Source organism: Vombatus ursinus, unplaced genomic scaffold (assembly GCF_900497805.2).
Source record: "Vombatus ursinus unplaced genomic scaffold, bare-nosed wombat genome assembly UNPS02001287.1, whole genome shotgun sequence".
Taxonomy (NCBI): domain Eukaryota; kingdom Metazoa; phylum Chordata; class Mammalia; order Diprotodontia; family Vombatidae; genus Vombatus; species Vombatus ursinus.
Window position 1 is genome coordinate 978,029 of NW_020941065.1, and position 144,179 is coordinate 1,122,207.

Sequence of the window (144,179 nt, forward strand, 5' to 3'; positions counted from 1 at the left end):
AAACATGAGATGCACAAATTCAGAGACATCACCACTCCAAATGTTCATATGGACTATTTGAGCTTGCTACCTGTGGTAGAGCATTCCAAGCTTGTGTTGTTCAGATCAGCCACAGCTGGACACACTGTACTTTGACCTTAATTGTAATGATGTCATTTTGGTCCTCGTCAAGAATGAAAGACAACAACTAACCAGCCACCATTATTTCTAAGCTCTATTTGTTAACAATCACAACTTAACTTTGTCTTAGTTTCCACACTTCTAGTCAGTCCCGAACAACTCCTTGATGTTTGGGACAGTTTTTCTTTTCTATTTTTGTATCCTTAGCACCTACATATCAGGGTTTATGTACCCTTCTTCCTAGATTCCAGACAATGAAAAATGACCTCCCTCACCCCCACCTCAGGACAAGATTTCATAGAGAGGTATGCAGAGTTTGACCCTACCCCTGTCTTCTCACAGGGTAAAAAATGTACGCTGGAGAGCCATTCCATTTAGGGATTCCTTACGGACCAATGCTAGACCACAGGCAGGTGGGAGAGGGGTGCTGGGCCACTGTGCCCTCTCCCTTCTGTTCCACTGAAGAGTTCCTCTCAGCTCTGGACACATGCACATAGACTGCAGTTAAGTTCTGGGGAAGCCTGATCACCTCAAAGAAAGGTTGGGATCTTTTCCTCAGACTCCTTGGCTTTCAGGCAGTCATTTCTTAGGTAAGTCTGGGCCATTGCCAGTCATCCTGACTTATGTCTTGCCACTGGACTCCAATGATGGGAGGAGATAGTGCTGATGACTTTGCACAGCTCTGCCTCATTAAAATCCAATTCACTTGCAAGTCAAGACATCACCTTCCTGATGTCATTGGACCTCTTTGAGAACAAAGAATGAACAACAGCAGCAATCTTCAAGTGCTAATTGATTGGTTGATTGATTGATTTACTCTCCCTGCCCTTGGATTTTTGTGGAAAATTCCATAAAGTTTAGGTCTTGGTTCATGTCTATGGTCTCCCCAAATGGTGAAGTAGAAGGGCACTCATATACAATGCAGATCAGGTATAGGACAGCTATTTATCTCCTTCATAAAAAGGAAATATGGAACACACATGACCCACAAGAACACATTGGCAGAAAAATGTAAACCAAATCAGTCACAAAACTCCTGTAACCTTGGCCTTCAGCTCAGTCTGCATAGGACAAAAGAAGCTCTAGAATCATCCTGCAAACTCTTATTTGTAGCAGGGAAGCTGAGAGCAGATGGGACCAAACACAGTGGTATGGAGCAACTCAGGCAATAACTGGATGGTTCTGAGAACCCTAGCCACACTGAGACCAATGTAAGGTTTTCCAAGGTTGTGCCCCTCACTCCTACTTGGTCTTCTCAGAGTGCTTAGTGAGGCAAACCTCAGGAAGTTCCTCAAACCTACAAAGCCCTTTCCTTCTTTTTCATTCTCCATCTACCAAATGGGAAAAGCTGTGGGGAATGAAGAGTCTATACTACTTCAACAAACTCAGAAGCTTACTGCTCAAAAGCTTTCCACAGTCTGTCTACTATATGTTTTGTGTCAAGGGGAGGCCAAGAAGGAGGATTTTACTTTGCTTATGGGACAGAAAAAAGAGGAGAATAATTAAATAACTAGATAGAGGGAAGAAAAAACTTAAATAAAACTCTAAAAGAAAAGAGTGACAAATGGGATGGGTGTCTTAAGGGTGGGGGGAATAGAGATTTGAGGAATATGGTTAACAAAGTAGATTATGCAAAAATAACCAAAGAGACAAAATATTATCTTTATAGAGGAAGACACATTCATTCCAATAGATGCAGAAAAGGCTTTTGCAAAGTACAATACTAATTTATGCAAAAACAAAAATCTGTAAAGTATAGATGTAGAGGTACCTTTTTAATATCATAAAAAATATCTGTCTAAAATCAAAAGCAAGAATCATATGCAATGAGGACACACTAGAAGTTTCCTGATAAATAGGAGAGTAAAGCAAGAATGCTCATTATCCCTACTATTATGTAGTTCTGAAAATGTCAGTGAAAACAATAAAGAAGAGAAGGAAGTTAAATATGTGAAGATAGAAAAAGAGGAGATAAAATTATCTCTATTTGAGGATGACATGGTAGTTTACTTTTTAAAAAAATCCTATAATACATATATATTATATGTAATCATATATAATAAAATTATATATAAATACTATAATGTATACTATATATAAAAATAAAGAGAGAGAACTAAATCAAATTTGTAAGAGTACAAATCATTCCCCAATTGATAGTCAAAGGATATGAACAGGCAGTTCTCAGATGAAGAAATTAAAGCCACCTATAATCATATGAAAAAATGCTCTAAATCATTATTGATTAGAGAAATGCAAATCAAAACAACTCTGAGGTACCACATCACACCGATCAGATTGGCTAACATGACAAAACAGGAAAATGATAAATGTTGGAGAAGATGTTGGAAAACTGGAACACTAATGCATTGTTGGTGGAGTTGTGAAATGATCCAACCATTCTGGAGAGTAATTTGGAACTACACCCAAAGGGCTATAAAAATGTGCATACCCTTTAATCCAGCAATAGCACTTCTAGGGCTGTATCCCAAAGAGATCATTCAAATGGGAAAAGGACTCACGTGTACAAAAATATTTATGGCAGCTCTTTTTGTGGTGGCAAAGAATTAGAAATTGAGAGGATGCCCATCAATTGGGGAATGGCTGAACAAGTTGTGGTATACGAATGTAAAGGAATACTATTGTGCTATAAGAAATGATGAGCAAGAGGACTTCAGAAAAACCTGGAAAGACTTGTATGGAATGAGGCTGAGTGAAGTGAGCAGAACCAGGAGAACGTTGCACACAGTAACAGCAACACTCTGCAATGACTAACATTGATAGACTTAGCCCTAGTCAGCAATGCAAGAATCTAAGACATCTCCAAAGGTCTCATGATGGAAAATGCTATCTACATCCAGAGAAAGAACTATGGAGTTTGAATGCAGATCAAAGCATATTTGCTTTTTTTTCTTCTGTTTGTTTTGTTTCCTCTTTCTGCTGGTTCCTCCTATTGGTTCTAATTCTTCCTTACAACATTACTAATGTAAAAATATGTTTAATAGGAATGTATATGTATAGCCTATATCAGATTATGTGCTGTCTTGGGGAGGGAAGGGGAGAAAAATTTTAAAACTCAAAAGCTTATGGATGTTGATAAATCAAAACAAATTAATAAAAAAAAAAGAAACAAAAAAAATTCCTAGAGAATTAGCAAAGGTACTTGAGACAATTAAAAGCTTCAGCAAGGTTGCAGTCTACAAAATAAACTCTCAAAAATCCATAGTATTTCTATACAATAATAACAAAATTTTAAGCAGCAATAATGGAAAGGGAAATCTCATTCAAAATAATTACAAAATGCATTAAATATTAGGGAATTAATCTGCTAGAGCACACAAAAGACTTGTATAGAATTAAATGCCCTTAAAGAAATAAAGAGCAACTTTATTTTGCCTTTTTTTGTAAATAGTATTTTATTTTTTCCAATTACATATAAAGATAGTTTTCAACATTCATTTTTTATGAGATTTAGAGTTTCAAATTTTTTTCTCCCTCTCTCTCCCCCCCCCCCCCCGGATGGCTAGAATCTGATATAGGTTATACATGTACAATCATGTAAACATACTTTCACATTAGTTGTATTGTGAAAGAAGAAACAGAACAAAAGAGCAAAGCCACAAAAAAAAATGAAAATAGTATGTTTCAATGTGCATAAAGACTCCACAGTTCCTTCTGTGGATATGGATAGCATTTTCCATCATGAGTCTTTTGGAATTGTCTTGGCTCATTGTATAACTGAGAAAAGCTAGGTCAATCGTAGTTGGTCATCGCATCATGTTGCTGTTACTATGTACAATGTTTTCCTGGTTCTGCTCACTTCACTCAGCATCAGTTCATGTAAGTCTTTCCAGGTTTTTCTGAAATTCACCTGCTCATCATTTCTTATAGCACAGTAGTATTCCATTACATTCATATACCACAGCTAGTTCAGCCAATTCCCAATTGATGGGTATTCCCTCAATTTCCAATTCTTTGCCACCACAAAAAGAGCTATTATAGATAATTTTTTGTAAATGTAGATCCTTTTCCCTTTTTATGGTCTTGTTGGGATACAGATCTAGTAGTGGTATTGATGGATCAAAGTGTATGCACAATTTGATTGCCCTTTGGGCGTAGTTCCAAATTGCTCCCCAGAATGGTTGGATCAGTTCACAACTCTACCAACAATGCATTAGTGTCACAATTTTCCCACATCTTCTTCAACATTTGTTATTTTTTTCTGTCATATTAGCCATTCTCATAGGTGTAAGGTGGTACCTCAGAGTTGTTTTAATTTGCATTTCTCTAATCAATAGTGATTTAGAGCATTTTTTCACATGACTATAGATAGCTTAAAGAACAACTTTAAAAGTTATAGGACTATTACCTGCTCATGGCTGGGTCATAACAAAAAAAATGGTAATACTACCAAAGTTAATTTACATTTTTAATTCTATACCAATTGAACTATCAAAGGGATAATTCATAGAATTTGATGAAATAATAAGCAAATTCATTGGGAAAAACAAAAGATTTAGAATATCAAGAGAAATGATGAAATAGAGATGAAAGGTTGTAGGACTTACAGACCTCATTATGAAGAAGTAGTCATCAAAACAATATGGTATTGGTTAAAAAACAGAGAAGTAGAGCAATGAAAAATATTAGACAAGGATGAATCAAAAACAGTGGAACTCAATAGTACTCTATAAAGCAGAAAATACATTATCTGTGAAAGAATTCCTTGTTTGACAAAGACCGCTGGAGTGCCTGGATAGTAGTCTGCCAAAAATTAGGCTTAGAGCAACACCTCATGCCATATTTCATAATAAATCCAAAATACATACCTGACTTTAAAATTAAAAATCATGCCATTAAAAAAAAACCTAGCAGTAGCTAGGTAATGCAGTGGATAGAGCTCTGGCCTTGGAGTCAGGAGGAACTGAGTTCAAATCCAGCCTCAGACACTTGAAATTTACTAGCTGTGTGACCCTGGGCAAGTCACTTAACCCCAATTGCCTCACCAAAAAAAGAAAAAAAAACAAACAAAAAACCTAGAAAAGAAATAGATCATATACCTTTCACAGATATAGGTAGAAAATGAAGTTTTTATTTCTTTGTGGTAACATTTTAAGTTCTGAGCTATCTCCCTCACTCCTTCCCAACCCCACACTAGAGAAGACCAACATTTGTCACAGATATATAGATATAAATATAGATGTGGAACCACACAATAGATACTTCCGCATGTAAATTATATTCTTTCTCTGGAGGTGGATGTCATCTTCTTTCATAGGTGTTTTGCAGTTTATTTGAATATTCATATTATTCAGAATAACTTAATTACTCTTCATTTCACTCTTCATTATCTCATGCAAGTCTTTCCATGTTAATCTAAAATCAATCTGCTCATCATTTCTTATAGCACAGTAGTATTGCATCATAATCATATACCACAACTCATTCAGCTATTCCCCAATTGGTGGGCATCCCCTCAATTTCTAGTTCTTTGCCACCACAAAGAGAGCTGCTATAAGTATTTTAGAACATATAGATTCTTTTCCTTTTTCCCTGATCACCTTGGGAAACAGAGCTGATAGTGTTATTGCTGGATCAAAGGGTATACACAGTTTTATAACTCTTTGGGCATGATTTTAGATTGTTCTCTAAAATGGCTAGATCAGTTCTCAGTTCTACCAATCATGTATAAGTGTCCCAATTTTTCCACATCTTTTCCAGATGGGAAAATGAGGGCTTAGAGAGATTAAGTAATTTACCTAGGGGCATACAGCTAGTGTCTGAGACAGGATCTGAAATCAGGTTTTGTTGATTCCAAGTCCAGCACCTAACCATTATGCCATCTAGCTACCTCCTAACACACCATAGTCACTGCTAGTTGAAGTCAGGAATGAAAGAAGCCTGGAGCAGAATTTACTCTGTTGTGGGTCTAAGGAGAAGGATGGATAATGGTATCTACATACACAAAGAGATGTGAAGAGCAAACTGTCATTGGCCTAAAACAAGACTGGCAATTTGTCAGAGTCGGTGCTGTTTTCCTCCTGGTATCCACTCCTGGGAGGCTGGGGCATGTGCATGGGTGTATGCACGCACCATTGGACTCCTGCCTTTGCACAATCTGTGGGTGCACACATCAAAGGTTATCAGTCTCTGAGAGGGAGTCTACTGGGTAGGGGGAGACTGGGGAGTAAGCCTTTGCCATCTAGGTTTGTGACCAATCTGATTTAATAAATCAAATCTGCATCTTACTGGAAGAGCAGAGCTAACATGCCTTTTATTTTTCTCCGTGCTCTCCTCCAAGGGGTAAATGGGGATACCAATAGGGTGTACCTGACAGAATTGTAAGACTCAAAAGAGATAATAGAAAGTACTTTGCAAACCTGAAAGTGCTAGTTAAATGTTAGTAGCTGGATCCTAGCCAGATCTCTTTCTCAAAGACTAAACCTTAAACCCAATTCACTCTGGAGCTCATAGATTGGACAACAATAGGTCCCTACCCAAGCACCACTTAATGGCTATTTTTTGGGCCCTCCTGACTCAGAGTGAATGTAAATAGTAACTGTTTCTCTTTTGGCCAGCAAACCTGAGGGTCTTCCCCTCCGAGTTTGATTTTTTTTTATTGAAGGGTCCATCCCTTGACTCTTCTTAAAGAGGCCTATTCACTGAATGGGCATTACCTCATTCAAAGTGAAAACCTGAAAAGACCTTAGCTCAAAAGGGCCAGGGTCTCCCATTGCATCCTAAGTCATCTGGAGTCATCCTGACAACTATCTGGCCACTGGAGCCAGATGGCTCTGGAGGAGAAAGTGAGGCTGGTGACCTTGCACAGCCCTCCCTCACTCAAATAAAAGTCAACAGCAAGTCATGTCATCATCTCCCTGATGTCATGGTCCCCTTCGAGAACAAAGGACAAACACAACATCTCTTTCAACTTTTGTCATTTTCCCCTTCTATCATTTTAGCCAATCTGATCAGTGTGAGATGGTATCTCAAAGTTGCTTTAATTTGCATTTTTCTAATCAATAATAATTTTGAGCATTTTTTCATTAGACTATATGGAGCTTTGATTTCTTCTTCCAAAAACTGCTTCTTCATATCCTTGTACCATATATCAAAATTGGGTAATGACTCATATTATAAATTTGACAAAGTTCTCTATATATTTGAGATATGAGACCTTTATGCAAGAAACTGTCTATAAAAGTTTCCCTCCTCATTTTCTGCTTTCCTTCTAATCTTGGCTACATTGGTTTTATTTGTACAAAATCTTTTAAAATCTAATGTAGTCAAAATTTTCCATTTTACATCTCACAACATTCTCTATCTCTTGTTTCTTCATAAGTTCTCCTACCCACAAATCTGATAGGTGATATAGTCTATGTTCTTCTCCTTTTTGTATGATATCTCCCTATATGTCTAAGTCATGTATCCATTTTGACCTTACTTTGGTAAATGGTATGAGATATTGGTCTAGTTTCTGTCAGACTGCTTTCCAACTTTCCCAACAATTTTTTTTTTACCAAATAGGGAATTCTTATCCCAAAAGCTTAAATCTTTATATTTATCAAACACAAGATTACTATAATAATTTACTAATATGTATTGTATATCTGCTCCATTCCACTGATCCACCTTTCTATTTTTTAGCCAGTACCAAATAGTTTTGTTAATTACCAACTTAAAATGTAGTTTAAGATCTGGTACTGATAGACCTCCTTCCTTTACATTTTTTTTTCACTAATTCCTTTGATATTCTTGACCTTTTGTCCTTCCAAATGAATTTTGTTATTTTTTCTAGCCCAATAAAATAATTTGTTTTAATTGAGATGACACTGATTTAGGTAGAATTATCACGTGTGTTATTAGCTCAGCCCACCCACGAACAATTAATATTTCTCCAATTATTTAAATATGACTTTATTTGTATAAAAATAGGAATGAGTGTTGTATATTGTCAAAATATTTTTCTGCATCTACTGAGATAATTATATAATTGTTGTTGGTTTTGTTATTGATGTGGTCAATTACGCTTATAGTTTTCCTACTATAAATCCCACCTGGTGGTAGTGATATCTTTGTGATATAATGTTGTAATCTCCTTGCTAGGATTTTATTTAAAATTTTTTGCATCAATAGTCATTAGGGAAATTGGTCTATAGTTTTATTTTTCTGCTTTCACTCTTCTTGGTTTAGGTATCAGCACCACATTTGTGTCATAAAAGGAATTTGGTAGGACTCCTTCTTTACCTATTTTCCCAAATAGGTCATACAGTATTGAAATTAATTGTTCTTTAAATGTTTGGTAGAATTCACTTGTGAAATCATTTGGTCCTGGGGTTTTTTTCTTTGGGAACTCATTGATGGCTTGTTTAATTTCTTTTACTAAGATAGGGTTATTGATGTGTTCTATTTTCTCTTCTGTTAATCTGGGTAATTTATATTTTTTGTAAATATTCATCCATTTCACTTAGATTCCCAGATTTATTGGAATATAATTGGGCAAAATAGCTCCTAACAATTGCTTTAATTTCCTCTTCATTGGTGGTGAATTTACCCTTTTCATTTTTGATACCAGTACTTCGATCTTCTTTTTAATCAAATTAATCAGTAGGTTATCTAGTTTATTGTTGTGGTTTTTTCCCCATAAAGTCAGCTCCTAGTGTTATGTATTAGTTCAGTGGTTTTCTTACTTTCAATTTTATTAATCTCTCCTTTGATTTTTAGTATTTCCAATGTGGCATTTAATAGAGGGTTTTTAATGTGTTCTTTTTCTAGTTTTTTTTTTAGTTGCTTGCCCAGGAGGTGAATTCTTAACCAAACAAGGGATAGAGGCAGTTATAAAAGATAAAGGGGTAACTTTGGTTACATGAAACTGAAAAACATCTGCAAAAATAAAATTAATGCATCTAGGATAAGAATAAAGGCAGTTGAGTGGGGAAAATATTTGTATCAAATTTCTCAGTTAAGGGTTAGACAATTAATGTATGTGCATATATGTATATATATATATATAAATCATATATGAGGCAAGGTTCTCAGCTGAGAAAGTAGGAAGAGGGGGAGCCATGGGAGGCTTGAGGAGGGGTGAAAAGGATTGGATAGTGGGCTAGTGAATCACACAGCTAATAAATGCCAGAGTCAGAATTTGGACTCAAGTCTTCCTAACTCCAAGACCAGAATGCCACTCACTGTGTCATGCTGTCTCCATCAGCTCTATAGATGTAAGATATAAATTCTGGCTCAGGATCAATCAGAGGCTAATATCCCTGACAAGAATAACAATTTGCACCTTTGACCCAGCAATAGCACTTCTAGGGTTATACCCCAGAAAGATCATACAAATGGGAAAAGGATCCACACGTACAAAAATATTTATAGCAGCCCTTTTTGTGGTGGCAAAGAACTGGAAATTGAGAGGACACCCATCAATTGGGGAATGGCTGAACAAGTTGTGGTATATGAATGTAATGGAATACTATTGTGCTATAAGAAATGATGAGCAAGCAGACTTCAGAAAAACCTGGAAAGACTTGTATGAACTGATGCTGAGTGAAGTAAGCAGAACCACGAGAATGTTGTACACAGTAACAGCCATGTTGTGTGATGACTAACTTTGATAGACTTAGATTTTCTCATCAATGCAAGGATCTAAGACACCTCCAAAAGTCTTACGATGGAAAATGCTATCCACAAAGAAGAAAGAACTATGGAGTTTGAATGCAGATCGAAGCCTACTATTTGCTATTTTTTTCTTCTGTTGTGTTTTATTTCTTCTTTCTGGTGGTTCTTCCTATTGGTTCTAATTCTTCCTTACAATATCACTCATGTGAAAATATGTTTAATAGGAATGTATATATATAGCCTACATCAGATTGGGCGCCATCTTGGGGAGGGAGGGGAGGGAGGGGGAAAAATTTAAAACTCAAAAGCTTATGGAAGTGATTGTTGATAATTCAAAATAAATTAATTAAACAACAAAACAAACCAAAAGAATAACAATTTGCATGTTTGCTAATTTTACAGCTCTCATTAACCAAAGACTTTCTCCTCTATCTTCTTGCTCCTGGCCTTTCAGTCACTGACCATTTCCATTGTCCCTCTTCCAGGTGGAAGACCAGGAAAATAAAAGATATTGACTCTGTACCCATTTTTGCACCCTGAGAGAAGGTGGTTCCCAACTCACCAGTGTAAAGTGATCTCAAAGGTTCTAACTTGGGAGTCTGAGATCTGAGGAGGTTGTGGATAAGCAAAGACTCAGAATGAGTGCTTGAGGACTCTCCTGGTTTTTTAGGGTCTAGAATAGAACTAGGGTGTGGGCCACAATGTAGCATAGAGATGTTGCCTTAAGTTCAGAAAACCTAGACTCAGGTACCACCTCCTAGGTATGTGTGACCCTGGGTGAGAGACTGAACCTCTGAATGCTCCCAGACAACTTTAAAGCCCCAAGCTGGAGAGCAGACACCAAACCAATCCTCACTGGAATTTCCCTATACTAGTGAAAACACAGGTTCAGCCTCAAAGGAGAAACAAATCAAACCAAACTAAATCTGGAAGTTAAATATGGGCCAGTCTGATAATTCAGGTTTGAGATGGGGAGAGGAGAAAACTGACTTAGGAAAGGTAAGGATGACGGTGGAACTCATACTTGTTCAGCTATTTTTCAGTCATTTCCAACTCTTCATGACTCCATTTGGAATCTTCTTGGTAAAGATACTGGAGTGGTTTGCCATTTCCTGCTCCAGCTCATTTTACAGATGAGGAAACTGAGGCAAACAGGGTTATGTGACTTGCCCAGAGTCACACAGCTAGGAAGTGCCTGAGACCAGATTAGAACTCAGGTAGATGAGTCTTTCTGACTTCAGGCTCAGCTCTATCTATTGTACTACCTAGGTGCTACGGAACTCATACATTGCCTAACAAACCTAAACTTCCTCCTCTGTCCCCTTCCTCACTAATCAAAGTAAGTTCCTGCTCACTCCTTTGTCCCTGAGGAAGTTGCTTCACATTTCTGTTTCAAGCCTAGAAGGGTTCAGGAGAAGGGCCATGAGGCTGGCCACTCCATTCTCCTCTGAGAGAAAGAATACTGGACTAGAATTATCTGAAACTGCTCCTCTTTAAATACTACTAAATAATTAGTAAATTAATTACTAAATTATTAAAATTACTAAATTAGTAAAATAATTACTAAATTAAAAAATACTAAATAAATCTAGGGGCAAGATTTTTAGATTTAAAATGCTACTAACTTCCCTGGTTCCTATCCATTAAAAGGTACCCCAACTTTATATCTACTGGCTTGGCACCCTTCCATCAAATGTTAGTTACACAAAAGATGGTCACAATTATGGAATAGCTAATAAATCTGTTTATGGTAAACAGAAAACAGAAATCAGGAAAGAAATACAGATTTAAATGTGCCAGAAAATATATACAATGAATAAGCTCTTACACTAGGAACAAGATCATTAAGATCTTTAAGAAAGCACCCAACCTCAAATAAAGGGAAATTTCCAAAAGCATAGGGAGGCAAGTTCAAAATCAGGGACACATGGAGGAGCTAGTTTCCTTTACACACCTGTCACTTGCAAAATCTTTTCACTTTCTCAATGGGTCTCTACTCTAAGAGAGTCTGGAACTCCATGTGTCTCTCTTGAAGAAAGAAGGAAGAATGTGTACTTTCTCATGTCAACACTATCCCTCCATAGTCATACAGGGTCACATTGGCATTTTCTTGACCAATCCAAAAATATGTTCCAGAGGCAACAAACATCACTAAACCCATGATGGTGGTGATTGTAGGGTACTAAGCATTGCACATAAAATAGGATGCATTCTGCCTATAGCTATGGCTCATTCATGAGGTTCAAGACCTTGCTGGCTTCCAGGGCCTGCTCCACCTGAAACCAGAAGATAAGCACATTTGCATTAGAAAGACTGCCTGCTCTTGATGTGGAAGCACCTGGAGGGTGAAAGGGACTTCCTGGGTACTTGTCCCTCTGGGTTCTGGCAATGAGATGGGGAAGTCAAGTGGAGAGATGCCCAGGTCGGAAGTATAGAGACCTGAATTCTAGTCCCACTTCTCCCACTGACTTACTCAAGACATTGACCTTCCCTGGGCTTCAGTTGCCATATCTATCAAATGGGGATAGTAAAAGCTCAACAGGGCCCATCACACATTGTGTGATGACTAATATTGATAAACTTAACCCTTCCTGTCAATACAAGGATCTAAGATATCTCTAGAGGCCTTGTGATGGAAAATGCTATCCACACCCAAAGAAAGAACTATGGAAGCCCAATTGCTATTTTTTTTCTCTTCTGTTGAGTTTTGTTTCCTCTTTCTGATGGTTACTCCTATTGGTTTTAATTTCTACTTACAACATCACTAATGTGAAAATATGTTTAATATGAATGTAAATGTATAGCCTATATCAGATTATGCGCCATCTTAGGAAGGGTGGTGGGGAGGAATGGGGAGAAAGATTTTAAACTCAAAAGCATATGGAAGTGATTATTGATAAATCAAAATAAATAAATAAAAAAGAGAAAAGAAAAGGCTGTAGGATTTTCTAATGAAGCCAAGGTCACTAACAGGTCCTGGGAAGTCACTACCCCAGGGCCCACTGTGGGAGTTGTACCCAGTGGGAGTACACTGTTCAGCTCTGGGGGACAAAACACTCCGTGTGTGTGTGTGTGTGTGTGTGTGTGTGTGTGTGTGTCTTGGTTCTGCACATATCTCAGGACTCCACTGCTTAATTAAAAGGTTCTGTGGAAAGTGGTCTTCCTGGAGATGGACCAAAAAGGGGTAAGGGAAGGGATGAAACCATGCTGGGGTCCAGTTTAGGGTAACAGATGTGGAATCGAGAAGGACACCTTAGAACTCTTCCAAATCCCAAAGATCATGGGAAGTGCCAGTCTCATGGGAGCCTGTGATGGTCAGGGCACAGCTGGAATCAGGTCAGATCAGGAGTAGACCTCCAGATTCCAACTTCAGATGACCATGAGTCTGGGGGTGGAGGAGCAGGAGGCATGCTGTGCAGAAGCAAAGTCTGCCTGAGTGCATGGGGCCCCTTCCTGGGGGTATGTCTTTCTCTCTCTCTCTCTCTCTCTCTCTCTCTCTCTCTCTCTCTCTCTCTCTCTCTCTCTCCCTCCCTTTCTCTCACATTCACACATGTGCACGCACACACACACACACACACACACACACACACACACACACACCAGAAAAGACTCTCACTCACCAGCATGTTCCATGGCTACACCAGCTCCCATCTCAGTTTTGAAAACATGGGGTAGATGACCATAGGTGAGCTTCTTGTGCCAGTCTGTCCCAATGCCATCGACTTCCACCTCCTATGTCACCAGTTGGGTCAGTTGGGTCCAGGATCACTGGCCTAAAAGGGAGGGCAGAGAGTTGAGGCTAAGGAAGAGATTCCTCCCAGATCACCAAGCCAAGAAGATATTTGCTCTAGACCTTTCCCTCTCTAGATGTGCCTGGCACATAGTAGGAGCTTCATTAATGTTTAGTGACTGACTGATGTGCATAAAGGTGAGCTGGGCTCCTATCATGATGAATCAAGCACTTAGGGCAGAAGAATAACTAATGGGAATGTTTCCCTGGTTTTTCTAGCACAGTTGTCCCCTCTACCCTCCTCCCCCTATGCACATTTATATTCAAAAGCTGAAACTATTACAGGGATAAGGACTGAACCTGTGATTTCAATGGAATAGGGAACTCCCAGGTGAGGAAATTCCCTCTACCAATGTAGGTCAGCACCACCTCTGAGACTTAAGAGTCTTAAGACAAGAGTTCTTAACATTCTCTGGGTCCTGGACTCCTCTGGGAGCCTGGTGAAGAATTATAGACCCCTTCTCAGAAGAATGTTTTTAAATGTGTAAAATAATCTATTGAATTACAGTTATCAAAACTACAGGGTGTCCCAAAAACTTTAGTACAGTTTTAAGAATAGCTGGAAACTGATTCAAAACTTGTGTTAAAACACACACACACACACACACACATACACAAGTGCCTGGGCCCCAGCTTAAGAACCCTCGTCTTAGAGCTGCCTACAGCACTGACCTGCTCAGCAGCCCACAGCCAGAATGTGTGAAAGGCAGGACTGGGGTGGCAGGGGGTTTGGAGGGAAAGGTCTGGTTCTCTATCCACTAAGTCACACTGCCTCTCTTAGACTATTATAATCATATTAATAGCTGACTGCACCATAGCTCACTATAGTTGCAGAGCCACAGCATATAGCATCACATCTAATCTTAATAACAAGCCCTCTGATGCAGGTAAAGCACGTGGTAATCCCATCTTACAGAGAAAGAAGCCAAGGCCCAGGAAGGGAGGGAATGGTGGAGCTGGAACTAAATCCCAGGTCCCTACAACTAAAACAGGGAGACAGGTTTTTGTCACCAATGAGTAGAAAACTGGACGACAGCGTGGTCAGTCCTTCAGCAATGATAGAAACAGCTGAATTAACACCGAATTAAGATGAGAGAAGGAATTTGGGTCTCAGAAAAGCCTGGGTTTGAGTTGTGCTTCAGATCCAGAGTGTGAGCAAATCTTTTTAGGTCTCCGAGTCTCAGTTTCCTTATGTGTAAAATGAAGTGGTTGGACTGGATAGCATGTAAAATGCCTTCTTCAGCCCTGCAACTGAACCCCAACCCTATCCCTGCAATGGTGCCTTGCTGAAACATACCACACACCTTACTAGGGTCTCCCCTCCCCTGCCTGTTTCATGTCGCTTGTCCTAGACACAAACATGCCAAGTTACATCCCTCAATCCTGGTCTCCTGACTGAGCCTGGCACTTTCTTCACTACAGCACAGTCTCTGAGGTACAATCTAAATTGGAAGACAAGAGTTCCAGGAAAAAAAAGCAAACAGCCCTGGGTATGCTAGAGACCATTCCAATGGGCTCCTTGAAGTTAAATTGCCTGTGTGGGCATTTACGCCTCAGAAATTGGCAAGAGCTACAAACCAGGTCTTGATTTATAGTTTTTTTGATGGAAATTCAGGAGCCTGGAGCCATCAGCTTGGAAGCTTTGCTGACCCTTAGGGGGAGGGGCACCCTGCCTCTCGTACCTGTGTTTACACAGATCCAGCTTTCTTCTGTTTGAAGAGAAACCTAACTGGAAATTTGCCCTAGCCAAGGTATTAGAGACAGTCCAGCCCAACCTAGCTCATTTATGAGGGATCAGGGAAGGCTTCCTGTAGAAGGTGGGATTTTGGCTAGAACTCAAAAGAGAGCAAAACGTAAGAAGTCAGGAAAGGTAGGAAGGGTCCCAATGGCAAAGGACCAAAGAAAAGATTTTATATTTGCTCCTAGAAGTAATGGGAAATTGCTGAAGTTTATTGAATGGGCAGCAGGAGGGATGATAACTGGGTCAGAGGTGTACTTTAAGAACCCTTTGGGCTCTGATTCTTAGAATCTAGCCACTGGGCAGATTTTCACAATTTAGCCAATAGTTCACAGATGCTCAGATTCCTTAAGAGTCTAGCTAATATGGTGAATTTTCAATGGGGCAGCTAGGTGGCGCAGTGGATAGAGCACCAGCCCTGAAGTCAGGAATACCTGAGTTCAAATCCGGCCTCAGACCAAACACCTGACACTTACTAGCTGTGTGACCCTGGGCAAGTCACTTAACCCCAATTGCCTAAAAAAAAAAAAGAAAAAAAAAAAGAACCCTTTGGCAGCTGAGACAAGGATGAACTAGAGGCAAGGAGGCCAATGAGGAAACCATTGGAACTGCCCAGATGGTGGACATGCTGGGCAATCACCACAGGAGAAAGGCAGTAGTGAGGCCATGGGGGCCCACAGATCCCACCTTGGGTAACCAAGAAAATTCCTACCATTTTGTACCAATGTTTCACCAATTGGATCAGATTTTTGAGCTTGGTGCAACAATGGCTGAGGAAGCGCTTCTGTAATTCTGTGAAGCAGGTGGAAAATTCTCCTGCTTTCTGGGATTTGCTTATGAGATCAATATAGACTTGTGGGTCAGGTTTTCTTAAGTCTCTGGTCAGTTGGCCCGTTAGGGAAAACCAACTCAATTCAGTCAGTGTTTTTTCAACATCTGCTCTGTGTTGGGCTCATGTGAGAAAAGGAGCAGAAGTCAGGCCCCGTCCTAGAAATGTTCCATCTCTTGAAAAGCATTTTTTTTTAACCTTAGACCTAAGAAGTAGGTAGTACAATGATAAATGAACCCATGTTACAGATCTGGAAATTGAGTGTATGAGAGGTGGGTTGATTTGCCCAGGGGTCATGCAGTATCTAAGGCGAGATTTGAACCTTAGACCCCAGATGCTTGGTCCTGTTCTGTTTCTACTATACTGCCTCTCATACATGGTAATGACTAGGTGAGGCATCTGTGATGAGGGCAGGGGAGGGAGAGATGAGTTGGTCTGGGGCAAGAAGAGTAGTTGGTAGGGTAGACTTCACAAAAGAGGGAGGGCTCAAACTGGGTTGGGTTTAGAAAGGAGGACAGCATTTTAGACAGAGGGGAGAGCATGAATGAGGGCATGTAAGTGGAGATGAGTGAGGCATGGCAATGAGATACTGAGAAAACCAGCCTAGCCAGAGCAAAGAGGACAGCTTGTAGGCCTTAGTGACAGGAAAAACTGGGCTCCAACCCCTCTATTGCTTCTTGGGTTGACCTTAGGCAAGTGATGACCTCTCTGAACCTCAGATCCCTCTTCCAAGAAAAAGGGATTCATAATGCTCCTAGTAGCCACCTCACAGCTTGTGAGACACCAATGAGACAGAGTCTGTAAAACACTTTGGAAACATTTATGTCTGATATAAAGTATTCATTACGAGTCAGTTGGTCAAGAAGCACGTGCTTAAGTTCTTGTTCTGGGCCAGGAACTGGGCTATGTGCTAGGGGCATAAAGAAAGGCAAAAACACTATCCTTGCCCTCAGGGAGCTTATATTCCAAAGGAAGAGACAACAAGCAAACAACTAGGTGCATACATGATATATATAATATTAATGTATAATATGTAAATAAAATATATAATATAAAATAAATAAAGGGAAGAGGCTTCAGAAATGCCATCTCAAATACTCTAACCACCCCACTTCCTTGATCTACTCATTTTCCATGACCTACTGTATTTCACCACATAATTGTTGCAGATTTTGTACCAAATTTTTTTGCAAAAAAGTGGGGTGTGACCATTATGTGAAGCTTAAAAAAAACTGTGCCAGTATTACTTAAAATTATTTATTACTAAACTGTCTTTGGTGCAAGATTAGGATGCACAGAATACTCTTGAATGTATGCTAAAATTGGGAAGATGCAAGTCTTACCACATCACATGACTTACTCATGGCAGCTTGACCTCCCCACCTGCTCGCCTTGCACACCTATGGCTCTTCATTGGGTTGAGTGACAATACCATTAATACTGCATTGCTGTAAACAAACCTCGCAAGTCATTTTTAGGAAATATACTGAAAATGTGTGTGCGCTGAGAATTCTAGGCTCCTGGCTGGCAGTGAGTGAGAGATAAATGCATATCCATATGCCCATGGTGAATATATTGCTACTGTTTACCTTTCAAGCAGCACGACAAACAGAATTATACCATGTGATGATTATGCAATGAAATATTATAAACCAATTTTTGGACTGAAAAACCAAAAACAAAAACCAGGGTGCAGCAGTTATGTGATGAAATGCTGCAGTCTTTCTTTCTCTAGCAGCTAGGTGGTGCAGTGGATGGAGCGCCACACCTGGAGTCAGGAAGACCTGAGTTCAAATCAGTAATTGCAGACTCATCCTGAGTTGACTTTCTCCCTGACCAGGGCTGACCTCCTCCAGTTGCCAACTATCCTCAGATATATATTCCTGGGACATCCTTTCTCTTCCCAATGACTACAACCTTGGTCTCAGTCCCCATTTCCCCCCAAACCCTTAAATGTCACAGGGTTCTGGGATGTGCTTCCACCTCTTTCAACCCCACTGTGTTGTACCTGCACCCTAGCTGAGCCACCCTCCCCTCCACATTACTTGGCTAGACCCCAAAATTGCTAATTGCCTCTGCGTCTTCATTGTTAGATTCTGATCATTCTTGTTATCTTCAAGGAAGCATAGAAACTCAGAAGAAACTGAGACTCCCTCTAGCCCAATCTATTTCTGTCAAAGAATTCCTTCCTCAACACCTCAGCATTTCCACACCATCCCAAAGGAGTTCTGTCCATCTTCCTCATCTTCTTTATCTTCCTCCTAAGGGAACCTTGAATTCTGCCTCTGGGTGTGGATAGGAGCTTTTGCCTTATCTTGGTCAGAAATAGGCCTCAGCACCTTTGCCCAAACATCTCCATACCCATGTTACCAAGGCCAGCCCCACTTTCTAGCCCACCCTCTTAAGTGTTATCTTCCTCCATTAGAATGTAAGTGACTTGAGGGCAGGAGCTATCTCTCTTACTTGTCTTTGTACCCCTAGTGCTTAGCATAGTGTTTGGCACACTTAAGAAATTCTTTATTTAACCATCTACTTATCATCTAGCTAGGTACCATCAATCTATCCAGTAACCACTTAACCTTTGCTTAAAGACTTCTAATGAGGCAACCCATTCAACATTTAAATTGCTGTAATTATTAGGAAATTCTTCCTGACATACTACTTCTTCCCTCTAGGGCCAAGCTCTTCCAGTTCAATCACTTTTCCCCCTTGAATTCCATTAAATACTTGAAGCTTCTTATCATATCCCCTGATTCTTCTCACCACAAAGTTCCAGTTCCATCAGGTGACCTACATGTACTGTGTCCTTGTCTTCTCACTATCCTGGTCACCCACAGCTTCAGGTGTCTTCTGTCTTTCTCCTACAATGCACTGGCCCCAGTCTGAAAAAGAAACAGAAACTCCAGTATGAAAAAAATTCCAGAAAACGGAAACTCCACAGCTCTTGGGTGTGGGGTCCAACAGGAGAAGCTCTGATTTGATCAGCTCCCATGGATTTAGTTTTCATCTCTATGCTGATTCTCAAACCTACTAATTCATCCCTAACCTCTCTGCTGACCTACAGTCTGCCATTCAGCTATATCAAACTGGATGGCCTATAGTCATCTTAAACTCAACATTTCCAAAAGTGAACTCATCTTTCCTTCCAAATCTTCTCTCTTCCCAATCTCCCTATTACTATCAAGGGTCACACCATCATCCCAGTCATGCAGGCTCGAAACCTAAGGGTCATTTCCCACTCCTAACTCTTCCCCCTCCATTTCAACATGTCATAAAAGACTTCTGATGTTCCCTTCACAGCATGTCTCCTGGATTCTCCCTTCTCTTCTCTGACAGACACTTCCATCACCCTAATGAAGCCCCTCATGACCTGGACTATTGCAATAGTCTGCTGGTTGGATTCCCTTCTGCAGGTCTCTCTCCAATCCAGTCCATCCTCCTAAATTCAATCTACTGAAGAGACTCCAGTGGCAGCCTATCTCCTCCAGGATCAAGTATAAAGTCTTCGGCTTGGCATTCAAATCCCTTCATAACTCTTCCCCCCCACACACAGTGTTCTTACACTCCCCTGCCATGTGCTCTATGACTCGGTATGACCCAGTCCTTGCTGTTTCTCAAATGAGATAGTTCATCTCCCAACTCCAAGCATTTTCTCTGGCTGTCCCCCACGCCTACAATGTTTTCCTTCCTCATTTCTGCCTCCAGGCTTGCCTGGCTTCCTTCAAGTACCAGCTAAAATCTCACCTTCTACAGGAAGCCTTTCCCAATCTTTTTTAATTCGAGTGCCTTCCCTCTACTGATTATCTCTAATTTATCCTGTATGTGTGTGTGTATCCTGTCTGTACATACGGACTTATTTGTTTATAGGTTGTCTCCCCCATTAGGCTGTAAGCTCCTTGGGATGGACTAGTTTTTTAACCTTTCTTTGGATTGCCAGAGTTTGGCACAGTGCCTGGTACCTAGTAAGTACTTAATAAATGTTTGTTAACAGACTTGGTAGAAATCAGCTGAGGTTGGGGCTCAGAGAAGGGGGCTTGGGCAGAGTTTGTTCTTCTGAAAGCAGGGTCTCCTCTTTCTGGACTGAGGTGACCCAGAAGCCAGGTGGGGGGCTTCTCACCTAGAACATCTAAGGCTGGAAGCACATTGAAGTCCACCCACTGACTGATCTTTTTCGACGTCATCCTGAAGCTGAGCACTTGAGGGTTAGTCCCTTTGTTAACCTCAAATTTTACTTGAAACATTCCACCTTGGTCATGCTCACATTGTTCCAACTGTTTTTTGATTTCCTCAATGAACTCTCCTCGTCGGTCTATCTGTTCCTGATAGCTTTTGAGATCACTGAGAAATACTGCCAGGTCTGCATCAGAGCGGCCTCTCAGGGCTGTGCCTTTACCAGATGAACCTCCCTGAATGGAGCAGAAACTGAGCAGTGAAATTATCCCTGAAGGAAGAATTCCTTGGCCATAAAAAAAGTAGGAAAGGACATGGAAAGCCAACTGCCCCTTCCCTGGATGTCCCTCTGCTCTGCTCATCCCTGTGTTCCAAACCTGGCTTTTAAGGATCCCCTCCCCCACCCAGGATCCTCTTCCTGCCTTCCTGCCTCTTTCCTGAGCCTTTTCCCCATCCCAATTCTCAGCTCAGCAGGTAAAGAAATCAGCCCTATGCTCGCCTTCACAGCCTTAGTCAACCAAACTGGCCTCCCTGTATCTCAGAAATACCTGTTCTTTAGGACGGAAGAGATGGTGTTGACTGCACTTTGTACCTCTGTCTGGAAAGTAGTATCAGGCAAGAGATACACCTCAAGGTACCTGTCCAGGTCCTTGGCCTGAGTATCCCAGAGTCTCATGATATCCCCAGCCTGCATTGAGGGAGTAAGGGAAATGAAAGCTCAACATCCAGCTGGCTGAGAGCCTCACTGTTCTGTCCCTGTCTTTCCCTTTGCTCTGCCCCAGGACATTCCCCCCTAAGAAAGCTCTGCCTCTTGGATCAGTTTCATTTTCCTGAGCAGGGCTGGACCCTGGGCTGGATTCTAGTATTTTTGGAAATAATAACCCCACAGCTCTTAAAAAGTTATTAAAAGAGGGTTCAGATAGAACCCTCTTTTGTAACAAAGAAAAACAATCAAGCAAAAACAACTCTTAAAAAAATTTTCTGAGGATGTGGAGAAATTCTACCCTATTCCTCCTCTCTGCCAGAAGAGGGTAGAGATGTCTCATAAGCAGTTCTTGAGAACCATCATTGGTTTTTCTGTCATCTGCATCTCACTGAAAATGCTCTGTTTTCCTGGTTTCCCCTAAAACCACAGCAGCTCTACCTGGTGCTGGACAGCGCCTGCCCTCTTGGGTATCAGTTCCTAGAGTCTATACTTGGGGGGTGTGTGTGTGTGTGTGTGTGTGTGTGTGTGTGTGTGTGTGTGTTTTAAGGCAATTGGGGTTAAGTAACTTGTCCAGGGTCACAGAGCTAGTAAGTGTCAAGTGTTTAGTCTGAAGCCGAATTTGAACTCAGGTCCTCCTGACTTCAGGGCCGGTGCTCTATCCACTGCGCCACCTAGCTGCCCCTGTACCACTGTCTTTTAAAGATCACCAAGAGGCATAGGCACTTCCTTTTTTCCTTGTTACAAGAGAGTCCCATATGGAGGTGGGGGTGGGTATTATTTCTTAAAAAAAAAAAAAAACAGCTAGCATGCAAACACAAAAAGTATCAACTAAACTATTTAACAATAAATGCAGTCTAGAGTGTAGCAGCTGAAACCAGGGCTCAGCCTTCGAAGGGTCCAGCCCTGCTCAGGAAAATGAAACTGATCAAGAGGCGGAGCTCTCTTAGGGAGGAGTGTCCTGGGGCAGAGCAAACGAAGAGACAGAGGGACAGCGCAGCTCTCCCCCAGCTGGGCATTCAGCTCTCTCTTCCCTCACTCTCTCAGTGCAGGCTGTGGACACCATGAGTCTCTGGGACACTCGGTCCAGGGACCTGGACAGGTACATTGAGGAGTATCTCTTGCCTGATACCACTTTTCGGACAGAGGTCCGAAGGGCAGTCGACACCATCTCCTCCTTCCTAAAGAACAGATGTTTCCGAGATACATGGAAGTCAGTTCGGGTGACCAAGGCTGTGAAGGTGAGCTTGGGCTGGTTTCTTTACCTGCTGATCTGAGACTCTGGGCAGGGGGAGAAGGCTCAGGAAAAAGAGAAGCCCCAGGCAGGGGGAGGGTCCTGTCGGTGGTGTGGGGGGCGGGGCGGGAGAGATGGTCCTTAAAAGCCAGGTTTGGAACATGGGGATGAGCAGAGCAGAGCAGAGGGATGTCCAGGGAGGGGGCACTTGGTTTTGCACGCCCCCTCCTGCCTTCTTCTGGCCAAGGGATTCTTCCTTCAGGGATAATCTCACTGCTCGGTTTCTGCTCCATTCAGGGAGGTTCATCTGGCAAAGGCACAGCCCTGAGAGGCCGCTCCGATGCAGACCTGGTAGTATTTCTCAGCGATTTCAAAAGCTATCGGGACCAGATAGAGCGACGAGGAGAGTTCATTGAGGAAATCAAAAAACGATTGGAAGAATTTGAGCGTGACCAAGGTGGAATGTTTCAAGTAAAATTTGAGGTTAACAGATGGACTAACCCTCGAGTGCTCAGCTTCAGGATGACGTCGAAAAAGATCAGTCAGTGGGTGGACTTCGATGTGCTTCCAGCCTTCGATGTTTTAGGTAAGAAGCCCCCCACCTGGCTTCTGGGTCACCCCAGTCCAGGATGAGGAGACGCTGCTTCCAGAAGAACAGACCCTGCCCAGGCCCCCTTCTCTCAGCCCCCAGCCTCATCTGATTTCCAACAGTGAAGCTTCCCACCTTGGCCCACACACAAAGGGACTGTAGAGTCTCTGTTCCTGCCTCCTGGGGCGTGGGGTGGGCAGGGGGAGTGTAGCATTGGGAAAAGATCCCTGGATTCAGCATCAGAAAAGAGGTCTTCAAAGCCCATCTCTGCTATGTACTGTGACCTCAGGCAAGTCACTGCCTTTCTCAGGCTCTGGGGAACTGGCCTAAATGAAGGGTTCTTGAGTAGCCACTAGGTGGTCCAGTGGATAGAACACTAAGTCTGTAGTCAGGAAGAGTTGAGTTCAAATCTAGCTTCAGACACTTGCTGGGTGTGTGATCCTGGGAAAGTCACTTAACTTCTATTTATTTCAGTTTTACTCATCTGCAAAATGAGGATCATCATAGCATCTACACCATAGGGTTACTATGAGACTTAGAAGAGATTAACATTTCTAAAGTGCTTAGCACAGAAATGTTTGTTTTGTGTGTCCTGGATCTCATTATCAGTCTAGTCAGTCAGTCAACCAATATACATTTATTAAGCACCTACTATGAACCAGGCACTGTACTAATCACTGGGGATACAAAGAAAGGTAAAAAAGCAGCTCCAGCTGTAAAGAAGCTCATAGTCTAATGGGGAAGACAACATTAGAACAACTATGTGCAAATAAGCTGTAGACAGGATAAATTGGAAATAATTAACAGAGGGAGAATAAGTCTAGTGAAGCTTATGGACCCCTTTTCAGAATAACGTTTTTATATCTGTAAAATAAAATTAGAAAACCAGTTAGATTGAAATAGTTCTTTTAAAAAAATTTTTAACCTTTACAGACCCCAGCTTAAGAACCCCCAAACTAGATGATCTCTCTCTTTTTTCACTTTTTCTTTTTCTCTTAATTTATTTTAAACATAAATACTAAAACTTAAATACACAATGAGAAAAGAAACAGAAACATTATAAACTTAAATAATAAAACTTTAATAAAAAATAAGAAAATAGCAAAAAGCATTGCCATGTACATAGCAAAATGTGAGAGAAGATTCAAAACATATAGCAATAAATTTCCATTTCAAGAAAGCCTACAAAATAAATACCACCATTGTGTTCCAAGCTGGACGTCTTTTCTTTGCTTCCTTGTAAGTTTTCTTTTGTTCTCCACTGATCACTTTTTACTTTGTTCTTTTCCCCCCCTTGCTCCCCTCCCTTACCCAAGAAGGCTAAAATTAAGTCTGCATAGACACATGCGCACACACACACACATACATTTATGCACATATATACATAAAAAGATATACATATATACATACATGTGTACACATATATATGTACACTTACATACATATACATATATTTATATATCTATAATCATACTCATACTTAGGCATATAGATTCATATGCATCTATGTAAGACTGTACTATACTTGTTTGTCCTCTGTTCATGGTTACTACCTGACCTTTTCTTTTCCCTAATAAATTCCACTCTTCACCTTTATTTTACATTTGTGTGTATCTTTTCTTTCTTTTTTTTTGTAAAAAGAAGTTTTATATTTCTTTTCATTTTATCCTGTTCATCCATTTCATATTTTTATACAGACAGTTGAAAAAATAGTCATAAAAATGTATTGAAAAAATACAGTCATACAAATGTATAACGTGCTTGACACATTATATATGCTTTTTGTTTGAGACAGTATGGTATAGTAGGTGGAGAGTTGACCATAAATCCAGGAGCTGAATTCAGTTTCTTTGTCTGACACATACTGGCTGTGTGATTCTGGATAAGTCACATAACATTTCAGTTCTCTAGATAATTCTCTCAGTTGAAGAGAACATGCCAGTCAACTTTGACAGAATTTTCCCATCCAGAAGTTTTTTATGCTGTGAAATCACAGGCCCCATCTCCATCTTCTACTTGTATGTTTTTTCACTTGAAGGCCAGGACTCTTCTATGCTAATGCAAATTCCAATGTCTCCTTTCTATGCCTCTTTGGAGTCTTGCATTTGAAGATCAAATTTCCTGTTGAGCTCTGGGCTTTTCATCAGAGAAAATCTGGAAGTCCCCTATTTCATTGAATGTCCATCTCCTTTTCTGAAAGATTATGCTCAATTTTGCTGGGTAGTTGATCCTTGGTTGTAATCCAAGCTCCATTGCCTTATGGAATATCATATTCCAAGCCTTCTGATCTTTTAATGTAGAAGCTTCAATGTCCCGCATAATCCTGACTGTGGTTCCACAATATTTGAATTGATTTTTTCTGACTGTTTGCAGTATTTTATCCTTGACCTGATAATTCTGGAATTTGACTACAATATTCCTTGGTGTTTTCAATTTGGGATCTCTTTCAGGAGGTGATTGGTGGATTCTTTCTGTGACTATTTTACCCTATGGTTCTAGGACCTCCGGGCAGTTTTCCTTGAGGCAGTTTTTCCAATGAGATATTTTGTGTTTTCTTCAATTTTTTAATTCTTTTGATTTTATTTGACTGATTCTTGTTGTCTCATAGAGTCATTAGCTTCTGCTTCCCAATTCTAATTTTTAATGAATTGTTTTCTTCAGTGAGCTTTTCTACCTCCTTTTCCATTTGGCCAATTCTACTTTTTAAGGAGTTGTTTTCTTTATCCATTCTGTCAATTGTATTTTTAAAGGAACTGTTCAATTTTTCTTCTACCTCTCTAAATTGACTTTTAAAATCTTTCTTGAGCACTTCCAAGAAGGGTTTTTGGGCTTGAGACCAGTTCATATTCCCCTCTGATGTTTCAGATGTGGGTATATTGACAACGTTGTCCTCTCCTGAATTTGTGTTTTGATCTTCCCTGTCACCAAGATACTTCTCTGTGGTCATAGTTTTTCTTTGTTGCTTCTTGCTCATATTGTTTGCCTTTTTTTTCTGGCTTTTAAAGTTGGTCTCTGCTTCTGGAGCACAGGGGGCCTGACCCAGGCTTCTTGTGCTGGGGGCTAGGGGTCTGGTTACTGGTTTTGTGTGCTGGGGCTTCAGATGTTGGCAGCTGGAGGCTGGAGGCATCTGGTAGCTTACCTGCTGCTGAGTTGGAGCTGGTGGTAGTGGCTGGTGTGTGCTTGCCTTGCTCCACCACTTCAGGATCTCCTGCTGTTTGCTGAAGCGGGGCTTGCTGGGAGCCTCCCATCCTGTACTGGTCCTCATCAGCCATAGCAAGAGGGACCTTTCCCATTTATCCCCCTAGCCTCCTGAACTAAAAGACTGCTGTATCTCTTCTTTCTGCTGGCTCCACTATTCCAGGATTTTTCCTGGGGCAATATTTTCTGTGTTTTTTAAGGTCAATAAAGGAGAGTGAGAGCTACTTACTACTTACTCTGACATCTTGGCTCCTGGAAGTCCAAATAGGTTACTTTCAAATACTGAGTCTGTGGGCTGATAGCTCCAAGAGCTACTGCTGCTGATTCAGTCACTCCCACAGCCTGCTCCTGATTTGCTGGGGCCAAGTATGGAGTGTGCTCCTCTCACACCCAGGTCTTTCCTACTGACCTTGTAAGTTGCCTTTGGCTTTTGTGGGTTGAGAAGTCTGGAAACCACCACTTAGTAATTCTATCTGCATAATAGGCAATTCCTTTCTTTGGTTTAACCTATAGGATGCCTTCTGGGTATCAGAAGAGAACAGCCAACTTCAATCATTTGAACATGGGGCAACTAATACCTTGTCAAATATTTCAAGTTGAGTATCTCCTATCTCTCTGCCATCCAATTCAGATATTTTTATTATATTTGTCATGGGTCATGGGATAAAGGATTCTAGTGTCTGCTTCAACCACCTTGATGGCAGGCTATCATACTCATTACAGTGAAAATAATCTGGATAGGCACACTGTAGAAGAGCTGTTGATTTGCTCCCAGGAATAGCACACATATCCAAAATTCTTTCCCCATTTTGTAATTCCAGAGCTAACGCTGGGAGAAGGGGGGCAGCATTTAGAAGGTAATATCCTTTAAGTTTACCAAATTGATGTCTCTCTGAAGGTATTCCTCCAGGAATTCTACTAATGTAGCATATCAGTGATTTAGGACAGTAGGGAAAATATCCTTGAAGAAGGGTGTGATATCTCTTCAGATGTAAATCCTTCTCCAGTATGAAAGGATAGTTGAATCTATTAAAAAGGACTGCATGTTGCCAGCATGCTGGAGATGTTAAGATATCTCTGTATATGTTAAATGTTCATCCTCATTCTCTTCTGTTTTTTAAAATGTTTTGAAGTTATCTTTTCCTTATTGTAATCCATGAATCTCCAAGCCCCTTTCAGTTCTAAAATCTTATGACCTATGGCCATAACTGAGTATAATCCAGAATAAACCCTAGTGTTCTCACATACATAAGGTTATAAGTAGACACCCAGGAGTTTGGCAGACAGCAAAGAGAAAACTTGCCCAGGCCTGCAGCTAGAGCCCCCAAAACAATAGCCAGGGTCCAGTTTCTCTTACTTTCCCTCTGACTCTTTTCCAGTGTTCCTTTTCTGCTCCCACTGGGTTGGCCTCCTCACTGCTCCATGAACAAACCATAACCACTCCCACCTAGAAGCCCATGCTCGGGTTATACTCTCCTTTGGAAATGTCTTCTTTCTACTTCATTTTTCCAAATTCTACTCCTCCTTCAAGGCCCAGGTCAGATCCTACTCCTCTAGGAAACCTTTACTGATACTACTATGATCTTTCTCCCCTGAGGTCCTGCAGGACTTACTCTCTGTGCCCTGTATTGTCAGCCTTTTCATGTGTATGGTTCTTTTTTTCTACATACAAACTCCTGGTGGGCAGAGCCTGCCTTTTGTCTCTGTCTCTACCCCTAGCACCTTATCCTCACTTCCCTGCTCATTTGATCAGAGCAGAACTGGTGCTAATCCAACACTGGCTGAATTGAGTTGGTTTTCCCCCCACAGGCCAGGTGACCAACGGCTTCAGACCTAACCCCCAAGTCTACATCAAACTTATAAATGAATACTGGAATGAGGGAGAATTCTCCACTTGCTTCACAGAGCTCCAGACACGCTTCCTCAAACAGCGCTGCACCAAGCTCAAAAGTCTGATCAGATTGGTGAAACACTGGTATAAAATGGTAGGAATCTTTGGTTACCCAGGAGGTGAACACCTGAGGGCAATGACAGGAGAATGGGTACTCCATTGGCCATGCCACTCACTAGCTGTGTGACCTCCAGCAAGGCACCTGGCCTTTTCCTCAGCTCTAAAATGAAGGAGCTGAATGAGATGGCTTCTGACCTTCCCTGTGACTCAGGAGAGGATGCAACATGAGGCATGTGGATTGTGTTTCATTGCATTAATCACATGAATTTAGAAAGTATCTACTATATGCCTCTGGGAATACAAATACAAGAAATGAGAACAATTCCTAGTCTCAGAGAGCTTACATTCTATTGGGGGAGATGAGTGGGCATATATGACTGTGACAGACATGCCCAGGGAGAGGGGTTGGTGGTCGGGAGAGATAGAAAGGAAGGAGGAATGCCAGAGTTATTGGTCAAGGGAGTGATCATTCTCAATTATTTCTTCTTCCTTCTCAGTGCAAGGACAAAATGGACAATCTCCCCCCTCAATATGCCCTAGAGCTCCTGACTGTCTATGCCTGGGAGCATGGGAGCAAGGTAACTGATTTCAACACAGCTCAGGGCTTCCGGACAGTCCTGTATTTGATAGCGCACTACCCACAGCTCAGGATCTACTGGACCATTAACTATGACTTTCAGAATGTGATCATTGGAGAGTACCTGCAATCACAGCTGAAAAAACCCAGGTACCAGAAATAAGATCCATGCCCCCCTTGAAATCGGCAAATATTTCAAGCTGCTGTCTCTGGTCCCCTGAACCTTTCTGCCCTGACTCAGGCCACCCTCTTGGACTAAGTTTACTGCTGAGCTTCTGACTTACAACTTGCCCATAAAACGGTCCTTTGTGTAAGTGGAATGTCAGATTGACTTCATGACTTGGTATCAGAGATTCTAGGAAGGCTCACTTGCCACCCAAAATGTCTTCTCTATGCTGCTCTCTGAAATTCTACCATTCAAGCTTTATTCCTTTGGATTAATTTTCTCCCATGTCCTTCAAGACCCCTCTTGGTTCAATCCAATCCAACCTAATTATATGCATATTCACTGAATCCCTATAGGAACTTGAGAGATCAGGATTCAGAGCATACACATCTATAAGATACTATACAATGATTAGTGTGTGATCCTTCTCTCCCCAGCCCTTACTGTGTCACAAGATCATGTTCTTAACCACTTCCTACATGGAAATTTAGTCTTCCAGTGAAATTGGTAGCCAGTGGCCTGTGTCCTGGTCTCTGATCCCTCCCTACTCGTTACCTGTATGACTATGGGCAAGATTCTTCTAGTAGCCTTGGTCCTCCTCTGTGCTCCACCACACAGGGCCTGCTAGAAGAATAATTGTGATCCTGAAAGCAAAGGCTTTGGCACTAGAAAGCACTATGGAAATGTCAACTATTAATATTACTGTAGTCTATGTTACTTGAAGGATTTGGAGAGGGGCATTCCTGGAGCAAACGTATTCTTGGCTTTGGTGACCTGGGAGGAATCTCTTCATTAGCCTTAACTCTGCTTTCCCCTTTAGGCCAGTGATCCTGGACCCAGCTGATCCAACTGGTGATGTAGGGGGTGGAATTCGATGGCGCTGGGACAAGCTGGCACAAGAAGCCCAACTATGGTCATCTGCCCCATGCTTTCAAAATTGGTCTGGGACCTGCGTGCAGCCATGGCATGTGCCGGTGAGTGACAGGCTTCTCTGGCATGTGTGTATGTGTGACACCCCCAGGAAGGGCCCCCATGCCCTCAGGCAGCCTTTGCCTCTGCACAGCACCCATCCTCCTACTGTAGAGTACTCATACTCATGGTAATCTGAAGTTGGAATCTGGAGGTCTACTCCTGATCTGACCTGAATATTCCAGCTGTGCCCTGACCATCACAGGCTCCCATGAGACTGGCACTTTCCATGATCTTTGGGATTTGGAAGAGTTCTAAGGTGTCCTTCTCGATTCCACATCTGTTACCCTAAACTGGACCCCAGCATGGTTACATCCCTTCCCTTACCCCTTTTTGGTCCATCTCCAGGAAGACCACTTTCCACAGAACCTTTTAATTAAGCAGTGGAGTCCTGAGATATGCGCAGAACCAAGACACACACACACACACACACACACACACACACACACACACAGGGAGAGAGAGACAGAGAGAGAGAGAGAGAGAAAGTGGTTTGTCCCCTGGAACTGAACAGTGTACTCCCACTGGGTACACCTCCCACAGTGGGCCCTGGGGTGGTCACTTCCCAAGACCTGTTAGTGACCTCGACTTCATTAGAAGATCCCATAGCCTTTTATTTTCAGTCACACTGCTGGCCACCTTGAGCTTCTACCATCATCATTTGATAGACATGGCAACTGAGGCTCAGGGTGGAAAAATGTCTTGAGTAAGGTCACTAAGCCACTTAGTGACAGAACCAGGACTAGAATGGAGCTCTCTAGACTAGTATAAAGTTCTTTCTTTGTTGTTGCTACTGTTGAGTCATTTTCAGGCATATCTGACTCTTTGTGGCCCCATTTGGGATTTTCTTGGCAAAGATTCTAGAGTGGTTTTCCTTTTCCTTCTTCAGCTCATTTTAGAGATGAAGAAACTGAGGCAAACAGGGTGAACAGAGTTGTCCTGGGTCACCCAGCTAGCAAGTGTCTGAGGTCAGATTTGAACTCAGGAAGATGTGTCTTCCTGACTCCAGGCCGGACACTCTATGCACTATGGCACCACCTAGCTGCCCAAGGTTCTTCCTCTATGACCTTAGTGACTCCCATTCCCAAATCATGGGTAGGCAGATTCCCCAAGGTAAATGTGTTTTCTTTTCAGGTGGAGCAGACCCAGGAAGGAAGCAAGGGCTTTCCCCCAACCAGTTTCTCAGAAGAGGACTTCCACATTTGCGATCCAGTGCCATTGGAAGTGAGCGATTGTTACCTCCAAGGAGACCCTCCTGCCCAACAGGAGTCTAACTGCACAATTCTCTGAGTCTGTTCTCCCCAACCTCTGGGTCTCAGTGACCTCAGAGGGAGAATAGCACGTATTGGATAAGAGGGCTACTAAAATCCTTCCCAACTCTCAAATTCTTTAATTCCAAGAAAATTAGTGGCAGAAACATGTAGTGAAATCTTTATAGGGATAATATCTATAAATGAACAAGGTTGGCTTGAGCCAAACAGAACAGAAGATCTTCTAACTCTGGATATGGGATGCTATAATCCTGTAACCCCTAGATTGTGATCCAGGTAGAAATTCAAGCCACCCTTGATTTCTCCTATCTATATCTCATTTGTATGTAGTTACTAGTATGATGTCTCCCCTTGAGAGAAATGATCATTTCTCTCTTGTATGAATAATTAATTATTGAATCAGGACCAAGGTTTTTCTCCTTTTTGACTTCCTCATCCAGAAATCAACCAGTATGGGAAATCTTAGACAAAGACTTATCCAGGAAAAGAAATTCCAGGTTTAGGCTAATGGATGGATTCCTGCTCATTGTGTTTACTCAGACAGGTCTGGGAAGATGTGGATTCTTCTTTTTGTCAAACAGGTGATATGGAAATTGATGAGTACAAGTCCTCCAAGCCCCTCATTGTAATATAGTCACCTTCCATGCTAAAATTCATTCTCTCATTAATTGTTAACCAATCAGAGTTGATTGCCACCCTTAAGAACACTTGCTCTTCTAAGAACATATAAATTGTGAGCCCAGTGTCATGAGGGGTCTTTGGCATTGGAGAGTACCACTGACCTCTTTTATTAATAACATGCTAGCCTTATTAATAAAATAATTAATTACTCAGAAATTATGTTCTTGAACTTTTTAAAGATCACAGTTTAATAGACTTGAGTTCCTTAAGATGAGAAACTGTTTTTGTCTTTGTCTTTCCAGGATTTAGCACAATGCCTGGCGTATACTAAGGGCTTAGTAATGTGGGACCTAGGGAATACTACTAGATAGTGGGCAGGTAGAACACAGTGGTGTTTCTGTTTCAAGTATCATGTTAAATCTTTGTACTGGTGACATAGCACCTGGAGGCCAAATAGCATGAAAAGAGATGCCCAATGAAGGTTCCTCACCCTTTGGGCACTAGCCCAGCAGTCTCATTTAGATGGCATCTCTGTGCCGGCCACGCTGTGCACTCTCCTCCTATAAGGAGCAGGCTGCCGGGGTCATACTACTTACCAGTCTTCGGAGCCTATCCGGATAAACACACAGAGACGAGCCCGACCAGGAGGTGCCAACACTGGAACTTTATTCAGAGGCCATCACAGCAAGGCCAAGCAGGAAGGCCAGAGCAAGAGAGCAGGAGCAAAGAGAGAGAGCGAGCTCGACCACTACCTTTCCTTAAGTACCTACTTAGCCCCTCCTCCTCAGCCCGCCTACTAGTCATTGATTGTAGGATCAGATACCGGAAGGGGATGTCTGGGTTTAGCGCACCAAGGGAGAGGAAGTGGCGCAGGAGGCTAGGACCGGATACAGGAAGGAGGCATCTGGGATTAGTGCATAGACAAAAGGGAGAGTACTTGACCTAGGAAGTCAGGCCCAGATACCGGGAGGAGGCGTCTGGGGTTGGTGCTACACAAAGGGAAAGTACGTGACCCAGGAAGTCAGGAAGGACACAGGAAGGAGGTGTCTGGGGTTGATGTTGCACTTAGGGAGGGGACTAAGCAAAGGGAACTCGTCCTCTGCCGTCCCACTCCCACGTGGCACAGCCCCCTGCCTCAGGAACACGTGCTCCGGCTACTTCCTTGTATTCTGTTCCTTCCCCAGCTATCACAGCTCCACATAGCATTGCCCACTGCCTCAGGAGCTTGAGCTCCGGATACTTCTCCGTATCCAGCCCATCCCAGTTCACCACAACTCCACCTAGCACAGCCACTGCCTCGGGAGTGTGAGCTCCGGTTATTTCCTAATATCTTGTTCCTACCCCATCTTGCCACAACTTTCACTTGGCAGTAGTCAACATCAGACAGTCCCTCACACATCTCCATGAGGAGTAGAGAGTCAAGGGGAAGTTAAGCACTTCCTGGGGCAGTCGACATGTAGCCTTGATCTTTATGTGCCAACTCTATGCTTACTAGGTAAATAAAGTTGACTTTTTTTCTCCATAGCTAGTGTCTACTTAGTCATTGATGCCATCTTGAGAACTAGGTTTGGAACAGCTGCAGGCAGCCTCTCACAACAATAATAAATGCTTAGTACTCCTCCCTGGATCTCAGTTTCCCTACTGGGAGTACTTATGTCCATAAGTACTGCAAGGACCTGTAAAGCTTGCCCATTCATGGGTTCCCATGGCAACCCCTCCAGAGCTGTCATCATGATTTAAAGACTCCATCATTTAGTGGCCAACCTTGCAGCAATGTGCCTTCCCAAACTCAGGTAGACTGGTCCTTGGCCAACCGATAGCCATACTCCATACTTGGAGTCTTTCCAGGTGAAAGGGAATCATGAGGTCTGGGGTTCCACTGGGATGACCTTTAAGAGCCCAAGGTCACCTCCCCACAGCAATGGGGCACCAGAAGAAGACTATAATAGAAGAAAATGGGTCAGGTAAGTATGACAAAGGAAAAACATGGCTGACATATGCTCCCTTCTCCCTTCTCCCTCTGAGAATCCCTGGGTTCCTCCAAAGCTGAGTTTACCTGCCTCTTCCTAGAGGCAACTGTTCCTGACCTTGCTAGCTGTTCATGCCCTACTGAACCCCCCACCTGAAATGATCATAGTTTATGTCCAAGATTTTTAATCTTTTTTGAGTCCTGGACTCTTTTGGCAGTTTGATGAAGCCTGTGGACCCCCTTCTCAGAATTATGTTTTTAAATCCACAAAATAAAATTTAAAGGATTTCAAAGGAAACCAAAGGAAATGGGAAACTGATTCAGTATCTTCGCCACAAAAACTCCAAATGGGGTCATGGAGAGTCAGACAGGACTGACCAACAACAAAAATCTAAAATGAGGTGGTTAGACTGGATAGCCCCAAAGGTCCGTTTCAGCCCTAAATCTGTGATCCTACAAATCCCAAGTAGAGAATATGGGAGCTTGTTTTCTCATAGCCAGCAAAGATCTTTAAAATATGGATATGGATATAGATATAGATACAGATATTTCCCCAATTACACATCAAAACAATTTTTAACATTTGTTTTCTTTTAATTAAGTTTTGAGTTCTAAGTTCTATCCCTCCTTCCGTCCCTTTCCTCCTTCCTCCCTGGGGCAGGAAGCAATCAGGTATATACATGTGCAATCCGTACTATTAAGAGAAATGAGTTCAGCTTTGACCCAGAGAAAAACGGAAAAAAATGAACTTATTCTCCTTTCATGGGGATGGGGGTGTTGGTTGTTTTGACTGCTTTTTTCTTCTTTCTTTCTTTTTTATCTTTTGTTTTTAGAAGGGATGGCTCACTAAGGAGGTCAGAAAGGGAGAGGAATTTGATATAAAAACAAAGCATATAAAGAAACAAATTTACCAAGAGAAGATGGTACAGTGGTTAGAATGATGGACCTTAAGTAAAGAAGACACAAGTTCAAATATTGATTTAGACAGTTACTTGCTGTGTGACCTTTGACAAGTCACTTAATTGCTGCCTGCCTTAGTTTCTTCATCTGTAAAATAGGGATAATAATAGCCCCTACCTCCCAGGATGGTTTTGAGAATCAAATGAAACAATATTCTTAAAATGCTTTGCCAGTCTTAAAGCACTATATAAATACTGGCTATCAGCATTATTATTAATAAGTATTAATAATTTCATAATAATAATGACTGAGAAAGAGAAGACCAGTGGGGTGTCATAGAGACATAACAGTCAAGAATTGGAGGAGCTGCATTTCTAAAATATATAGAGAATTATGTCAAATTTACAAGAATGCAAGTCATTCCCCAATTGATAAACGGTCAAAGGATATGAACAGGCAGTTCTCAGATGAAGAAATTAAAGCCAGCTATAGTCATATGAAAAAATGCTCTAAATCGTTATTGATTAGAGAAATGCAAATCAAAACAACTCTGAGGTACCACATCACACTTATCAGATTGTCCGACATGACAAAACAGGAAAATTATGAATGTTGGAGAAGATGTGGGAAAATTGGAACACTAATGCCTTGTTGATGGAGTTGTGAAATGATCCAACCATTTTGAAGGGCAATTTGGAACTATGCTCAAAGGGCTATAAAAATGTGCATACCCTTTGACGCAGCAAGAGCACTTCTAGAGCTATATCCCAAAGAGATCATACAAATGGGAAAAAGACCCTCATGTACAAAAATATGCATAGCAACTCTTTTTGTGGTGGCAAAGAATTGGAAATTGAGAGAATGCCCATCAATTGGGGAATGGCTGAACAAGTTGTGGTATATGAATGTAATGGGATACTACTGTGCTATAAGAAATGATGAGCAGGCTGACTTCAGAAAAACCTGGAAAGACTTGTATGATCTGATGCTGAGTGAAGTGAGCAGAACCAAGAGAACATTGTACACAATAACAGCCACATTGTGTGATGATTAATATTGATAAACTTAACCCTTCCCAGCAATACAAAGATCTAAGACACCTCCAAAGGCCTCGTGATGGAAAATGCTATCCACATCCAAAGAAAGAACTATGGAATTTGAATGCAGATCGAAGCATACTATTTGCTATTCTTTTTTCTCTTCTGTTGAGTTTTGTTTCCTCTTTCTGGTAGCCTCCTATTGGTTTTAATTTTTACTTACAACATCACTAATCTGAAAATATGGCTAATAATTGGAAGAGCTGGGGGCAGCTAGGTGGTGCAGTGGATAAAGCACCAGCCCTGGATTCAGGAGGACCTGAATTCAAATCCGGCCTCAGACATATAACACTTACTAGCTGTGTGATCCTGGGCAAGTTACTTAACCCCATTGCCTAGCCAAAAAAAAAAAAGAATTGGAAGAGCCAACCCTGATCCTGCTGTTGTAACCTCCTGCCAATCTCTCCTCAACCTCTTTGGTTTCCTCAACTACAAAGTGAAGACATTAATTAATTAATATTAATGATAATCATTCAGTTGTTTTTCAGTCATGTCCAACTCTTGGTTGACCCCTTGTGGGATTTCCTTGACAAGGGATACTGGAGTGGTTTGCCATTTCCTTCTCCAACTCATTTTACATATAAGGAAACTGAGGAAAATAGGGGTGAAGTGACTTGCCCAGGGTCACACAGCTAGGAAGTGTCTGAGGCCAGATTTGAACTCAGGAAGATGAGTGATCCTGACTGCAGGCCCAGCACTCTATCTACTGCATACTTAGCTGCTTAATAATAATAATAATAATTAATAATATAATGCTTTAAGGTTTGCAAAGCACTCTGCATATGTTCTCATTTGGTGCTCCTAACAACTCTGCAAGGCAGGTGCTATTATTATCCCTGTTTTACAGATGTGGAAACTGAGGCAGATAGAGATTAAGTGACTTACCCAGGGACACACAGCTAATAAGGATCTGAGGCAAGATTTGTACCTCCAGTCTACCTTGACTTCAAGCACTGTACCAAATTTGTCAGAGTGAAAAATGCAGAAACAAGATAATAATGTACCTGGTAACACCAATAACATAAATGAAAACAGCCCTAATAGGCAACTAGTTTCTGATTGATTACAATGATCAGTCCTGGTTCCAAAGAACAGGGGATCAAGTCCGCTCTCCTCCCCAGCTGTGAGAGGAGGATCATGGGTGTTTTGCCATGGTTCAGTCCCTTTGTCCTCTGATTTGGCTTCAGTTTTTTCTGAGGACTCAGCGGCAGGGTGGGCTACGTGGAGCTCTGACATCTCTAGGTTTGGGGGCAGGGGTGGGCAAGCGGTGGGACAGAGCTTGAGGGTGAGGAGGGTTAGGGTTTTGCCCAGAGGGAAAGAAGAGCCAGGCAGTGGGGAGCTGGGGAAGGATCCAGGTAGAAAGGGAAATCGAAAGTAAAAGAAATGAGAGAAAGAAAAGAGGAAGAAACCACAATTTCCTGCAGGTAGCAGATTTGGAGCTGCCTCTGAAGGGGAAGAGCCGCTGCAATAGCAGTGAGGTTGGTTTCAATTCTCTAGTAGGAGAGACAGTACCCTCCTCTCCTTTGCCTTCTCTTCCTTCCCTCCATCCCCGCCTCTCCCTCTGGGCTTCAACCTCTCAGTTCTTTCCGCTAGCAGGACCAGCCCTTTAGAAGAAACGAAACCAGCCCACGGGGCTGGGATGTTTTTCTCCCCAGTGAGCCAATGGGATTCGAGACTGCCTCTGGCACTCACCCACCCATGAGGAACAGAGCTGAAATGGCTTGGCTGTGAGCCAGGTAAGGGACAACTTCCTCTTGAAGCCAGCTCAGAACCCTACCTGCTGAAACGGGAGCCATGGGTCTGTACCAGACGCCGGGCAGGGCCCTGGACAAGTTTGTGCAGGATAATCTCATGCCACAGAAAGGCTTTCTGGATCAGGTGAGGCAAGCAGTGAACACCATTTGCACGGTGCTGCGGGAGAAGTGTTTTCAGAACTCCACCTCCAGGGTCCGGGTGATAAAAGTCATTAAGGTGAGTGAGTGAGGCGCGGAACTCCTCCCGCCTGGAAGATGAAGACAGGTGGGGGACCCGGGACAAGAGGGCAGGATCTGAAAGACCTTTGGAGACTGGGAACCTCAGGTCCATAGGCACAATTCACCAATAGACGAGCGCTTCTTAAGTGCCTACTGTGTGCCAGGTACTGTGGTAGGCACTGAGGATATCTATTGAAGGAAACATCAAAATACAAAAATATTTCAAAAGTAAACACATAGTGATTTGAGGGTGTAGAGAGGTGGGGCAGCACTGCCCCTGGAGAGAGCTCAGGAGGAGGTGGTGGGGATATGAGCACAGTGCCTGGCACATAGTAGGGGTTTAATAAATGTTTATTGAATTGAATTGAAAAAAAGAAATTGAAGTGTTCTAAGAGACAGCTTTCCAGGAATGTGGGACAGGCAGTGTGAAATCAAGAAAGAACAAATAATCCAGTGTGGACACAGAAAGGACTCATTTACCTTAAATCTGGAAAGGCAGTGAGGAGCCAGGTTGGAAAGGGCTTTAAATGCCAAAGAGAAGAATTTATCATAGACCTAGAGGCACTAGGGACTCACTGAATGTTCTGGAGCAGGGGAATGGCAGGGTCAGACCTGTACACTTTGGCAGCTGTGTGGAGAATGGATTGGAGAAGGGAGAGTCTTGGGGCAGAGAGAGAGAGAGAGAGAGAGAGCAGTTCAAAGGCTATTGCAATAGTTCAGGCAAGAGACAGGGGTCTGAACTAAGGTGGTAACACCATAAGTGAAGGGAGGGATGCAGGTAGGGAAAATGTCACCGAAATAGAGTTGGTAAGTTTTGGCAACTGATTCAGTATGGTGGAGGAAGGGAATGAGAGACACAGTCCTTTCCATGGGATGGCAGAAGGAGCTCTGAGCCTGGGAGCCAGGAACCCTGGATTCTGGACAGAGATCTGATGCACAGAATGTTTGTGCTAGAAGAGTGCTTAGAGATCATTTAGGCCAACCCTTCATTTAATTAATTGGGAAACTGATATGCAAGGTTGCTGATCCAAGGCCCTATCAGTGCATTAATGGCAAAGCAAGGGATTGGAACCAAGGGCCTCTGAGCAAATCACTTCTCCAATCTGGGTCTCAGTTTCCCCATCTGTAAAATAGGGATAATGATGCCTCTCTACCTCAAAAGGGCTGAAGCTAGAACAATTTTGAAAACAACCTGTTACTATACAGATGTAAGAGCTAGGCAGTATGGCACCCAGGGTACCAAAGCAATATGGCATCAAGTTCTGAAACTTACTACTTGTGTAAGGAATAGAAGTCACTGCTCTTCTCTGACCTTCAGTTTCTTCATCTTTATGATAAGAGGGGTTGGACCAGATCATAAGATTTAGAAAAGAAAGGGACCTGACAGGTCATCTAGGTCAACTCCCTCACTTTAAAGAAAGGGAAACTGAGGCCAGAGCAGGGAAGCAGATTGCTCAAAGTCACACAGATAGCAGAGCCAAAGGAGGTTTGAACCCAGGTCCAATATCTCCAAATCCAGGACTTTGCCTACTGTACCACACTGCCTCTCAAAAATCCTTTCCAAGTCTTCATACATCCAAGTTCCCATCACACCAGGGCTGCTCTTGTCTCCTCCTCAGGGTGGCTCCTATGGCCGGGGCACGCCCCTGAGAGGTGGCTCCGACGCTGACCTCGTCGTCTTCCTCAGCTGTTTCAAGGCCTATGCTGACCAAGGGGCCTGGCAGCCAGATGGCTTCGATGAGATCCGGGCCCAGTTGGAAGCCTGCTGGCAGAAACACCCACAGGCCTTGAGCCTCCAGTTCTGCGCCCAGGGGGATCCTCAAGCTTTGAGATTCCGGCTGGGGTCAGCCACGCTCCACAGCTGGATGGACGTTTCGCTGAAGCCTGCTTTCGATGCCCTGGGTGAGTGCCTGGGGACTGTGAGGCAGCATCCTCCCCTGCAGTGAAGGGATCCAGACAGAAACTGTTGTGTCTGAACACTGGAACTCTCAGAAATGCCCCTGCCTTCTACAAGGACTTTAATTTCCTCCACTAGAGTTATCAGAGGGCTGCTATACTTTATCAGGCGAGCTTGGTAAATCACTTCGTGCTCTGTGACTGCAGAACACTAATTCATAGAATAATAATAATAATAGCAAATAGTCATATAACACTTTACATATATATTATCTCATTTGATCACAGAATATAAGGGCTGAGAGGGGCTTTAGAATGCCAAATATTTGAGCTGGAAAGGGCCTCAGAACAGGCAATGTCAGAGCTGAGAGGGCCCTTAGAACAGGTAATGTCAGAGCTGGGAGGGGCCTTAGAACAGGGGATGTCAGAGCTCAGAGGGGCCTTAGAACAGGGGATGTCAGAGCTCAGAGGGGCCTTAGAACAGGGAATGTCAGGGCTTTGTTGTTCAGTTGTGTCTGACTCTTCATGATTCCTCCTCTTCAGAAGGCATATAAACGGTGACCCCACCACCATTAGGGGTCTTTGGTCTAAGAGAGGAAACTAGGTGGTGCAATGAATAGATCATAGGACTAGGAGTCAGGAAGACGTGAGTTTGAATCCCACCTCAGACTCATGCTATCTAAGTGACTCTGGACAAGTCACTTAAGACACTTAAATTGTGCCTCAGTTTCCTCATCTGCAAAATGGGGGGGATGATGATAATTGCATCTACTTCCCAGGGCTGTCATGAGAATCAAATGAATTAATACATGTAAAGAGCTTTGCAAACCTTGAAACTCTATGTAAATGCTAGCTCTTATTATAATTAATAATAAATAAAATGGGCACTCCTAAAATAGAAGAGAAGGAGATTATACAGAAAACTGCAGATCTCTATTATGTGAAACTTACTTTTCTTTTTTTGGACAAAAACATAGTGAGTGATTTTTATCTTATTAGACTCAGTCCAATGCTCACAGCCTTTCTAAATCCTTAGGGATCCTGAGGTTGTCATCCTGTGTGTTAGCTATCCTTCCCTCTTAGAAGACATCCACACATTTGATGAGCAGGCCATCTCTTCCTTTATTCAAGTCACCAACAAAATTCCAGATTTTATACCAGTCTGCGGTAGAATTAGGCTTGGGACCACCAGTCTAGGCCATGCTACCTACTTTAAATCACAGAACAGAGCCTCAGGACCTATGTGTCCATTGCGGGTTTGTGCGCCACTTTTTCCTTGACCTATTGACAAGATGGTGCCATGGAAGAAACCCTAGCTTTACAGTCAGGAAGGTCACTTCTCCTTCTTGGGTCCTGATCTGTGAAAGGAAGGAATCCTAATGGATCATCTCTAAGGTCTAAATCTATGACCCTAATGGGGTTTCTCACACTTTCCCTATTGGACCTCTGATCTGGGGAATGGTGGGAGTGAACAGGAGGACAGTCCCTGGGTCCAGAATGGGGGAAATGATTTCTCCACATCTTTGGAGTCCCCACCCTAGGAGAGAAAGCCTGCTTAGTTTGCGGCAAAGAGATGATATGTGTGTTGTTTCTTCACAGGGCCTCTCAACCCTGGCTCCAAACCTAGACCCCAGGTCTACGTAGACCTCCTCAGCAATGGCTCTCCAGCAAGCACCTACTCTGAATGTTTTACTGAGCTCCAGAGGGATTTTGTCAACAGCCGCCCCTCTAAGCTGAAGAATCTCATTCTTCTAGTGAAACACTGGTACCAGCAGGTGAGACCTGGGACACATTAGCACTGATAAACGAGCACTGTCATTAAAACTATTAGAATCAAATCTCTGAACTTTTCTTTTTTAAAAAAGGAGAGGTTTTTCATTTATCCTCATTACAGATAATGCTTGTTGTCAGTTTTAGATACAGACTACTTAACATTTTAAGGAAAGCACCATTTATTCCTATGCTTTCTAGTATTTTTTAAAAATAAAAATGGGTGTTATATTTTGTCCAAAAAATTTGCATCTATAGAAATAATCGTGATTTTTGTTATTTTGTTATTAATATGGTCAATTATGCTCAAAATTTTCCTAATATTGAACCACCTCTGCATTCCTGGGGAAAAAAATTCAGCCTGGTCATAGTGTATGATCTTTATGATATATTACTGTAATCTCCTTGCTGGTATTTTATTTAAAATTTTGCATCAATATTCCTTAGGGAAATTGGTCTACGTTTTTTCTCTGTTTTGACTCTACCTGTTCTAGGTATCAAGATTATATCTGTGTCATAGGAGAAATTTGGTAGTTCTCCATTACCTATTTTTTAAACAGTTTATTTGGTATAAAAATTCATTGTTCTTTAAATGTTCAGTTGGATTTGCTAGTAAATCCATCTGGTCCCAGGTTTTTTTTCTCTTTAAAAGTTTATTTATGGCTTATTCTATTTTTTTTTTTTAAGATAGGGTTATTTAAGCACTCGATTTCCTATTATGTTAACCTGGGCAATTTATATTTTTGCAAATATTCATCTATTTTATTTAGATAGGCAGTTTTATTGGCATATAGTTAAACAAAATAGCTCCTATTAATTGTTTTTATTTCATTTTTATTGGTTGTATAATCACATTTTTTCATTTTTAATACTGGTAATTTGCTTTTTTTTTCTTATTTTAATCAAATTAGTCAATGGTTTGTCTATTTTATTGCTGGTTTTTTTTTAAAATAACTCCTACCTTTATTTATTAGTTCAATAGATGTTTCTACTTTCAATTTTGTTCATCTCTCCTTTGACTTTTGGAGTTATAATTTGTAATATGATAAGTACTTTAATTTCTAATATAACAATATGATAGATATAACCCACATGAATGGAAGCTTTTGGGGAATCCTCAGTAATTTTTAAGTGTTTATGGGGTCCTGAGACCAGAATGCCCCCAATATAAAATATCACTTTTGAACCTCATAAACAACCCTATGAGGTAATCTATCAGGTCTCTTTCTCATTTTATCTAGGTATTTTCAACTAGAGTTTATGCTCCCAAAGACCAGAAAGCCTGTCTTCTTTTCTGTTACCTGTAGTACCCAGGGTGGGTAAAGACTTGTGGATTGATTGACTGGTTTGGGTTCCATTAGGTTACATCACAGTATGAGGCAGGCCAACAAGATGACAATTATTTGCCTCCGGTCTATGCCCTGGAGCTCCTGACCATCTATGCCTGGGAACAAGCAGGAAAGAAGGAAAAATTCCACACGGCTGAAGGCTTCCTGACAGTCCTGAGCCTAATCCGGAACTACCAGCAGCTCTGTGTCTACTGGACAATCAACTACGACTTTGAGGATAAGGCCATCAGGAGTTGCCTACAAAAACAGCTGGGAAAGCCTAGGTGTCAAGTCTTCTCGCCTCCCACTTCCTAGGCCTTCCCACTTTGCTCCCCTGGAATTGAAAGCCATGAGCCCAGAATCTTCCCTGCTATACAGCAAAGTCAAGCCAGAGTCAGAGCTAGGGCCAAGATGGCAGAGCAAAAGCAGTGTCTTGCTTGAGCTCTCCCCCAAACCCCTCCAAATACTTGTAAAAAATGTCTCTAAACAAATTCTAGAGCAGCAGAGTCAGAGCTAGGCAGTACTGCGAAGAAAGCAAGGTTGTTTGGAGGCAGTGGGGAGCTAAAGAGCCAATAATAACTAGAGCTAGCATTTAGAGAGTGTTTCAAGGTTTGTAAAATGCTTTACATCTGTTTTCTCCTGAGATCCTCACAGCAACACTATCCAATAGGAACTATTATCCCCATTCTATAGATAAGGAAATTGAGGCTGAGAGGTTAAGGGATTTGTCCTGGGTCACACGACTTTCCTCAGGCAAGATTTTAATTCAAGTCTTCCTGACCTCAAGTCCAGCACTGTCTCCACTGTGACGTTGCCCTTCTCAAGGTTTTTCTCAAGGGATGCTCTGGAACCCCTTAGCTATTTTTCCCCAGTCTGCTTTGTCCAGACTTCCTCCGCCTCATATTCCTTCTTCTTGTCCTTTCCTCTAGCCTGTCCTCTGCCTATCTAGTTAGTCCCATGATGGGAAGGCTTACCCTTCATTTATTCTCTCTACTTAACTACAGGCCCCTGATCCTGGACCCAGCAGACCCAACCTGGAATGTGGGCCAGGGGAGCTGGGAGAGGCTGGTCCAGGAAGCTGAAACATGTGGGTGTCAGCCCTGCTTTGTGCATGGGGACGGGTCTCCAGTGCAACCATGGGATGTGATGGTAAGAGGCAGGGCCTCTTTGAAAAATGCTCCCCTCTCAAGAGGAAGATGGTGTTCTCTGCCCCAAACATTGATATCCTGATGAAATCAGTTATGATGAAGTGGTTCTGCGGGGGGCTGGAGAGGCCAAGAATTCTTGTCGCCATTTTGCAGATGAGAAAACTGAGCCTCAGAAGGGCCCAGGGTCCCAGACTGGGACCTAGGTCACCTAATTCCCAGGTCAACACTGAAGACAGATGTAGTCTTGTATGTTTTTGTTTTGTTTTGTTTTGTTTCATTTTGTTTTTGGTGATGGTGGAAGATTAATTGGGCTGCCTGGCTATATTTGAGTTTCAATTGTTTTTCATTTGTTTGTTTGTTTGTTTGTTTGTTTCAATTGAGGGAATCCCCACAACCACACTCTTACCCCAGCCCTAGAACGAAGTGTCTAGGCCATCAAGATATAGTACAAAGAGCCCTGGCTTGGGGTTCACGTCCTTCCTGTTTGACTTTGGGTAAATGCATTAACTTTCTTGGCTTCAGTTTTCTCATCTGTCAAAATGAAGGGGTCGGCTTCTGCAGTCCCTTCTGTCTCGGAATCTACAATTCTTTGATCCCTGGTGTCTTTCTCTTCAGCCAACTCTGCTTCAACAAACTCCATCCTGGGACCTGGACAGCTTCATCAGTAAATTCCTCCAGCCCAACCGAGAATTCCTGGGTCAGGTGAGCAGAGCCGTGGACATCATCTGCTCATTTATGAAAGAAAACTGCTTCCGGAATTCATCCACTAAGGTGCTCAAAGTAGTCAAGGTGAGCCACACATACAACGGGACCCCCAAAGGAAGGATATGGCACCCCCCATAATCAGAGGGGGTTAGAGTTGGAATTAGGGATAGAGTTCATCTGGGAGGTAAAAGAGGAAGGGAGGAAAGGGAAAATGCATTTATTAAGAACCTGCTGTGTTCCAGGCACTGAGCTAAGTAAACACTTCACAAAGGTTCTCTCATTCTATCCTCACAATAACCCTGGGAGGTAGGTACTAATATTATCCTCATTTTACAGATGAAGAAACTGAGGCAGACAGAGATGAAGTGTCTTATAAGCAGATTAGATAACTCCCTTGAGTGAGGAGGAATGAGCCAAGGATAGGAGCAGATCTGCCAGCTCTTCTAATTTACTGGGAGACTTCCTAGAAATCTACTCTATCCCATCTCCCTATCCCCCAATGCCTAAATCAAGTTGTTTTTCTTTAGTGAACACCAGGACACAGTGGTAAGTAAAGTTACTAAGTGGCCATGTCTAGACACTGAACCACCTTCAAGGTCCCAGAAGAAGTATAAAGTTCAGCTCTTATCCAGAGACAGACAACTCCCAAGATAGTGTCTGGAGTCAAAACCAAGCACTGAGAGTAGAACCTTAAGGCATAGTGAAAAGAACCTGGATTAAGAGGGCCTGGGTTAAAATCCTTCCTCTGGAATGTACTACCTATAAGCTTTGCTTATGCTTTAATTTTGTTGGAGTTAAATACTGCCTTCTTAGAGATGGATGAACGATACTGCTGGTAAACCCTGTGGAGTTCTCGTTTTTTCATTTAACAGCTTCTGAATTACCCTATCACTTTTGTCAAACCAATCTTGATGTTTGCGAGTATTCTGACCCAGATGCGCAAATTTAGATTATCCACCCCAAATGTTCACATGGACTATGTGTACCCTACCTGTGGTAGAACATTTTGAACTCCTTTAGGTCTGATCAGCCACAGCTGGATGCATTGTAACTTGGCTCTAACATAGTGATGTCATTTTGGTCCTCTTCAAGAACAAAGGACAAGGTCGTTGAGGCCACATATAGCCCTCTAGGTCCTCAAGTGTGGTCCTTTGACTGAATCCAAACTTTACAGAACAAAACCTTTTATTAAGGGAATTTGTTTTAGGTCCTAGGACAAGTAATTTAAATTCTTTTCCTGGGTCTCGTTTTCTTAATCTGTCAAATGAGAGGTGCAGTGATTCAAAAGATTTGAGACATAGTTTCTGGGTAATTTAATCATTATATTAATAAGGCTAACATGTTATTAATAAAAGGATGGTCATTTGTCTGTCTCTTAGACCAAAGACCCTCATGGTGGCAGGTTCACAGTTTATATACCTTTTGAAGAGTAAATGGGTGGGAATCAACTCTGATTGGTTAACAATGGGAGAAGGAATATTACAATGAAAGACTGAAAGTGACATCATATCACCCATGGACTGAGAGACTATCTCTGTACCCAGACCCTCCCCAGCCTTGGGCAATCTATTAAAAGAATTTATGCCCCACCCAAGCCTGAGCAAGCCTGAGCAAGCCTGAGCTGAGCCTTAACAACCCTAACAGAGTGGGGTCTTAGTCTAATCTCATTATCAGCAATATCCTTCTAGAGACTGAACATTTAAAATCTGGACTTTGGAAAAGGGGAGGAACTCTGGATCTCCCCAAATCATTGGTTATTAATAATCATTTCTCTCCAGGGGTTGGTGTAGAAGGTCTCTTCTAGGACATCTGAATGGGACGTAGGGTGGCATGGAGGTTGGATCAGGGGAAAAGAGAAAAGCCCCCAGAAGATGTGGCTCACAGCAGCCCCTCCCACTAGAGTACTACCCCAACATCATCTCAGTCAGACTAGATACTACCCATCATTCTATGAAGCTTTCCCTGACTCTGTAGTCAGACAACCTGGGTTCATATCCAACCTCTTATATTTTCTACTTGTGTGGCCTTGGGTATCACCTTACTTCTTGGGCCTCAGTTTCTTTCTCAGTAAAATGAGGTGAATGGACTAGAATGATTTCTGAGGTTCCTTACAACTCTATATCTGTGCACCCATGTATACTCACAGCCTCTGTCTGTACCTCTCTGAGGCACACATCCAGGGGTGAGCTGAAGCCAGCTCATTCCAACTCTGAGAGCTAATTGTTAAATTTTCAGTGTGAGCATTTATACTTTGGAAATAGGCAAACACTATGAATCAGGGCTTGGTTTATTGTTTTTTTTTTTGTTTTGTTTTGTTTTGTTTTTTTTGTGAGGCAAAGTTAACAAAAGGTTAAGTGACTTGCCCAGGATCACACAGGTTTATTGTTTTATTGAGTGTCTATACTTAAGAAAGTAATGGATAAAATGCTAATAATAATGCAGGTTAAACTGAAAAAAGTGTTGTGAGTAAATTTAGGGGGGAGAGGGAAGCTAGTTGTTAAATATTTTCCAGCATACCCAAGTCATATCCCTGTCTGTTTGGCATCATAGCTATAGGAGAACCTGTCTTACAGGATCATAACTTGATGAGAAACATTAATGTTGCTGTTATTGTAATTGTTATTATGCACCTCCATTTTTCTCATAGCACTCAAGGCAAAGCCTTGCCCAGTAAATGTTTGTTGATTAAATGAACCAAGGTAAATTCAAAATCTAGACAGACCACAGTCAGTCAAAGAAGGTTCAGACACATGGGGGTCAGAACACCAGGACAGCATGGTATGAAGGCATTGCTGGTATAAAGTACTTTAGACATCTCACTTTATCTCATTAGATCTTTGTATCAACCTTGGCAGAGAGGCATGGTAGGGCTCATTATCTCCATTTTACAGAGAAGGAAACTGAGGCACAGAGTGTTCGTTACTTGCCCAAGGTCATGCAGCTGGTAAGTTGTATTGTCCAGACTAGAAGCCAGATCTACCCTGTATCCAGTGTTCTTCCTTGTCATGTGGGGATGGGAGTGGAGACAGCATATTTCTTTGACCTTAATCTAGAATCTATACTTGTATGGGGAATAGGGAAATCTAGCTTTGACACAGAGCCAGAACCTAGGCAGGGTGATCAGGGCTATGCCCCAGAGTAGAAAATTTAAAGGGCTGCTGACGTGTTCTCCATTACAAAAGAAGGTAGAGGCAGATCCTGGTATGGGAAGAGCCCTGTGAAAGATGGGGGATAGGGAATGGGGGATGAGTGAGCAGCTTGACTCTCCTGGGATGAGGGAAGAAGGAGGGCAGTCCCTACATACCAACAGTGGTAACCTATCAGGTACTTCCTCACAGTCTACCCAGAAAGAAAGAGTACTCAGGAGGACCTGATCTGTCCTCAGACATTTGACACTAGCTGTGTGAACCTAGGCAAATCACTTAACCCCAACTGCCTCAAAAAAAAAAAAAAAAAAAAAGAGCACCAGAGCCTATGGACCAGGGCAGGCTGGGAAGACACCCTTCCTCCCCACTGATTAACCAGCCCATAGCAAGGAGAAGTGGGGCCCTTTAGGATGTTAGGGAGAAATATCTCCTCTTTGAGTTCATGTGATAGATTCTAGCTGCCAAAATAAATCTACCACAAATGAAGAAATTATAGAGGCAAAAATTTAGGTTTTGTTATGCTTAAGCAGAAATTCAAGAGGTAGAAAAATAACACTAAACTGAGATTAGGATTCTAATGAAGCTTTCTATAGACAAAACTACATCAGAGAGACAAAGAAATCATTTTTGTATATATTGCAATCTCATACTTCTTTTAGACTTAAAAGTTTAAATAAAAGACAGGCTCATAATCCCATGCTTCCTTCAATATCATAAACAATGAACAAACTTTAACAAAATCATAATCTCATACATCCCCTAAGGAAACAAACCTAGTTAAACAGGCTCCATAGGTAAACTAAGACAGGTTATAATTACACATTTAGGTGGCTCAGCACTGGACCTGGAGTCAGGAAGATGTGAGTTCAAATCCGACCTCAGACACTTAGTAGCTGTGTGAGCCTGGGCAAATCACTTAACCCTGTTTGCCTCAGTTTCCTCATCTGTTAAATGGGCTAGAAAAGGAAATGGCAAACCACTCCAGTATGTTTGCTAAGAATCATTCCAGTATGTTTGCCGAGAAAACCCCAATGGGTTGAGTCAGACATGACTGAATAACATTTAGAGGGCAATGGACTGATTGAGAGGGGAGATCTACAGGCCTACAGGATGATCCTTCCACCAATGACTAAATCACTTTGGGAAGCTCAAATTCTCCTGATTCTTATTGAGGAATGTCTAAAAGTTTAATTTTTTAAAAATTAATTCTATCATTGTATTACTCAGGTTTTTAGCCACATGAGACAGGCTTTCAGCTAACCAAAAGTTGCAGCAGGAATAGCTCTAAGCCCTGAATAATAAGAACCAGTAAAAGAAATATTAAAATTCTCATAAAAGTTTATAGAATTTTCATAACAAGGAGGGGTAAGATCTAGGAAAGAAGCTAACACCTCAGCTCCTAGTAAGGGGCTAGAGTGTCCTGGGAACACTTTGGCCTCTCCCATCTTTTCTTTCTTTTGAAGTTTCACCCTCCTTGGCTTTTCAAATTTTCTTGCCAATGGGAACCCTAGGGAGGGTGAGTAAACATGGGGCCAGGGCTCATCTGTCAGGCACTCTTCTTAGCTCAAGTGTTTACAGTGAGATTTGAGACCAGAGGCAACTCTTCTGAGAAAGCTGGTGCACCCAAGGAAAGCCAAATTTCACCAGCCTGGCAGAAAGAGGAGTAGACTGGGAGTCAAGACACCTGGGGTTCTAGGTCCTGTTCCAACACTAATCCTGGGCTTCTGTTTCAATAATAATAAATAGTAGTAGTAGTAGTATCTATATAGTGCTTTAATCTTTGCAAAGCACTTTACAATATCTCATTTGATCCTCACAACAATTTTAGGGGGTAGGTGCTATTATTGACCCCATTTTACAGTTGGGCAAACTGAGGTGGACAGCAGTGAAGGGATGGACATAACTGATCACCCTGTCTTAGTTCAGACTTTATGTCAACGCTAGATTTCCCTATTTCCCCTTCAGGTAGAGGCTCTAAATTAAAAAAAAAAATTAAAATTAAATCTGCTGACTCCTCCCTGGCCCATGGTCATACAGCTAGTAAAGTGTCTGAGGGAGGATTTGAAATCAGGTCTAACTCCAGGCCCAGCACTCTAGCCACTTCAACACCTAGGGCCTTCTATAAAAACAGGTTGTGCAAGGTGATCACCAACATTCCTTCCAACTGTACCAGTCTGTGAGACCATCAGAATTGAATTCCACTTAAGTATTCTACCTCAGCTTGGTCCCAATTTCAGAAGTGGAATGACTTTGGAAAAGTCATTTTCCCTCTCTAGGGCTTCCCTAAAATTTTTTTTAAAAAAGTACTATCACCAACTTTTATGTTTAATCTGAACCCCACTAACATTTTCTCCATCAATTTCTTCTGTCCAGACAACCAACAAAACAATAAATCAAGCCCTAATTCGTAGTGTTTGTCAATTTTTGAATTATAAATACTAGCTGAAAATTTAACAATCGTCTTTCACAGGTTGTGCAAGCCGGCTCCAGCACACGTCTAATAAATGGTCTCTTTTCCAGCATCGGAGTGGAGGAGCAGCTTCCCTGTGTTTTGTCCCAAGGCCTCTGCCCCTGGAGGTCATTATCCCAGGGTCTCTGTCCACTCCCTCCCAAGCGAGAGTGTCTCTTGCCCAGATGGCCCCTGCAGCTCAGTGATCCCTGGTCTCAGCTCTGACCTGACACTTTCCCCTTTCCTCACGCCTCCCCCCATTCAGGGAGGCTCTTCGGCCAAGGGCACCGCCCTGAGGGGCCGCTCCGATGCCGACCTCGTAGTGTTCCTCAGCTGCTTCTGTGGATTCGCCGACCAAGGGACCAACCGCGCGGAAATCATCGCAGAAATCCGAGCGCAGCTGGAAGCCTGCCGGCGGGAGAAGCAATTTGACGTGAAATTTGAGATCTCCAAATGGGAGAATCCCCGGGTGCTCAGCTTCACGCTGACGTCCAAGACCCTGGACCACAGTGTGGACTTCGATGTTCTTCCTGCCTTCAATGCTTTGGGTGAGCTGCTTTTAAAGAGAGATGAGGGAGCTCCCCTAGGTCCCCATTCTCCCAGGGACTGGACTTTCTCCCCTAACCGTTGGTGTTCTTCTGTATGTCTGTAAAAACACCCTGTCTTTTGTCCAACGGTGATTCCTGCCCAAGCAAAGCGCAAATCTCATTTGCTGTTTGTTTGCTTTCAAATATATTTCGAGGTGTTGACTAAACCCTAGTTAGTACCTGCTGTGATTTACGACTAAGTAATCACTCCAGATTAAGCAATTACACCTTGTAGCCAGGGTTTGTTTTTTTTTCTTCTCTCCCACTCCCACTTCCCTCGGTTCCTCTCCTGGTCTTTCTCCTTTCCTTTCCTTCTCCTTTCCTCTCTCTCTGTCTGACCATCTCAATGGAGGAAGGGACTTGGAGTCAGAAAAGCTGAAATACCTGGGTTCAAATCCTTCCTGAACCACTTTGTGACCAAGTCACTTAACTTTTCTAAGCCTCAGTTTTCACATCTGTAAAATGGAGATTGTAATAGCGCCAAGTTTGTCATGAGGACCACCATACATGTATGTGAGTGTGTGTGTGTGTATATGAATTCATAATTTTCATATTAATTGCTATGATATGTGTAATGACTAAACTAATAATTTAGTTTTCTCAAGAGCTGTCTCTCTGACTTCAGAGTTAGAGCTCCCAATGCAGCTTAAATTGATTAATCAAAACCCTGACAACAGCTCACAATCACTGGACCTTAAGTGAATTGAATGGAAGATTGTAGAAGCTGTTCATGTCACAGAACTCTGGTTCTGTACTTTAGGGGAGGTGCTCACAATCCACAAAGATTTGACTCCAGAATTATTGTATTGTGAGACTTAGGGATTTATTATGGGAAACCACTAAATGATTGTTTGTAATCCACCTTCCCCAGTTGTGATTTCAGTATATAACCTGTGCTTTTACTTCACCTAAGAGAATATTCCTCACTCTGAAACTGATTAAACTATTTGATTATTGGCACTCCAGTCTCTAGACCTGCTTTATGTGGCTCTAAGCATTCTCAAGTTAGAAACTGGCTCAGTAAAAATCTTGTTTATAGATACATAGATAGATAGATAGATAGATAGATAGATAGATAGATATAGATATAGATATACTTTGAAAACTTCAATATTAATGTTAGTTGTAATTATTATCTCCTTGTTTTTCTTCCTTTCTCTTTCCTTCACCTTTTCACTCTTGCTATCCTTCTCTCTTTTTCTTTTTCTCCTTTTCTATCTTCCTCAGCAGGATATAAAGCCTGATACATTATTTTCTTTCCTTTCTTCCTTCCTTCCTTACCTCCTTCCTTTATCCCTCCTCCTTTCTTTACCTCTTTCTTTCCTTCTTCCTTCCCTTCCCTTCCTTGATTCATTTCCTTTCTTCCTTCCTTCTTCCTTTTCTTCCCTTCCTTAATTCCTTCCTTCCTGTCACCCTCTTTTGCTGTCTCCTTTCCTTCCACCTCTCCCTTTCTTTAAAAAAAATGTATGAAGTTAAATTAATTGAGATAATGGAGAACATCAGGACGAGAAGGGATCATAGATCAGTCAACTAGTTGGTCAGCCAGCATTGATTAAGCACTTACATGCCAGGCACAATGCTAAGCCCTGGTTTAGATGTCTAAAATCACAGACTTGGTGGTAGAGCTGGAACTAGGACCCAGGTCTTTTGCCTCTCCAGAGGAGTCCCCTCCTTCACTCATCAGCAAAATGAAGGCATTGGACGCCACGGCCTGTGAGGTTCCTTCTAGCTCTAAACTCTGTGGCCCATGATCCTCTAGCTGTCCCTGATATGCTGATGAATGATCCCTTAGGTGAATGGGTAAGATATCGTAAAGCAACATATACAAAACCCACTAAGCCGTGAGACCTCAGGTTTTCAAGATGAAATACACCTTCAATTTTGCTGGTATCTCACACAAGAGTTTCCACAAAAGCCCACAGCCTGCACCTTACACGATGGTAAGCTTAATACACTGGTAACTGTGGTATGTTTCTTTTCTCCCCATTTTAGGCCAGTTGAGCTCAGGCACAAAACCTGATACCCAGGTCTACATTGATCTCATCAACAGCTACAATAATGGAGGCGAATTCTCCTCCTGCTTCACAGAACTGCAGCGAGATTTTGTTATCTCTCGCCCCACCAAGCTGAAGAGTCTGATCCGCCTGGTAAAGCACTGGTACAAACAGGTAAAGCCCAGTAGGCAGCCCCTCCATTCTTCAGGGCTGAGCCTCCGAAGGCTCTCTCTTGGGGGTCTTCCAAGGTCTCTCCCAACTGGTACTTTCTATGATACACATTTACTTCCAACTTTGAAATTTTATGTTCTAAAAATCCTTCCAAATCAGACATTCCTTGTTCTAAGGCTCCTTCTAGTTCTGACATTTCCTGGTCTAAGGCCCCTCCCAGCTCTGACATCTCCTGTTCTAAGGCCCCTCCCAGCCCTGACCTTCTCTGTTCTAAGGCCCCTTCTAGCTCTGGCCTTCCTTGTTCTAAGGCCCCTCCCAGCTCTGACTATCCCTGTTTTCAGGCCCCTCCCAACCCTGTCATTTTTGTTTTAAGGCCCCTCCCAGCTCTGACACTCCCTGTTCTAAGCTCCCTCCCAGCTCTGACATTCCCTGTTCTAAGGCCCCTCCGAGCTCTGATATTCTATATCATAAGGTCCTTTCCACATCTGATATTCCACGTTCTAAGGTTTAGTATAAGGGAAGGCAGGGACAGGAAATGAGTGACTTCTTCTCAGAAGCAGAGAGCAGCCATGGTCTGACTTCCTGGGGAACACCCAGCTGGCTCTGAGGTTACCTGTCTCTCCTTCCCCAGATAATTTTCTTCCTCAATCACAGCCGCCCACAGAATCATAAGAATAATAGTTCACAATGACCTTGGAGATCACCTTGTCCTACTCCTTCATTTTATAGAGTAGGGAACTGTGGCCCCACAAAGATGAGTGTCTTGCCCAAGGCCACACATGTAACAAATAATAGAATCAGGATTCACACCCTGGCCTTAGGACTTCAAATCCTATGCTCTTTCCAACCAGCTAGTCTACCAACAATACAAACCAACTCCTGGACCTCCTGAGGTGTGGCAGAGTGGGGAGGGCAGTGACCTTTTTGCCCATTGCCCTTTCTGCTTTTTCCCACCAGTGTATGAGAGCTCCCAAAGGGAGAGGAGCACTCCCCCCACAGTATGCACTCGAGCTCTTGACCATCTATGCCTGGGAACAGGGGGATGGGACACCACAGTTCAACATGGCTGAAGGCTTCAGGACAGTCCTGGAACTGGTCCAGAATTACAAGAACCTCTGTATCCACTGGAAGGTTAACTATAACCCTGAAAATGAGATCATCAAAAATTTCCTTACTCAGCAACTCCGGAAACCCAGGTTCTAACCCATTCTTTCCCTCCCCTTCTCGTATAGCGTTCACTCTTTAAGTCAAAACAAGAGGCACCTTGTGTTAAGTGCTAGATCCTTAAAGGAAGGAGAAAGGGAACAAGAATTTATTAAGTGCCTACTATATGTGAGGCACTGTGTTAAGTGCTTTACAAATATTATCCTCACAACAACTGATAGGTAACTGTCCCCCCCCCCCAAAGTGTTTCTCTGACTAGGCAGAATCCTGAGTTCTTTAGCACCCCAAGGGACAAGGGGCAGGGATATAGGTCTCTATTTGTGAGGCAGTGGAAGAAGGCACCAGAGGGATATGTTAGGGATCTCAGGATCACATATTTGGGGCTGAAAAGGACCTCCAAAGTCATCTAGTCTAACCCCTTAATTTTTTAGATGAGGAAACTGAGAACCAGGAGTGGGGTAGAGAATTAGTCTGATATAGGAAATGGGTTGTGGATAATCCATACATGTAGAGTTAGTTATGACTGAGACATAATCTCTTGAATGGTACCCATAGACCAATCATCCTGGATCCTGCCGACCCAACTGGGAATCTGGGCCATGGCACCCGCTGGGACCTATTGGCAAAGGAAGCTGCCTCCTATGCAAATTCTGTATGCTGTGCAAACAAGTCTGGGGACTTTGTCCAGCCCTGGGCGTTGAAGGTGAGAGAAATCTTCAGTAGCTCAGAATTAGGAGAGGGTTTGGAATCTCCTGAGGTCACGTGATGGCAGCTCTGGCAAGGAAGTGAAAACTCTGAAAATGTCCAGAGCTGAGCAGATCAGGAAAGAGGAAGAGAAAAGGAGATAGCTGTTGAGTCCAGATAATCCTTCCTTACCCACAGATGATGATGTGAACCAGAACCAGGCATCAGAACAAAGCCCTATTGATTTCCATTCTCAGTGGCCTGTGGTCACTTGATGGTGCCTTCTTTGTCTTGGTTTTTCCAACAGCCCATTGGGAATCTCCTATTTGCTGGCAGATTTTTTTTACCGGCAGAGGTTTAGGGTGCAATGGTACTTGTGTAGACTGGTATCAGTACCAAAGAGATGACCTTTGTATTTCTTTAGGTCTCTTCATGAACCTGGAATATCCTGTTTCTGAACCCCAAATTCTTCATCATGTGGACAACTTGGCTATCACCCCCTCTGTAGAGCTGAGATGCAAGATCTTCTGACAGATGTGTGCATATAAAAACCCAGCCCTAGCCACCTCTCCATTTCCCCCAGGGATTGTCTTAACTATGACCTATTCTCCCTTTGAGTACTGTTGCGGACCCTTTTCCCATTTCTCACCCTATAATGATGGTCCTTACCTGTGCTTCAGTCATCTGTCCTCTGTTTTCTTGTGTATGTTGTCTTCTTCAGAGAGTTCATTCCTTCCCATGATGTTAGTTATCATCTCTGCAGATGCCACCAAACCACCCAACTCCAGCCCTGATCTCTGTCCTGAACTTCACCAGGGTGACCTAGCAGTACCTCAAATTCAGCATATTTAAAGCTGAATCACAAATGCCAGACTTGTAGGCATGCAGATCTGGGTTCAATTCCTTCCTCTGACATTTTCACTAGTTGCTCAGTCATGGACAAGTCATTTCATTTCTGAGAGATTCCGTTTCCCTATCTGTAAAATGGGGACACAATAATACTTGTAGTACCTATTTTGAGCAGCTAGGTGGTGCTGTGGATATAGTGCATTTCAGGTCTGTAGTCAGGAAGATCTGAGTTCAAATCCTGCCTCAGATACTAGCTGTGTGACCCTGGACAAGTCATTTCACCCTATTTGCCTCAATTTCCTCATCTGTAAAATGAGCTGGAGAAGGAAATGGAAAACCACTCCATTATCTCTACCAAGGAAATCCCAAATGGGGTCATGGAGAGTTGGACATGAGTGAACAACAACAAAAAACATCTATCTCACAGGGTTGTTGTGAAGTTCAAATGAAATAACGTCTGTAAAGGGCTTTGCAAACCTTGAAGAGTTCGATTAGTGTCACAGAAAGTCAGAGCTAAGACAGCCCTTAGAATACAGAATGTCAGAAGAAGATGGGAATTTGTAAAATAAATGCATTTTGTTGATGTTTGTTTTTACATTGACTAGATTTTCCCCCCTTTATCCTTTCTCCTCCCCTCAAAGAGGGTCACTGCTTATAATGAAGTGATTTTTTGTTTTGTTTTGCTTTAAGAAAGGAAGGGAGGGAGGAAGGGAGGAAAGAAGGAAGAAAGGGAAACAAGGAAGGAAGAGGAGGAAGGGAAAAAAGGAAGAAAGAAATGGATTTTTATTGATATCTTTTGTTTTTACATTGCCTAGATTTCCCCTGTATCCCAACCTTTCCTTCCCCAGAGAAACACTCCTTATGATAAAGAATGTTTTAACAAGGAAGAGAACAAAATGAGAAAAACTTATCAACATATCCAAAAAATCTGACTTTGTATACAATGTATGGTATGGACTCTGACCTGTGTAAAGGAGCAGGGGAAAGTGTCTTCTCATATCTCTTCTTTGGGGCCCAGCTCACTTTTAATCATTTTGCAACTATTACTTTTGATTCTTCTGTGGCGGTTGTTCTTTCTATTTACATTGTCATCACTGTGTATATTGATTTTCTGGTTTTGCTTTCTTTACTTTTCACCAGTTCATATAGGTCTTTTCATGTTTCTCTGTATTTATTATGTTTGTTTCTTAAAGCCCATTACATTAATGTATCATGATTTGTTTGGCCATTCCCCAATCGATGGGTATCTACTCTGTTTCCATTTTTTTGCTACCATAAAAAGAACTGCTATAAATATTTTGGACCATGTGGAGACTTTCTTGTCAATGATGTCCTTCAGATATTTGCCTGGCAGAAGAGTCTATGGGTGAAAAGAGATGGACATCTTAGTCACTTTCTTTGCATAGTTCCAAATTACCTTCTAGAATGGTTGTATCAATTCACTGCTCCACCAACAATGTACTAGTGTACCTGTCTTTCCACAACTCCTAGGAGGGAATATAAGGCATTAGAATGCTAGAGCTAAAAGGAACCTTAGAGATCATGAGGAAACTGAAGTCCAAAGGTGAATGGCCCAAGCTCGTATAATTTTCTTCCTACATCCATTCCTCAGAAAAGATTTTGCCAAGAGCACCACCCATCTCCCATTCTCTAATGCTCAAAACCTCAGAGTGCTCATTGCCTCTTTCCTATGTTTTTTCCCTATGGCCAATGAAAAAAACATCAAGTCCACTCTAGCCTTTCTAAAGCTCAATGTTCATAAAGTTGCATGACATTCAAGTCCTTTGAAAAAATCTGTCATTCTCTCTGTTTTTCTGTTTTCCTCTGTCTCTGCATTTTTCTCTTAATCTGTCTCTCCCCTTCATTCTCCCTCTCTCTCCTTCCCTCCCTCTCTCCTTCCCTCCCTCCCTCTCTCCACTCCTCTCTTCCCCTTTCCCCCATATCTATTGGCTTCTTTCTTGCCATCTAAAAACGTGTTTAGACCTCCTTTTTCCTTAAAAAGGAAAAAAAAACTTCCCTCTACTCTACCATTTCTCAATCTAACATCCTAGATCTTTCTTTCCTTTCACAGCTAAAATCCTAGAAAAAATAGTTTACACTCACTGCCTCTACTTTCTCAACCTCTTGCAAATTGGCAGCACACCTCACCACTCTACCAAAACTGCTACCTTGAAGGTTGCCAGTGATCTCCTAGGATATGGATGTTAAATCAATGGTCATTTCTAGTCATCCTTATTGACTTCTCTGCAGTTTTGACACTGTTGACCACCTAACACTGTTGACTGCCCACTTCTCCATGGTTTATCGTGACATAACTTCTCTACTGGTTTTCATCCTACCTACCTGGTACCCCTGAGTTTCCTTCTTAGATGATCACCTCTGTTCTAGACCCTCTTCTTTTCTCTTTATATAGTCCCTCTAATAATGATCCCATTAACTCCCATGGGGTCAATCATCATCTCTATGCAGTTAACACACAGAGGTGTATGTGTATATGTATATCTGTATGTGTTTATGTGTGTGTGTATATATATATATATATATACATATACATATATATGTGTGCATGTGTAGATGTTCATATTTTGTATATATGTGTATATTGTAATATTGTATATGTATAGATGGATGGCTAGAGAGAGAGAGAGGTGTGTGCATGTGTGTGTATGTACCTCTTATGCACCACCAACTGAATGTCTCATAGGCGTCTCTAACTCAACATGGCCAAAATGGAATACATTATTTTAATGACTAAATCCACCTCTCCTCCAAACTTTCCTCTGTGTGTCAAGGGCACCGTTGTTCTTCCAGTTACCTAGGTTCCCAACCTCATCAACATCATCTTCTTCTCCATATCCAATAAACGTCAAAGTCATAAATTCTACCTCTACAACAGGTCTCATATCATGGCCAAAATCCTAGGGGAAAAAAAGTCCATCTTCAAGGCCTCCACTCATCAACCCCTTCTCACCATTTCAGGCTTTCATCATTTTTGTCAGAACTATTAAAACAGTTTAAAACTATTTCCAGTCTCTTCTTTGCCAACTGTTCTTCCCCACAGTCACCAGAATAATCTTAAAGCATCAACCCGATCATGTCACCCCTTTACTCAAGAAATCCTGATCATTCCCTATTGCCTTTAGGATTAATTACAAAGTTGAACTGACACAATGACAATATTTCAGAGGCAAACAACTTTGGAAGACTTGAGAACTCTGATCAGTGTAGTGCATCAGTGGCAAAGCAGGCTACCCACCTTCCTCACATGGATGGATATGAGATGCAGAGAGAGACATGCATGCTTTGACATAGCAACATAGGAAATTGTTTTGCTTGATTATGTGTATTTGTTACAGACATTTTGTTTTCTGTTTTTTATTTTTTCAATTGGAGCAAGAGTGGGAGGTGGGAATGAGAAAAAATTCTTCACTGATTTTTGTTAATTGATTAATTGTTAATTGATTTTTTCATTTTTAAAGTTTTTTTAAAAAGAATAAAATACAAATACCTCTGTTTGCTATTTAAAACCCTACATCAATGGTTACAGCCAACCTTTCCACCTTTATTGTTCATTATTCCCCTTCAAGTACTCCATGTAAGCATTATAGTAAAACTGATCTGCTACCTGTACCCCCAACTCAACATGCTGTCACCTCCATGCATTCACACAAGCTTAATCCTGACTCTGGAATAGACTTTCTCCTCATCTCTATCTTCCAGAATCCTTGTCTTCCTTTGAGGTTCAGCTCAAAGGTATCCATAGCATCTCAGAGGTATCCAGAGCAAGCTGTACAGCTCTGTATATAGAGCGGGAAAGTCAGGTGTGACACCTCCTCCATGTAGCCTCCCTTCCTTGACCTCCCCAGCTGAAAATGTTTTCTCCTTTTTGAAATAATAATGGCTAGCATTTATATAACACTTTAAGATTTGCAAAGCACTTTACAAATACTGTCCTATTTTATCCATTTAACAACCCTAGGGAACAGGAGGTGGGGATGTAGGCACTATTATTATCCCCATTCTATAAATGAGAGAACTAAGGCAGTCAGAGGACGAGAGTCTTGCCCAGAATCACATGGTTTGCAAATATCTGAGGCAGCTTTAGAACTCAAGTCCAATGATCCATCCGCTGTACCACCTAGCTGTATCAAATACCCATAGAGTGATATCTCTGGATCTCTCTTTTGTCTCATTTCACCCTACCATATGCTGTATGGTGATGGAAACCTCTTTCTTGACAACAGCAGATACCTTTTCAATAATCAGGGGGCAGCTAGGTGGTGCCATAGTGCATTAGCCTAGAGTCAGCAAGCCTCATCTTCCCGAGTTCAAATTTGGCTTCAGACACCTACTAGCTGTGTGACCCTGGACAAGTCACTTCACCTTCAGTTTCCTCATCTGTAAAATGGGCTGGAGAGAGAAGTGGCAAACACTCCAGTAGCTTTGCCAAGAAAACCCCAAATGATGTCACGGAGAGTCAGACACGACTGAAAATGACTAAAAAACACCAACAAGAACCGAGGGAGGGGCCATTTGCCAAGATCTTAGTTTTTTTGGATGTTAAGTTTCAAGCCAGCTTTTACACTCTCCTTTTTCACCCTCATCAAGAAGTTTCTTAATTCTTCTTCACTTTCTGCCATCAGAGTGGTATCATCTGCATATCGGAGATTGGCAATCTTTCTCCCAGCAACTTTAATTCCAGCTTTTGGTTTGCCCAGCCTGGCATTTTACATGATGAGCTCTGTATAAAAGTTAAACAAATAAGGGGGGTATTTTCGCATCCTGAAGGTCTTCTGACTGAGGCTGGATACTGAGCCATAGGATGTTGCAGAGGGAACCCCACAGCTTAGACAAAATGGCCTCTGGGGTCTCTTCCTGCTCCGAGATTCTGTGATTCTGTGAACATCCCACTCCTGGGCCTCCACACTGAGAGCTCTTTGTACTACACTGGGATGTCTCTCAGGGAGACTTGGGGACTGACCAGGGAGGGAAGATGTGCACTTTCAGGGAATGTAGAACAAAGGACCAGAACTTTCTCAAAGGTAAAGTGACATCCTTACATCCTCTAGAAAATTAGGGAGTTAGACTTTCGATTTAGCATCTAAAATTGATCCCAGTCCTGACATTCCCTGTTTTAATGCCCCTCCCAGCTCTGACATCCTCTGTTCTGAGGCCCCTCCCAGACCTCACATTTCCTATTCTAAGGCTTCTTGCAGAAAGTGGGATTTTAGCTGGGATTTAAAGGAAGCCAGGGAAGTCAGGAGACAGAGGTGAGGAGGGAGAGAATTCCAGACTGATGAAAATGCCTGGAGCTGAGCGATGTAGGGCCTTGTGAAAAAAAACAGGGGCCAGTATCCTGAAAACTCTTGGAATCTTCTCTCTAAGCTCAGACAGACTATGCTACTGATTCTGTGCCTAACAGCATCTTTTAAAAAGGAAGTGAAGCAGGCATCCAGACAGAATATGAAATATGAACAGAGACTGGGAGGAGAAAGCTTATGGAAGAGACCAAAGCCTATCAGAACTGTAGAAGCCGAGGGGGGCAGGGAAGAGGGCGGAAAACAGCAGGAGAAACAGCTGCTATTCAGAATCGAAACCTAAAGACTTTAATTTCTCTTTCTACTTTGAGTAAGGCCGGAGAACTCGTCCACAGGCTAGCTTAATTGTAAAGTTAATACCTTGAAGGAGGAAAGAGGAGTAATGTTAAAATCTTTGTGGAGTTGGTGGTACCATCAGCAGGTGCTTTACTTTGTGCCTGCTGAGAATCTAGATCAGTTCATTCAGAATGAACTCCAGCCCCAAGAAAAGCATCTGCTGCAGATTGACAAGAGCATTGACAACATCTGTGAGTCCTTGGAGAAACAGGCACCTCCCATTCAAGTGAAGGGTATAGTTGTGGTAAGTGTGACCCCCAAACCCCTTGAATCCCACGAACCTCAATCTGAAACAGAATCTGCTCTAAGAAAGAGACAAATGAAATTGTGGTACATGTGTCCATGGTTTAATTTCTCTCAAGCTGGCTTAACGAGCATTGCATGGGAGTTCGGTCCAAAACCGGACCCCCCCTAAGGGCACCAGTCCAAAACTGTTAGGTTTGGGATTTGGGGGTACAGCCTTATATGCCTTTTGAAGAGTAGTTGTTCCCAAACGTTGCCAACCAACCGTGATTGGTTGACATACCAGGAGATGGGATATATTAAAATGAGGTCTTGAGTACATACTTTAGATCATTCAGTCTGCAGAGGCCAATATCGGGCAGCCCATCAAAGGAAATACCACCCCCAGTCTGGGGAGTCTGTCTCCACCCAAAGCTGAATAGGATAAAATCAATTCAGGCCTGGGTTGGAGTTCGACCAAAATAAGAAGATTCAATGCAATCTCATTATCAGAGATTTCCTTCTGAACAACTTTGGTCAGAAGGCTGGCAGGGGGAGCTCTGAGTCTCCAAGATACAGATTACCAAGAGAAATCATTTTTCATACAAGCAGTAGGAAGGAAAGGGGAAGAGGAGACGTGAAGGGAAAAGAAGAGAGAATGGGTGAGAAAAGGGGAGAGAGAGGAAAGGAAAAGGAGAAAGGGAGGGAAGAGGAAAGGGGGGAAAAGAAAGAGGAAGGGGCAGAAAATCAATCAAGGAACAAGTTTTTATTGAGTACCCACTACTATGTACCAGGTACTGTTCTAAGTGCTGAGGCTACAAAGACCAAAAAAAAAAAAAATACTCTCCCATCCCTCCAGAAGCTTATGTTTTCTGAAGAGAAAACATACACAAATAAATGTATGCAAAATAAATACAAGATAATTTGGGATGGGGATTTGGAGTAGCAGAGGTCCTTACATCTGGGGAGCAGAAAAGGCTGTATATACTGTAAAAGGTGGAATTTAATCTGAGCCTTAAAGGAAAACAGGGATTCTCAGAAGTAGAGGTGAGGAGGGAGGGTGTTCCAGGCATGAGGGACAGCCTATGCAAAGACACAGAGGTGGGAGACTAAATGTCAGCTCTGAGGAATAGCAAGAAAGTGTTTGACTAGACCAGAAAGTGCTTAGAGGGAAATAATGTATAATTAGTCTGAAAAGTTAGGTTAGAACCAAGTTGCAAAGAACTTTTTTGTGTGTTTTAGGCAATTGGGATTAAGTGACTTGCCCAGGGTCACACAGCTAGTGTCAAGTGTTTTGAGGCCGGATTTGAACTCAGATCTTCCTGACTTCAGGGCCGGTGCTCTATCCACTGTGCCACCTAGCTGCCACCTACCTGCCCCCTTGTAAAGAGCTTTAAATGCCAGAATTTGTGCTTGATCCTAGTAGTAATAGGAACCCACTGGAGTTGATTGAACAGGAAGTGATATGATCAGACCTATGTTTAAGAAATGTTACTTTGAAAGTTGGTGGGGGGAGTGAAGCACTGGGTGGATGGGTTGGAAAGGATAGAGGTTTGAGTTATGAAGATAATTATGAGACTCCAGCAACATTCCAGAAGAGAGGCAAGGAGGGAGGGGCACATGGGAACCACAAAGATGAAAAGTATTAAAAAAAAAAACTACAGTAGGTTACAATAGGCTTCTGGTTGGCCTCTCGGCATCAAGTTTTTCCCCACCCTAGCCCATTCAGCTATCAAATTGATCTTCCCAAAGCACAGGTCTGACCCCCACTCTTCAGTAAACTCTCTGTCACCTCTAGAAGCAAATGCAAATCAGTTTGACATTCAAAGCCCTTCATTACCTGATGCCCCACCCACACACCTTTCTGGTTTTTTTACACCTTGTTCCCTCCCCCCTGTGTATGCTGCAATCCAGTGACCCTGGCTTCTTTGTTCCTCTTACAAGACAATCCACCTCCCAGCTCCAGGCATTTTCACTTCCTGGACTCATAGCGCACAAGAGTCTGGGTCCCTGCCTCCTCTGAACCCACCGCCTCTAGAGGACCAACCACTCTGTCTCCTAACCTGTGCTGGTCATGTATGCTCTCCATAGAGGCAAGAGCAAGGTTTGCAGCCATAGCTTTTGTTCCCTGGAGGCTTTCCCCCTGCAGTCTTATTTAGGCAGCCTCAAGTCAAGCAGGTCTAAAGGCTGTGATAAGGAGGCTGCCAGTCCAGAGCTGTAACTAATCAGACCTAGGTTCTGCTGCCACAGTGGGCACAGAATGTGCACCATGGATTCCTTGCTCCCTAATTGATATTGGATGACTGTAGGGTAGGGTTTCTCCAGGGTTTTATTCTGTAACTTAGGAAAGGGGAATAGGGTGGGAGACCAGAAAGGGAATTTCATAGTTCTGTGGAATGTCAAAGCTGCAAGGGACCTTGGGGAAGCTGACCCTCCCCTCAGGATTCACACATTTTACAGCCCATCCTAAATATCCTTTTCTTGGGAGATGAACAGGAATGTGGGCTGACGGTCCCATTAGCACCTTTGGGTAGACTGCCTCAGGGTTTAAAAATTCTGTTTTGATCTTCCCTTTGTTTTCTAGCAAAGCTACTTTTGAAATCTTCCTGCCTTTTCTTGGTTGGACTAAGGGTAGATTTTCCCCTATACCTAATTCAGAACAGAATAAAATACTGTGAGAGAAAACTGGAATGAGTAGAGAGGTAAGAGAGATAGCAGTCACAGAGATCCTTTTTCCTTGCATTGCCAACCTCACTAGACTTTGCCTGGATGTCTGGCCAGCAACTCAAATTTAACCAATCCCAAAGAGAACTCATTATCTTTTCCTCTAAACCAGAAATTCTTCCTTCAAACCTCCCTGTTACTGTTGAAGTCTCCACTGTCCTCGCCATCACACTGCTCTTTCCTCTTCCTCACTCTGCCCAGCCAATCAGCTGCCAAGGCGTGTCAACTCCATCATCACAGTACCCATCATTACATTGCCACAGCCCCTTCTTGCCTCTCACATCTTATACAGGCCCCCATCACCTCACCTGGATGACTGAAATCATCTATGGCATCTTCCTGCTGCCAATCAATCTCTCTCCTTTTCCTTGTGCTGTGTTCTTCACAAAACTGCCAAAAGATCCTAAGACCTATGACCTAAAAACCTTCAGTGGCTCCCTCTTCTCCTCCAGAAAAAAAATCCAAACTCTTCAGCCTGTAGGCTCTGGTTCCCACCTCCACTTCCAGGTTCATTCCCCCTGGTCCCCTTCACACATTCTATGCTCTAGCCAAACTGTTCCCTAGAGTCTGCATGGCAGTTACCACTTCCATGTACACAGACCTGGGATGCATTCCCTCCTCATCACCATCTCTTAGAGCCCCCATCTTCCTTGGGGCAGCTAGGTGGCTTAGTGGATAGAGTTCTGGGCCTGGAATCAGGAAGACCTGAGTTCAAATCCAGCCTTAGACACTCACCAGCTGTGTGATCCTAAGCTTAGTCTCTGTCTGCCTGAGTTTCAGATAAAATGAGGAAATAATAACAGCAGGGTTGTTGTGAGGATCAAATGAGATATTTGTAAAGTGTTGGTATATAGTAGGTATTTAATAAATGCTTGTTTTCTTTCCCCCAACAACATGTTGAATAGAGTATAAGCCCTTTGAGGAGCAGGGACTCTTCAGTGTTTGTCTTTGAATCCCCCAGAGTCTAGAAGCCTTAGAACCTTTAGAAACATGAGCTGTTTTTTTTTTCTTTTGTATTTGTTTTCTAGGACAATCAAAGGGAGTTGGGTCTCTAGAGAAGGGTTTAAAAGTCTGGTGTTGGAGAAAGCAAAGAGAGCTGGGCTGACTGGTCCTTGCCTGGAGTTTCCTCCCACTGGCTGTCTCATAAGTGACAGACAGGGAGGTTGGAACACTTTTGGTCCCACCACACATTTTCTCTTCCCTCATAGGGTGGGTCCTATGGCAGAGACACTGTTCTCAAAGGCCACTCCGATGGCACCTTTGTCATCTTCCTCAAAGAACAAATTGAAGTGAAGCTGATAAAGTTGAAGCTGTTGGCAATAATGGACAAGGTCAAGATGGTAGAGGATAAGCACCAGCTGGTACTGACCGAGTCTGACCTATGCATTACCTTTGACGTGCTTCCAGTCTTCAGTGCCTTGGGTAAGTACCCTGGAGAGGTACCATGTCAGCAGGTGATATAAAGCATTGGCTTTGGTAATAAGAGGGGGATTGAAGGAGTAAAGATGGATCTTTGGTGGAGGATACCCGAGGGTAAAGGATCATTCTCCCCATTTCACAGATAAGGAAACTGAAGTTGAGAGGTAGCATGCTTGTTCAAGGTCACACACTGACCTGTTTGTAGAGCCAGTATTAGAACCCTTTTTATTTTTTATAAAAAATAATTTTACATTTATTATGTTTATTATATAAAATAACTTTCCAAGATATAACTGCTCAATTTTTAAATCATTTCATGGCAAAGTATACGGGCCGCACGCCGACCTTCTGCCAGTCGTGCGCCAGTACCCACTTCCCTTAAAAGAAGTGCACTGCCAGAGTCTTACCCATGCCTGGGTCCTCGGTCCTCAGCCGGATCACCACACAGAGACAAGCCATCAGGAGGCACCAACACCAGAGCTTTATTCAGAGGCCAACACAGCAAACCATCATAGCAAGCCCAAGCAGCAAGGCCAGAGCAACAGAGCAGGAGCCAGGGGAGAGCGCACGTGTGTTCTCTGACCACGCTTGTTCCTAAGTACCTACTTAGCCCCTCCTCCCCAGCCCGCTACTAGCCAATGATTGTAGGGTCAGATACCGGAAGGGGCTGTCTGAGTTTAGCACACCAAGGGGTAGGGAGTGACGTAGGAGGCTAGGATTGGATACAGGAAGGAGGCATCTGGGATTGACGCATAGACAAGAGTACGTGACCTAGGAAGTCAGACTCAGGAGGGGACTGGGTCAGTGCTGCACAAAGTCAGGAAGGTCACAAGAGGCATCTGGGGATGACGTTGCATATAGGGAGGGGACTAAGCAGAGGGAACTCAGTCCTCTGCCATCCCACTCCCACGTGGCACCGCCCCTTGCCTCAGGAGCTCAGGCTCGGCTATTTCCTTGCACCCAGCTTATCTCATAGCACTGCCCAATTGCCTCATGGCTTCTCCGTATCCAGCCCATCCCAGTACACACGACTCTGCCTACCACAGTCCCTGCCTCGACTTCCAAAATACCCAAATCTTACCTTACCCATGCCACAGCACCCAACTGGCAGCTGCCAACATCAGACAGTCCCTCACAGCAAAGTAACAAAAGAAAATAAAAATAGTCAGTCAATAAACATTTATTAAGTGCCTACTATGTGCCAGGCACCATGCTAGGCACAGAGAATAAAAAGAGAGCCAAAAGATGATCCCTGCTCACAATTAAATAGAGGAGAAAACAAGCAAAAATATATGCCAGAAAGCCATGTTTAGGCTAAATAGGAAATAATTAACAAAGAGAAGGAAAAACTTCTTGTACAAGATAGGATTTTAGTGAAAAGTAGTCATTTGCTTTCATTTCATAAAATCAAAGTGATTGTTCTGTCTGAGTCTCTAGGACAGATTTGGAACTAGAAGGGACCTCTGAGGTCATCTACATTTCACAGGTGAGGAAGCTGAGAGAAGTTAATGGACTTCCCCATGGTCACACAGGTAGTCAAGGGCAGAAACAGAGTTTAAACCGAGGTCTTCTAACTTCCAAGTTCTTCCCATTCTACAATTCAGTCTTTCATACAGCCCTTCTCTAACCTGTAACCTGGGCTGGTCAAAGATAGAATGTCTCATGTCCCTTCTGTCTCCCTGCTCCTAGCTTTCTCCCTGAGTTATAATTATTTCCCATCATGGCCTGAGGCTTCAGACTTCTGACTTCTGACTTCTCTGGAGTCTTCTCCAAGGAAGAGAAAACAGAGCAAGTTATTGCTCCCAGATGCCTATTTAAATTTGTTTATAGTCAATGGAGTTTACCTTTCCAAAAGTGAAAAACCACAGCTTACACTTGGTCATTTATATTACCAATATTTATTCATGACCCAGGGCTCTGAGCTTGAGCTGACCAATCCTTGGGGCAGCCCTCACTCTCTGGCTGAATGATGATGAAACTTAGATTTTACTCTGAAAAAAGAAATCTCAGACTACTGGTTGGGCATAGCTTGTATCTAGGTCTCCACAGACACGGATAAAAAAAAACAGTGAGGGGGGAGGCACCAGATCTATGCAGTCACTCAAGGTAAAATACAAATTTGGTGACCTAACAGAAAGAACCAAAATTACAAAGAATTCACCTAGAAATGAAGATTTGTTGTCAGTTTTAGAAAACACTTCCTAACAATGAGAGTTTCCCAATAATATCCAAAGGTAGAATGGATTTCTGCAAGAGAGAATAAGTTCCCCTACTCTTCATTGGATTTTGTAGAGGGACTTCCTGCCCAGGACTGAACTAGTTATCATTCTCTGAGGTCCCTACCAACATTGAGAGCCTGTGATTTTATGTAGGCATAAATGCTTAGTAACCTCAAAATGCTAGGTTGTTGTTATATAGATGAATTCGATTTTAACTGCTCTGACCCTCAGCTAATCTATGTTTTTTAGACCTTGGACTTCCTATCCATCCCTCAATGTGACTTCTAAATCTCCCTGTGATGTTTGTTATCACTTGATGATTTGAGCTTACAAGACCCTTGTTTAGGGTCTCTCAAAAGACCCTTCAATGACCCTTGTTTCTTGCTGGCTTCTGTGTCCTCATTTTGGGTAGATATCACAAAGTGAAAAGCAGTGCCAAGCTAGGGCTCTATGACCTCCAATATCCTACTCCCACAGATCTGGTTAAGAACACAGCCTGGCACACAATTCTATTTCATTCTGATTGTTAAAAAAGCAAACTGCTAAAACCAGAAAGTCCAACAATACACTAAGTTTAATTACTAATTGTATAGTAATTATAGCATAGTAATTAAATTATGTCATAATTGTATTACAGTAGTTCAACTGGTTTGTTGATGTCCTTTGTTCTTGGAGAGGACCAAAATGACATCACTATGCTAGAGTCAAGTTACAGGGTATCCAACTGTGGCTAATCAGACCAATATGAGCTCGGAATGCTCTACCACCGGTTGGGCACAAATAGTCCATGTGAACATTTGAGGTGGATTCTCTAAGTCTGTGCATCTCACATTTCTTTTGAGCTAATTCAGTTCTGCTTTGTTCATAGAGCACAGCACCTTCTCTGATGAGGGTACACCATGCTGGGTGGTCATGGGACATGGGACATCTCCCATGTCACAAAATCAATCTCAAAGTTCATCAGAGAGACATTGAGAGTGTCCTTGTATCACTTCTTCTGACCACCATGTGAATGCTTAACCTGTGTGAGTTCTCCATAAAACAGTCTTTTAGGCAAGCATATATTTGGCATTTGAACAATGTGGCCAGCCCATTGGAGGGGGTAATAAACAGAAGGAATTAAGATGGCTAAGGCAAGATTAGCAGGATTAAGGGTGTTAGAGGGTGCCATAGTGCATAGAGCACCAGGCCTGGAGTCAGGAAGACTCATCTTCCTGAGTTCAAATCTGGCCTCAGACACTGACTAACTGTGTGACCCTAGACAAGTCACTTTACCCTGTTTGCCTCAGTTTCCTCACCTGTAAAATGAACTGGAGAAGAAAACGGCAAACCACTCCAGTATCTCTGTCAAGAAAGCCTCAAATTGAGTCATGAAGAGTTGGACACGACTGGAACAACTGAACAAAGCATTTATAGAACACTTTAAGGTTTGCAAAGAACCTTACCAATATCTGCTTTTATCCTCACAATAACCCAGGAAGGAAGCTGCTATTATTATCCCCATTTTGCAGATGAAGAAACTAAAACAAACCAAGATTAAGTGACTTGCTCAGAGTCATGCAACAGCTAAGTGTGTAAGGCTGGATTTGAATTCAGTTCTTCTTGATTTCAGGTTCAAAGTCTATCCACTGTGCTACCTAGCTAGCTTCTACCTGCTTTTCCAGAATTATTTCACATTACTCTCCTTTATACACTGTACATTCTAATTGGGACTACCAGTTGTTCCCCAAATTCAGCTTACCATCTCCCATGTCCTTGCCTTTGCATTGGTTTTTAAAGGCCTTTAAACTCTAGGCTGAGGAATCTATATTTTACCCTGGAGAGAATAGGGAACCACTGAAGGCTTTGTTCTGCTAAAGGCTTGTGTTGGTGGAGCAGCCTGAGTTTTCCATGCATTTTTCTCCTATGCAGTTGAACCAAGTGGCTGCCACACCCGTACATCAGCCTCAAAGTATAAACCAGGCCCAGAGACTTACCGGAGATGGATACATCCAGGGAAATCTGATCGTGAATCGTCAGTCTGCTTTACAGAACTACAAGGGAGTTTTTTCAACAATCGCCCGCAAAAACTAAAGAACCTAATACTCTTGGTGAAGCACTGGTATCAGCAGGTACAGTTCATCCCGGACTCTGATGGTTTTGAAAGCCCAAGTGGATCTGCTTTTAATTCCTTGTAACCAGAGTTGAGAATAGTTACATTACAGTGTTCAATTCTTTTTTTTTTTTTTTTTGCTTTTTGGTGAGTTGATCAGGGTTAAGTGACTTGCCCAGGGTCACACAGCTAGTAAGTACAGTGTTCAATTCTTGAGATAAAAATCGGATGGTAAGATAACAGGTATCCACAAGTCTTATCAAAATGTCCAATATGGCTCAAATAATAACAAAGTTCACTTGGACCTTACTGTTTTGGATAGGGTTTTAGTCAATTGAAGTTCAATATGGGCCAACAGGGTGATACAGTGACCAATAAATAAAATTGGATTTGAGTCTGCATGAATAGAAGCATATTGTCCATGAATAAGGGAGTGAGTACCAGCTGCACTCTGCTGTGATTAGACCATACATGGAGTGTTCTGTTTAGGTCTGGGGGCCATATTTTAGAAAAGACAAAGAAGCCATTCCTTGTATTTCCAAGGCCTTAGCACAGTATCTGGTATACAGTAGGCACTTAATAAATGCTTTTGTTAGTTTGACTTCAGAACAACTAGTATAGTAAGGGGTCTCAAGTTCATACTATAAGAGGAGAGGAAGAGGTAAATGGGAAGAGTTGCTGTTTTTAAGTATTTGAACACCCATCATTCAGAAAGTTAGCCAGTTCTTCTGGCCCCCAGAGGGCTAGTGCTGAGGGCCATGGGCTAGGCTGGGCTTGGTGGGGTTGGGTTGGAGAAAGGCTAATTAGGACTGAAGGAAGGGAAATTTTCCTAATAATTAGATCCATCCAGAATGGTAATGGGTTCCCCCCTCCACATCAAAAGTCTTCAAGAAATTAAAATCTATTCGGTTCAATTCAACTAATAATCTTGATAGCTAGCATTTATATAGCTATGGTTTGCAAAACATTTTACATACATCTATTCATTCAATTTTCACAACACCCCTGGAAGGGAGATGCTGTTATTATCCTCATTTTTACAAATGAAGAAACTGAGTTTGAGAGAGGTAAAGTTTATTGAGAGAGGTTAGGATCACACAGCTAATAAATACCTGAGACCATATCTGAACTCAGGTCTTTCTCACTCTTGGCCTCATGCTCTATCCACTGCACCACCCAGCAACATTTTCTTAAGTACTTACTAAGAGCCAGGCACAAAGCTAGGCATGGGGGATACAAAGACAGAAATGACAACCATTCCAGCTCTCAGGAGCTTCCAGTCCACTAGGGAGATAGCAAATTTATAGACAAGCAAATGCTAAGTAATTTCGAGGAGGAGAGAGAGTTGGCATCTGGAGGCACTGGGAGAGCTCAATGTCTCTTTGTCAGGTATTATGTACAAAAGACTCGGGTGCAGATGTGGGTGGTTCTATGATGCCGCCATTTTACCTGAGTTTGAGCTTATCCTTACAAAAAAGCCTCACTAACAACCCTATGGATAAAACCAACATTGCCATTTCTGTTTGGTACCAGAGCTCAGAGAAATCAACTTAGAAAAGGCTAAGAGCCCCTGCTCAGGGCCAGCACCCTTATCTGTAATTGGAGGAAATGAAGTCCCTGAGAGTCTGCAGGCCCCAAAGTAAACAGCCGGGTGCAGAGTCAGGTCTAGAAGCCTGGCCTGCCCATTGTTCTGAAAGTGTTATCTTGCCTTCACCTTCAGCAGGGGAATACTCTCTTCTAGTGACAGGCCTGGGTGATGTGGTCTGCCATAGGGCTTAGTGGGTGGGTGGGGCCCTCTATCTCCTCACTGATTGTCTTCCCATTCTCCTTCTGCAGTGCCAAAAGAGACTGAAAAAATATTCCTTTCCCCTACAATATGCTCTGGAGCTGCTAACAGTCTATGCCTGGGAGCAGGGGAGTGAAGCAGATGATTTCAACACAGCTGAAGGCATCCTAACAGTCCTGGAGCTGATTATGAAGTACAACAAACTTTGTATATACTGGACAGTCAATTACAACTTTGAGGATGAAACCATCAGGAATTACTTGCAGTCCCAGCTCCGAAAAGACAGGTACCAATGTCTTCACCATCCTCTTTCCCTTGAATTGTGGAAAAGGATGAAATAAAAATTTCCTGAGCAGACACCTAATCCATTGAATACTTTCCATGACCTCATCTAGAATCAGTAGACTGATTCTCTCAGGAACAAATCAAAATCAGAACCTCAGAATTTCAGAAGCAGAAGAAGCCTTACAAAATAATGATGCTAGGGGCAGCTAGGTGGCACAATGGATAGAATACCAGCCCTGAAGTCAGGAGGACCTGAGTTCAAATCTGGCGTCAGACCAAACACTTGACACTTACTAGCTGTGTGACCCTGGACAATTCACTTAACCCCAATTGCCTAAAATAAAGAAAAAAGAAAAAAGAAAAAAAAGAAAATAATGATGCTAACTGTCATATGACACCTTGCAACCTGAAAAAGGCTTTGTATATGTTACCTTAGTTAATACTCAAAAAAGCAGTCCTGATTTGAGGGTAATGCTGGATCACAGATATCAGAGAAGTCTACACTGGGTAGTTTAGGGTTGGATTTAGAGTCAGGAAAAGACTACATTCTAACCTCTCTCAATCTATTTCTTCATCTGCAAAATGGAAAAAAAAACAAAGTAAAATGGAGACAATAGCACCTACCACACAGGGTTGTTGTGAGGCTCCAAAGAAATAGTGTTTGGAAAACACTTTGCAAACTATAAATTTCTATAAACAAGTAAATTGTGTATAACTATTATGCCATTTTAGAGATGATGAAACTGAGGCTCAGAAAGTTTAAGTGAATTGCCCAAGGTCACACTGCTAGTCAGAGGCAGGATTAGAATGTAGATCTCTCTTGACTCCAATGAGAGCACTCATTTCTATTATACTATGATGCCTCTTAGAAATCAGTTAATACAGCCTCCTCATTTTAGAGGGAAGGAAACTGAATTGGAAGAAGGGGAAATGACTTCTCTAAGGTCACATAGCATGACGGATTCATGGCTAGAATCCAACTTTCTGCATTCCTGAAAATTTTCCCTTTGGGCTACTGGGAAGGGGGAGAAGAGTAGAGAGAAGAAAGAAAAAAAAGCCAACACCGCATTTATGCATAGGATCATAGACCTGGGGTTGAGAAGAACCTCAGAAGTCATTTAGTTCTAGATGCTAATTTTATGGATGAAGAAACTGAGTCACAAGTAGATTAAACCATTTGTCCAAGATTACACAGATAGTGTTAAAGATGGAATTTGAACCTAGGTTTGAGGACTCCAGAGACGGTACTCTTTCTATTGCCTGCCTGTTTTTGTTTGATTGCTTCAGTTATGTCCAACTTTTTGTAACCCCAATTGTGATTTTCTTGGCAAAGGTACTGGAGTGGTTTATTTTATCCTAATAATCATTTTTCCATTTGGGGAAACTAAAGCCCAGAGAAGGTGTGTGGTCCAATTTCACACAGGTAGTCAGAGCTACACTAGAACCCAGGACTTCTGAACTCCAGCCAAGGGCCTTCCTCTGTCCTACCCCAATCCTAGCATGCTTCCAAGGATCCTATTTTCTCCTGAGAAAGTTCATCCCTGATTCCTTTGCATGGATTTTTTTTAGGCCAATCATCCTAGATCCAGCAGACCCAACTAGTAATGTTAGTGGAACTGATCTGGAGCCCTGGGAACAGCTGGCTGAAGAAGCAAAAATCTGGTCATCTTCCAACTGTTTTATGAAGAATACTTCATCTTGGATGCCCTGGGATGTTCTGGTGAGAGAGAGAGAGAGAGAGAGAGAGAGAGAGAGAGAGAGAGACAGAGAGAGAGAGACAGAGAGAGAGAGAGAGAGACAGAGAGAGAGAGAGAGACAGAGATAGAGACAGAGACAGAGACAGGGACAGAGAGAGCATTCTAAATATGTCTTAATATTTGCTTCAGCAATATCCTGATCCCCTTCATGACAGATTACTGACTTCCATCATAGGACCTTAGCCATGAACCTCCTGCTCCCTCTCAATCATATCTCCCTAATGTTCTATTTTCCCCTTGATCCCTCTCTCCTGTCTTAGACTTCCTCCGCTGTCCCTAACCTTTGCCCTCCCAACTACTTCAAAAGACTGAACCTTAACGTCTTTAGTCAATCCAATCATGCTTTTGTCCCAGAAATCTAATTCCCTTTTCCCTACAGATGGATTGATCTTTACAGTTTATGACCTATCACCCACGCCAATCCACATCCTTACCACTCTGTTTCAAAATTTGGCTTGGATGGTTAATATTGCCATCCCCCAAAGGAAAAAAATCCCTTCATCTCTATTTTCTTTATATTTTCTATTTATTTATTTATATACCTCATGTTTTCCCCAGCCCAATGTAAAGTGAAGGCTGCTTTTTGGGCTTTAAAGGCGAAAGCTATTTTTTTTTAAAGTTGTGTTTTGCCATGTGAGTGCTAGCTGTTATTATTGTGGTCAGTAAAGCCCTCAGCAGCCTCTTAGTCAGGAGTGTGCTGGAGCCAGCTCAGACTGGCTGTGGAGAGCTTAGGAAGCTGAGGTTACAGTTGATAGAGTGCTGGACCTGGAGTCAGGAAGACCTGAGTTCAAATCCAGCCTCAGACTCTTATCAACTATATAACCTTGGGCAAGTCACACCCTCTGTTTTCCTTAGTTTCCTCTAGTGATAATAATAGCACCTAACATGAAGGGTTGTTGTAAGGATCAAATGAGATAATACTCGTAAAGTGCTTAGCATAGTGCTAGATACATAGTATAGCAGGGGCTACCTAATGTTAGCTATTATTATTATTAGCTCTAAGTTAAATTTTCAGTATGAGTATTAACATCTAGGAAGTTGGCAAACACTATAAATCAGGAATTCACTTATTGTTTTGTTGATTGTTTAGAATTAAAAAAGTTATAGAGAAAATATTAATAATACAGATTAAATTTTTAAAAAGTTGTGTTTTGCAAGTATATCATGGGTTGGAGAGACAACTCCTTATGCTTCATACACCTAATGCCCCACACATTGTCTAACATGTAGTAGGATCAATAGGCATTTAGTAATCTATCATGTGCAGGGAACTGTCCTAGGTGCTAGACATATAAATACAAAAGCCCATTAAGAGGCTTATATTTTGGAGATAGGAGGAGATAATTTAATTGTACAATGTTCTCTTGGTTCTGCTCACTTCACGTTTCCTTAAAATTAAGACTTTCTCTAATAAACCTTCTCTGACTAGCCAGCCTAACCCCTAACCCTAACCCCATAAACACTTATAAAACTCTTCTACAATTCTTCAGTTTTTCCTTCCTAAGGTTATTTGACACTTAGAGAGGAGGAAGGATGGGTCATGATATTGTATAGAATTTTTGCTTTCCGTTGTTGGTGTTTGTATGTATTCATTCATTATGCTTCCTCCATCAGACTGTAAGCTCCCCGAGGACAGAAACCATTCCTCTGGAGAGACTGATTTTTTTAGGGGATGAAGATTATCAGGCAAGATACTGGGTTACTTAATTCATGTGCTTTATCTGTTTCTTCTCTAGCCAGCATCTCTTTATGTAACTCGAGGCCATAAGCTTGATAAGTTCATCAATGATTTTCTCCAACCTACACAAAAATCCCTGGATCAGATTGGAGAAGCTGTGGACATCATCTTTAAGTTCCTGACAGAAAAATGCTTCAAAAATTCAACCACGAATGTTGGGAAAGCTGTGAAGGTGAGAATTGTTCTTCCAGTCCCACTCTTTAGGAAGTGATTCATCCTCTTTCTCTTCCATTCCTTCCATATACTCAGAGAGACTTGGCTCCCCAAAGACAACATCAAATTATTGTCCTTCCTCTCCAGTATTATATATACCTCCATTCACACCCCTCACACACTGGTTCTGGAGAGAGAATCAGAATATATTTTTTTCTCCTCACTATCAATTCCAAGCTCTTCCTTTACTACAATTACTCAGCAACCTCTCCTCCTTTGAAGTTCCTCCTATTAAAATTTTCTGCCCAATCCAGATCATGGCTGGCATTATGTCCTGATACCTAAGTCATCCTTACTCCTTTCCCAAGGAGTTTAACACCTGACCTCTCCTCCCCAACTTCTATCCTAATACTAGGGGACTTTAATATCCACTTAGATATTCTGTTTAACTCCTAAACCTCTCACCTCCATGACCTCTCAACTTCATGACCTACTCCTTTGCCCTAACCTCAGCTGCACCAAGGAACCCTAGTCCTGGATCTCACTGTAATCCTTCTCCTTAAATGAAAAACTCTGGCACTTCTCCATCTAATCATGATTTCCTATTTATTAACCTATTTCTTGCCCTCCTCATGACCTGCAAACTTTCCATCCCTCAATACTTTCTTGAGTCATTATTCCTGCTCTGACCCTCCTTTCAAATCTCAACCCTAGAGTTAACCAATGCCACTCCACATTGTCCTTTACTCTGAGATCTATTGTCCTTTTGTCCTATAACCCACTCATACCTTGCCAAATTTTAGCCCTAGATGATTCCCATCATCTGCCTTCTTCATTCCTATTCATGATATTGAATGGAGCTATAGAAGTCGTACAACTCTGCTGACTAGGTACATTACAAATTCACGTCATCAAACTTCAACTGGGCTCTCACTTGCAATGAGGCAATTCTTTTATTCCTCCCTAATTGATGTGATATTCTACTCCCTAAAGAAGCTATTTCAAACCTTCTTTTTTCTCTTCAGTCCTCCCACCAAGCTTTCCCCCACCCTATAGACTAAGGATATTACTTCTTATTTTACTGAGGAAAAAATGAGTTCCTTCCAAAGGAACTCCCTCTTCTTCCATTGACTTCATCTCAAAATCCCTTGATGCCATTTCCCTCTCTTGCCTCTTTTCCTCCTGCCTCTAGCAAAAAGGTAGCCCTTCTCTTTGTCAAGGCCAATCACTCTTCACATGCCTTTGATCCCATCCCTTCCCATTTTTTCCTGCATATTGTTCCTCTATATCCTCTCTCTCTCTCTCTCTCTCTCTCTCTCTCTCTCTCTCTCTCTCTCTTTCTCTCTCTCTCTCACACAGACAGACACACACACACACACCTTCAACCTCATTATCAAGTGGTTTCTTCCCTACTGCCTTCAAACATGTATAAATCTCCCCTATACTTAAAAAACCTTCACTAGACCCTTCCGTACTCTCAAGCTATCATCCTATATCCTCTCCTCCATTCTCAGTCAAATTCCCTGAAAAAATTTTGACACACACTGCCTCTACATCCTCTCATCTCCCTCATTCCTCGACTCTTTTTTATCTGACTCCTGATCTCAACACTTAATTAAAACTGCTCTTGCCAAAGTTACCAGTGACATCTTAATTGACAAAATGGTGGCCTTTTCTCAGCCCCCATCTTGCTTTAGCTACCTGATGCATTGGAATGTTGACTACCTTCTCCTAGATGCTTTTTTCTCTGTAACTTTTCATGACACAACTCTATTGGTTCTTCTCTCATATGCCTAAGTATTCCTCAGTCTTTTTGCTGGTACCTTTTCCATACCATGTCCCCTAACTTTGAATGTTCCCCAAAACTTGATCTTGGGCACTCTTCTCTCCTCTATGCTCTCCCATTGATCTCATCAGTTCCCATGTGTAATTATCACAACTACATAGATACCTAGATTTATATATCTAACCTCAGTCTCTCCTCTGAGAGACTGAGCTCCAGTCTAATTACCAACTTGCTCTTGGACATTTCAATCTGGATGTCCTAGTAACATATCAAACTCATCACATATAAAAAAATAACACTTTACCTTATTCCTCAAGCTCACTCCTCTTTCAAACTCTCCTATTTCTGTTGAAATTTTCTATCCACTATTCTTCTTTCTTCCAGGTTTATAACCTCAGCATCATCCTGTACTCCTCACTTTCACTCAATGCATATAATCCAACCAGTTGCCAAATCTTATCATTTCTACCTGTGTAATATCTCCTACATTTAATTCCTTGTCTCTATTCACACAGCTACCACTATAATTTAGGTCTTTAATCACCTCTCACCTAGATTATTCCAGTGGTCTTCTAATTGGTCCCCCATCTCAAGTCTCTCCTTATTTAAAGTTCTTACACAGAGCTTTCAAAGTGATTTATCTTAAGCAGAGATTTGACTATGTCACTTCCCTACTCAATGAACTCCATCAGCTCCCTATTACCCCTAAATTCCTATTTAGCTTTTAAAGTCTTTCACAGCCTGGCCCCAAACTATTTTTCCAATTTCATTGCACATTATGTGCGCTCGCATACTCCGCAATCCATCCAAACTGGTCTTTGATTCTGTGTCTTACAGATGATTCTATCTCCCACCTCTGTGCCTTTGCATTGGGCATCCTTCATGCCTGCAATGCTTTCCCTTCTTAATTCTACCACAGAGAATTCCTCTCTTCTTTGAAGGTACAGTTCAAGCTCTACTGTCTGCATAGAGCCTTTCCCAATACCTCTCTATCTGCTGTTGCCTTCCTTACTAAACTCTTCTGCATTTAGTTCTTTTGTATTCATTTTCATTTAGTCTCTTTATATTATTTGCATTTTATATGTGTGTGTATATATGCATATATATATTTTTTTTACTTGTCTCTTTTGTTAAAATGTCAACTTCTTGAAAATAAGGATTTATTTTTTGTATTTGTATTCCCAGAGGCTACCACAGTGACTGCACATAGTTATTTTAATTTTCATTTTAAAAATCAGTCAACAAGTATTTATTATGCACCTACTATGTGCTTGGAACTATGCCAGGCTCTGGGAGATAGAGGCACAAATGAAATAATCCCTACTCAAAAGGAACTTATATTCTAATTGGAGAGCCAAGTATATATTAAAAATATATAGCATAAATATAAAGTTAATAAATGTACATATATCCACGTATACAAAGTAACAAAATAACAAGTAGTTTGGGAAGGAAGACACTACCAGTTGGAAGGATTCTTCATGCAGTAGGTGGTGCCATGTAAATGGTGGCTGGAGAGCCAACCCAGAATTGCACGGGGTGCTAAGGAAGCTAATGGGACCTTAGGCTGCATGGAGAGATGCACAGTGTCCATAACCAGGTTTTTCCTGGTCAGGCCACATTTGAACCATTAGGCCATATCTGACCATTTGTCAGATATATTATAGAAAGGAATTCTTGTGCAAGTATGGGTTGGATTCATAGGTCAGTCTTAGGATTCTGATCTAAAAGGAACCTATCTTTTAATGGTTTTAATGGTTTAATGAGGTCCAGAGATATTAAGGGATTTGCCTAAGGTCACACAGGAAGTAGAGTTAGGATGTCTTTCAACTCTGGATCATGAGGAAAGATGACCTACCATTTTTCTTTCCCATTAGGGTGGATCCACTGCCAAAGGCACAACCCTGAGAAGTACCTCTGAGGCTGACTGGAGGCTGTGCCCAAGAGGCTCTGATGCAGACTTAGTTGTTTTCCTCAACTGCTTCACAAACTACAGTGATCAAATTGCCAACAGGTCCGCTATCATCAAGGAAATTCAGAAGCAACTAGAAGAGTATCAGCTGAAGGAGCAGTTTGAAATAGAGTTTAAGGTCACAAAATGGAAGAACCCACGAGTGCTCAGCTTTACCTTGAAATCCAAACTTCTTAACCGGTGCCAAGAATTTGATTTGCTGCCAGCCTTCGATGCCTTGGGTGAGACTTTCCCTGGCCTTGGCTTCTAGGAGAGAAGGACAGGAGAGAGAGAGAGAGAGAGAGAGAGAGAGAGAGAGAGAGAGAGAGAGAGAGAGAGAGAGAGAGGGAGAGAGAGAGAGAGAGAGAGAGAGAGAGAGAGAGAGAGAGAGAGAGGGAGAGAGAGAGAGAGAGAAACACAATATTATCAATACTACACTCCCCTTTAAGCACAAAGGAGTCAAGATAGTAATTACAAAACATATTGACTAATGGTACTGTCATACTTGAGATTGTCATAAACTATGGGAATTTATATACATCATTGGGAATAATGGTTGCTAATTCCATAATTTCTTTTAATTGTCTTCCTCTAATAACTGTGTCCCCTCAAGAGACTCTGGAGTTCTTCCAGAGTTCCCTCAGGAGACTCTGGTACAGTATGCCCTGGGATACCATGCTTGGGTTTTCCAGGTTTACCAGGTCAGGGAATGAGCCTAGAAAATGGCCCCAAAGTGTTCCTGATCCCTTAAGGCTATGAAATTATGATTCCATAAACTTTAGACACCCAACCCACCAGGGTTGTCTCCCTCCTCCCTGCCTCCTTAGGCTGTGAGCCCAGACTGATGACCACCAGCAAGATTTAGACTACCAATGTTCTCCACTAAAAAAGGCCCTATGGGCTCTTCCAGGGCAGGGACCCCTTCTTAGAGTCAGGTACTAGGAGTATAAAACAGAATACTGGCCACCCATAGGGCTCAATAAATAATTAATGACTTTCCCTTCCCTTCCCTTTCCTTTCTTCTCTTTCTTGATAACTTTATCAATACCATAGGTTGAACTATTATTATGCACCTACTATGTGCTTGGAACTATGCCAGGCTCTGGGAGATAGAGGCACAAATGAAATGATCCCTACTCAAAAGGAACTCATATTCTAATTGGAGAGCCAAGTATATATTAAAAATATATAGCATAAATATAGAGTTAATAAATGTACATATATCTACATATACAAAGTAACAAAATAACAGGTAGTTTGGGAAGGAAGACACTACCAGTTGGAAGGATTCTTCATGCAGTAGATGGTGCCATGTAAATGGTGGCTGGAAAGCCAACCCAGAATTGGAGCTCACAGTCTAAGGAGGGAGATGATATGCAAACACCTATGTAAAAACATGATATATACAGGATAAATTGGAGATAATCAAAAAAGAGAAGGTGCAAGTATTAAACAGGATCAAGAAAGCATTGTTGCAGAAGGTGAGATTTTAACTGAGACTTGAAAGAAGTCATGAAAGCTAAGAGGCAGAGATGATGAGGGAGAGAATTTCAGGCATGGGAGACAGTTAGGAGACAGAGTGTGTTATTCAAGGAACAGAAAGAAGGCCATTGTCACTGGATCGTACAGTACATGTGGGGATAATGAGTTGTTATTAATAACAGCATCTATATTTGCATAGTTCTCCATTAAAGGCTACCCCATTAAAGCTTCAATGTGGTTTGGAAATGACCCTCAATTCTAGACAGTCATCCTAGTCAATTCTAGAATGTAAGCCCTGACAGTTCCAATGAAGCTGGAAAGCCCTTAATTATGGGCTGCACATCTGTGGTGCACAAATTAGCCCAGTTAGGCCTGGAGAAGCTTGAGCCCAGATGGGCTGCAGGGTGTTGAATTTTTCAGCCACAGCAACTCTAAGACCACCTACCAAACTGTATAGGGATTGCACTCCCCATCATCGGAGGAGATATCCACACTAATGAAATCACTGCTTCCTGAAGTATATTTACATGGACTTTATACTTTTCAAACTATTTTTATATACATTATCTCATAACTTAGAAGAAAGTCACTATATCTAATCCTTGTCAATTCTACAACATTACTAGGCATAGTGCACATTCTTGTCTTTCAGAGTATCTTAAAGCTAAGAGTGAGTGTATGGTTTTGGCCACCTGTGCTACTGCTGATCCAAAGTCTGTAGTACTAGAATGTTATCCAAAGGTACTCTGAAAGCTATATAGCGCATTTTATTATTATCATTTTTTCCATGATAGGTCCACGAGTTTCAAAATCAAAACCAGACCCTACGATTTATATCAATCTCATCAAATCATCCGAAAGCAACAATGGGGGGGAATTCTCCACCTGTTTCACAGAACTGCAAAGAGACTTCATCAGACCTCGTCCCACCAAGCTTAAGAATCTTATCCGCCTGATGAAGCACTGGTACAAACAGGTAAATTTCTTTCTTTTTTTTTTTTTTTCAGGCAATTGGGGTTAAGTGACTTGCCCAGGTCACACAGCTAGTAAGTGTCAAGTGTTTGGTCTGAGATCGGATTTGAACTCAGGTCCGCCTGACTTCAGGGCCAGTGCTCTATCCACTGTGCCACCTAGCTGCCCCTTCAAACAAGTAAATTTCTTTAAATAACCCTTCTAGTTTTCACATTAATCATGATACCAATGATATTCAGAATTTGCTGTTTATGATGTATTTCTAGATTGTGTTTATAGTTTACAAAGGGCTCTCCTCACAGCAAATTTGTGGGGGCAGGTAATGCAAACATTGTGACCTCCATTTTATAGATAAGGACACTGAGGGTCGTGGAGGTGAGCTTGTATCAAAGTCAATTCAAAGTCAGATATCCTGGATTCAGATCTATCAGTCTTTCCACTTCAGCACAAAAATACCTGCCTAACCATAGGGCACCACCAGGTGCTGAGCCACAAGTTCAGGGAGCTGTAGGGACAGAAGCAAGCAGTCACTTTGGGGGTGCTCAAGTGCCTTTGCAGCATATTTTTACTCCCAAGCATCTTTAAAGGTTCCCTAGTACCAACTCCAATGGTGTAAGTCACACCTAAAAGTTTGTGGTACCACTTTCCTGCCACCTAATTGATTTCAATGAACATTTATCAGGGACCTACTATGTGGAAGGCCTTGAGCACAAATAAGGTAGCCCTTGACCTCAAGATGATTAGGTTCTACTGGCAAGGATGGGGGTGGAGGGATACAATGTGAACACAATTAAGCAAACACAAAATGACAAGAAGTCATTTCAAGGGGGTGAGAGTGATCATCCCTGGAAAATATCCACAAACACCTCTTGAGGCACTGGGCTGTTCTTTGAATAAAACTAAGGACTGGCTCTATGAGGTTGAGCTGAGGAGGTATTCCTCAGCATTACTAACATGAACAATGTCCTGGAAAAAGGCAGACAGGTGAGAGGTGGGTCATGTGGGGATCATTAATAAGCCAACCTGACTAGAATGGAGAGTGTATGAATGATAGCAATTGTAAATAAGACTAGAAAAGGAGGTGAAACTCTGACTGTGTTTTCCCAAAAAGAAGAACATTTCACATTAAACATTTCTATAATTATTCATTGGCTGAGCCCCAAAGGCCAGGTGCCAGGACAAATGCAAGTTCAGTCTTGTTATGAAAATAAGTGTAGGGTCCTAAAAGAAATTATCTCAAGTTGTCCAAGTCCATAGTCACAGCCACATCAGGAAGTTAACTTTTCCCAGAACAAGCCAAGAAAGTCTGCAAAAAAAAAAAAAAAGAAGTCTGCAAACACTGGGGTGGGAGGCTGACCAGGAACGCAACCTGGTGGAAGTGGCATTGGCCACAGACTATGGAGTAGCAGCATCAGTGCCAAGGGATGTTAAGGGGACTGAACACCTGGTCATCAAGAGATTCCAGGGGACCCCTGTGATAATACTAGGAGCAGGAGCAGGTACAATTTAGCACCTCTGTCAACTATTACCCAGTTCCAGGTCTCAGTTCTAGGGTAGAGAGGAGCAGTTACAGTCATGAGGGAGCAAAAGCTCTATCTACATAACCAGAATGCAGACCAGGATAGCAGTGACGAGACCTCTCCCTGGATCACACTACGTTTGAAGAAGCAAAAATTTACAGGCTCCCAGATCAAGCTGTGAAAGCAGCAGGACAAAAAAGACAGAAATTCTGGCCAGTCATTCCCCTCAGAGGTGAGCAGAGCCCAACTCTAACTTAAAACTCAAGGTGAAGAAACAGACTGAAAGAAAATGAGCAAACAATGAATCTGCCCATAAAAACTACAATGGTGACAAAGAAGGTCAAGACACAAACTCAGAAGAAGACAATAACTTGAAAACATATATAAGCAAAGCCTCAAGGAAAAATGCAGATTGGACATAAGCCCAACAACAATTCCTAGAATAGCTAAAGAAAAGGTTTTTTAAAAAGCAAAAAAAAATTAAAAATCAAATAAGTATAGAGGAAAATCAGAAAAAAAATGAAAGCACTTCAAGAAAATTATGAAAAGAGAACTGGTAATAGAGGCACAAAAATATAGAGTAAATATAGAGGTAATAGAAGTGTGGTAATTAACAGAGGCACAAAAATACTGAAGAGAATACCTCCTCAAAAATTAGAACTAGTCAAGTGGAAAGATAATGACTTCATGAGACATCAAGAAACAATAAAACAAATCAAAATGCTGGAGAAAAAAAGAGAAAGAAGAAAATTTGAAATATTTCACAGGAAAAAAAAACAACTGACCTGGAATATAGATTGAGGAGAGATGCTTTATGAATTATTGGACTACCTGAAAACCATTATAAAAAAAAAGAGTCAAACATCATATTTCCAGAAATTTTGAAGGGAAACTGACCTGAGATCTTAGAACCAGATAGCAAAGTAGAAATTGAAAGAATCCAATGATCACCTACTGAAAGAAATCCCAAAATAAAAATTTCCAGAAATATTATAGTCAAAACCCAGAACTGTCAGGTCAAGGAGAAAATACTGAAAATAACCAGAAAGAATTCATTCAAATATCATAAAAGTCACAGTCAGGATTTGACAGATTTAGCAGTTTCCACTATAAAGGGGTGCAGGGTTTGGAAGATGATTTTCTGGAAGGCAAAAGAGATAGAATTACAACTAATACCTAGCAAAACCGACATTTAATGAAACATAGAGCTTTCAAGCATTCCTGATGAAAAGTTCAGAACTGAATAGATAATTTGATGTTCAAATACAAGACTCAAGAGAGGCATAAAAAGGTAAGCGTAAGTGAGAAATCATAAGAGGAATATGATACATGTAACCTCTAAGAACTTTATCATTATTAGGTAGTTAGAAGAAGTCAACTTAGACAGAGGACATGGGTGTGAGTCTATTATGTCAGCATGAACTCAAAAGAAGAGTGAAAGGATGAAAAAGAGAGATGCACTGAGAGAAGAGGGAGAGGAGAAGGATAGAGGAAATTATCTTACATAAAATAGAGGTACAGGGAAGAGTTTTTACAATAGAGGGGAATGTGAAGTCGGGGAGAAGGAGCAGGCAATAGATTGGTTCAAGGAGGGAAAAATATATATACACACAGAGTTGGGTGTAGAAATTCATCTTATCCAACAAGGAAGTAGGAGGGAAGGGGGCTAAGAGAAAGAGGAAGGGGTAGAATGATAAGAGGAAGGTACATAAAAGGAGGTGATGGTCAAAAGCAAAACAGACTTTTCAGGAGGGGGCAGGGTAAAAAGAGGAGAATAAATATGGAGAGACTAGGATTGAGGGAAATACATAGCAATCATAACTGTGAGTGTGAATGGAATGAGCTCATTCATAAAATGGAAATAAGGGGTTAAAGAAGAATCTATTATGCTTTTAAAAAAAAAAAAAAGGCAGGTTAACAATAACCAGCCCTGGAGTCAGAAGAACCTGAGTTCAAATTCACTTACTAGCTATGTGACCCTGGGCAAGTCACTTAACCCCAATTGTCCCCCTAAAAAAGGCAGGTTAACAATAATGATCTCAGGCAAAGCAAAAGCAAAAATCAACCTAATTAAAAGGGATAATCAAGGAAACTACATTTTACTTTTTTTTAAAAAAATGTACCATATATAATGAATGAATATCAATACTGATGATATATGCAGCAAATGGTATAACAGCCAAATTCCTGAAGAAAAAGTTAAATGGGTTACAGAAGGAAATAGACAGTAAATCTATAGTAGTAGGGAACTCACTTTACCCCCATCAGACCTAGATGAATCTAACCATGAAATAAACATGAAAGACATTAAGGACATTAAGGACAGGAATAGAATTTTAGAAAAGTTAGTTATGACAAACCTCTGGAAAATATTGAATGGGAATAGAAAAGAGCATACCTATTTCACAGCTATGCATATAACCTTCACAAAACTAACCATGAATTAGAGCATAAAACTTCAAAAACAAATTCAGAAAAGCAGAAGTATTAAATTCATCCTTTCTAGACCATAATGCAATAAAGATTATATTCAATAAAAGGTCTTTAAAGCATAGAATAAAAATTAATAGGAAACTATGTAATCTAATTCTAAAGAATAAGTGGGTCAAAGAACAAATATAGAAGCAATCAATAATTTCATTAAAGATAATGACAATTATGAAACTGCATACTGAAGTTTGTGGGATTCAGCCAAAACAACACTGAGGAAATTTTATATCTCAAAATATGCACGTCAATAAAAAAAGAGAGCAGACCAATGAATTGGGATGCAACTAAAAAACAACTAGAAAAAAATAAAATTCTCATTTAAACACTGAAATATAAATCCTAAAAATTAAAAGAGAATAATAAAATTGAAAGTTAAAGAAATCATTTAACTAATAAGTAAAACTAGGAACTGATTTTATTGGGAAATGATAGATAAACCATTGACTAATTTGATTTTTAAAAAGAAAGAAGCCAGATTACCAGTATCAAAAATGAAAAGGGTGAATTCACAGCCACTGAAGACAAAATTAAAGCAATTATTAGAAGCTATTTTGCCCAACTTTATGCCAATAAAACTGACAAGCTAAATTAAATGGGTGAATATTTACAAAAATATAAGCACAATTGACCATATTAACAACAAAGATGATATGATATGATATGATCAAAGCAACTAATATAGAACAAGCTTTTGACAAAATACAACACTAATTCCTGTTTAAAAAAATGAGAAAGCATAGGAATAAATGGAACTTTTATTAAAATTATAAATAATATCTGTCTAAAACCAACCAAGAACAAGCATTACCTAGGATAAACTAGAAACCTTTCCAGTAAGGTCAGGGATGAAGCAATGATGTCTTTTATCACCATTGTTATTTAGTATTGTACTGAAAATGCTAGTCATAGTAATGAGACAAGAAAATAATTTGAAGGAATAAGCACAGGCAATGAGAAAACAAAACTCATTTTTTGCAGATGGTATGATAGTATACTTAGAGAACAACTGAAAGATCAGTTTAAACATTTAACAACATAATCAAAGTTGCAGAATATAATAAACCCACACAAATCATCAGCATTTCTATATATAACCAAAAAAATCCAGCAAGAAGAGTTAGAAAAAGGAATTTCATTGAAAATAACTACAGGCAATATTAAATGCTTGGGAATCTACCTGCCAAGATACACACAGAAACTATATGAAATCAATTACAAAACTCTTCACAGAAATAAAGACAGATTTAAACAATTAGAGAAATATTAATTGCTCATGGGTAGGCCAAGCCAATATAATAAAAATTACATTGCTACCTAAATTAACATACTTATTCAGTGCATACAGATCAAACTACTGAAGAATTGCTGTATAGAATTAGAAAAAATAATAACAAAATTCATCTGGAGGAACAAAAGGTCAAGAATATCAAGGGAATCAATGAAAAAAATAGGAAGGGGGCCTAGAAATACCAGCTCTCAAACCATATTACAAAGAGGTAAACATCAAAACAATTTGGTACTGGAAAATAGAGTGTTTGATCAATGGAACAGATTAGGTATACAAGATACAGAAGCGAATGAGCACTGTAACCTATTGTTTGATAAATCTCAGCCACTGGGGCAAGAACTCAATATATGACAAAAACTGCTTGGAAAACTAGAATGTAGCCTGGCAGAAACTAGGTATAGACCAACATCTCACATCATATACCAAGATAAGCTCAAAATGGGTACACAATTTAAACATAAAGGGTGACATAAGCAAATTAAGGAGCATGGGAGAAATTACCTGTGAGATCTATGGATAAAGGAAGAATTCATGACCAAACAAGAGATACAGAGGTTCACAGGAGGTAAAATGGGCAATATTGATTACATAAAATTAAGTTTTGCCCAAATAAAACTAATGCAGGCAAAATTAGTAGGAAAGAAAGAAACAGGGTAGGGGGAGGTTTGCAGTGAGTTTCTCTGATAAAGATCTCATTTTTCAAATATATAGAGAACTGATCCAAATTAATTTTTTTAAAAAATAAGTACCATTCCCCAATTGATAAATGGTCAAAGGATATAAACAGGCAATTTTTAGATGAAGAAATCAAAGCTATCAATAGTCATGTAAAAATGCTCAAAACACTAATAATCAGACAAATATACCTTAAAACAACTATGAGGTATCACCTCACATCCATCAGACTGACTGAAAAAAGGAAAATGACAAATGCTGGAGGGGGTGGGGGAAGATAAGTACATCAATGTACTGTTGGTGGAGCTGTGAACTAGTCAGGCCATTCTATAGAATAATTTCGAACTATGCCGAGAGTGCTATAAAACTGTGCATATTCTTTGACTCAGCAATATAGCTAATAGGTCTAAAAAGATCAAAAGAAAATGAAAAGGATCTTAATGTACAAAACTATTTATAGCAGTTCTTTTTATCATAGCAAAGAATTAGATATTGATTCCCATCAATTGATGAATAGTTGAACAAGTGATGGTATATGATTGTGATTGAATTCTATTGTGCCATAAGAAATGAGGAAGAGGGTGGTTTCAGAAAAATTTGGGAATACTTATATGAACTGATGCAAAGTGAAGTGAGCAGAACCAAGAGAACAAAGTACACAGTAACAGCAATTTTGTAATGATAATCAACTCTGAAAAACTTAGATACTCTGATCAAATACAATGATCCATGACAGTTCCAAGGGACTCATGATGAAAAATGCTATCCACCTCCAGGGAAAGAACTGATGGACTCTGAGTGCAAATTGAAGTATATTTTTTCCTCTTTATTTTTCTTGGCTTTCATTTTTTTTCACAATATAGCTGACGTGGAAATATTTTTTCATGACTTCATATGTATAATGGGTATTTTATTTCTTGTCTTATTAATGTGTGAGAGGGAGTGGAGGAAAGGAGACAATTTGAAACCAAAAATAGAAAATCTTTTTTTAATTAAAAAGGGGTTTGGGTTAAACTGGGGAAAGTCCTAGGATAAGGAATAGAATGGAAGAGTATAGCATGAGGCAAAGAAATAAATGGAGACAAAACAGAGATTTGCATTCACTATTCAGCATACCAGCCCCAAACTTCTCATTACTTTCCATTATTCTCTCCTCCTTTGCTCCAGGCCTAAATGAAGAGGTGGCCATTCTCCTTGTAAAGGATAACCCTCTCCACCTATGCCCTTGATCCCATCCTCTCCCATTTCCTTTAGGAATTCTCTCTCCTCTCTCTCTCATCCCTCTCTTCTCTGTCTCTCTCTCCCTCATTTCTCTTCCTCTCCTCTCCTCTCTCTTCTCCTTTTCCTTCTTTCTCTTCCTTCTCTAATGTGTTGGTTGTTGTCCTTCATTCTTGAAGAGGACCAAAATGACATTACTATATTAGAGTCAAGTTACAGTGTGTCTGACTGTGGTTGATCAGACCAATACAAGCTTGGAATGCTCTACCACAAGTCGGGCACAAATAGACTATGTGATCACTTGGGGTGGATTCTCTAAATTTGTACATCTTGTGTTTCTTTTGAGCTATTTCATTCTGCTTTGCTCATAGAGCACAGCACCTTCTCTGATGAGGGCACACCATGCTGGGTGGTCATTTATCAGTATCTCTCATGTCACAAAATCAATCCCAAAGTTCTTTAGAGAGACTTTGAGAGTGTCTTTGTATCACTTCCTGTGAACACCATGTGAACACTTGCCTGTGTGAGTTTTCCATAATCATCTTTTAGGCAAGCATACATTTGACATTTGAACAACATGGCCAGCGCATTGGAGTTGTGCTCTCTGCAGTAGAATTTGAATGCTTGGCAGTTTAGTTCAAGAAAGGACCTCAATGTCTGGTATCTTATCCTGCCAGGTGATTTTCAGAATCTTCCTGAGACAATTCAAATGGAAGTGATTCAGCTTCCTGGCATGGTGCTGGTATACTGTCCAGGTTTCATAGGCATACAGCAATGAGGTCAGCACAACAGCTCTGGAGACTATCAGTTTGGTAGTCAGTCTAATATCTCTTCTCTACCATACTTTCCTTTGGAGCCTCCCAAACACTGAGCTAGCTCTGGCAATGCATGTGTCAACCTCATTATCAATGTATATCTTCCTGGAAGGTACACTGCCAAGGTAAGTGAGCTTATCCACAGTATTTAAAACTTCTCCATTTGCTGTAACTGATGGTTCCACGAATGGGTGGTGTGGTCATGGCTGATGGAGCACTTGTGTTTTCTTGGTGTTAATTGTTAGGCAAAAATAAACACGAGCAGCAGAGTATTGATATATACTTTGTTGCATCCAGCTTCAGAGGCTACATTGAGTGCACAATCATCTGCAAACAAAAAATTACGCACCAAAAATCCCTCCATTTTAGTCTTGGCTTGTAGCCTTTTCAGGTTGAGGAATTTTCCATCAGTGTGGTAGCTGACCTTGATGTCATGTCCTTTCTCATTGAAGGCATTTGACAACATTGCTGAAAACAGCATGCTAAAAAGCATGGAAGCTAGCACAGAGCCTTGTTTCCCTCCATTGGTGCCTGGGAAAGCACAAGAGCATTGTCCATTATCCAGAACCTGGGCAAGCATGCCATCATGAAATTAATGTACAATGCTGATGAACCTCTCTGGGCTACCAAATGTTGACATAATTTTCCACAAGCACTCATGACTGACAGTATCAGAGGCCTTGGTTCAGATCTACAAATGGGTATAAATTCTGCTGGAGTTGTCAGGCAGCAAACACTGTATAGACTATTTCTCAGCCCTTTCTGAAGCTACACTGACTCTCAGGTAGACAACTATCTTTCAGGTGAAGGATAAGCCTGTTAAGGAGGACTCTGGCAAGAATCTTGCCAGCCATGACTAAGAGAGAGACCCCGCTGTGATTTTCACAGGACAATCTATTTCCTTTACCTACATAGAGATGAACAATAGAGACATCCTTGAACTCCTGAGGGATAACATCCTCTTGCCATATAACCCAGAAAAGTTCAGTCAGCTTTGTATGAGCAATGGACCCCTCACCTTGTAAATCTCAACTGGAATAGAATCAGCACCAGGGACTTTGTCACATGAAAGGAGCCTAATGGCATTCAGAACCTCTTCTTCAATTGGAACTTCAGCTAGGGAAGGATTGACTTCAACCTATGGTGAACAGTCAATGACTTCATAATTGATTGATGATGGTCTGTTCAGAACACTATGGAAGTGCTCAGCCCATCTCTCTAGGATCACGTCCTTATCACTAATCAATGTGCCTCCATCAGTACTGAGTAGTTGAGAGGCACCGTAGGTCTTTGGCCCATAAATGCCCTTCAGGGCATCATAAAAGCACTTTGGATTGTTGCCGTCAGCATAAAACTAAATTCCCTCTACCTTCCTACTAAGCCAAGAATCCTGCATTTCTCTAAGCTTCACTTGTACTTTTTTTTTTTACGCAATTGGGGTTAAGTGACTTGCCCAAGGTCACACAGCTAGTACATGTCAAGTGTTTGGTCTGAGGCTGGATTTGAACTCAGGTCCTCCTGACCTCAGGGCTGGTGCTCTAACCACTGCACCACCTAGCTGCCCCTGTACTTTACTTTTGATGGAATTAAATGCTGCCTTATTAGAGATGGATGAACTGTCCTGCTGGTAAATCCTATTGAGTTCTCATTTTTCATTTAGCAGCTTCTGAATTTCCCCATCATTTTCATCAAACCAGTCTTGATGTTTTCAAGAGTTCTGACCCAGATGAACAAATGCAGTGTTGTACACTAAATCTCTGAAATCTGCTCACTCCTTTTCTGCTCCACTGTTGCCAACTGTGTGTCGGCTCAACTTTCCCTCCAAGTTAGCAACAAACTGTTCCCACTCAGAGAAGCACTCTAATCTGTTGACATTAATTTTTTGGTAGTCTTTTTGCCTTGGAGTCACCACTTTTGTTGACTTTGAATATTTAACTCGGAGAGGATAAGTCTATGATCAGTCCAGCACTCTGCACCACACATTGCCTTTGTCATTCTCACATCCTGTCTCTTCTCCTTACAATCACATAGTCTATTAAATGCCAACGTTCGCTGTGAGGGTGCATCCATGAAGTTTTATTGCATTTGGGTAAATGGAAGACAGTGTTGACGATGAGAAGGTAATGAGATGCACAAATCTTCAGTAGTAAGTGACCATTGCTGTGCTGTTACTCTTTCCAACTCCATTTCTCCCAAGGCCTCCCTGCCATGTCCGGTAGTCTGGGCCTACTCTAGCATTAAAGTCCCCCAGAATTATAAGCTTGTCTCTAATGTGTGCAAACATTTCCATGCTCCCCTTTACCTTACCATCCCCTCAATCTACAGTTCTTTATCCCTTTCTAGCCATTTCACTGCTAAACTCCTGGGAAAAGTCATTTATATTTGCTTAATCACTCCTCAATCCATTGGAATCAGACTTCTAATATCATTATTCTACTGAAAATGCTCTTAACGGTCACCAGTGACCTTTTATTGTTAAAACCACCATCCTTTTCTTGGCCCTCATCTACCCTTGATATTTTTCAGTTTCCTACGCTACTGACAATCCCCTCTTCTTATATACTTTTCCCTGTATGGGCCTCTATGATACCATTCTCTCCTGATTTTCCTCCAATCTGCCCAATTGATCATTCTTAATCTCCTTTGATCATTCACCATCCCTCTCCTGTCCCCTAAATGTGTGTGATTCTCCATTGCTCTGTCCTACACCCTCTACTCTTCTCCTTCACTCTCCAGGTTCAATGATCACTTCTCTGCAAATGACTCTTACCTAAACGTCAATCAACTAGATGCTTCATTAGAACCTCAAACTCAATATCCCAAAGTGAATTTATCATCTCCCCCATCACCACCTCAACATCTCTGTTTCTGTTCATGGCCCCATTATATTCCCAACCACCCAGACTTCACAGCTCAGAGTCAATCACCTTTGACTCTTCCCTCTCCCTCAAACATTTCCATGAAATTTCTCCAATCTATTCCCTTCTCTCTATTCACACAGTCACTAAGGTCACTCAGACTCTCATCACCTCTTGCCTGGAATATTGTAATAGCCTTCTAATTGGTCTCTCTGACTCCTTTCTCCACTCCAATTCATCCCTCTTTACCTGCCAGAATAATTTCACTGATATATAAGTATGACCATGGCATTCCCCTAATCAAAACCCTGCTATAGCTCCACATTTCTGATGTGATTATAAAACATAAATTTCTTCTCTTGCTACTGAAGGTGCTCCCTAATCTGATTCCAATCTGGTTTAGTAGTCTAAGTTTATTTTATTCTTCTTGCACTCTTCCTGTAAAACTAGCATTTGAGCTGGGTCTTAAAAGAAGCCAGGGTTTGTAAAAGGGAAAGCATTCCAGTACTTTCTATATAAATGTATCTACAAATAGATATGTTGATAATAATTACACATATTTAGTTAATGTGGATGCTTATCTAAAAGAAGGTTAGGGAGAAATATGGGAGTCAGCCCATCTTACTGTTAGTTTTCCCCCGGAGATTAGCACATGCTCTCAGCTGATTCTCAAATGTTTTTGTTAGAAAGAACATTCATTGTGGTTCCTCCTATTGATTCTAATGCTTCTTTACAACATGACTAATGTGAAAATATGTTTAATAGGAATGTATATGTAGAGCCTATATCAGATTGCACACCATCTTGGGGAGGGAGGCAGGGAGGGTGGGGAAGAAAATTTAAATCTCAAAACTTATGGAAGTGAATGTTGAAAACTGAAAATAAATTAATAAAAAAAACAAAAAATAAATAAAAAATAAAAGAACATCCAGCTGCCCTTCATTTGGGGAATGGCTGAGTAAGATGTGGTATTATGAGTGTAACGAAATACTATTATGCTGTAATGATGAGCAGGCAGGTTTCAGAAAAACCTGGAAAGACCTATATGAACTGATGCTGAGTGAAATGAGCAGAACCAGGAGAACATTGTACACAGTAACAGTAACACTGTGTGATGATCAGCTTTGATTGACTTAGCTCTTCTCAGCAATACAATGATGCAAGACAATTCCAAAAGACTTGTGATGGAAAATGCTATCCACATCCAGAGAAAGAACCATGGAATCTGAATGCAGACCAAAGCATACTATTTTCACTTTTTTTGTCTTCTTTTCATGGTTTTTACCTTTTGTTCTATTTCTTCTTTCACAACACGACTAATGCGGAAATATATTTTACATGATTGTACATGTATAACCTATATCAGATTTCTTGCTGTTTTGGAGAGGGGGAGGGAAAGGAGAAAAATTTAGAACTCAAGATCTTTCCAAAAATGAATGTTGAAAATTGTCTCTACAAGTAATTGGAAAAATTAAATGCTTTTAAATTAAAATAAAAGAAAGAACATCCAGTATACCACCACCTTTTCCCTAGAGATCTCTCCATCCTACTCAACATGAGAAAAATTCCTCATTTCCAGATGCTATAAGCACTTAACAGAGACCAACCATCTGTATGTTTGCTTATTCTACCCCAGGTTCTACCCCAGAGGAACAACTTATCTGTACTTCCTGTTAGCAGATAAATATCTAGGAACACACACTTCTCAAGCAGGAGAGGAGGCAACTATCCCTCTGTGCTAGGTCTTATGGTCTAGTACATAGGTTGGCCTTCTGTACCCTCATCCTGCAAGCAATGGTTTGGGCTACTATATGGCAGTGACAGGATTGAATGAATTTTATTTCCTTTATGTTGTTTCTATTTTCTTTCTTGGCCTTCAGTGTCAAAGGAAATTGAAGAAGAAAGGGTCCCTCCCTCCGAAGTATGCCATAGAACTTCTGACAGTCTATGCCTGGGAGCAAGGTAGTGGAATGACAGATTTTGACACAGCTGAAGGCTTCCTGACAGTCCTGAAATTAATCATGCAGTACCAAAAGCTCTGTGTCTACTGGATAGTCAACTATGATTTTCAGAATGAAATCATCAGGAATTTCCTATTGAAACAGCTCAAGAAACCCAGGTATCCATTGCAAACAAGCACATTCCTCTTCCCTGACGCCTAAACCCAATGTCAGTGACTCAGATTCCCAAGCCCTTTGAAGTGATGACACCCCATGTGAAGTTGGAATAAAAAAAAAAACAGGAGTGGCCCAGAAAAGGAAAAGACAATATCACCTCATAAAGGAAGAACCCAAGAATATTCCATATGGGTTATACAGAATAATGTCAGTGTGGTGATGAGCAAGGGAGCTAGACAGGTAAGTGGGACCCTAGATATTCTCCATTGATCTCTCCAGGCTAGAAATAACCCAAAGTTCAGATTCAGAAGAGGCCTAAGGTACTTCAGGCCACAAGGAGGAAAGCTAAAGGTCTGTCTTCTAAGACCCAGCATTTTCATAGACCTACAAAATCATTCAGATTGATCTCTTTAACCCATGATTCTACCTTTCCCTTCACCAGAGTGAAAGGAAACAGAGTAGGACAAGAAGGGAATTAAGAGGAGGAAAAGGAGTAGAAGAAACAAAGAAAAATGCCAATGGTTTCCCACTCCCACATCCTGAACTGTTACATAGCAACATTAATATAGTTTATTTTGATTTATCTAAATGTTATTAATATGTTTTAATATTACTTTATTTTTATTTCATTAATATTATTTTTATAGAAATATGTAATTCTTGTCTTACCTCGAAACCCTTTCAACTTCCCTGTTTCTGTCTAAGACATCCCTGTCCTTCCAGTCTACCAAGGTCATAATCTCAGTATTATCATGGGCTCCTCACTCTCCTCACCACACACATCCAATCTGTTGCCACGTCTCTTCCTGTTACTTTCTGCACAACATCTCTCCCATTCAATTCCTCCTGTCTCCTCACACAGCCACCCTCATTGCCTTTCACCTAGATTATTGCACACAACTCCAAATTAGTGTCCCTGACAGTGAGTCTTTCTCCACTCCAGTCCATCCTCCATACTGCTACGGGAGTGAATTTTCTTGAGTCCAGATTGGACTATGTCACTCTCCAACTCACTCAACTTCAATGACTTTCTGTTGCCTCTAGTATCAAATAGAAACTCCTCTGTTTAGCTTTTAAAGACCTTCGCAAATTGGTCCCAAACTATCTTTCCAGCCCTGTCGAACATTCTTCCCTCTCTCACATTCTGATATCCAGCCAAACTGGTCTTCCCTCCATTTCTGGCACACAAAACTCCAGTCTCCCATCTTGGCCTTTGCACTGGCTGTTTTCTATATGTGAAGTGCATTCTCTTCTAATGTCCACCTCAAAAAAGTCCCTTTCTTCCTTGAATATATAACTTGAGTAACACCTTCCACCAGAAGTCTTTCATGACCCTCCAGCTACTGACTCCCTCCCTCTCAAATCATCTTATATTGAACTATTTTGGATCGATTTGCATTTCAGTCACGGAGAAGCATTTAATAAGGGCTTACTATGGCGTGGGCACTGAGAATACAAATACAAGTAGAAAGATGATCTCTACCCTCAAAGAAAGGGAAAGGGTGTGAGGGAGACAGAGATAGAGAGAGGAAGGAAAGAGAGACAGACAGACAAAAGGAAATGGTAGGGAGAGAGAGGAGAGAGGAGGAGGAGGAGGAGAGAGACAGAGAGACAGAGAGACAGAGAGAGATAAGGTGCATACTACAGAAAGTCCAGATTGCAGCAGAAATAAGACCTAGCTGGCCTGGAGATTCCGGGAGGAACTATCCAAGTTGAGGATGAGGTCACAGGGTATTTCCAAGTGTGAATTCCAGGACTGGAGCAGAGCTTTGGGATGGTAGAGAAAGTCTGGAGTGTAGCCTGGAGAAGAATGATTTGTCTTTACGTCTATTCTGGACATGCTTATATATGTCCTCACTGTAATCTAAGATCTCTGTGAGTAGGGATCATTTCGCTGATTTTATTTGCATCCTCAACACCCAGCACAGTGGAACTTAATTAATAGATTCATTGTTTGATACTCTACTTTGCTGATCTTTCCGACTGGACCACTGCTACTTCCTAATTGGCCTTCCTGACTCAATTCTCTTCCGATTCCAATCTATTCTTCATGCTGTTGCCTTCACACAATCTTTTTTTTTTAAAAGCAAACATCTCACCATGTCATTTCTCTACTCAATAAATTCTAATGGCCCCCTATTAGCTTTAGGATTAAATACAAACTTCATTATCAGGCATTTAAAGTCTTTTACAGTCTGACTTGAGCCTTTATTTCTAGCCTTACTATACATTTCTCCCCTTCATGGACTCTATAGTTCATCAAAACTAGCCTTTATTTTACTGTTTGTCGTATATATCTCACCACCTCCCACCTCTGTGACTTTACCCTGGCAGTTCCCCATGCCTAGAATGCCATCCCTTCTTACCTCCACCTCTCAGAATCCCAAGTTTCCTTCAAGATTCAGATCAACTTCCACATAAGGCCTTTCCTAGGCAACCCTCTCTCCTAGCTGCAAGTACCTACTCCTCAAAGTTAGCTTATATTTAATTCATAGATCTTTTGTGCAGACCTATATATGTAAATATTGTCTCCCCCAATTGATTATGAGTTCCTGGAGAGCAAGGATTGTTTCCGTTCTGTTTTTATATAGGTATATAAGACATAGCATAGTCCCTGACACATAGTAGGTGCTTGACAAATGATTGCTGATTGATTAATTTATTGGCTATTTAGGCCTGTGATCCTGGATCCAGCTGACCCCACAGCAGATGTTGGTGGAGGAAACCATTGGTGCTGGCACCTCTTGGCCCACGAAGCTGAAATCTGGTCATCTTCTCTGTGCTTCAAGACTGGGATCTATGATGCTATAGAACCCTGGCCAGTACTGGTAAGAACTTCTGCAGTGCTGGGATAGTGCCCTAGTAATGCTAGAGACAGCACACGTTAAGATAGCGCCATCAGGTTTGTAATGGTCCTTATATACCCAGTCATACAACCCAGGCAGGCAAGGACTGGTGGTGTTATTATCATCTTCATTTTTACAGATTGAAAAGAGGCCAAGAGTCATAGAATAACTTGCTTATGGCCGCAGAGCAAATATGTGTCAAAGGCAGGATTAGAACCCATGTCTCTCCTGACTCCATATCTAGGGCTCTTTCCACTATACTACACCCATCTTTGACCAGAGGTGTCTGAGTTTGTCATAATTTGTCACGTTTGTCATTCAAAGCCCTTCATCACCTGGCCGCCTCTTACCTTTCCAGTATTCCTACACCTTCCCCCCCAACACATACTCTTCCATCCAGTGACATTGGCCTCCTGGCTGTTCCACAAACAAGACACTCCATCTCTCACCTCCAGCATTCTCTCTGGCTGCCCCCCCCAAGCCTGGAATGCGCTCATTCCTTATCTCCACCTACTGAGCTTCTTGGCTTCCTCTAAGTCCCAATTAAACCTCTTACAGGAAGCCTTTTCCAGCCCCTCTTAATTCCAATGCCTTCCCTCTATTAATGATTTCCTATTTATCCTGGGTATAACTCACTTTGTATGCATTTTGTTTGCATGTTGTCTCCCCTGGTAGGTTGTAAGCTCCTTCAGAGCAGGATCTATCTTTTGCCTCTTTTTTTGTATCCCCAGTGCTTAGTACAGTGCCTGGCAGATAGCAAGTACTTAATAAATATTTATCGAATGGAATTAACTTCTATAAAACCTGACCTTCAGGAACTCCCCACACTTTAGCATTTGATGTCCCCAAAGCTATTCCTTTTTAGAACATAACTTCCATCCCTCTCAAGGAAGACTTCTTTATTGAACCAGTTACTCAGATGAGACCCTATAATCATCCATAAGCCGAAAAGACCTTCTCTGACCCAGCGAAACTACCTCCATTTTCTGGTGGTCTTGGGGAATCTCTACTCCTTATAAATAGTGGTGTTTACCTGAAACAAACTTCACTATATTGTAACATGGAAAGTGTCTTGAATCTGTGTTCAAGAGGACCTCTATTTGAAACCTGGTTGGTTTAACCTTTGACAAGTGTTAAGGCTTCAATTTCCTCATTTGTAAAATCAGGGGGTAAGACTGGGTAGATGACATCTGAGGCCCCTTTCAGCTCCAAATCTAGGATCCTAATTTTAAGACATGGATCTGCTTCTTTTCAGGCAGTCCAGACTCCAGGAAGCAGTGGGCTTGGGTTTTCTCCCATTGTCAACCTAACATTCAGCTCTTACTAGTGGAGCGTTCGTCATATCTAAAAGCTGAAGCCACCTCAAAGATGCAACCTAGCTCTTGTGCCCCACCACTTACTTTTCAAAAAAATATCAACTATTAGATCAAATCAAATGGACTCATCTTCAGTCCTCATTCTCACTACATAGTTTGGGACAATGTTTGACAATCTACTTCTCAAAACTCTCCTCCCATGGCATTGGTGACTTTCCTTATTCTCCACCTATTATTTCTCTCATTATTCATATTCTTATCATCTTTATAGACGCTCTTCTTCCTCATACTGGTGAGGATCTCCTTCAAGACTCTGTCCTTTTTTTTTTTTTTTTTTTTTTGCTAGGCAATGGAGTTAAGTGACTTGCCCAGGGTCACACACCTAGTAAGTGTCAAGTGTCTGAGGTTGGATTTGAACCCAGGTCCTCCTGACTCCAGGGCTGGTGCTCTATCCACTGTGCCAACTAGCTGCCGCATCTGTCCTTCTTTACAGACCTTTTTCTTCCTCATACTGGTGAGGATCTCCCTCAAGACTCTGTCCTTCATTCTTCTGGTCTTTACTCTCTACACTCAAAGCCCTCCCTAAGTATATCATCTCTCCATGGTGTCCTCTAAGCTCTTTGCCTTTGCTCCTGCTGTTTTGTTTGCTGGTAGGGGAGGGGAAAAAGTACTCTTCCCATGGCACAGAGCAAGGAGCTGACTTAGTAATCAGATAGCCCAGGTTCAAATTCTGTCTCTGATGTTTGCTACCTCTGTGACCTTGGGCAAGTTGCTGGTTCTACAAAATTAAGGGGTTGCATTAGAGGGCTTCTGAAGTCCTATTCAGCACTAAATATAGGATCCTATGATCCTCTATCTTCACCTGTAGGAACACAGACTCTAAGACCCAATTCAAACATCCTCTGCCTAATTAAGTCTTTCCCTGATTCTCCTCTCCAACAACCACCACAGCAAAGCAATCATAGGCTTGTAGGAATTAGAGGAGGAACGTCCCTTAAAGACCATCTAGTTGAATCCCTTCCTTTTAAAAATAGGAAACTGGGTTCCAAAGAGCTTAAGAGGCTCGTCAAATCATATACAAAACCCAAAGAAGGTTGCTATTGCTTAGGCAAGATTCAAACTCAGGTCCGCCAACTAAACTCTGTGCTCTGTCCTCTCCACCACACAGCCTGTTCTCCTTTTCCTCTGAACTTTGCAATTCTCATGCCATGAGAAAAATCTACTTTGTGGTATTTTTTAAATTAATTTATTTTCAATTATCAACAATCACTTCCATAAGCTTTTGAGTTTTAAATTTTTCTCCCCTTCCCTCCCCACTTCTCTCCCCAAGATGATGTGCAATCTGATATAGGCTATACATATACATTCCTATTAAGCATATTTTCACAGTAGTGATGTTGTAAGTAAGAATTAGAACCAATAGGAGGAACCACCAGAAAGAGGAAACAAAACACAGCAGAAGAAAAAAAATAGCAAGTCTACTTAGTGGTATTAAGGAAATTCTTGCTTCCTTTACTAGACTGCAAGCCTCCTGAGGGCTCTTGCTTTCATTTTACTTCCTAAAGTTTGCCCTCTCTCAGACTTTATTTTTCTGGAACTCTGGCTGATCTATCCCACTGTATTCTGAGAAGATCTGATGTGGCTTCTGTGCTGCTGCCATCTTGTTAAAAAAAAAAATTAAAACTACATAAGCAGGAGTGGTGCCTCCAAAGATTTGAGTGGTTTTTAATCTCCATAATTTGGAGTGTTTGAATTTATTCAGAACAATACATTAAGGTAAATTTTTTAGATCTCTCAAAGAAAATCCAGATGCACCGTGTGCTATAGTCACATTACCTAGAGAACAACACACCTGATGTTCCAGTCTTGGACCACTCTGGCATGAAATTTATTCTCTGTTAACAGAATCTAAGATACTGTTGTGGAAATGATTCCTGGATCGACTGCCCATGTAAAAGTCAGTCCATTAACTTATTAGGGCAAAGCCCAAAATTAGCATCAAGCTAAAAGAATAATGATAAGAAAAAGATATGGCTCATAATTGAAACAACTCAGTGCTGACTTAAGGAAATTACTGAGAAGGAAAAATCGATAACATGTAATAGAAATGACATCAACCCTGAATTTAATCAATTTATCCTGAAGTTTAGCCAGTGTTAATCAATTGCTATAACAGTCAGACCCAAAAGAGCCCAGAGAGTGCCTTGGTCAAGTCAGTAAGCATTTAAGTGCCTACTAAGTGCTAAGGATACAAAGAATATGGGACTTGACCTGAGAATTGAAGGGAGCCAGGAGAGCCAGGAAGCAGAGATAAGGAGGGAGAGAATTCCAGGCCTGGGGGACAGCCAGAGAAAATGCAGTCAGGAGATGGAGGGTCTTGTTTGAGGAACAGCCAGTGCTGTCACTGGATCATACAGTACATGGAGGATGTTGGTCAGTAAACATCCGACTTACTTGCCAATCAAAGAGATGATGGCTGCTGACAATAACAGGTTAGAATAAAAACGCATTTGCAAAATCTTGCAAAGAAAGATGATGGAAAGTTATAAAAAATATCATTACACAAATCAGAGAGAAACAATGGAGGGCTGAGCCAGTTTAAATAGTTTGACAAGAAACTCAACCAACAAAGTCATCTCATGATCATTCAAGGATGAAAATCAAAGGAAGACAACAAACAAGGGGAAAGTGAAGAGGAAAATTTTTTAGTTTTTTAGAACCTCATATTTATAGACTTTTAAAAAATATCAATAAACAAGAAGTCGTATGGAGTAGTGGATAGAGAGCTAGCCTCTCAGGTAGGAAGATCTAGGTTGAAGTCTCACCTCTGACACACACTGCCTGGGCAAGTCATTTCATGTCTCAGGGCCCCCCAACCAATTTCTAAGACTTAAGTTGCAGAGCAGGAGTTGATGCACGTTGAAAAAGGGAGTTTCCTCACCGGGAATTCCCTATACTATGAAATCACAGGTGAGGTCTAAAGAAAAAGCTTTTGGTTTTACATCACCTTCATTTCCAAGTATATCTCTCCCTTGTTCCCTACACAACAAGCCGTGTAACAAAGATTTTTGAAGAAGGAAAAATCCTGTCAGCAAAACCAAGGGATAGGGGCAGCTAGCTGGAGCAGTGGATGGAGCAATGGCCCTAGAGTCAGGAGGACCTGAGTTCAAATCCTGCCTTAGACACATAATAATTCCTAGCTGTGTGACTCTGGGCAAGTCACTTAACCCCAATTGCCTCACTAAACACACACACACACACACACACACAAAACAAAAAAAAAAACCAAGGGACACATCAGCCTTGTCAGACAACATATGAAATATTCCACACCGCTAGATCCCCCACACACACACAAAGAAGGGAGAGATGTACATGTTCCCAATTTTTCTCTGGGACCAAATCTCATCTTTATATTGTGCTCATAGTGTTCAATTTCTTTTTTATTGCTTTTCCCCTTTACGTTATTTAAATGATTATGTGCATTGTTTTCTTACTGATGTAATGCTGCATCAGTTCATATCAGTGTCCTCAGATTTCACTGAAGTATTCATATCTGTCATTTCTTGTTTTTGTTCGGTCATTTTTAGACATGTCCGATTCTTTGTGACCCCATTTGGGGTTTTCTTGGCAAAGTTACTGGAGCGGTTTGCTATTTCCTTCTCCAGTTCATTTTACAGATGAGGAAACTAAGGTCAATAGGGGGAAGTGAATTGCCCAGGATCGCACAGTTAGTAAATGTCTGAGGCCAGAATTGAACTCAGGAAGATGAGTCTTCCTGACTTCAAGCTGGTGCTCTATCCACTGTGCCACCTAGCTGCCCTTTTGTCATTTCTTACAGCTCAGCAATATTCTGTTACATTTAACTGAGAAAGATTTGTGGGTTTTAGTAATCTCAACTGTGATATGTAACATCAAAAACCCTAATGCCAACTGAAACTGTCTTAAAAGAAATAGTGTCCACTACCCACTTTTGAGGGGCTACAATGTGGTCCTCTGCCCTGCTTAGACCATATCTAAAGAACTGTGGCTTCCTCATTTGGGAAAAATATAGAAAAGTTAGGGAGAAGAGTGATCATCATGGTGAAAGGCCTTGAGAAGGTTATGCCACATGAAGAGCAGCTGAAGAAATGGGATGTTTAGCCTATAGAAAACTTGGTAGGAAGAAAGTGCTGAGGGGGATGGGAAAGGATAGAATGGGATGGGGTGGGGTGGGATGAGACAACCATCTTTAAGTAACTAAAGGGCTATTATCACATGGAAAGAAGGTTGGATTTAATCTACTTGGGCCATGAAGTAAGGACTAGGATAAATGGGTGGAAGTTGTAAGAGGCAAACTTACATCTTATGGCAGGAAGAATTTCCTCTTTGTGAGGGCTCCTGAGAGTAGGATGGGCAACCCCATAAAGCAATGGACTCCTCTTCGCTGGAGAGCTTCAAGCAAAGGTTAGATGGTGCAGAGGGGATTCTTTCTCATGTGTAAGCTAGTCTAACTGATTAGAATGATTTGCTTTAAATTTTGTGACAGAAAGACAATAAAACATTTCAAATACTATAAAAATAAAATGTTAATTGGTATGGAACAAATAAATACAAGTAAAATGGAAAAAAAGTGGGTGGGAGGGAAGGCAGTGTGAGAGAGGAGAACCAGGAAGACTTCTACCCTAGTTGGACAATGGTTTATATAGACCAAGAGGTACATCAATGGTTTCTTATATTCTTAGATAATTTTTCCAAGGACTAATAAATATATAAGAATCACTATTAACTGGCATATTCATTGCCCCAAAATAAAGGCTGCTAATGGCTTTCACTATTAAGTAGGCTATCATTCCCTATGCAGAGTTTCCAATCCTAAAGAAAAGGGGCCATAGCCCCTGGTCCCAAGAGGTGACCCTTCTAAATACTTGCTAGGTGTTTGGGATTGGCTGGGGATTGGAGGCTGACCGGAGCAACCTCCAGTTTTTGCCATTAGAAAACCTATAAGGACATACTTACATTAAGAATATCCTAACAACAAAGAAACAAACAAAGTGAGTTAAAGAACAAATCATAGAAACAATTGATAATTTTATTAAAGAAAATGACAACAATGAGCCAATATACCAAAAATTATGGGATGCAGCCAAAGCAGTACTTAGGGGAAAATTTATTCTTCTAATCACTTATATCAATAAAATGGAGAAAAAGAAGATCAATGAATTGTGTATGCAACCAAAAAAATAAACAAATTAAAAATCCCCAATTAAACACAAAATTGGAAATCCTGAAAATCAAAGGAAAGATTAATAAAACTGAAAGTAAGAAAACCATTGAACTAATAAATAAAACTAGAAGCTGGTTAAAAAAAACAAAATAAATTAAACCATTGGTTAATTTGATTTAAAAATGGAAAGAAGAAAACCAAATTACTAGCATCAAAAATGAAAGGAGTGAATTCACCACCAATGAAGAGGAAATTAAGACAATTGTTAGGAGCTATTTTGCCCAATTAAATGCCAATAAATTTGAAAATCTAAATTAAGTGGATGAATATGTACAAAAATATAAATTGTCCAGATTAACAGAAGAAACAAAATCCTTAAATAACCCAATCTTAGAAAAAGAAATTGAACAACCCATCAATGATTTTCCTAACAAAAAATTTCCAGCACCAGATAGATGGATTCACAAGAGAATTATACCAAACATTTAAAGAACAATTAATCCCAATACTATAAAAACTATTTGGAAAAATAGATGAAGAAGGAGTCCTAACAAGTTCCTTTTACAACACAAATATGGTACTGATACCCAAACCAGGAAAAGCCAAAATAGAGAAAGAAACTTATAGACCAATTTCCCTAATGAATATTAATGCAAAAATTTTAAATAAAATACTAACAAAGAGATTACAGCAATATATCACAAGGATCATACACTATGACCAGGTGCAATTTATACCAGGAATGTTGGGCTGGTTCAATATTAGGAAAATTATCAGCATAACTGGCCATATCAATAATAAAACCAACAGAAATCATATGATTATCTCAATAGATGCAGAAAAAGCCTTCGACAAAATACAGCATCCATTCCTTGGGAAAACACTAGAGGCCATAGGAATAAATGGAGATTATCTTTAAATGATGAGTAATATTTATCTAAAATGATCAGCAAGTATTATCTGTAGTGGGCTTAAACTAGAAGCATTCCCCATACAATCAGGGGTGAAGCAAAGATGCCCATTATCACTACTATTATTTAATATTGTACTAGAAATGTTAGCTATTGCAATAAAAGAAGAAAAAGAAATTAATTAGAATAGGCAATGAGGAGATAAAAGTATCACTCTTTACAGATGATATAATGTTGTAGTTAGAAAATCCTACAGAATCAACTAAAAATTACTTGAAATTAAGAACCTCACCAAAGTTGCAGGATACAAAATAAACCCACACAAATCATTAGCATTTCCCTATATTACCAACAAAATCCAGCAGCAAGAGATAGAAAGAGAAATTCCATTTAAAATAACTGCAGAAGGGGCAGCTAGGTGGTGCGGTGGATAGGGCACCAGCCCTGGATTCAGGAGCACCTGAGTTCAAATCTGGCCTCAGACACATAACACTTATTACTAGTTGTGTGACCCTGGACAAGTCACTTAACCCCATTGCCTAGCCAAAAAAAATAAAATAATTGTAAACAATATAAAATACTTGGGAGTCTACCTGCCAAGGTAAACTCAGGAACTATATGAACACAACTATGAAACATTTCTCACACAAATAAAGTCAAATCTAAAAAATTGGAAAAATATTAATTGCTCATGAGTAGGCTGAGCCAATATAATAAAAATGACAATTCTACCTAAATTAATCTATTTATTCAGTGTCTTACCAATCAAACTATCAAAAAATTATTTATTAGAGCTAGAAATAATAATAACAAAATTCATCTGGAAGAACAAAAGTCCAAGGATGTCAAGTGAATCAACAACAACAAAAAAAAAAGCAAAAGAAGGTGGTCTAGCTACACCAGATCTCAAACTGTATTATAAAGCAGTAATTATCAAAACGATGTGATATTAGCTAAGAAATGGAGTGGTAGATCAGTGGAATAGATTAGGTACAAATTACATTAAGTAAGTGACCATAGTAATCTAGTATATGATACACCCAAAGATCCAAGCTTTTGCAACAAAAGCTCCTTATTTGACAAAAACTGACGGGCAAACTAGAAAACAGTATGGCAAAAACTAGGTATAGATCAACATTTCACACCATATACCAAGATAAAGTCAAAATGAGTACATGATTTACGACTAAAGAGTGATACAATAAGCAAATTAAGAGAGCATGGAATAGTTTATCTGTCAGATTATGGATAAGGGAAAAATTTAGGACCAAAGGCAATATCAAGGGCATTTTACAAAATGTATAATAGATAATTTTGATTATATACAATTTAAAAGTTTTTGCACAAACAAAACCTATACTACCAAAATTATAAGGAAAGTAGAGAACTAGGTAAAAAATTTTGCAACAAGTATGTCTGATAAAGGCCTCATTTCTCAAATATATAAAGAACTGAGTCAAATGTATTTAAAATGCAAATCACTCCCCAATTGATAAATGGTCAAAGGATATGAACAAGCAGTTTTCAGACAAAGAAATCAAAGCTATCTATGTGAAAAAATGCTCCAAATCACTATTAGAGAAATATAAATTAAAACAACTCTGTGGTACCACCTCGCATCTATCAGATTGGCTAATGTGACAATAAAAGAAAATGTTGGATGTTGGAGGGGATGTGGGAAAACTGGGATGCCAATGCACTGTTGCAGTTGTGAACTGATCCAACCTTTCTGAAAAGCAATTTGGAACTATGCCCAAAGGGCTATAAAACTGTGTGTATCCTTTGATCCAGCAATGCCACTGCTAGGTCTATTTCCCAAAGACATTCAAAAAAAGGGGAAAGAACCTATTTGTACAAAAGTATTTATAGCAACTTTTTTTGTGGTGGCTAAGAATTGGAAATCAAAGGGATGCCCATCAATTGGGGAATGGGTAAGCAAGCTGTGGTATATGATTGTAATGGAATATTATTGTGCTATCAGAAATGACAAGAAGGATGATTTCAGAAAAACCTGGAAAGACTTACACGAACCAATGCATAGTGAAGTGAACAGAACCAGGAGAACGTTGTACACAGTAACAACAGAATTGTTCGATGAAGAATTGTGAATGACTTAGCTATTCTCAGCTGAGACAATCCCAAAGGACTAATAATGAAGCATACTATCCACCTCCAGAGAAAGAACTGATATTGACTGGATACAAACTAAAGGAAGCTATTTTTCACTTTCTTTCATTTTTTTCTTTTATTCAAGTCTTCTTGTACAAAACGACTAATATGGAAACATTTTACAAAATTGCACATATATCACCTATATCTAATTGCTTACCATCTCAGAGAATGGAGAGGGGAGGGAAGGAGGGACAGATAGAATTTGGAACTCAAAACTTTAAATAAAAATGCTTAAAAATAATATTCTAATTAGCACATTTATTATTTTAATGCAAATTATGCTAATCACTTTAATTTATACATAGACTAACATTTACCTTAAGTAAATTATGAATCTCCTTTGTTTTTATGAGTCCCTTAACCTCTTTGACCCTCGGTTTCTTCATCTCTAAAATGGGGATAACAGCACCTGTTTCACAAGGCTATTGTAAGGATCAGATGAGGTGACATATATTTTCATTTATTTATTTTTTGCTAGGCTGTGAGGTTAAGTGACTTGCCCAGGGTCACATAGCTAGTAAGTGTCAAGTGTCTGAGGGCAGATTTGAACTCAGGTCCTCCTGAATCCAGGGCCAATGCTCTAGCCACTGTGCCACCTAGCTGCCCTAAATGAGATGACATATGTAAAGCAATTTGCAAACCTTAAAACCCTGTTATCAATGCTATTTTTTATTTTTATTATTATTATGTAGTAAATGGTCCAATGGATAGAGCACTGGGCTTAGAGTCTGGAACACCTGAGTTCAAATCTGGCTTCAAATGCTTACTAGGTATGTGACCCTAGGCAAATCACTTAACCTCTCTCTGTCTGCCTCAGTTTCCTCCTCTGTAAAATGGAGCTAATAATAGCACCTACTTCTCAGGGTTGTTGTGATGATCAAAGGAGACAATATTTATAAAGTGCTTTGCAAACCTTAACATGTTCTATAAATGTTAGTTATTACTAGCAACTACTGCATTATGTGACAGTGGCAGCTAGATGGTGCAGTGGGTAGAGCACTGGGTTAAGAATCAGAAAGATTTATCTTCATGAGTTCAAATCCAGCCTCAGACACTTACTTACCTTGGGCAAGTCACTTACCCCTTTTTGCCTCAGTTTCCTCATCTGTGAAATGAATTGGAGAAGGAAATAGAAAACTATTCCAGTATCTTTGCCAAGGAAACCCAAAAATAGGGTCATGAAGAGGAAGACACGACTGAACAAAAATCATATGACAGGATTTTCCCAGGGTTCTATATAGCAAAACTATTCCACATGTTTCCTGCACTCTCAAGACCTCCATATAATAACAACCCATTCTTTACCAGGAAGGACCCAGTAGAGGGAAGAATAATAAGAGTTTAAATGTCTACTACATTTTACAAAGCACTTTCCACATCATGAAGTATTATATGAATTATCATCCCCATGTCACAGATGAGAAAACCAATGTCAAAGAGGCCAAGTGACCTGTAATCACTGCCTCTGAACACAGGATTGGAATCTCCCAGGTTTAAATCTTGTGCTGTTTCAATAATGTCTCTCACAGGCAACAGTTAATTTTCACAAGGAAAATAACAGACTTATACCCTTTGACCAAATGATTTCACTGATGCCCTCAAGATGTTAATAAAACCGGGAAGAAAAACCCATCTGAGCTAAAAATTTGCATGACAGCTTTATTTGTAATAGCAAAAAACTGGAGGCAACCCATATATCCAAAGATTTGGAAATGGATGAATAAGTTACTTTCTGTCACTGTAGAGAGGTAGCATGGGGTAATGGATGGAAGACTGACCTTGAAGTTGGGAAGACCTAGATTGGGGGTGGAGAACCTGCAGCCTCGAGGCCACATATGGTCCTCTAGGTCCTCAAGTGTGGCCCTTTGACTAAATCCAAAGGGGAACCAAAGTTTGAATTCAGTCAAAGGGCCACATTTGAAGACCTAGAGGCCACATGTGGCCTCGAGGCTGCAGGTTCCCCACATCTGACTAGATTAATGTCCTATCTCTTACACATACTAGCTGTGTGACCCTGGACAACTGGCTTAATCTCACAATGGCCCAGGAAACTCACTAAGACTCCAGGTTGCGGAGATGAGTTTCCCATCCACTGCAGGGGGAGGGAGTTTTTCCACTGAAAACTTCCCATACTGATAAAATCACAGGCAAGACTGGGTCTCCCATATACCACAAAAAAAAATTAATAAGATCAATTCTATAAATGGGAACATGGTGTAATGAAAAAAAAAATGATAGGTCTGGAGCCAGGAGAAACTTGGGTTGAAATCCTGTTTCCAACCTCTACTGGCTAAATGCAAATGGGCACATTTTTTAATACCTTTAAGCCCCAGTTTCCTAGTTTGTAAAACAAATATAATAACACCTTTAGTATCCTGCTTCAAAGGGTTGTTGTAGCTGAACAAATTTGATAGTGAAGATAACAAACATGACAAATTTTAAAATATTGTAATTGTACGGGTGTGCTCCATTTAGACTTCAGCAAAGTTGAAGGTTATAAGAAACAAGGGGAGAGACCACTGAGATATCAGTAAGAGTGAGGACCTTCTCGAGGTGGTGAACTCATTCTATACCTAGTAAAGGTTCTGAGGCTTTCACTAGGTAAGAGGAATATGAAAAAGGCAATAGAAACAATGACTTTCACCTCATTCCAGATTGCTTCATACCTTCTCCAGGCGTTCACTTGCATAAACCAACAAAAGAATGTTAGTTTTTTTTTGACTTAGGGAAACCTGAACCCTAAAAGTGTTTAGTGATTATTGGGTAAATAACCACTGTCTGGTTATGGTCTGGTGAGATGCATATTTGGGAAATGTTCTGGATTCTAGGTCTGGGTGAGGTCTGTCACTGAGTGAACCATCTTTGTACCAGGAAGAGTTGTCAGTCAAAGTGCTGTGGGAACACAATTGGAGACATCTACTCATGTGAGGCAAAGAGTCTCTATGCTTTCTGAAAGCTCATAGTAGTATCTAGGGCAGGGGTGGGGAACCTGCGGCCTCAAGCCCATGTGTGGCCCTCTGGGTCCTCAAGTGTGGCCCTTTGACTGGATCCAAACTCCACAGAACAAATCAGTGTAACCTGAACCCTAACCCTAACTCTCTGACTCTGAATCCCCTTAGGATGTGTTCTGTGAAGTTTGGATTCAGTCAAAGGGCCGAACTTGACCCAGAGGACCACACACGGCCTCGAGGCCTCAGCCTTGAAGGTGATCCTGAGGCTAGAGGTTGTGGAGGCCTTAGCTGCTTGCTCCCTAAAGAGTAAGCCCAGGAAGAGACAGCACATACCCACCTTCGGCAAACTTCAGGAGGACCCTTCCAGGCAAGAAAGGACACCAAGGGTGTCACAGTTCTGAAATGCCTTGGCCATATGAGCGCCTTGCTACCATTGTACTTTAAGATTGTGCCCACTCTCCCCATCCTTTCCCTGACTCCAAGTATATTTGTGGAAGTGTTTACGGAGGCAAAGCTGTAACTACTGTTTTTTGCTGTGGTGTTTGAGTTAATGCCTTTGCTAAGAGCTGGGTCTAATGGCTGATTGTTAATGGAAATTATGCCAATTCGGTGTTATGAGCAACAGTATTGAAAAGATAGCCACCCACAGTGTTGCTCCTAGAACTCAAGGTAGCAGCCCTTCTGGGGATCCAACCTGCAGGTGTAAAGTTGAGTGAGCTGGGGGGTGGGTGAGTGGTGCAATGGTAATGAGACACACATGTATGGAACACATGTGGCCAAGGCAGCTCATACCTCCAGCATCGCAGGCCCTTCAGAAAATGAGGAAGTGTGTATATACCAACTTTATACTTAGTTTAGCTCCTCATTAACTGCCTCATTTTCTGTGATTACATCCTGGGGTGGGGGTTTGCTCAAGTTATCTATTCTCCTCCCCACCCCACCCAATCACCAACCAAATAAACTACATATGTTCATTCAGTGAAGGCAAAGCTGGCCACTAGCCTTATCCTGGCCTTGGAAATTATGTGCTCTACCCAATAGCAGAGAGCCCTTAGGAAAAACACCATTCTTTCTGTGGTTTTCCGAGAGCTAGAAGTGTGTTGTTAGAGTGAGGATCTGGGTTCAAATCCTACCTCTGCTACCTCTCCTGTGACCTTGAGGAAGTCTCTTCTCCTATCTACTCATCAGTTTCCTCATTTGTAAAATGAGAGCTTTTGGACTAGATCAGTATCCTTTAAAGTGAAATACTCACACCTCAGGGAGTGACCAAGATAATATAGCACAGTAAAGCAAAAATATGAAAACTTTTATATATAATTATTTTTCATCAAGAAAGTAAAAAGTAAGCTTTAGTATGTTTTAATATGCTGATTGACACTTGTTTCATGTGCCAGACACTGCCCTGTCACATATGGTACATAAGGGGAAAGAAGCGAGTGCTCTATGAGGCAGAGGGCTTGACAATGAGTGATGTCTATACGCTTTCATTCACTTTTGGTGTATTTCAACATGTTATAGCTTTATTGTGTCTGACATCTATATCATTAATAAAATAAATTAATAAATTTAGATGAATAAGTTAATAAATCAATAAAATAAATGAAAGCAAATTTATAATTGTATTTTATGTATGTTTAACTAAACTAGCCTCCACAAAACGGACAACTGGCTTAAAAAGATACCTACAAAAAAAATCTCGGACTGAAGATACCAGTAATAATCTGAGTGCAAGCAAAGAAGATAATGGCAAAGCTAATACACGCATTCCTCATACAAGCACTTAATCAGCCGCATTATAAGGTAAAACAACGACATTCTCATCAAATATAATAAGAAATCAACCAGAAAAAATAGATGATCAAGGTGATGGGAAATACAAATTGACATGCATGATCATTAACAATGAACTGCTCACCTGAAATTTATATTGTGGCTTATTTTGACTGATAATGATAGTAGGAAGTCATGACAGTTAGCAAGACGTTTGAAAACTAAGAATCCAGAACATGAAGACAAATCTCCACAATTTTTCCAGCCAAAGTCCACTGCTTTACAAAATTTCAATAAACTTAATGACAAATATGAGTGAGATGATTCACTTTAGACCCCTACTCAACTCTAATCAGTATTAGTCAGTTCAGTATGATGTCATAAGGAGTAATGATTGTTAGCAATTATTTCACTGTACTCATCTTACAATACGTGTTCAGACATCCAATAATGGATATAAAATAAACAATGTACTTATCCATATTTTATATAAAGCACATAGGAATATCTAGATAAAATAGGTTCTTCTAGAAGGGCCCCTATAATGGGGCTCAAACTGTAATGAAATGTTCACTACTTGTTTACCAGTTATGAAGCTCACTTGCCCAACCACAAGAATGCTAACAAAGATATCTCCATCCTGTTTTCCTCAAATTCTATGGGCAGGCTGCCTTGATTCTTTGGAAAGTTCCGCAACTTATTTATGTACCTCCAGATCACTCCGTCTTGTCCAACATGAGCAGGTGACCATCTTATGACCATTTGATGACCACTTGGTCAGTGGAGATCCCTTATGCTTCACCCATGCTGGGACTCTCCTGCTGATAGATCATTTTTAGCCCTCAAGAGCAAGGTCTATCAACCAATGAGATTCTGTATTTTACCATGCCTCTTTTGCATATTTGGGCATCAAACCCTATAAAAACAAGGTCCTGGGGACCAGGGGCATCTTAGATCATGAGGAACACCTGAGGTCCACTTCATTAGAGGTGATCATGGACCCTTTAATAAAGTGCCATTGGCTCAGTGTTCTGCCTCAGGGTTTTTTTTTTCTTGCAGATTGGGCAATTATAATCCCCACAATATTTAAATAAAAGCCTCTTCTTAGGTTTCCCATTGAATGATAAAAAGGCAAAAAGCTACAAACCTTCAGAAAATACTTGTTCTTCTTGCTACCATAAAAAATGGCCAAAATAATGCACAGAACACAATAGGGGAGTAAAAATGGATTCCTTTGTCAGCAAATACTTTTGGAAGAAGAATAGAAAATGCTGCTGAAGACTTGAAGAAAAAATCATGGAACAAACTACGCAGTGGGGGCTCACTATAACATTGGATTAAAGTACAAATATTTCTAACATGGTTGTAGTTCAGTTGTGTTGGGGTTTTCTTGACAGATACAGGAGTAGTTTGCCATTTCCTTCTCTAGCTCATTTTACAGAAGAGGAAACTGAGGTGAACAGTTAAGTGACTTGCCTACGGTCACACAGCTAGTAAGTGTCTGAGGTGGGATTTGAACTCAGGTCTTCCTGACTCCAGAGTTCTATCCACTGCACTACCTAGATACCCTTCATGTAGATGATATTCTTCAACTGGGTCTTTAAGAAAGAGAGAGGTCTATTCTTTTTATATCTCGTCAGTATATCCTGGACCTGGGGCCCCCTTCCTCTGACTGGAGAGGGTGGAGATAGAAAAATCTTCCCAGAACCTCCATTTAAGAAGGTCACTGAGATAAGCCATCTATCTCTACTGCACTGGATTTTGTCATGATGCCCCCATGGTGGGTATCTTTCCTTCTATTCAGCTTTCTTTTGTGTATTGTCTTCCCTGTTTCAATTGTAAGTTCCTTAAGGGCAGAGACTATCTTTTCTTTCTTCCTTTCTTCCTTTCTTCCTCCCTTTCTTTCTTTCTTTCTTTTATCTTTCTTTCTTGTTTCTTCCTTCCTTCCTTTTCTTCTTCTTTTTTTCTCCTCCCCTTTCTCCTTCCCTAACTCCTCCTCCTCCTCCTCCTCCTCCTCTTCTTCTTCTTCACAAAGAGTCAGACATGACTGAACAGCAGCCACAAATTCTCCATCCCTTCCCTCCCTTTCTTTTCCCCCACCCCACCAAGGTTCCTGAATTAGATAAATCAGCCAATCCTTCTATGGCCCTACTCGCCATCCCATTAACTTCCTAGACCAAAGTTCCCCTCCCTGACCACCATTTCCCTATATGAATTGTTCACTTCCCCTCTTAGAAGAGGAAAGACTGTCTTTATCTTTGTATTTCTATCCTCAACACAGTACAGTTTTTGGCATACAGTAATTACATAATAAATTCTTTGTCATTCATTTATTCAAGTCAGAGGTGTCAACCATTTTCCAAAGGTTTAGTCCAAAGAAACAAACAGAATCAGTTTTCCCCTTAACCAAAGGTTTGTCCTAAGAACAAAGAGAGTGGGGTTCCCACTTTACCAAAGGTTTGTTCAAGAACAAACAGAATGGGGTTCACCTTACCAAAGGTTTGAACAAGTAACAAACAGAATCAGACTGCACATGTGCTATAATGTGCTTATTTATTCTCATTAAGCTGGAGAATCATGCATGATAGAGTCAGAAAATAATTGTGAACTCAGAGGTAAACAAGCTAGAGACCCTTTATACAAATCCCAACTCAGGATGCCCGTGTCAACCCAAAACTACAGACTCCATACATGTTTAATCATAATGTGAGAAAGGAATTTCTTAATGGAATAGGTTGTAAATGCAATAAGATAAGAGAATGTCAAGGTATCAATTGAAATTACAGATCTAGAATATCCATGTTTCTTTTATCATTAACATGACATAATGTAACATAAGAAAAGTCCCATTATTCAAGATAGTGTCTGGTTCAAGGCTCCTTGTCCTTGGTTGTCATAAACAGAAGAATGCTTCTCATCAGCTTCATCTGGCCTTGTAGTAGCTGACACAGGAAAGGGCATTTTGGGTTCACTTAGAGAACAAAGCAGAGCATGTCTGTTATGCCAAAGCACACAAAGTCTTGTGGTAGGTTAAGCCAAGAGTGGGCCAAAAATGTCTTTCTCCTGATTGGCCAATCCAGGTTTTAGGCCTTTCTCGGGTGATGGGGGACCCAAAATGGCCAGAGGTGGAAAAAACCAACTATCTCAATATTCTAAGTTCAACTGTTTTTCTACTACATCATGATTTAAATACTCATAGCTCACATTTTCATGCTGCCTTAGATAAAAACAACTAACTAGAAGCTGTGATACAATAGAAAGTTCATTGACTTTCTACTTCCAACTTCTGAGGGGAAGTTTGTGGCAAAAGAAGGAGAAAAGAGAAGGCCTTCAGTCAATTAAGAAAAATAAAAACTATATCTATTATTTGGAGGAGTTTATACTAATGAATTTAGGCAGGAAATTTTTAGAGAAAACTGCTAGAATTTGTGGAAAAATTGAATTTGAAGAAAAATCGCCAGGACCATGTCCTGTTCCAGGTTCTACTTTCATGTTAAAAGACAACAGAATCCAGAATAACAAAGGGGAACATAAAATTATCAAAATGGATTCAGAAGCAGAACCTGAAGAGAGAGACTCAAGGAGGAAAAGGAGAAGGTAGCTGACAAGACCAGGCAGAGGAAGAAAATGTAGTCAGAACAGAGGATGAATCCACTCGCTGGAAAGGATTGGTGGGTAGGGTGAAGTAAGAGATTGAAGCAAGTAGCAGGGAAAGTAGAGTGTGGTTGTGGAGTTGTTCAGACTAATGAAAGAAAGTTAAATGGTTGTCAAGTTTTTATAAGGTGATAATTGGCTGTAATTTTTTTAAAATGTATAGGGTTGAGGTGTAAAGGAAAGTAATTCTCCCCTCCCAAAGAGAGGCTGGAAAAATCTCGACTGGTATGAAAACTAGGGAAAATTGTGCTGTGCCTTGCATCCAGATTCCGATGTTTCTATTTCTGCCACAGTCTAGTGACGTTTATCTGTGTTCCAAGTATAGTCCAATCTCCATGCTGAAGAAGAGGATGTAGGGACTCAAAGAATACCTCTCCACTCTCTAAGGTGTGCAAGATCGCACAATGTTCCCCAAGGAAGGAAACAATAGCGACTTCTAACACATTGTTCCTCAAGGGAGGAAAGAATAGTGACTTCTAACACATTGTTCCCCCGAAAAAGGAAACAATAGAGACTTCTGACACAATATTCCCAAAGGAATGAAACAATAGAGACTTCATTGGGAAGAGGGGCAGGGAGATTCTGAGGACGAGAAGGGGATATTTTACCTTTGTCAGGATGTTGGCAAGTAGAACAGTGTTACATCGAGTACATAGGGAAGGAAAAGGACAGCTGAGCCTCTTCCGGAAGAGTTGGGAGTTGGATACTCTGAGGAGGAATACCCTGCTTGTCCTCCATAGTGCCCCCAGAAGCAAACAGGTGAAAGATCATCCATAAGGGTCAGAGGAAGAATGGAGGAGGAGGAAGAGGAGGAAGAGGAGGTAGCATTCATATGGTGCTGCAAAGATTTGCAAAGCACTTTACTTAGTTTGTAAGTGAAAAGCCTCTGACCTCTTATTCAAAGACTTATTTCAAGTCAACCAGAAAATCAAGTCAAGAAGCATTTACTTAAATATATATTTATTTATTTATTTTAGTTTTCAACATTCACTTCCATAAGATTTTGAATTTCAAATTGTCTCCCCCTCCAGCAGTCACTTGTGGTGAGTGGGATTGAGAAGCGGGGAGTAGAAGGTTGCCTTGCATCAGTGAGGGCCTAACTGAGATTAATTAACATAAACTTGTAGTGAACTCAATCAATTAGACTTCCTGAATTCTGCCACCTACCTTCAGCAACATGTGAGTAGGAGTAAAGGGGACAGGTGGCGGGGATTATCCACCATGACAGTGTGCTCAAGAGAGCAAAGAAACAAAGGGTTTAAGAATAGAGGATGTGAGGATTTTAGAACTTTTTTCTGACTTTTTGAAACAAAACTTTTTTTTCATTAATTGTATTTGAATACCCTCTGCCTAGCACAGTGCCTGGCACAGAGACAAGGAGGACTAGACCTATGATTTCACTGATATAGGGAATTCCCAGGTGAGGAAACTCCCTCTGCCAGTGCAGGTTAGCACCTTCTCTCCAACTTATACAGTCTTAGAGAACTGCTTAGAGCAATGAGAGGTCAAATGACTTGTCTATTCAGCCATTATGTATCAAAAGGAGAGACATGAAGCTGGGTCTTCCTGCCTTCAATACCAGTTCTGTATCTAATTAGCCATATTGCTTCTCTGCTTGGCACATAATAGATGCTTAATAAATGCTTGTTGGTTGACTGATTAATAGAGGATAGGGTAGAGTTGAATTGTTCACCAAGTGTATGAGAGTGGAAAGAGAGAAGAATGCAGCCAGAGTAATGGTGATGGCCCCTGTCATCCCCACACTCGTGATAACCAACAATTTCTCCCTGGCTACTGACTGCTTGTCTGCTGCCTAGAAACATGCCCTTGTCCCCCCATCCTCAAAACACCCTGTCTTGTTCCATCCATTCCTGCTATCACCCATACCTCTCTTGCCTTTTGAGGGTAATCTCCTTGTGGGCAGGTACTATCTTTGTGCTTAATAGTTGTATTCCCAGTACTTAGGACAGTAAATGGTTGTTGGCTGATTTTTTTCTCTTTTGAGAGATAATGTATAGCTTATTCAATTTCTTTTTCTGATATTGAGGTTATTTAAACAACCAGGGTTATTTTGTTAATCTAGAAATTTTATACTTTTGTAAGTATTCATCTCTTTCCTCTGTTACCAGTTTTGTTAGCATATAATTGAACAAATTAATTTCTAACAATTTCCTTTCTTTCTTCTTCAATTGGTGAACTCTCCTTTTTTATTTTTTGATGTGAACAATATGGTTTTCTTTCTAAAATCAGAGTAGCTAATTTTATCTATTTCATCTTTTCCCCTCAAAATCCTACTCCTCCTTTTATTTATCAGTTCAGTGGTCTTTCGCTTTTGAGTTAGAAAAAACTCATATGAGCTGATGTAGAGAGAAGTGAGAAGGACCAGGAGAATTATTTGTTTATATTAACATTGTAAACATAAACAACTTTGATCAACATATAATGGGAAGACAAAAGGCCACCCCATCACACCAAGTTTCCTGCCTTTGTGGGAAAAAGAGAAACAGACATAGTGATAATCTACTTGAACATACTCCTCAATGATTAACAAAATCCCACCCCATCATGCCCTCCCCATTCAATGAGGGCAATTGAACCCCACAATTGTCCTCATTCTCCTTTCATTTCTAATCCTAATTCAGAGGCAAGGCTCTCCAAGGCTCTATTTTCTCATCTATAAAATGGATCACAGATTTAGAGTCAGAAGGGATAGCGATCATCACATCTTTCACTAGTTCAGATTGGTTTTTTTTTTCAACTGGCCCAAATTTGTGAGATTTTTACTGGTGTTTGAAGCTTCCCCCCCCAAGAGGAGGTCACCTCCTTAACAACTCTCAAACCTCTTAAAACTCTTTGTTTTTTTTTTCAACGTTGTAATATACTTATCATTTGACCAATCAACAATCATTTGTTAATAGCTGGAGAGCTAGTCTTAGAGTCCAGAAGACTGACTCTGCCACACACTGGCTTTATGACTCTGAGTGGATCATTTAACCTGTTAGTGACTCTGGGCAACTCTCTAAGACTCCAGGTTGCCAAACAGGTGCTGATTGACATTGATGGAGAGAATTCCTCTTCGGGAGTTCCCTGTAATGTTGAAATCATAGATGTAGTTGTGAAATGATTCAATCATTTTGGAGAGCAATTTGAAACTATGCCCAAAGGGCTATAAAATTGTGCATATCCTTTGACCCAGCAATACCACTTCTAGGTCTATATCTCAAAGAGATCATAAAAATGGAAAAAGGACCCACATGTACAAAAATATTTATAGCAACTCTTTTTGTGGTGGCAAAGAATTGGAAATTGAGAGGATACCCATCAATTGGGGAATGGCTGAACAAGTTGTGGTATATGGATATAATGGAATACTATTGTGCTATAAGAAATGATGAGCAGGCAGACCAAAAAAACTTGCAAAGACTTACGTGAACTGATGCAGAGTGAAATGAGCAGAACCAGGAGAACATTGTACACAGTAACAGCAACATTGTGCAATGACTGACTTTGATAGACTTGGTTCTCCACATCAACGCAAGAATCTAAGACAACTCCAAAAGATTTATGATGGAAATTGCTATCCACACCCAGAGAAAGAAATATGGAGTCTGAATGCAGATGGAAGCATACTATTTGCTCTCCTTTTTCTTTGTTGTTTTGTTTTATTGCTTTATTCTCATGCTTCCTCCCATTACTTCTGATTGTTCTTTACATCATGACTAATGGGAAAATATGCTTAACATGAATGTATATGTAGTGCCTATATCAGATTGTATGCCATGGTCAGGGAAAAGAAGTGGGAGGGGGAGAAAATTTAAAATTCAAAATCTTATGGAAGTGAATATTGAAAACTAAAAATAAATTAATTTTAAAAAAAAAGAAATCATGAATCTGGTTCCTTTTGCCAAAAAATTGTTAGGTACTGTTAGTGGAAAACTTCAACCAAAATCATCCTCTTATGCCACATTGAGGCATGGAGGTGACCCTAGGGATCTAAAAGGCTATGGCAATCAATCACAAACACTAGAAGTTCTTAGCAGACTGAAGAGTTCAAGTACAGCCTTGGTGATGGATAGCACATCTCTCATGCAAAGACTAGCCTTAACTAAGTCCATAGAGGCACATCACTATAAGGTTATTGTTGTTCACTTGTGTCTGGACTCTTCGTGACCCCATTTAAGGTTTTCTTGGCAGAGATACTGGAGGGGTTTACCATTTTGTCTCCAGATCATCTTACAGATGAGGAAACTGAGGCAAACACGGTTAAATGGGTTGATGAGGGTCACACAGCCAGTAAGCATCTGAAGCTGGATTTGAACTCATGAAGATGAGTCTTCCTGACTCCAGGACTGGCACTCTATCCATTGTTCCACCTAGCCATCTCACCGTAAGGTTAGCCTCAGTTGATGTAGTGTTTTTTGGTTGAGGGGAGGAAGGGAAGTGGAGAGAGAATAGAGTTGCCCATAACAACTCCATGAGACTAGCTACTAAAGAACAGACAATTTTATGATCTACTTGGGTGGGTTGGTGTCCACGTCCAAGGAATCATGGATCCTTGAGACATTAAGGTAAATTATAGGGTTATAGTTCTAGAGTTGAAAGGGAATTTGGAAGTCACCTAGTCCATTTCCCTCATTTTGCAGATCAAACTGTTGCATGCCTTTAGATGTCAGTTCAACTATCTAATGCCAAATGAGCCAGAGTGAATCAGAGAACATATTTTATACACACCCCACCCACAGGTGACAGGAATATGTGTCTTTCACAGTTTAGCTAGTTGATTTATACAGTACATGAATGAAAGAAAAAATATGGCTGCTCATTATATAAAGAATAAAGTATAGTTGTTAAGGAGGATGTTTATCATTAGCCACAGGAGACAGATAAGGGATGTGTCCTTGTTAGTATAGCTGGTTTCACTAAATCAAAAAGAGCTACCTGACTGACTAGATAACGGAGGGAGATATTCCAGAGACTGAAATCCTCCCTTTGTGGCAACTGAGTCTTTTTTGTACAGTAGCAAGGCTGTCCCTCATATATAACATGGGGATGTTATTGTGTAGCTCAAACAGAAGCAGAATAGACATCTCTAGCCTCTATTATCCTCCACCCCACCTTTCTCTAAGAGAGATTTTATTTCTTACCAGAAGGGGAAAAAAGAGGTTGGAGCCAGAAGGTTAACCGTTCTGATCCCCTCTTTCTCCTTTAATGTTATTACTCCAGAGGATGTGGTTTTCAGGGTCAACCTAAACATCTGATTGCTGTTCATTATTAAGGAAAAGAAGACCTAAGCTTTGTATCAGAGGCTTGACTCCCTTCCACCAAGTACCAGTTCCACAATGAATACACATGGTGGTGGTGGTAGTGGTGGTTGTGTCATTTTTCAGTCATGTCTGACTCTTTGTGACTCCATTTAGGGTTTTCTTGGCAAAGACAGTGGAGTAGTTTGCCATTTTCTTCTCCAGCTCATTTGACAGGTGAGGAAACCGAGGCAAATAGGGTGAAGTGACTTGCCCAGGGCCACACAATTAGCAAGTGTCTGAGGCCAGATTTGAACTCAGGAAGAGTCTTCCTGACTCCAGCCATGGCACTCTATCCGCTGCACCATCTAGTTGCCCTGAACACACATAGAAAGTAGCAAAGAAACCCATTTATCCAAGTCAATGACAAAACAGAAATCAGAAAAAGTATACATAGGAGAATACATACCACACAATACAGAGCAAAGAAGCTTTCCTATTAGGAGCAAAGTAACTCAGCTCAACCGAGAGAGGGTCCTAGATCTCACCGAAGGGGAAAGTCCCTAAAGTCTTTAGTGTGGCAAGCTGGGGATAGAGAGATGATGAAGACTGCCAGCCCTTCTCATGATGGCCTCTTTCCAGAGTCTTATTTTCCCTTCAGCAAACCAAAGTGGGGTTGGCATCATCCATCTTCTCTGTCCAAGATGGAAGCCATAAGCACCTGCTGAGCCAGAAGAGATTCAAGATCTTGAAGAGTCTGAAGACACTCCAGAGAAGTCAAGAGATTGAATCTCCTCTCTTCTCTCCAACTGCACCATGCCCCCTAACACAACCACCACCAACCTCCACCAACAAGGAGAGACTCTCATACTGCTGGACCCTGGGACTCAAATTACAGCACTCATTAAGGAAGCAAAGAAAGATATTGAAGAAAACCAGCTGTTGCTACTAGTTCTAGAGTGCGTGCCGGGATCATATACAGCAACATGGAGAATACAAATAATACAACGCAAACAACAAAGTATAAACAAAACAATCCAAACAAAGTAGAGTCTGTTATTTTCTCCCAGAATATAACAACTTTAAACAAAAGTTAAGCCAGAAATTCCCTTCCAAAACAGGAAATGAGCTACCTGGAGAGGTGACAGATTTCTCCTCCTTGGATGTCCTCAAGCAGATGTTGGTGACCATTTGTTGGGTACCTTGTAACAGAAATTATGGGACATGGGTTGAACAGGATGGCCCTTCCAGCCCTGTGCTTCTGAGATCCTGTGACTTAGATCATAGAATCAGAGATTAAGAGTTGGAATGGATCTTTTACTGTAGAGGTGTCACACTCACAGCCCTAACCAGATTAAACTGTAACTAGGACATGTTTAACAATAAATAACAATACAATACAATGTAGTGACAGAGTTTGACACCACTGATGTAGACCAATTCCTTCTTTTTACAGAGGGAAAAAACTGAGGCCCAGAGGCATTCAGTGTCTTGTCCAAACTCACACAGATAGTCAATGAGCACTTAATAAACACTTATTATATGCCAGGGATGGTACTAAGAACTAGAGATATACAGCAAGTCAAAAATAGTCCCTGTTTTCAGGGAGCTTATACTCTAATGGAGGAGTAAGTGGCAGAAAATTGGATTAAAACTGTGGTTGTATCATTCCAAGTTCAAAGATCTTTCCATGAACTCTCCAAATGCTTTTTAATTTTTTAATTTTAATTTTTGGTTCCAAATTCTCTCTCTTCTTCCACCTCACCATTGAGAAGGCAAAAAATATACCCATTTATGCATGATGTCATGAAAAAAACATATTTCCACATTAGCCATGTTCTAAAAAAGAAAAGGAAAGAAAAAAGGCAAGAAAAATAAAGAAAAAATATGTCTCAGTCTGCACTCTGAGTCTGGCAGTTCTATATCTGGAGGTGGATAGCATTTTTTACCGTGAGTCCTTTGAAACTACCATGGATCATTATCGTGATCAGAGTTGCTCGGTCTTTTCAATATTGTTGTTACTGTGTCCATTGCTCTCCTGGTTCTGATCAGTTTCTAAAAGTCCTCCCAGGTTTTTCTGAAGCCATCCCCTTCATCACTTCTTATAGCAAATAGTGACAGAATCATTACATTCATATGTCGTAACATGTTCAGCCATTCCCCAATTGGAAATCGAGTATCTCCTCGATTTCCAATTCTTTGCCATCACAAAAAAGAGTTACTATAAATATTTTTGTACATCTGAGAGCTTGATCTCTTTGGAATACAGACCTAGTAGTGGTATTGATTAGTCAAAGGGTATGCACAGTTTTAAAGCCCTTTGGGCATAGTTCCAAATTGTTCTCCAGAATGGCTGGACCAGTTCACAGCTCCACCAATAGTGCATTAGCATATCTATATTCCCACATCTCCTCCAGCATTTGTCATTTTCATTTCTGTCATCGTGGCCAACCTGATGAGTATAAGGTAATGTCTCAGTGTTGTTTTAATTTGCATTTCTCTGATTATTAATTCCTCAGAGCATTTTATGTAATTATTGATAGCTTAGATTTCTTCCTTTGAAAATTGCCTATTCACATCCTTTGGCCACTTATCAAATGGGGAATGACTATTTTTTAAAAATTTGGATCAGTTCTCTATATATTTGATAAATGAAACCTTTATCAGAAAAACTTGCTATTAAAAAATTCTCCCCTTTCCTGCTTTTCTTCTAATTTTGACTGCACTGTTTTTGTTTGTGCAAAAACTTTTTAATTTTATGTAATCAAAATTATCCATTTTACCTCCATAGCCCTCTCTGCTTCTTGTTTGGTCATTAATTCTTCTTCTATTCACAGGTCTGACAGGTAATTTTTTCTGTACTTTCCTAATTTTCTTATATCATCTCTTATGTCTAACTCATGCACTCATTTTGAGCTTATCTTAGTACGTGGTGTCAGATGTTGGTCTATGCCTAGTTTCTGCCAGACTACTTTCCAGTTTTCACAGCATTTTTTGTCAAATAGCTTGTCTCTTGTCCCAATAGCTTGGATATTCGGGTTAATCAAACATTAAGTTACTGTGTTCATTTGCTTCTATATATTGTGTAATCTATTTTATTGGAAATTGAGGGGATGCCCATCAATTGGGGAATGGCTGAACAAGTTGTGGTATATGAATGTAAGGGAATACTATTGTGCTATAAGAAATGATGAGCAGGCAGATTTCAGAAAAACCTGAGAAGACTTGTATGAACTGATGCAGAGTGAAATGAGCAGAACCAGGAGAACATTGTACATTTAAGTAAAATACCTACTCCAGACCAGGTATTGTTCTAGGTATTGAGAGATTGCCAAGACAGAAACAAAACAAGTCTTGCCCTCTGAGGAGCCTATCTGTCACTGGGAGGAAACGTCAGGCACACAGAGAAGTCGATATGAAATATGCAAAAAGGTCTATAAACTATCTTTGAGAATTGAGAGAATCTTCATGAAATCCAGTGAAATGATATAAGATGCTTGGAAGACTTGAAGTGCTATATAAGTGTGAGCAATTGCTACTGTTGTTATGTGGTCATCATGGTCACTGTCTTGACCATCCTTGTGTTGGACTGTTGTCATCATCACGGTGTTGTCACCATCGTACTGTGGCGTAATTGTTATTGTGCTATCATCATACTGTTATTTTGTCATCGCGTCGTCATCATCCCTTGGACTTTAAAGGGCCACTAGGGGGCACCATAGTACAGAGAGTTCAAATCTGGCCTCAAACACTTGCCTGCTGTATGACCCTGGGCAAGTTACTTACCCCTGTTTGCCTCAGTTTCCCCATCTGTAAAATGAGCTAGAGAAAGAAATGGCAAACCACACCAGTATTTCTGCCAAGAAAACCCCAAAATGGGATCACAGAGAGTCTGTAATGACTGAACAATAACAACAGTCCTCCTCCTGGATCACTGCTTTGTCGTGGTAGAGGGGCTTGCATAGCTCAATGAAACTATGAGCTATGCCGTGCAGGGTTACCCAAGACACACAGGCCATAGTGGAGAGTTCTGACAAAAGGTGATGCACTGGAGAAGGAAATGGCAAACCATTCTAGTAGCTTTGCCAAGAAAATCCGATGAACAGTAGGCCTGGAATGCCTCATTGGGGTCACAAAGAGTTGGAACATGACTGAACAACAAGAAGTCATCATCATTGCATTTTGTTGTTATCATTGGGTTATTGATTATGTTGTTAAAGTAGATGCCAGTTGAACCCAGAGATCACCAAGGGGAGAGATGCTCCAGCATTAGAGGATCTGGGTTTGAATCCTGACTCTATACATACTACTGGTAGGATTCTGAGCACCTAAAGGGATGCTCAGGAGGAGGTCCAGGCCTGAGAGTGTGCATGATTTAGTGTAGCTCATCCCATAATCAGAAATACAACCCAAAACTTAACCTATTGCCTGGTTGTTGGGGATATCAGCGTTATCACTGAAGGATGGTACCTTTTTCCAAGCCTAGGACCACCAGTGAGAGGCTCCTTAGAAAGAATACTCTCAAGAAGCAAACCTTGGCAGAAGTCCCATCGTTCCTAACCTTCACTTCAATTGACTGTGAAAGAAGAGGGAAGCCTAAGGCCCGGGGACAAAGCAGAAATACCCTCCCTCACTTTAGGGCACTTTCTCTTTCATCTTCTGGAACGAGGATATAGCTTCTGCATCTGAGTACTGCCCCCTTCCAGTCTTGCCAACTGCCTGGGGGATCTCATAGGTGTGGTTCTCCTTCCCCTACACCACCGCCATTCTCTCTTGGTCCCACAGATAAGGCAGATGGTTCTCCCGATGTTAGCAGCCTCTGCCAGCCACAGGGCCTAGGCAAAAAAAAAAAAATCATTCTAAGAACTTCAAAAAAAGTAAAATTTTTGAAATGGGGGTGGAAGGGGAATTAAGGTTTGAAAGAAACTATTTCCCCATCCCCAGCACACACACACACACACACACACACACACACACACACCTGTTGTCAGAACTGACTTAGGCCAGGTCTCTCAGATAGTCTATTCAGTGAGATAGGTTAGAATACAAGGAAACTCTACAGACAAGTTCTGCCTAACAGGCAGGGTGGCCCCCAGACTTCACAGTCATTCCTTGCTTTATGCAACAGACAAATTCCCAGAGATCCAGGGTGTAAATCTTATTCTTACTAACTGGGCAATCTTCGGCAAGGAAGTTCCCCCTCTCTGGGAACTAGTTTCCTTCATCTGTAAAATAAGAGGGCTGGACTAGATTGTCTGAAGGGGAAAAAAGAAGGCTAAACTGAGCCAAAAGACCTAGTTCTGACATTACCTAGCTTCCTGGCCTTAGGTAGTATGTCACTTCTCCCTCTCCCTTTGTTTTCTCATTTATACAATAAGGGGATTCAGCTAGATGGTCCCTGAGGTCCTTTTCAGCCCTGACATTCCATGTTCTAAGGCCCCACCAGCTCTGACCTTCCCTGTTCCAAGGCCCCTCCCAGTTCTAAGGTTCTATGACTCATAACCTCTGCCTGCCATTACTAAAACAACCATAGCAAAACAAAGAATGACCACCAGAGGGTGGCATGCCTTTGGCTCCTTTTCATTCTCCAGATCCCAGCTGAGAAATTGCACATTCCTAGGAGGGGTGAAAGCAGGAAAATCTCAGAGAAGAAGGTTATCTGGGCTCTTCCGCTAGCTTTCCCCAGCACCTCTTATAGGGGCAATTCATAATGAGGACCAGAAAAGAGCTTTTAAAAAATCTCTTCCTCTTGCTGTCCCCTTCCCCCATACACACCCACCGTCTACCCTCCCCCCACCACCTCCCTGCTTCCCCCTCACTCCTCTCCTTCCCAGTCATTTGGAAAGCAGAAGATTCCAAGAGAACAATCCTAACAAACAGCTCACAATGAAAAAACCAATCTGCCTGTTCCTCCCTCTGACTTCCTTGAATCTGTTCCTGTCACCACCGATTCACCTTGTTCCCTCTCTGCAGCTTTGGGTTTATCTCTGAATCTTCCCTCTGGTTGGTCACTAAGTCCTGTTTTCTCTCCAGCATAAGCCTGGTGGCATCTGTCCCTCTCTGGAAATTCCACCTTTGTGCCCACCTGCCTGGACTATTACAGCAGGCTCCATTCTCCTCCCCCTCTAATCCATCCCTTTCGCATCCTCGCCCATTAGACGGGGAGCTCCTTGAGGGCAGTGACTGCTTTTTTTTTGTATCCCCAGCATTGAGTACAGTGCCTGGCACATAGTAGGTATTTAATAAATGTTGCTTCACTGACTGACTAACAGATGGTAAAACAACCTTCCTTATACAAAGAGCCAACCTTGTCATTCTTCTGCTTATAAATCTTTATTACCTCCAGGGAAAAGTTCAGATCCTTTAGCCTGACATTCAAGGCCCTCTGAAATCTTACAGCACCAACCCAAATACTCTGTATGCCAGCCAAAGTAGACTACCTTCTGTCCCTCTCAATGTACTTCTTGCTCTCCTTCCTCCACACCATGACTCAAGCAGTTCCCTATGCCTGGCATGCCTTCCCTACCCCTCTTTGCCTATTAACTCTTAGCCATCCTTTGAAGCCCAACTGAAAAGCTCCTTCCTCCAAGAAACTTTCTGGAATAGTGTGAGATCCTCAAACTTCACAAAACCCTTTTTTTCTTTTACCTTCTAACCCATCTATCATTTATTCAATTAATCAACAAATATTTGCTAAAAGGCAACATGGGGTCATGGATAGAGAGTGCCCAGAGTCAAATGATCTGTGTTCAAGTCCCACATCTGACACCCAAGAGCCCGTGACCCTGAGGAAGTCACTTATCAGCTTACTGCCCCTCAGTGACTCCCTAATATGAAGTTGTAGAGCAGGTGTCCAGCAATATCCCAAACCACCTTGTGCTTATTTTGCATATACATAGGTACATGGCCTTTCCCAAGAGAGAAGAGGCTCTCTGAGGGCCAGGAGTATCTCACTTCAGTCTTTGTATGTCTAGTACCCAGCACAGTGCTGAGCATCTAGGGGAGAGACAGACAGAGACACACAGAAAGATAGACAGAAAGAGGGGGGAGAGAGAGAGAGAGAGAGAGAGAGAGAGAGAGAGAGAGAGAGAGAGAGAGAGAGAGAGAGAGAGAGAAGGAAGAAGAAGAAGAGGAGGAAGAAGAAAAAGAGGAAAGAAAAGGAGAGGAAGAAGGAGGAGAAAGAGGAGGAGAAAAGAAGAGAGGAGAAGAGAAGAGAAGAAGAGAAGAGAAGAGAAGAGAAGAGAAGAGAAGAGAAGAGAAGAGAAGAGAAGAGAAGGGGGCAAACAGAAACAGAGACAGTCAGAAAGAGAGAGGAGAAACAGAGACAGAAAGACAAGACAAGTGGATGGAGAGGGAGACACAAATAGAGAGAAAGAGAAACAGAGACAGAGAGCGACAAAAAGAGAGACAGAGAGCCAAAGAGACAAAGAGAGAGACAGAGACAGAGAGAGCATGTTTATTAAGGCAAAATGCTAAGTGCTAGGGACATAAATTTAAACAAGCAAGGCAGTCCCTAACTCCCTACAAGAGCCTGTATTTTAATGGAGGAAGACAACATATAATGAAAAGATAGAAAAGGAATGTGGGGAGGGTACCTGACAGGAGGCAAGGGTGGATGATAAGGAGAAGTCTGATCAGAGAGTGTCTCCCCGACACCTAAAGAACGGCTAGAGCCCTTTCTGAAATAGTGGTTTAGGGAAGGGAGTTGCCAATCAGAAGAACGGGGTCTCGGGTGGAAGGTTTCTCCATGGTAGAAATTAATTAGTAAATGCTTGTTGATTGAATAATTATTTGGTAGGGGAAGTCTCCCCGCTAGGAGCTACTTAGGACTACTAGATGGTGCTACAGGAGAGTGCTGGGCCTGGAGTCAGGAAGACCCATCTTCCTGAGTTCAAATCTAACCTCAGATCCTTACTAGCTGTTTGACCCTGGGCAAGTCACTTCACCCTGTTTGCCTCAGTTTCCTCATCTGTCAAATGAACTGGAGAAGGAAATGGCAAACCACACCAGTATCTCTGCCAAGAAAACACCAAATGGGGTCACAAAGAGTGGACGTGACAGATATGACCGAACAACTGACTCTAACCATTTGTAGAATGAAGGCATTGGACTATAAGGTCCCTTCCAACTTTAAGGAGCAAAGAGCTGGCCTTGTTGCTCAAGGCAAAAGTCTCACTCATGATCAAGAGTTGGTCACCTAATGCCCCCATCCCCACCCCTGGCTATCAGAGCTTCACAAGGCAGCCTTAGAAGGAAGGAAAACATTGCCATTGGGAGTGGTATTGATGCTGAAGCTCACAGAGTGTCATCCTCTGAAAGACCTAAAGTGATATTACAATGAAAAAACACACGAGGGCACTCTGTTCAACCAGCAATAAAGAAAAAGCTTCAAATATTAATTAGGTTTTCACACTTAAAGGGAGAGAGGAGATTTACTCATTTTTTATTTATGGTGACAGTGGTGAATACTGACTCCTACTCTTATTGATATTATCCACTCTGGGTCCCTGTCATTCAGTTAATCAATAAGCATTTATTAAGCACTTACTGCATACTTGGAAACTTAATAAATGCTTGTTGATGTATTTATCGGCACTGTGCTAAGTGCTAGGGGCAGAAAGACAAAAGTGAGACTGCCCGTGCCCTTCAGGAGGGACAGCCAGGAAAATCCTTCCAAACAGCCGATAGCAGAAAGATCCTTGGCCTTGGAGTCAGGAGAGACTTAGATTCAAATCCTGCCTCTTACTTTTAGGGGAGAATTTGAACTGGCTCTTTCAGGAAGGGTCTGAGTTAAACAAAGGGATTAACTGAGAGGCAGTTTGGCAGAGGGGAAGAATGTTAGACCTGAAATCAGGAGAGATCTGGGTTCAAATCCTGCTTTCTTCAGCGAGTGACCTCACCTCTGAGCATCAGTTTATTTTTGTGAAATGGGGTTAATAATGCCTTTGATATTTGTGAGAATCAAGTGAGATAATACATGTAAAATGTCTGGTAAAACAGCATGCTAGGTAAGTTTCAACTGTTGTAACTGATTCTGGGCATGTCTATGAATCCTGGGTAGTCAATTCTGTAAAATTCATGCTGGATGAGATGAATTAAGACTCCTCCCAGCTCTGACATCCCCAGTTCTAGGGCCCCTCCCAGCTCTGACGCTCCCTGTTCTAAGGGCCTTCCCAGCTCTGACACTCCCTGTTCTAAGGGCCCTCCCCCAGCTCTGACAGTCTCTAATCTAAGGTCCCTCTAAGGCTCTGACATTCTAGGTTCTAAGTTTCCTCTCAATTCTGACATTCTATGTGCTAAGACCCCTGGCACCCCTAAATTCCAAGATCCTTTGGGCTACTTGAGGTTCTCAGTGTCCTTGCGGGCTCCAGGGCTTGGTGTCTCACAGGGGCAGGAGCCGTGGTCTAAGGCAGCAACACCCCATCTCCCACTTGCCCATCCTCCTGCCAGAGCCAGGTGACTTCCACTGACTTCTCGGGGAAATCAGAAGCAGATTTATTGGCTCTCTATGCCTTCTGCCAGTCACATGGGAAATAACCTTCTTAAAGTCCCTATAATTTTGAGGTCATTTTTCTCAGTCACCAGGACCTTGCCAAGGGAGTGGCCAATGTGACCAGGGCTATAACCTAAGTCCCAGGCACAGGAGGGAGGAAAGGGGATTTTAAAGGCCTGGAGGAGTCCTTCAGGCCCTGGGTTTGACCAAAGGGCCAAATTGGGATAATGCATTCCTACCAAAGCTTCAGAAGCTCCCAGGCTCCCAGGTCTTTGCTTCAGAGGATTTAACACTGAAAAAAGCGTGAGACATCATATAATCCAAACCCTTCTTTGTCTCCTGCCACATCTTTAGTCACCTTCCCCCGTAGTGTCTAGGATAGGGCTTTCTTTGCACATCCATCTAGGCTCTGAGCATTACGGGGAGCAAGGGGGTTTAAGAAGCGCTTAATTGCAAGTTGCTTGGGGATGAAAAGCTATATACACTGGAGCCAGGTCCTGGCTCCCTGGCAGCTTCCAGGCTAAGACAGATAGAAAAGTAGGCAGCCCACAGCAAAAAAAGAAATATCAGCTCAATTCAATGATCATTGATTAAATGCCTGCTGAGTATAAGGAAGAGTGGGGAGAGAGAGCAGGCTGTGCAGTCCGGAAGGCCTGGAGGTTCAAATCCCACCCCTGACACATATCGACTATGGGACTTTAAGCAAATGACTTCATCTCGCCAATCTCTAAGATTATTAAACTGTCAGCACAGGTAGAGGAAAATTTCTCCTTGGGAGTTCCATATAACAAGGAAAGCACAGGTATGGTTAAAAAATGTCAGCCCCCAGGAATACAAAGACCAAAACTAGCCCCTGCCCTCGATGAGCTTACATTCTACCAGGAGAATTGAATGGTGCTCTGGAAAGCATGCCTGAGCTAGACACCAGATGTCGATTGGAATTTCTGTTCTGCTACTTAATGAATGTGACCTTTTACCTCTCAGGGCCGGACTCTAATCTGTAAAATGAGGGGGCAGATCAGATGTTCTTTAAAAAAAAAATCCCTTCCAGCTCTAGATCTCAAAGCCTTAATGGGTTGTGTGTTGGGGGAGGACTGAAAGCTTCTGCCCTCTTATTTTAACTGGTCAGATAGCTGAGGTCCAGGAATGCCCCTGACAAAACTCTGTATTCCTGCCAAACCAGCTGTTTTGCTCTTTCCTGAACTGGATATTCCCCCCTTGGTATCTTTGCTCACACTATCCCCTCATGCCTAGAATGTTCTCCCTTCTCCCCACCTCTGCCTTTTGGAACCCCGTGGGTAGCCCCTCAGCTGGAGCTCCTCGTAAAGGGGTCCTTTCCTGATCTCGAGTTGCTAGTTTTGTATGTATAGACTTGTAAGACCATCTCTGCACTGTCTCACCAGCCTCACCATCATCCTCATTCCCTTCTCACTATTCCACTTATGCGTCAACCAGCACTAACAGGTGAGCTCTTTCCTCGAAGGGAAACAGAACTTCACCCCACTTGCTGTCCATTTCCTCACCATTCTATGGCACTGGGCCCCCCCTCCAAGAATGTTTTGATATGTTGTCTTTCTTTATTAGAATGTAAGCTGCTGGAGAGCAGGAACTGTTTGTGTGCTAGTATTTGGACCTCTGGTGTTAGCACCATGCCTGGCACATAGAAAAAAACAAATGCTCTAGCTACCTATGACGTATCCCTCCCTACTCCCCACTCCTGCCCACCAGAAAAATGGAATTTCTTTGAAGTTAGACTGTGGCTCATTTCAGTCTTCTGTGTTTTCATCACTTGGCATGGTGTTATGTACATAGTAAAAGGTAAAATAAATTCATGTTGAATTGAATGAGTGACATGCTTACGATCACTTAGACGGTAAGGCTAATAGGTACTTATATGTACATATACACATACATACACATGTACGTGCATACATATATACACATATACATATGTACATACATATGCACATACCTACACATATATGTATATCTACATACATACAAGAGTATATATCATAGACATCACTATATCTGGTGTGTTACATTTATCTATATCTATATATCCACACACACACACGTATCTCTTAGTCCAGTGCCTGGTACATAGTAGGTAAGATTATAGAGATATCTCACCTGCTATGTGCCATGCACTGGGTTATATGCTTTACAACAACCCTTCGAGGTAGATGCTGTTATCACCCCCATTTTGCAGTTGAGGAAACTGAGGCAGAGATTAAAATAAAGTGCCCAAGGTCACACAGCTAGTAAGTGTATGAGGCTTCAATTGAACGCAAGTCTTCTTCACTACAAGCCCAGTGCTCTAGCCACTGTAACATCTAGCTGCTCCTAGCAGGATCTGGAATTTCTGACTGGCAGTGAAGAGCACTATTCACCACATTTCCATGGGTTAAAGCCCTTTTGTGGCCAGGAAGGACTGGTTTGGTAGATGGGGTGGGGCTGACAGTGGCCCCAGCCTTCTTTGTTCCCGACTTTAATGTCAGAACCAGCCCCAAGCCTCCTTTCACTGAAGGCAAGGTGGCTAGGGGGAAGGGGGAAAGGGAAAGGAAGGGCTCAGACTTTCGCAGTCCTGTTCTCTGGGGAGTATTTTGGGAGGTCCACTGACCCCCTGACTTGCTGGTCAGTTGCATCGCTCCTCCTCCCTAGTATAAACACAAGGCCCAAGGTGGTCCTGTCATCTTCCCAGCTGCTCTGTGTTATTTTCCCCTCTGCTCTTGCTTTCTTGGGGCACCCAGCCAGAGCCAGACGAGCAGGGGAAGCGACAAGTCTTTGTGGAATGGGAGTAGATTGGGGGATACCAAGAGTGCCTTGGCAGCTCCAGTCCTGAAAAACAGACAAGGCAGACACATCCCAGCCTCCACCTCACCCCACCTAAACTCTTGGGACTCAGTTCCTCCTCTGGCTGGGGAGCGAGGACTCCTGGCTTCCTTTCCCTAGCAGCTGGACACTGGAAGGGAAAGGACAGTGGAAAGGCACCTCCCATCCCACTGTCCTCAGCTCCTCTGGAGAAAAACAAGGAGACAAGGTTCCTCATAGACCCCTCGAAGCCATATAGGATGGGATAGTGTAATGGTGCCCTCAGAGGGCTTTAAATTCCTTCCTTACCAGGTCCCAGATCCCTACGGGGGCTGGAGCTGCTCCCCCCACCCACCCAAGGCGACCCTCGTGTACCTTGTTTCTGTATTGACTCTGAAGGACAGATTGGGGGTGGGGTTGTGGGGGACGGTCCTTCCCATTCTCAGGCCTGGCCTGAGGAGCTGGGGTTCTCCAGGACTTGGGGGGGGGGGTGCGATATCTCCTCCCCTTTCTCCTCCTCCGCTGGCCCCCTCCCCTTTCTCCTCCTATCCCCTCCCCTGCCCAGAGCAGCCGCCGTTGCCTTCCAGCCCTAGGATCTGGGCGTCTGTCCGTCCTGGGAGAAGCGAGCTTGGTGCGGGTTTGGCAAGGGGAAGAGTCCTCCCTCAGGACCATCCCCCCCACTCCCCAACCCCCGAGCTCCGGGGAGTCCAGGAGCCCGGGCCAGGGCCTCCAATCCTGGGGGCCAACTACCTCAGCGATCAGTACAGAAAGAGAAGGAGGAGAGAGGGAGAGCTAGAGCCCGATCGAGGAGGTGGAGGAGGAAGAGGAGGAAACCGGGAGAAGGAAAGGGAGGAAAAGAGTGGCGGTGGCCAAGAGCGGAGAGGACCGGAGCAGAGACGATCGGGCGGTAAGGAGCTCGCACCGGGGTGGGGAAGATAAAGGAGGGAGCCGAGCGAGAGAGGGGGAGACCCAGAGAAGACTTCAGCCCCATGTCCATCCCCTCCCTCGACACACCGTGGAAGGGCCGGAGGGGATGTAACCCACCCTGTCTGGGAGAGGAAGGTGGGGGATGCCCCCACCAAACCTGCAGGCTACGTGTGCCCTCAGAGGCAGCAAGGCTGCCTCATTCCCCCCCCCGTGACCCCCAAGACGCAGTGGATTCTCCCTAGGGAGATCTCTTCCCCCATGCTTTCAGCCCCTTAGCCCTCCCCCAGCCTGGTGGGGCCCAGAGACCCCTGAGCTGAAGCGGGGGCGAGGGAGAGGGAGGTTAGTGGGGGGAGGGACTGGGACCCCGGGAAAGCCTCCGGCCCATTTTGCTCAGCTTCTGGTCCCCGCTCTTGGATCTGGAGCACCAGCCTCCAGGTGCTCCCTCCCTCCGCCCCGCTGTTAGGCAGGACCCCTTTAAGCTCCTTCTCCTGCTGGCACCCTCCCCTGGGGTTCCCCATTGTTCTCTCCTGCTATCTCTCTAGGGAAGAGGGTCGGGAGAGACGCGCTCTTAAAGAGCCCTCTCCCTTTCTTGTCTCCCCCGCAGGTCGCGATCGCAAGTGGACTGGGGAGTCGCCGCGGCTCCCCTGTCGTGTCGGGAATGGGCTGGGCCAGGTGGGGGAGACCAAGGCACCGCCCTCTGTGACCTCAAGAGCCGCCTTATCTAGGGAGGTCACTGGGTGGGGCCGGGCGGGGGGTGGCCCCCAGCAGAGGGTCCATTCTGCAGCTCCTAAAGCAAGCCCAGCGGAGCAAGCGGCTTCCTGACCCTCCCTTCTTCTGGGGAGGGGGGCGGGGACACCCCCTGCAGCATGAGCTGGGAGCCAGGCCCGGGACAGGGCGGTCGGGGGGGCGGCCCCATAGCACGGTGATCCGCCTCCCCCCGGCAGACAGAGGCGGCGACAGGGCCGCTGCTGCTGCTTCGGGCTATGGATGGAGCTGGGGCCAGGAGGGACGCAGACTTCGTGCTTGTCAGGCCCTGGGGCCGTCTGGGCTGGTGACAGGAGGAGGTTGTGACTTAGCCCACTGACTTGACGAGGGGCTGCCTGAGAGGTGGAAAGAAGAGGAGGAAGGAGGGGGCCAGCCAGGATCGCAGGGGCGTGACCCCACCCTCCCTTGCCAGGATTTTGACCGAGATTGGCGCCTTCCAGGCTCAGAGGACCCAGGAGTCCAGGACCCCGACACCTCCAGGTGGAGGCAGTAAAGCCAGGCTGAGGGGACTGGCCGTTTTCTCCTCCTGTGGCTCCAGGCCTGTGGAGGCCTGGACTGGACCGATCACTGACTCATGGACATCAGCAGCTGCAGTGGATCTCAGCAGAAGGTGGCTTAGCTGTGGTCAGGGAGGCCTCTCTTGCTTCCTGACCCCTTCTCCTTTGAGAGTAGAAAGAAGGGCACAATTGGACTTTCTAGGCCCTCCAGTCCCCCTCTCCTGGGGACCCTCAGGTGTGGTTGCACCATGTCCAGGCCAGGCCCCGGGGCACTGATCTCCATCAATGGCCTGGGGTTCCCACCCCAAAACCTGGCCAGGGTGGTGGTATGGGAGTGGCTGAATGAATACAGCCGATGGCGCCCCTACACAGCTACGGTGTGCCATCATATCGAGAATGTGCTCAAAGAGGATGCCAGGGGCAGCGTGGTCCTCGGTCAGGTGGATGCCCTGCTGGTGCCCTACATTATTGACCTGCAGTCCATGCACCAGTTCCGCCAGGACACAGGTAAGCTTCCCCCAGGAGCCTGGGAATAGGATGGTAGATTTCCAATTGAAGCCTGGGACTTTTACTGTCTTTTGTATAGAAACCACTCAGAGGTCAAGTAATTTGCCTGAGGTCCAACAGGTAGTAGCTAACAGGGCTAAGATTCCAACCCAGAGCCGCTGACCCAGATCCTAGGGCTTTCTCTTAGATAACATCATGTGATCATCCCCTCCCAGTGCCCTCTGGAGGGGAAGCTGCCTCCACTCACACCCCTGTGCCCAGAGCTGTGTCGGGAGTGGGCCTCGATTAGATGGAAGGCCTGCAGGACCCAGTCCCCAAGACCTCAAAAAAGAGGAGTCCTTTAAAGCCAGCATTGCCAGTCCTCAGCCTCTCCTGTCTTAGGTTGGCTAAGGGGCAGTCAGGTAGTTGGTGTGGTGGATATAGTGCTGAGCCTAGAATCAGGGAAACCTGAGTTCAAATCCAGCCTCAGACACTTACTGGCTTAGTGACCCTGGACAAGTCACTTTTACCTCTACCTCAGTTTTCTCAACTGTAAAATGGGTATGCTAATAGCACCCGTCTCCCAGCATTGGTGTGGGGATCAAATGAGATATTTGTAAAGCTCTTAGCACAGTGCCTGGCACATAGTAGTGTTAAATAAATGTTTTTTCTCTTCTACCCCTCAAGGCCTTACTCACATAGGTGTGACTGAGTGGTAGACCTAGTGTGAAGACCTGAGTTCAAATTTTACCTCAAATAATTAACACTAGCTGAGTGATCCTGGGCGAGTCACTTAAACCTTCTCTTAGCCTCAATTTCCTCATCAGGAAAAGGGACAAAATGTGGATAACAATGGCATCTACCCCAAAAGGGTATCAGGAGGTGGGTCAAATGAGCCAACACAGGTAAATGCTTTGTCAACCTTGAGGTGCTGTATAAATGATTGCAATTACTGTCACTATTATTAATTTGTGAGAGCTGTAGGGTTGCGTGTGAGCCCCAGCAATGACACCTGTCAGATTATCAATCTAGAGCTACAAGGGACCTTTAGTCACTGAGTCCAACTCCTTCATTTTACAGATTGGGAAACTGAGGCCAGAAATTACTTGCTCAAGGTCATACAGGTAGTAAGTGGCAGATCGAAGTTCAACCTCACATTCTCTTGACAAGTTCAACGATCTTTCCTCTGTGCTATCCTGCCTCTCCCTTTTGTTAGCCAGGTGACCTTGGGCAAGTCATTTCTGGCCTCAGTTTCCCAATCTGTAAAATGGGAATCTAAATTCCTCTAGTCCTTCCTTCACAGAGTGGTTATAATTTGCCTACAAGGGTTCTTTGTAAACCATAAAGGTTTACCTTTCAGCTTTACCTTTGTAACCCTTAAACCTTTGCAAATTGTCAGACAAATGCAATTCTTAATACTTCTGTTCGTATTTGAGGGTTGCACATTTTCCTAGTTTGTATGTTAGTCTTTGTGGGGCAGAACCAGGGAGCCGAATTCCTGAGTTTCCCTGGGCTCCGGGCTTGTTAGATGGAGCGAGGGTCAGAGTGGCGCTATCAGGCTCCCTCAAAGAGAGATGATGGTCGTCAGCCCCCAACCTTGAGACTGCCCAGCACTGTCAGGCTAGAGTGTGTCTGTGTGGGGCAGATAATGGTGAAGAGCAGGCCTAGCTTTGGGCAGATGTCCAGGCCCATTCTCGGTCTTTCTTCTCCTCCCCCTGCTCCCTGCCGTTCTTGTTTACTGCAGCTCTCCCCATGAGGAAGAGTGACCCTCTGGGATTCCATAACACTCCCCTCTGAGGACGTTGAGTCTGGGGCTCCCTGCACGGTAAATGGGACCGTGGAGGGGGATGGGACCAGAGGGAAGTGAGGCAGACAGAGCGGAGGTGCTAGACTTCAAATGCTTAGCAAAGATTAGAAGTGGAATTCCCACCCAGAACGTTGTCGTGTGCCGGGCTGAGCCCTGCATCCCAGGGGATGTGGAGAATTAGATGTGCAGCTGGGAGGGGATGGATGAGACTCTTTTTGGATGTGTCCTAGACCCCTTCAGCATGCTCTGGGGAAACCTGTGGACCCCTTCTGAGAATCATGTTGTTAAATGTATAAGATGAAATACAGAGAATTACAATTAGATTGAAATATGGCTACCAGAATATTTTCTTTTGAATCCAATGACCCCAGGTTAAGCCCCACTGGATCTAATTCAGCATCTTTGGGTTAAAGATGGGAACATTGAGGACAGAGAAGTTAAGTGACCAGTCCAAAGTCACACATAGAGCAGCATCTATAGGAAATGCACCCTAGGTCTTTTGGTCCCAAATTCAGCTCCTTTCACATAATAGGGCTTGAGAAACGTATTTGGCATGGTATGGCAGCAGCCACATAAGGGGAGTAACAAAGATGTCGCCTCTGGATCCTGACGACATGGGTTTGCATCCTGACTTTGTTGTTCTCTGTCTATACTACTTTGGGGCAAGCCATTTAACTCCTCCGGGCCTCAGTTTCTTCCTCTGTAAAAATGAGAGATCCAGGATAGATGTCCTCTGTGGTCCCTTCCAACTTTAATCAGAGATCTATGAGGATAGGCTGAGAAGATGAGGCTTCAGCTGCCAAGAAGAAGGAAGGCTGAAAGGGCCCAGGACAGAACCCCAAAATTCCCAGTGGGCAGCACAGAGAAAGGAAATGTAGCCCAAGTGTTGGTTGGATGAAGGACGTTGTGCTTGCAGACTGGTGGGGGAGGGGGTGGTGTTAGGACAAGTCAACAGATGTCATATTTTACATAGCAGGGAGGAGACATGTAGAACTCTGACCCCATGTTGTTGTTTAGTTGTTTTTCAGTCATTTCTGACTCTTCCTGACCCCATCTGGGGTTTTCTTGGCAAAGATACTGGAGTGGTTTGCCATTTCCTTCTACAACTCATTTTACAGATGAAGAAACCAAGGCAAACAGGGTGAAATGACTTGTCCAGGGTCACACAACCAGTAAGTGTATGAGGTCGGATTTAAACTCAGGTCCTCCTACTCCAGGCTTGGCACTCTATCCACTGCTCAATCTAGAGTTTGAGACAGGTACTAGCTGTCGTGCCTGTGGATGAGAACCCATGTGTATCTTAGAAAACGTGTGCATAGGAGGGCTCCTAAACATATTATTACACCTCTGCAAAGGGTTATTGAGGAAGCTAGAAGTTGTACACACCCACCTTTCCTCCTCCAAGGCATCCTTTGCTACCCCTGGCAGGCCTAGACTGGGCACTATCCAGGGTAATATTGCTGATGGACAGAGGGAATCAGGCAGACCTTCTCCCAGCTACATTATCCACCCTGTCTCCCAGAGGGGAGGCTGAGGCCCTGACAGAGAGCTAGATACTTCCCCTCTATAGGCATGTGTATTTGGGGTGTGGGGAGGAAACCCCACGTGCAGGGAAACAAGAGAAAAGCTTTCTTCTTAGCATCCTTAAGAGCGAGCAACTCCGCTATTCTGCAAGGTTGGTGGGGCCCCAGCCCTGTTTGGCTCTCAGGAGAAGAGCAGACCCAGGGTGAAGGGCAAAGTTGTCAGTGTATCTCTGGTGCCTTCTCTACTTTCCTTCCTCTCATGCCGCCCCCGGGCCCTCAGACTGCTCAAAGTCCTCACTGCAGAGGCGCCCATTCTCATCCCAAATCTTTCTCTGTCCACCTAGCTCCCTGTCCAAATGAACCCCCCTGTAAGACTGATAAACTAGCCCTTTTGTCTTCCTAACTGTCATTTAATCGAGCAATCATTCAGTAATCAATTTTGCTTTAAAATCTTGGTAAAGGCATTTGTAGGAGACCTGAGCTCTCTATCTTACCCCACCCTTCCTTTCTCTTCTAGACCAGGCCATGCACACAACGTACTATCTGTTTGCAGGAAAAGAGGGAAAACACACACGCACACGCACACATATCCATCCCAGGTCTGGGACCCCGCCAAGCTCCCCAGCAAAGGAGGCCTGGAAACCTACCAGGCTTGGCAGGGGGTCCAGAGGCCTGGAAGGAAAGCCTCCATAACTTCCAATTCGCACCCTCCCATCAAGCAAAAGTGTCAGGAAGTGGACCCCTTTCTCCTTTGTCAAGTACAAGAGATGATGTGGTGGAAAGAGGCCTGGACTGGGAGGTAGGAGGCCTGAATTCAAATCCTGACTCTTGTCATCAAGCCACACCTTAGCCGAGTGACTTTCCTCTCTCTGAGCCTGTTTCTGCCTCTGATGTGAGTAGGGTGGACTAGATGTCTCTAAGGCCAATTATGCCTCTAATCCACTGGGAATCTTTCAGGTTCTGTTCTTAGAACTGACAATCCTAGAAAAACAAAGCAATATGGAAACCTAGAGGACCCCACCTCCTTTTGTGCCTTCACCCCCCACTTAGGTTTGCTGTATATTAGAGCTGGCAGGGAGAGACCAGCTGGCCCCACCACCTCATTTCACAGATGAGGAAACCAGATCCAGAGAGCGAAACGGACCTTCCCCTTTGGTTAGGGCATGGGTCCTTGAACTAGGCAGGTGCTCCACCATCACCCCTGAACCAAAGTCAATAATAGTGCTCAGATTGGAACCCAGGTCTTCGCACTCTCAAACAAAGACTCTTTCCACTGCACCACACTGCCTACCATGGTGATGGAAGGTAGCCCCCAGCTTCATTGTGCTCCAGGAGCATGTGCCCCTCCCCATACACATGTATGCTGAATTATAAGCTGAGGCAGACACACCTAGGTGTATATTGAGGTCCATATTTACACATGTGCCAATAATTCCCATTGCTCTTTATAAATAGCTTTCCAAAGACATGGCTAGTGTGAGCATTACTATGTCTTTTTTCCTTTGGGCATGGGTCTTTGGTTTTATTGGCATGGAGATCCAATTGAGGAAATTCTCTCTGCCGATGCGGGTCTGCACTTTTTTGCAACTTAAAAGTTCTCATGAGTTATTCAGATCAATGATAGGTTCAATGACTTACCCAGGGTCACACGGCAAGTGTGTGTCAGATGGAGGACTTTTAGCCCAGGTCTTGCCAGCCTTTCTTATGGCTGAGTGCCCAAGATCACCCAAATCACCCGAATGCTGGGATATTCATATTGATTCACCTATAAGGATATCAGCATGTGTAACAGAGGCAACACACGACTAACCATGAGCAGGCAAGCATGCCGGTCTGTTGAATAGCTAGGGGGCAGGGGGGAGTTAGGGCCCTAGAGCACAGTGCCTGCAGAGGTGGGATTTAGCTATGCCGCCAAGCCCCCAGGGTCAGGGTGTTTGTTCAGCTGGTGGCCCCTGGCCCTGGCGGTTCATCTGTCTGCCTCACCCACAGCTTGTTTTCACTGCTCCCACAGGAAGATGGGTTTTGCTTTGAAATGTTTCCCTAGGTCCTGGGTCAGGACCTGGGAGCCCAGGCTGGAAACAGCTTTCCCACATGGAGGGAGCAAGAGAGAGGGAGGGAGAGGGGAAAGGAGGGAGGGAGAGAAACTCTCTGACTCAGGTCATGGGATGGAAATGACAGATGAGGGTGGAGGGGAATAAAAGAGGGGCCCAGATCCAGGGCTAAGGGAGGAGAGGGCCGCTTCCTCACGCTCTCGGTGATTGTTATTGTCATATTGTTATGTAATAGATAGTTGTGATATTATTAGTAATAACGAAACATTTTAAATAGCTTTCTTTCTGAGGTTTCAGTCAGGCTGATTCCCTCCCCTCCCCCAACCTGGGTCCTCACCGTCAGGCTGTGCAGACAAGTGGAGTCTTCACTGTCAATGTTTGGATTTCCCCACTTGTGGAAACAAGGACCTCCCATGTGGTTTTATTGCATCAGTTCTGGGGAGCACGGTAAACATACATGGGTGGATGAAGTTGATCCCAAGGGACTCAGTTTCCCAGTGTTAATTGGATGCCTCCCTGATTCCCGCCTGGAAATGGGACAGACACACCCAGTCTCTTTCCAGTCGGACTTTCTTGTTAGCCACTTTACAAGGCTTCCTACAATCTAGCAGTGTGACTACGGGCAAGACAGAGCCTTTCGGAGACTCAGGCTTCTCATTTGTCAGATGAGATTAAATATATAGCACCTAAGCTCACAGGGTTGTTTTGAGAATACGATGAGCTCCTACAGATGTGACAAGGGACATAGAAAACAGAGGCAACCAGAGCTAAGGACCAATATTGAGAACCAATCAACAAATAGCTATTGGCCTCCCAGTGGATTTAAGCCACTTTTCTGATCCTTATCTTCCTACTAAGGGTACCCAAGCTATCTACTAAACATATTTTTTTAAAAAAAAAAACCAACAAAAGAAAAAAAAAAAACAACCCACACACCCCAAAAACCCAACCAGGTGCTTATTTGCATAGTATTAGTTTATGAAAGAGGTCTTACTCATTCCCTGCAAAGCCTCCCACTCCTGCCTCTCAGCCTTTGTGGGGTCATTTGAAGAAAAGAAAAAAAAAATCAGCAACCAATTAGGCTCAAGCCAATGTTAGCCATAGCCCTGAAGAATTGTCCAGGGGCCATACGTGGAAGAGAGTCACTGGAGAATAAGGGAGGGGTCCGCTGAAGCCCAGTGTATAGGCTTTGGGGGTGAGGCTGAGGCATTCATCATCCTCTCCTTCCCTCCGAACCAGCTCCCCCTACTCAGGCTAGGAAAGGAAGAAAAGTTAATAGGAGGGTATCCTGCGAATGTTATAATTCAAGAGATGGGAGAGCCCTTAGAACAGGGAGTGTCAGAGCTGGAGGGGCCTTAGGACAGGGAATATCAGACCTGGGAGGGGCTTTAGGACAGGGAATATCAGACCTAGGAGGGGCCTCAGGACAGGGAATGTCGGGGCTGGGAGGGGCCTCAGAACAGGGGATGTCACAGCTGGGAGGGGCCTCAGAACAGGGGATGTCACAGCTGGGAGGGGCCTCAGAACAGGGGATGTCAGAGCTGGAAGGGGCCTTAGAACAGGGAGTGTCAGAGATGGCTGAGGATTCTTAGAATCCAGTATATCTGGGCCTGATGAACAAACTTGAAGACCCCCTGGCCCCAACCTCTTATGGTACAGAGGTAGAAACAAAGGGTTGTGGACTTGTCCAGGGTCACTCAGCGAATGAGGGACAGAGCTGGCATCAGTATTCCCAGTCCCCATAAGGTGAGGTTAGAACAACCCACCTTCAGTCAAGGACAATGGCAGGAAGTCCCTGACTCCCTGACTCGGGGAATGGCAGAGAAAAAGCAAGAGTCAGGGGGCAAAAAAAGAAGCAAGTCAGTAACCAGGATAGGAACCAAGATGGCCCCAGTAGGCTGTGGAGATCCCCTTCCCCCAGCAGGCTCCAGGGCTCAGGGCCGCTTCTAAGGGCAACCCAACCAGGACTGGTTGGAGGACCTAGTGAGATGTTTCCAAAGTGCTTAGCACAGTGTCTAGTACATAGCAGGTGCTTAATAAATGCTCATTTCCTTCTTTTCAGGGGTTGAAGTTCCACTGTTTAGGATTCATTCCTTTGGATGTTTCTGCCAATAAGAGTTCCCTATTCAAATATACATGCTCTGGGAGGGAAGGACCCGTATTCGATTACCAGCCATTAACATCTTAGTGTAGATTAGTTGACTGGGAGCTCAAAGCAAGACCTCCTAGGATTGGCACCAGAATAGGTTACTGAAGGGGGGGGGGAGAGGGGAGGTCATGGGATTAAGAACCGGAAGTGACTTTAGACACGATCAAATCTAATCCCTGTACTTTACAGATGTAGGAAACTGAGGCCCAGAGAGCTTGGACGATTTGACCAAGGTCTCACAGATAGTGAATAAGGAACAGACTCAGAATTGGAACCCAGGCCTGCAAATCCAGTTACAAATCCAGGGGAACATGCTCCTTGGGGAGAGAAAAGAGCTCCAGACTGGAGCCAGGAGACCTGGATTGTAGAACACACTCTACTATTATTATAGGACCTTGGAAAGTCACCTTTCCATCTGTAAAATAAGGAAGTGGGGGGCGAGGGGGAAGACACAAACTCATTTCTGAGGTCCCTCCCAGCCCTGACATCCCCTGTTCTGAGGCCCCTCCCAGCCCTGACCTCCCCTGTTCTGAGGCCCCTCCCAGCCCTGACATCCCCTGTTCTGAGGCCCCTCCCAGCCCTGACATCCCCTGTTCTGAGGCCCCTCCCAGCCCTGACATCTCTAGTTCTAAGTTCCTTCCCAGCCCTGACATCCCCTGTTCTGAGGCCCCTTCCAGCTCTGAATAATACCACCTTTGCCGGTCACTGGCTGTCAACCCTGGACAAGTTGATTGCTCTGAGTCTCAGATTCCTCCTCATCTGTAAAATGTGGATATAATATCAGCACCTGCTTTGAAGGGCTCTTATGAGACTCAGGTGAGCTCTTGGTTTGGCCCATCGTATAAAGGCCAACTGCTGCTGTTCTAAGTCCTTGAGAGGCTGAGGCCCAGAGAGTGGGAGGCCTCCATCAAAGGCTTTCAAATGCTTCCTGTACAGCCGGCACTCTGATGAGTGCTAATGGTGCAAAGAAAAAAGGGAAGCAGTCTCTGCCCTCAAGGAGCTT

At 42.1% G+C, this 144,179-nt stretch overlaps 4 protein-coding genes and 1 pseudogene across 8 annotated transcripts in view; 3 read left to right on the plus strand and 2 right to left on the minus strand.

The window, feature by feature from the left end:
* Positions 1-6,116: 6,116 nt before the first annotated feature.
* Positions 6,117-20,944, minus strand: LOC114043136 (2'-5'-oligoadenylate synthase 1-like). Its single transcript, XM_027862105.1, is given in 5 exon segments — positions 6,117-6,238; positions 13,362-13,473; positions 15,982-16,162; positions 20,218-20,504; positions 20,768-20,944. Coding segments are annotated over 5 exon segments (879 nt in total).
* Positions 20,945-21,916: 972 nt separating this feature from the next.
* Positions 21,917-55,490, plus strand: OAS3 (2'-5'-oligoadenylate synthetase 3). Its single transcript, XM_027862116.1, has 18 exons — positions 21,917-22,212; positions 22,503-22,791; positions 27,802-27,977; positions 28,441-28,670; positions 29,507-29,660; positions 30,790-30,944; positions 37,107-37,167; positions 37,278-37,484; positions 39,106-39,388; positions 40,982-41,157; positions 42,514-42,764; positions 43,485-43,629; positions 44,244-44,417; positions 50,194-50,476; positions 52,508-52,683; positions 53,638-53,876; positions 54,400-54,547; positions 54,953-55,490. The coding sequence occupies exons 1-18, from the start codon at positions 22,036-22,038 to the stop codon at positions 54,962-54,964; spliced, it is 3,336 nt and encodes a 1,111-aa protein (XP_027717917.1). The 5' UTR covers positions 21,917-22,035; the 3' UTR covers positions 54,965-55,490.
* Positions 26,225-27,416, minus strand: LOC114043115 (annotated as a pseudogene).
* Positions 55,491-60,976: 5,486 nt separating the features above from the next.
* On the plus strand, positions 60,977-112,798 carry LOC114043454 (2'-5'-oligoadenylate synthase 2-like). Of its 4 annotated transcripts, none has more exons than XM_027862598.1 (11): positions 60,977-61,275; positions 65,186-65,399; positions 69,527-69,726; positions 71,544-71,779; positions 73,348-73,498; positions 75,272-75,445; positions 79,090-79,405; positions 81,440-81,621; positions 94,362-94,600; positions 97,273-97,426; positions 111,648-112,798. In XM_027862598.1, the coding sequence occupies exons 1-11, from the start codon at positions 61,078-61,080 to the stop codon at positions 111,672-111,674; spliced, it is 2,091 nt and encodes a 696-aa protein (XP_027718399.1). In that variant the 5' UTR covers positions 60,977-61,077; the 3' UTR covers positions 111,675-112,798. The 4 variants fall into 4 exon arrangements, with proteins under 4 accessions (XP_027718399.1, XP_027718398.1, XP_027718400.1 ...); XM_027862597.1 differs by lacking the exon at positions 111,648-112,798 and adding an exon at positions 110,169-111,531; XM_027862599.1 differs by lacking the exon at positions 111,648-112,798 and adding an exon at positions 106,859-106,898.
* Positions 112,799-134,866: 22,068 nt separating this feature from the next.
* The window catches only part of DTX1 (deltex E3 ubiquitin ligase 1), a 61,692-nt gene continuing 52,379 nt past the window's right edge, over positions 134,867-144,179 (plus strand). Inside the window, exon 1 of one of the 2 annotated variants that reach the window (XM_027865120.1) lies at positions 134,867-135,667. In XM_027865120.1, the coding sequence (XP_027720921.1) occupies positions 135,409-135,667 (259 nt within the window). In that variant the 5' untranslated portion in view covers positions 134,867-135,408. The remainder of the gene's footprint in view (positions 135,668-144,179) is intronic. The other variant, XM_027865130.1, reaches the window with a different exon arrangement.

Excerpts from the sequence above, each read along its gene's own strand:
- LOC114043454 (XM_027862596.1), top strand. The coding sequence starts at position 61,078 with ATGTTAAAATCTTTGTGGAGTTGGTGGTACCATCAGCAGGTGCTTTAC. Across the intron at positions 65,400-69,526 it reads TCCAGTCTTCAGTGCCTTGG|TTGAACCAAGTGGCTGCCAC; the intron begins GTAAGTACCCTG and ends TCTCCTATGCAG. Across the intron at positions 73,499-75,271 it reads GGATGCCCTGGGATGTTCTG|CCAGCATCTCTTTATGTAAC; the intron begins GTGAGAGAGAGA and ends TTTCTTCTCTAG.
- OAS3 (XM_027862116.1), top strand. The coding sequence starts at position 22,036 with ATGAGTCTCTGGGACACTCGGTCCAGGGACCTGGACAGGTACATTGAG. Across the intron at positions 41,158-42,513 it reads TGAAACACTGGTACCAGCAG|GTTACATCACAGTATGAGGC; the intron begins GTGAGACCTGGG and ends GGGTTCCATTAG. Across the intron at positions 52,684-53,637 it reads TAAAGCACTGGTACAAACAG|TGTATGAGAGCTCCCAAAGG; the intron begins GTAAAGCCCAGT and ends TTTTCCCACCAG.